General features: G+C 43.3%; 1 protein-coding gene and 1 long non-coding RNA gene across 2 annotated transcripts; one reads left to right on the plus strand and one right to left on the minus strand.

Moving 5' to 3' along the window:
• The first annotated feature begins 7,547 nt into the window (after positions 1 to 7,547).
• Positions 7,548 to 24,333, plus strand: PSAT1 (phosphoserine aminotransferase 1). Its single transcript, XM_083186146.1, has 9 exons — positions 7,548 to 7,921; positions 10,372 to 10,432; positions 10,525 to 10,594; positions 12,057 to 12,262; positions 15,086 to 15,258; positions 16,325 to 16,494; positions 19,158 to 19,286; positions 20,161 to 20,298; positions 23,766 to 24,333. The coding sequence occupies exons 1-9, from the start codon at positions 7,862 to 7,864 to the stop codon at positions 23,866 to 23,868; spliced, it is 1,110 nt and encodes a 369-aa protein (XP_083042272.1). The 5' UTR covers positions 7,548 to 7,861; the 3' UTR covers positions 23,869 to 24,333.
• Positions 24,334 to 27,325: 2,992 nt separating this feature from the next.
• On the minus strand, positions 27,326 to 60,123 carry LOC146029066 (uncharacterized). Its single transcript, XR_014455304.1, has 3 exons — positions 59,990 to 60,123; positions 55,867 to 56,030; positions 27,326 to 27,505 (listed from the first exon to the last, which is right to left on the minus strand). It is a non-coding gene; the product is annotated as an uncharacterized LOC146029066 (long non-coding RNA).
• Between the last annotated feature and the right edge of the window lie 84,056 nt (positions 60,124 to 144,179).

The raw sequence follows: 144,179 nt of genomic DNA on the forward strand, positions 1-144,179 counted from the left end.
CTTCTGGAGCTGAGTGCCGGTCTGGCACTCCCAATAATATATTTCAAATAGCCGGTGCTCTCAAAGAAGTGAATGGTATATAGAACAGAGGTGCGGCACTCATAGCAGAAATGAAGAGGCAATAAACGAGTTTCTTAGATCATCGATCTATCTAAGAAACTTGTTTATTGCCTCTTCATTTCTGCTATGAGTGCCGCACCTCTGTTCTATCTATATATATATATATATATATATGTATGTATGTGCGTGCGTGTGGACGGCGGCACTCGATTCAGTAATAAATAACAGCCAGGAGACCTTGTAGAGGAAAACCAACGTTTCAAAGCCCAGCGGTTTTTTTTATCAAGGTGCAAAAGACAAGTTAACAACTGTGCAAAACATACCTTTATGCTGACCACTGCCGTTCACCCGGCCCCAGGCGTCCCGCCTGGCGCTGTAACATGACGTCATCCTGGATGGAAGCCAATGAGCCCGTGAAGGGAATCCCGTGTCTGCATATACTAACAAGTGACAAAACATATTGAGTGCAAAATACATAAGAGCATGGTCCTGGCACCTGTGCAATAGATTTGGCATGCACTGGGACCTGTGAATATGCATTATCAGTAGTGTAGACATTGTCTGCTGCCTATATAAGCTAGCTAGGACTGATGATAAGACTGGGAGCAGCATTCCACAGAAGCCAGCTCTTCGCTTATCCCACCCTGGTCTGGCAGTTCCAGAGGCAGGAAACACAACCCAATGGGACTGCCTGTCCTGCAGATGGCTGACAAGTATGACTTCCAATAGGAAGTCACTGCCAGTCACAGGGATGTATTCAATGCTTTATGCGAGCCGTGACAGCTCGCAGGGTCAGTATTCAACTGGCCTCCTGCCACATGCAGGTTTTTGGAGGGAGGGGGAAAAAACGTATGCAGCCACTAAAACAGCAAGACACGTGGCTAAATGCAGCGGGCTCCCTGCATTAGCTGCAAGCCTTGCTGTTTGGGGGAATCCTCGCTGTCCTCTGACAGCGAGGATTCCCCTGATGCATTGAATAGAGTGAGCAGCTGGCGCGGGGGTTAAACAGTGAGGATCGCTTGTTTTCAATGATCTTTGCCATTTAACCCCCTCACCTGCCACATTGAATGCACCCCACAGTGTAGCCAGTGCAGTCATTAACTGGAACTGGCTCATTGAGATGGTGGATTTTAATGAAGGGGCTGCAGCTCTGCAATCCATAAATTTAAAATCTGCCATTGATTTTGGAGTCTGTTTACATAAAACAAAGCAAAATGACCTCTTTCTTACTGTATATATGTAGAGGATATTTGCTTTAGACTGGTTAATGTCCAGTTTTGCTGCAGAAGAAGCAGATTGCAGTGAATATGCAAGCTTTGCAGAATCATGTCTTGTAGTTACAGAGATTGAAAACTTATGCTCTGTGAATATTGCGGCTGGTGGAGGTAATGTTCAACCGATCGTCTATACAGTAGATACCGTAAAGTTAATGTTTAGAGAAAAGTCACACTGGGTCCATTTAGTTTGTGTCCGTTCAGATCTCCTGGTACATGTGCCTCCTTATTTCCGGAACATTAGATAATTGTGCTAATGCTGAGGGCAGGCTATGCTTTATCAGTTACTTTGAACAGCATGTCACTATTATTACCACCATTATATTATGAAACCTTATAATTATATATATATATATATATATATATATATATATATATATATAAAATGATGGCCGGCGTTATGTGACTATGGTACAACCCTAATTTTATAGTGAGCATGGAAGTAGGGACAATATTTAAAATTTTTACCTCTTTGGCATATAATAGCGCATTTTAGCTGATACAGTATAAATAGAGATGAGCTGATATCTTCCTCCCACCACAGGGAACAACCCTCAAGACAAGTTTATGTTCTGCATTGGCTACATAATGAATTGGGGCCCCAAACAAGTGTTCTCTTTAAATGCCTTTAGTTATACATCGCATCTGGCACTTATTCTTACAGGGTTATTATTGGTGATTTTCTTTTGAGAGCCTTCCTGAATAACCCCCTATATAAGGGACTGTTACTATTTACTATTAGTGGTTGTGAATAGAGTGGTGATATCAGTGACCTGGCCACCAGTTAGCTCTATGGTGACTTCATGTCCTCCTTTTTAATCTTATTAGGTACTATAATAAATCCAAAGCCCATGGTTCTATAGATAGAAGTTAAACATGTGAAAATATAAACTGGCTAGCCCATGTTAGCAGTTCAGAGGATGATACCCTTATCCCCTCTATCAAATCTGAGAAGAGTTTCCACATTCTGTGAAAGCCACTGATGCTATCAACAGACCGAAAACACGTTGAGAGTGATATTCTTTTGGGGCCTACACTTGAAGCGATTTTGCGTCATTTTGGAAGCAATCTGACTTAATTTGACTAGATTGCATAGAAAATGCCCCTACATCGCTCTCTGCCTACGGGCCATAGTGTTAGCAATGCGCAGCCGCGTGCGTCACTATCGCCGGGCGATGTATATCATGCATGCATGATAACTCGAGTCAGATTGGCAGTGTTCTCACCGAACCTCTAACATCACGCTGCGCAGCCGCACAGCATATCTTCTGGCTAACGCCTGAGCCGAGCGCTGCTCAAGCTCAGTGCAGCCTGACAGAAAGGTAATGAAATGCACATGCTCATTTCAATCCCAGGATTGGAGACTTAAATCCCGGCCAAAAAATGCAGAAAATCCCAGGATCCCACCAATCCCGATCCTGCGATTCGCATCCCTAATTGTGAGTACAATGAGCCAGCTTGGTAGGGGAGGCAATTCCTTTGATATCAGCGCAGAGACTGCACTCATAGGAGCTTACCAACAGCCTAAGCAATGTGACTGTTTTATAATAATTGTCTGATTAGGTGCTGTACATCCAGCCATTTTTATAAGTGCCCAATCTATACATATAATAACAACAACACCTAAGAGGGTTGTGTTTTTAAATAGACTGTTTATGAACTATGGGGGCATTTTCAGTATTGTATAGCTTAGTGACATAGTAAGAAACTGTGGTGTGTATTATCTCAATGTGACATCAGGGAGAGGAGCAATAAAGGAGAAACCTGGTTCTTGACACTTGGGGGGGGGGGGGTTTACTTAAATGGGACTTCTATTGAAGACGTAATTTTGCCCATAGCAACCACCCTGCAATTCTACTAATTTATCACATTCTAGAACAGTGGTTCTCAACCTCGGTCCTCAGGACCCCCCAACAGTGCACGTTTTCCAGGTCACCCGGCAGGTGCACTCATTATTCATTGACACATTTTAAAAGATCACAGGTGGAGCTGAGTATTTCACCTGTGATTCTGTGTGGAGACCTGGAAAATGTGCACTGTTGGGGGTCCTGAGGACCGAGGTTAAAAACCACTGTTCTAGATGATCATGGATAGAATTGAAATGGTTTCTATGGGCAACATCCCATCCTCAAAAGGATTCCCATTTAGTAAATGTAACCCTTATTGCGTGTAGTTCCGCTGAGCAATAGAGACATTCACACGAGCGAAACCACAGGCAAATGCTAGTAAGAAAGAAAGCTTTGGCTTTTGGCCAATTGACTTATGCATCATTGAAATCATTGTGTGAAACATTGTATCAGCACCTAGATGATCTGTTTCTGAAGACATCTGAGTATAAAGGATCCTGTCTCTTGTGAATGACAGACACATATGTTGCGGCATTATCGGTTACAAGTTCTGGTACTTATGTAGTATGTGGGCGCCCGATTTAGAAATCGGGTCGGATCGGGCACATCGCATCGCATGCGACCAAATCGTATGCGATGCGATGTCCCGATTTTTCCATAGGATTCAATGTTAAAATGTTCTGAGTCCATTTTAACATAGAATTCAATGGGAAAAAGGGGTCCTTTTCCTTTCCCCACTATCCAAGTGGGCATGGAGTAAGAAATAAACCTGTAGCGAGCCACCGAGCCCGAAGCGTAGCGAGCCCCGCGAGGGGACACAGAATACTTAAAAAAAAAATTGCGTCCCCTCGCGGGGCTCGCCACAGGTTTATATCTAACTCCATGCCCACTTGGATAGTGGGGAAATGAACAGGACCTTGTTAACATTGAACCCTATGCAAAATCGCATCGGATGCGATTCAATGCGATTTTGCCGAAAATCGCGTCGAATCGCATCTGATTGTATGCCTTAAGGTAAGGCATACAATCAGAAAATCGGGGCGCCCAGATACTACATAAGTACCCAAGTTCTATGAGACTACAACAATTGGTAAACTTTTACCTACTTATACACCTTTTACACCAAAAAACCCGGATCCGACCTGGCATTTGGAACAAGGATCCAAGCCGGTCGGATCCGGAAATTACCCCGTTTACACTGCGGTGCTTACCCGCAGTGTAGACGGAGGCGGCGCTTGGAGATGACATCATCTCCAAGCGCCAGGACCGCGGGGATCCCCGCCGAGACTGCTGATCGCCGTGCTGGGTGCAGCCCAGCACCAAGGTAACCTGCTGGGTTGCCCCCATCCCCCGTGCACCCAGCCATCGGACCTGGGTAGAAGTCTGTGTAAAGGCACACGGCATGACCCATTTACACCGCCTCTGACCCGCCGATGACCTGAGTTTGTTACTAAACAATCTATTCATCTACTAGTCACTATTTTTTTGTACAATTGGTTCTTTTCACTGGCTGTGTGTTTTTGATTTTTATTTGTAAGATTAAAAAAAGTATAAAAAGCTGATATTGTCTGTCTTCATCCACATTACAGAGAATTGTGCCCAGTTTCCTCTCACAACCGTGGTGAGAATCAAACCCTTGATTTCATTATTTGAGGCAGCAATGATAACACGGACACAGTCCATACTGCTCATTCTGGTATTGACATTCTAAAGGTTGAAATAACATACCTTGCACATGCTGACCTATCTTCACCCAACTTAGGGAACATTTACTAAAGCGTCTAAAAATAAAGAGGTGATGTTGCCCATAGCAACAGATCAGATTATATCATTTTCTAGGATGCAATGAACAGATAAACAGAATCTCATTGGTTGCTATGGGCAACATCAGCTCTTTTCATTTTTAGAAGCTTTAGTAAATTTACCCCTTACTAAGAATTGTAAAAATTGTATTGTGTATTCTAGTGACAGAAGCCGCATACACATTACCCAATCCCTGCCAACATTGGTGGTGGCGGGGACCCAGCAGCATTGGTGTACACACTTGCTGGGTGTGAGGGCTTGCGTTATTGAGGACTCCGTTGTTATGTTCAGAGGAGGGAAGGGGGTCGTTAACGACATGGAGCTGATCCTATTGGGTCCGAAGGGTGCGAGGTGCCACTTTCGTGTGTTTAAATGCAGGAAATGGCACCTGATTCAGCCCAATCTCGAACCCTTCGCTGGGTCAAATTTGCTTAAAATTGCTGGCACCCCTATGGAGGTGCAAGCGCTTTTAAGCTAATTCAGCCTGCTGTAAAGTGCACCCAGTGCCGTGATGATTCACTCATGAATCATCCACACCCAATAGGATCGACCCCCATGGAGTGTACACACTAGAAAGCCCTTACTGTGTATGTGGCTAGAGAACCAGACAATGAAATTAAAATAGTGCCATTATTGCTAAAAACTGCTTGTAGTAATGAAGAGGAACAGTCATGTCATCAGTCAAAATAGTCTAAGTTGGTGAAGTGAAATACCAAACATTCTGGTACAACCAATTTCCTTCAGAAGTCACATAATTACTGAAAAAAAGTCCACCTGTGTGCAATCTAAAGGCCCATACACACTGGGCTCAAAGCTGCCCAGTGTGTATGGTCCAGCGATGAGCGGTGCGTGCTCCCGCATCATTGCCGGGAAAGCCTCCCAACAGTCCCGAAAACCGCGGGAATGTCCCAGTTTTTTAAGGGATATTCCCGCGTCCCTCCCGCGGCCGGCAGTGTCCCGCGGCAACGGGGGGGCTGTTGGGAGTCCCCGCTGTCGGCTGCTGAGCAGCGGTGAATAAATGCTGTGCGCTCGCGCACAGCGTCTATTCCCGCAGTCAGGGGGCTGGGGGCATAACTAGAGGCTCACACCCCCATAGCGTGAAAATGGGCGTGGCCTCGCAGGAGAGTCACACGTATAGGCCACGCCCCTTTAATTAGGCCGCACCCCCAATTTTTCAACACGCCTGCGGCGCGCATCCCTCTGTCCCGCCTCCGTCTCCCTGAAAGTTGGAAGGTATGGGGGCGCAAAATTATTAGTTATGCCACTGTGTGTATGCTATATAAGAAACTATTAATAAATAAATATTATATATACAGGAGCGCCGGTGGTAGGACTCAGTGGTAACGGCCGGACGCAGGGGGTCACAGGGGACGGGTTTGTGTACAACATTTTCAGCGGGAGACGCATACCTCCCAACAGTCCCGAAAACCGCGGGAATGTCCCAGTTTTCAGGGACATTCCCGCGTCCCTCCCGCGGCCGGCAGTGTCCCGCGGCAAGGGGGGGGGGGGCTGTTGGGAGTCCCCGCTGTCGGCTGCTGAGCAGCTGTGAATAAATGCTGTGCGCTCGCGCACAGCGTCTATTCCCGCAGTCAGGGGGCTGGGGGCATAACTAGAGGCTCACAGAGCCTCTGGGTCATGCCCCCATAGCGTGAAAACGGGCGTGGCCTCGCAGGAGAGCCACACGTATAGGCCACACCCCTTTAATTAGGCCGCACCCCCGATTTTTCAACACGCCTGCGGCGCGCATCCCTCTGTCCCGCCTCCGTCTCCCTGAAAGTTGGAAGGTATGGGGGCGCAAAATTATTAGTTATGCCACTGTGTGTATGCTATATAAGAAACTATTAATAAATAAATATTATATATATATATATATATATATATATATATATATATATATTTGAAGAGATATACAGTATCTGTCATTTGTAACTTCTGAGTAGCAATATATGCTACCCAGTAGGACCTCCAGCATCTATCAATCTGTCCAGAAGGACGTCTATAGCATCTGTTTTCTCCAAGGTGGTGGACATTTTTGGAGGGACACTTTTTTTTTTTCAGATTATGGGCCAGATTCTCTAAACTTCAAAAGTGATAACATGGAGAGTGATAAAAAGCCAGCCAATCAGCTCCTGCCTGCCATGTCACAGACTGTGGTTTGTTATTGGTACTATCTCCAAATCTAAAAACCTGCACTTTAGCATATATACCCTAGTGGGCTTGGAGAACCGTGGTTCAAAAACATAAACTTCTACACAAAGTATTAAATGACAGCTGGCCCCAGCCATTGCAGCACCTGAGCGTGTGATCTAGCAGAAATCTTTGTACAAAACTCCTTCATCACCCAAATAACATAACAATGGAGCATAGCATTACTCTCCTCCCAGATGTGCCGCTGCTGCTGCTGAGGTCACGGTGTAAGTGATCATGATGATGATGAATGTATATGGGCGGGCGGCGGATGCGTACACACACAATCCCCCTGCGTCAGGTGAGGAGTGCCACTGCCTGGCCCCGCCCCCCGCACATGTAGCCGCTGCTGTGGATGGTGCAATCCGTTCTCTGCCTTGCTGCATCTGCACAGTGATCACGCGCCGAGCTCGTGGCCCGTCCGCCAATCCAAAGCCGTGCCTGCAGCGTGTGGCGAATCAAAGTACAACATCAGAAATCACCATGTGAAATCGACCAATTAGAGGAGGCTTCTTCTACTGGATAACTACTGAGTGCTGTTGCTGCAGGCTGGGATGCGAATGAAACTCAGCCTCAGACATCACTGTGCAGCATATCATACATACTGCGTCCAGCCATTGTAGCTGTCCTGTCACCCAGCATCCTCCTTATCATATTATCAGTGCACACTCACCCTCCTGAGCTGCAATCATGGACATCATAAGGCAAGTCCTCAATTTTGGTGCTGGACCTGCCAAACTCCCACCCTCTGTAAGTATTGCTAGTGGTACTGAGATATATATATATATATATATATATATATATATATATATATATTACACACTGCCAGACCTAATGTTCTCTTATGCACCACAGTATCAACAGTTGTAAAGTGAGCATAGGGCTTATTAGGGATTCCTATAGCAAGCCTCAAAGTGTTATATAATATCGCCAGTATTACATTTAGTCATTTAGAGAACATAAATATGCTCCTTTTCTATAGTGAGATAATGCCACGGATGTTGGTAACTAGTAAATTGCAGTGGGGAGTGGGAGCAGTGCAGATTCTGTGCCACCCTGGTTGTATGATATTGTGGGCTACATCTTCTGCTGCTCTAGACCATGGCTTACTTTCGCTTGGGGTCTCCTGTAACAAATACCAAATCAGTCCCACCAATACACACTGCATCCTCAGTCGCTGCAGCCTCAGTCACTGCAGCTTGTGTTCAATGTGTGCTTGCCAGGTGCTGGGCAGGTAATTGGGCATATGCATAGACCAGGCATTCCCAACCACGGTCCTCAAGGCACACCAACAGTGCAGGTTTTAGTGATATCCAGGCTTCAGCACAGATGGTTTAATCAGAATCCCTCAGAAACTAATGAAGTCACCTGTGCTCAAAACCTGCATTGTTGGTGTGCCTTGAGGACCGTGGTTGGGAATGATGCATGCTGTTCTAATATGTGATGTACTAACTAGATAATTGTCTTCTAAGTAACTCATCTTTATTGGATAGTCTGGAAAATAAATAAATATATTGCATATAATAATGATTTTTCTTTACCAGTATATTGAAAATTCCTCCATGGGGGAAAAAAATAAAATATATGTGCAGTAAAAAATTGTGGGTAGTGATCACATTCACTGTTGCAATAATTCCAAGAAAATTTAAATACATAATGGAATAGATAAAAATATTTCCAGAATCTCCTCTTCTGATGTACGGGATAACTGGAGCATACAATTATTGCATGTTGCTCTGCTGATGTGGATCTGTGCCAGAAGTCAGATATTGCATCAGCTGTCATTTCCTCACCAATCATAGGAGGAGCACAAATGGTGGGCGGGCTGCCATCTAATTCACAATGTCTTTGCACACCTGCCACTGCTAGCTGCATTTATTTTCAGCTGGATATATTTTACACATGTGTGTAATAACCCTTTGCATGATAAGGCTTTAATTTAAGCTTTTTGTTACACATTTTTGTGACTGATTTTTAATATTTTAACTTGTGGCAACCGAACTCTTTCTAATCCAATATGGCTGGATGTGATTGGCATGCACAGTGTACCATACTGTATGTGTTTTGCTAGACTTCTTTATTGTTTTTTAGAGAGCTTAATTTTTTTTTTTTACTACAGTGTATTTGAGGAACATTTAAGCTGGGTACACACTGCCAGATATAGCTGCAGATCAATTGATCTGCAGCTATATCTCTGAACAGAACGGGCAGCGGATCCTCCATATACACTACCTTTGTGACTTATGCTGTGTACACACGGTGAGATTTGACATTAGATTTTGACTATATAGTTAAAATCGCATGCAGATCCTACAGGGTTTTTGCCTTGCTATTCCGATGCGCACTCCCGGGACAGCACAAATCAGAAACCCAGATAGACAGGGCAGCAATGACTATATAGTGCAAATTGAATGTAGATAGCATGAATTGTATGTAAATAGTACAGAAATAGCAAAGATTGCATAGCAAGGGAATCTCACCGTGTGTACACACAATTACAGTAACAACTGTGCGAGTGCATTTACATGCACATTCCCAGTTGAGCTGTCAATTATTACCGGCTCCTGGTGTGGGTGTGCACGTGGTTGGTGTATATCGCCTGTACACACAGCGCAAACAATTCAATTCAATATATTTGCCAGTGTGTACCCAGCATTAGGGTTCAATCCAATTGGGAGCAACTTTGTTTCATGAACCTTGCATGCATTACAGGAAACTGTTCATCTGATAAATGCAAGATCCCTAAGGCATGTTTGCGGTACCTGCAGCAAGATTGCATGACTTTACGACACATATCTAAATGGGAGAATTGCATAAGGAAGTGAGAAAACCATCCTGGGGAAAAAAAAAAAAAAGTGACAACTGAGATGCTGAACTATATGCGAAACACTGGAGAGTATAAACAAAATGCATCTGTTACGTAGAGAATATCTTTTCTTGCCATTATTAAAAGGTGGACAATAGAACATTTGCCTGGAAATGAAAGAAAGTGGTCAAATTTGTTATAATTGTAGAATTTAGGAGACTGCAATTTAAAGGGGTATCATTTAAGAAACTAGAAAATGTCTCCATTCATAATGTAGACCAATACAAAAACAAGTGAGGGATCATATACTTAACAATGTTCTTAACATTGGTTCGACTTTTCTAGATGACTTTAGTTATATCATTTATTAAATTCTCTAATTTGTATTTTGCAGGTTTTGCTGGAAGCACAGAAGGAATTGGTTGACTACAAAGGGCTTGGCATTAGTGTTCTTGGTATGTATAGTGCGTATATATTAAATAGATTTTCTATAGCAGTCTAACACAAGTAACGCACCAATATACCACTTGTTTTACTCTTTTTCTAGAAATGAGCCACAGGTCGTCTGATTTTACCAAGATTTTGAACACTACAGAGATCTGCCTGCGAGAGCTGCTGTAAGTCCTTGGTTAAACAGCTTTCTATGGAAAATGGTGCAAGTTAATAAAACTTCAGCAAACAATGGGGGTGATTCAGGTTTGTTTGCTAATGGACAAAACCATGCTGCACTGTAAATGGGGCTGATGCAACATGTGCAGAGGGAGACAGTTAGATTTGAGTGGGGTTTGTACTTCTACCTGATATCTAAATTGCAGTGTAAAAATAAAGCAGCCAGTATTTATCCTGCACCCAGCAGTCAGGTAAACACCACCACCATGCCGCCCAGCACAGGTGAATTCTTACCCATGTAAATGGATGCCCTACACATGAGGGGAAATCCATTCTGAATCACTCACCATTGAATGGTTTTCCCCTCTGTTCGCAGAGGCGATGGCCGTGGGGAGAAGGATACCATTGCTCACGTCAGCAGCCCTCCTTCCCAGAGGCCGGGGGAACATCTGCATTTTCTGGGGCAATCACAGAAAACGCTGGGTTACTACCCTCATACGGTCACAGGGTGTCAATCACTCTTCGGACGGCATGCGCGGTTGCAAAGGCGGAACTACCATTGGTGCAGCAGGTGCATTGCACCAAGGCTCCTGAGGACCCACTGCTGCCCAGACCAGCAGCTTTTACCCCTGTCACCCACTGGTGAGGGGCCCAAATGATACTTTTGCACCTAAGCCCACCACTCACAAGTTCTGATGCTGCGCGGTTGTCCAATATTCGACATGGCTGTAAATTTGCTGGTCTGAATTGGGACCATTACCCGCTTTTCTGAGAACACTTGCCCATGTTGTCATGTGGAATAATATGTTAGCCCTTGCTAATGCAGTTAGGAAATATGACAACTGTACCAATGTCTCCCAAGATGTGAAATGTGTAACTAGTAACGTTAGCAGGCTGGCATAGTATAGTGTGCCGCAGTAGCTGTTTGGCCTTGCAGATCAGTTACTTTTTATAATTTTATTTATTTATAAAATATAGTGAAGTTAATTGTAAGAAGAAAAAAAAAACAAGTTTGTCCATTGGGAAATACCATGCAACAGCACGCCACCGAAGCTGCCCATGACAGTGGATAAAAAGACGTCAGTAATAAACCAACTGTGCCGTGTTTGTCTTTACTGAAAGGAACCATGGGGCAGATGTATGTATGAAGTGATAACGCAGCAGCCAGTCAGCCCACTGCCAGTCGGGCACCCCGGCCACCCCCCCGGAAAGCATTGTGGGCAATATCCCAATTGGTTAGAAGCCAGTCTTTGGAGCTGCTGGGAAGTGGGGTTCTTTCATGCTGAAGAATGTAGGGATAGGCATAGGGATTGTGTGTGTGTGTGTGTGTGTGTGTGTGTGTATATATGTGTCCGAACAGAGCTCCGTCTAGTACTGATGGCACACCATAAAGGTGAGGGGCGTTACTTTTTGTAATCCTATATAATAAAAGCCTATTATTTAAATAAATCTATTTCCCCCCCCCCCCAGGGACATTCCAGAAAACTACAAAGTGCTTTTTCTTCAAGGTGGTGGAAGTGGACAATTCAGCTCTGTCCCCCTTAATCTTATTGGTTTAAAGGAAGCAAAATGTGCAGACTACATAGTTACTGGTGCTTGGTCATCAAAAGCAGCTAAAGAGGCAGAGAAGTATGGAAAAGTAAATATTGTCCATCCAAAGCTTGGAAGTTATACAGGTAAACTTTCAATATCTATTTATTAGAGAATGTTTTTATCGTATTAATGGTCAATCCAATTAGCAGCGATGTTAGGTTCAACATCACCTTCACCTTGTGGTGGGCGAGATTTGTACCTATGGGGCAGTGAGCAGTTAAGTGTGAATGCAGGCTGAAATCAGCCCACAAGAGATGCAAGATTAGGTGCCAATGGCACATCACATGCTCTGCAGTTAATAGGATTGGTCCCTAAAGATTTCTGCACAATTTTTTTATATATATTTTTTTTTTTCCCTTCTGAATATTTCATTCTCTAAAATTACATTAATATGTGCACACATTACTATTTGCTTTTTGATCATTTTTAATTGGATTGGTCAAAATGTTCAATTGTTTTACACACATTACAATTTTGGTCTGAGAAAGACTGATTGTTCATGTGGAATAGAGAATTGTGCTTAGATGTCTACATGGATATTAATCATACAGTTGGCTTCATTTTAGGATTAAAATGTTCCACCAAAAGGGTTTTGCTTTATTAATCTTATTGACTATCGCATTGCTTACATAATGGTGTTTCATTTTTAGTAATAACTGTGTAATCTTATCCTAGTTTAGAAAGATTGTGGTCAGGAGAAGTCTGCATCAAGCAGTAATTCTAATAAAGTGTTTGAGTGACATTCAATTAGACTAGACCAAGATGACTTTTTTTTTGGGCTGAAACACATTCCTCTCTGTGCACAGTGGTTCAATATATATGTACAAGTGCAGCCTCTCTTGATTCACTGCCCTAAAAAGACAAGGATATGCCAAGTTATTCATTTTTAAATCGGACCCCTTGGAAATACACATGCTGCAGGACGTTATCATATCTGTATAAGATGGATGCAGTATACTGGCACTGTAGGCCTCCAATGGTATCATGCCTTCATTATACTGAATACTGAGCTTTGCAGGCAGACTTTTTGAAGCCTTTCATAGAGATTATGATGGTGTAGATCCTTTCCATGCACACAATACCATATTGAACCTAGATCACTGATATTCGTTCACCCCCATAGAGATGCATGTAAAAATCTGTAATTTTGTAGTCCTTACCATATATGACAAACGGGTATGCCCAAAATCATTGTTTGGGAAGTTAACCAGCCCTTTTTTTACTTACAAGTGGGCCTAGCTGGGTTTACATTTTCTCTGGGACCATATGCATGGTGCATAACAGACTTGGGTCTCTTTTACACATATTAATTAAAATAAACATGGATGAAAAGCAATATCCTAATGAGCTCTTCTCTTTTAAGTATCATGTATGCACATGTAAGTATGTTTTTACACTGGTAGCAATATATAAATATGGCATGGACCAGTTACCATTAAGGGGGATACTTAATCCCCGCCGCTATTTACGACAGGGGAAATAGTGGCGGGCGCCTATTCAATGCGTCTTTCCCGACAGCAATGAAGAGGTAGATCAACAGAAAGGGCCCGACTTTAACAGCAGCCATTGTGGATTGTCATGATGACGGCCATATCTCGACAGTCCACGTCAGTTTACGCGGATATGCCCCCTTTTTGCTGATTGGCAGGCAAGACATTGAATCCCACCTGCCGATATGCAGGCAGGCAAAACGAAAATGGGCCAGGGTCACTGCTGTCTGGATTGAATAACCCCCTAAATCTCCTTATTTAATTAGATTATTTTTAAATGTTTACTATATAAAACATTCAAATTTTACACTTATGCTGCTTTCAGACCGCATAACTGGCTTTGACACTGTATTTGAAAACGTTTCCAAAAACGGGTCTGCCCGCCCCTTCCTATAAGCCTGCTAGTATGGGCAATGATGGAAACTGGGCCCAGCTGATGACATGCAGACCCTTCCTAACCAGACAGTACCGTATGATGACGCCCAGGCTAGGTCTCACCATCCTCCTCGTAGAAGACATGAAGGTGAAGTCCCCGGGGTTGCTGCTATGCGGGTGTACAGTGGGGCCCGGCGGCTGCATCCTCCTGCTGCTGCCCGTGTTGACTATGTCGCTGTCGGCGATGATATCTCAGGCCAGCTCAAACAGAGCTACAGAGGATGAACCCGAGGACATGCTGCTCTCACAGCAGCGGCGGCCTCTTGTCACCATGGTAACACCAGGGATGCCCGTGACCCCTGACCCGCTGGACGCGACTGGTCCTCGGCGTGACGTTGCTTCCGTGTGCGGGAGTCACATGCGTAGCCTGCCTTATTGTGTGACGTCACCGCCTAGAGACAGGGGTATAGATTGGCATTGCCAATGGTAGTGTCTAGCAGCGGGGACTTGCCGGGGGGGGGGCCGGGGGTCGGGGGCGGCTTGAAAATGCTTCCTGGGTGGGGGACCCCCAACCTCTGTGCATATCCAATGACCGCACTGAATATTTAATTAGCTCATTAAATATTCACTGCACCGGTCATTAGATATGCATAGAGCAGACCACTATTGGCTGGGTCCTACATACCGTTTCAGACCCGATTTTGGTGCCAAAATACCGTGTCTGAAATGGGTAGGAACCTCCATTTTAACCGTTAAGCAAAAACGGCTTTTTAAAAACGGTAAATCTATTCTGCACCTTTCAGACCGCACATACTGTATAACCGTTTTGAAACGGTTAAAAAATGGCAAAATACTGGTTAAAAAGTGCGGTCTGAAAGGGGCATTAACTGCCAAGTGTAATTTTTTTTTCAGTTAAAAAAAGATATAAAAAGTTATGTGAATTGCTGGCATACATGCAAAAAATAATAATCCTATCCTTACATGTAAATGAGAAAAAAAGGAGATCTGGAAATAATAGAATATTTCTGCTTTTTTATTTAGAAATTCCTAACCCAAGCACCTGGAATCTTAACCCTGAAGCCTCCTATGTGTACTATTGTGCTAATGAAACGGTGCATGGCGTGGAGTTCCAGCATATTCCTGATGTCAAGGGAGCAGTGCTTGTTTGTGATATGTCTTCAAATTTCTTGTCTCGACCAATTAATATTTCGAAGGTATGTACAGGTTTTCTTCCAGTGCTGCACAGAATGTAAGACCTAAATGACTGTAAATACATACACAATCTAAAATGGTCCTAAATGCCCATGGGCTGTGGGCATTCTGTTCTTGCTGGTAATGGCTTCAAATGTTTTAATTTTAGGGACATTTATGGGTATATTCACTGTCAGGTGGAGGTAGTATATATTCCACATCAGCTCGTCTGGTGGAATATATTCCGCCAGTTTGATATTACACTTATTCAGAATGCTTTCCTGGCGGAAGATCAAACGGGCGTACATTCCACCTGACAGCACCCGCCAATATTAATGAGCGAGTCCCCACTCCAGCACTGCTCATGATAGTGGCGCTGACAGCCGCATAATAAATAAGCGGGGACCTAGCTTGCAGTGAATATTAATGAGCCGGTCCCTGCTCCAGCACTGCTCGGGATAGCGGCGCTGACAGCCACATAAGTAATTAGCGGGGACCCGCTTAATATTCAGTGCGAGCCGGGGCCCCATTAATTACCTATGCGGCTGTCAGCGCTGCTATCGCCAGCAGTGCTGTAGTGGGGACCCGCTCATTATTTTCACACCGAGCTGGGTCCCACTCTCACTACTGCTGCCAGAGTACCGGACGAGGTGCTGTCAGGCAGAATGACTGATATTCCGCCAGGATGCTCTCCACTAGGAAAGCACCATGATTTCCTACATATAGTGGAGACACCAATTAGGTATCAGTGATTTTGCTAGTACTTTTGTATTAATTAGATACATTTTCATGTTTATATAACAAGCAAAGAAAAATAATACATTTTAATCAGGAGCTGAACAGTATGACTCCTTGAGCTACACGTCCCATCAGCAGTTTGATCAGCGGTACATGATTAAACTGTCTCAGGCCATGTTAGGATATGTAGCTGCAAAGCTACTCCATTTTCCCTACCCCTAGTAAGTTCGGGGGTTTAAATCTTGTCCATTTTCTTTTGGGTCCATACTGTAATCTGAATTTTGCAAATGTGGGTAAATATTTGTGTTTACTTACATACTTGTAGTATTTAATTTATTTTCTGCTTTCCAGTTTGGGTTAATTTTTGCTGGTGCTCAAAAGAACATTGGCTGTGCTGGCGTCACAGTAGTAATAGTACGAGAAGATTTATTGGGCTTTGCGCTGAAAGAGTGCCCCACAGTCTTTGATTACAAAATCCAAGCAGGAAATGGCTCTCTGTATAATACTCCTCCATGTTTCAGGTAGGCACTGACCAACTATCATTTGTGTTATTGCACCTTCTCTGTCTTATAAAATGCTGATTTAACAGGTTGGTTACAATATACAGAAGTAGACAGGTCTACCGCTAATGGTTGACCGTGACTACATACATGCTACAGTGTTTATTTTATTTTTTTTTATCAACATTTTATTATGCAGATCAAATCTGTTACAACAATCACATCAAATTTCTAACTGACAAAGAAATTATGAATAATTAGTCAAGTGGAAAACGTTATGTTTGGAAATATAGTTATTGTGAAGTGATCCATTTTAATCAAGGAAAAAGGAGGAAGCTCTCCAATATGGTGGGGACCAGACCATGTCCAAATAAAGCGCCTTATTCAGATCTGAGCTCAGTACAAATTTGTTCAGAAAATGGGCAAAACACTGTGCACTGCAGGTGGAGCAGATGTAACATGTATAGAGAGAATTAGATTTCTGTGAGTTATTTTGTTTCTGTGCAGGGTAAATATTGGCTGCATTATTTTTACACGGCAATTTTATTTTTCAGTTTCAGCACACCCCACCCAAATGTAACTCTCTTTGCACATGTTATATCTGCGCCACCTGCACTGCACATGCTTTTGCCAATTTTCCAAACAAATTTGTACTGAGCTCAGATCTGAATAAGGCCCAAAGTGTTGAAGAGAAATGGAGAGCTAGTGAGCAGAGAAGGAGGACTCATGGGGCGGAACCTCGGAAAATATATCTATGTATTGAATAGTGTGACCTGGGAAATTAAATCAAAGGACCGGTGAAGGAACAGCTTGATGGACTAGCCAGGGTGTTCAATATCTTATTAAATGATTTGGCGGAGTGGTTAATTATACTTGTTAGGTATTCCATTTATGTACGGGCCATGATAACTGTCATGGAAGGGGAATTGGGTTTCTGCGATGCAATCTGACAGGTTGTGGCAGAAATAATATGACCATTTTATTATGAGTCCTAGTAAAATCTGGGAAGTTCAGTGGAAGTAGAATTTTTTTGGGGTAATAAGGTATTGGGGCCTCGAGGATCTGCGAAATGAGATGTATGACTTCATTCCATACTATTGATATTTTCGGACAAGACCACCAAATATGCAGGAATGTGCCTTTCTCCAAGCAATATCTCCAACATCTGTCCGAAGTGTCTGGATACATTGTAGACAATCTAGAGGGAACATAGTGGAATCTTAATAATTTTCACACAAATTGAACTTTAATTAGCATTCTCCCATATCTCCTCCCAATCGTCCGGATCCAAAGCGCTTCCCTGATCTTTTTCCCAGGCGGATTCATGTGAATCTTTAGTGTTGGAAACGTCCTCCGTTAAAGAGGAATATGAATCAGAAATGAACTCTTTAGTCGAATGTCTCAAACATAGATTTTCAAAAACAGTGGGAGGTCTGTTAGTCAGTTGTGTGCCTCTTTGAGTAAAAAAATTCGAATTTGAAGAAAACAAAAAAAATCTTTAGAAGGAATTTTAGATTTTTCTTGGATTTGGGAGAGTTGGGGAAGACCAAATCCCTGTTGATGTCATTGAGAATTAGAATTTTTTTTTTTTTATCCAATACATATTTTTCCAACCTTAATTACATGTATTTATTGTGTCTGCCATCACTACTTTCTCTGTAAGAAAGTTCCATACTTACTGCCCTGACCATAAAAAGCCATTCCTTTGGCGGGTACGAAATCTTCTCTGCTCCAGCCTGAGCATATGCCCATGTGTCCTAGTCTCCGACCACAAATTAAATAGGGTGTCTAACAGTTCGTGTTATTGTCTCCTGATATATTTGTACATGTTAAGCATGTCTTTCCGTAAAGGTCTCCCTTCCAATTTAAACATTTCTACTGCGGCCAATCTGTCCTCATAGCTTAATGAACGCAACCTTTTTATTAGCTTGTTTTTTTTTAATTTTACTTTTTCCAGTTCTATAGTGTCCTTTTTGTAGTGAGGAGTCCAGAATTGTACTCCAAATTCTAGATGAGGTCTAACCAGTGCCATGTACAGTTGCATCATTATTTTGGTGTCCCTAGCTTTTCCATGCCCATTTTAGAAACCGGCTACTACTGTATTTTGTTGGCCTTATTGGCTGCTACAAGACACTGAGCACTGCACCCCAGTTTGTTGTCATTTTGGACTCCTAGGTCTTTTTCAAATCTGATTTACTCAATTCTACCCGTTAGACCGTTTTACCACCACTCTTTGTTCTCTATACTGCAGTTCTTACCCAGCTTACCCCTAGACCCAATTCCTCCATTTTTTTTTGATCAACCTCTTGTGGCACAGTATCAAAGTCCAGGTAGATCACGCCTACAGCATACCCCATATCTAAGTTCTTGCTGACTTCCTCGTAAAAAGTTTTTTAAATAGGTTAGTTTGGCAAGAAGGTTTTTTTTTTTTTTTTTTACCAACCCATGCTAGTTTCTACTGATTATACTATGCCCCTCAAATTATGTCCCCACATGATGTTAAGCTCATGGGTCTAAAATTTGCAGGGTCATTTCCCTATTTATTCTCCTTATTTAAAAAAAAAAAAACTTGTGCAGTAATGTTACTAGAGGATCTAGTGTGAACATATTACCTTGGATTGTATTGAAGTATTTTGATTGAGTCGGAATATGCGGTTAACATAAGACCTCTCATTGTCTTTCAGCATCTACATAATGGGCCTGGTATTAGAATGGATCCGGAATAATGGAGGAGCATCATCTATGGAAAAGCTGAGCATCATCAAATCCGAAATGATTTATAATATTATAGACCAATCCAATGGATTATTTGTGTAAGTCTGTAATATTTTACTGTTGGTGATGTACATTAAATGGAGCACAACTTACTATCCACACCTTTACATGTTGGTGATTTGTCTACAGATGTAGCCAGCCTCCTCTTTGCTGCATTGTGACAATATAGTCGCCCAAAGTGTGCCCACGAATGGCCATATGCACCCGCACGGCCATAGAAGTGAATATTGTGATCATAACTGTACCTCTTATAGCTGCATGCCGCAATGCATATTCCCAGTCGCACGCATGGTGGAAAATCTGAAACTGGCTACATCTATCTGTATGTAAGATCTTTTATATGCATGACAGAAATATTCTGCCTTTAATAACCAGGCATGCTGTGGTTTTCAAACACCTATCTTCATGAGCTAGACATTATTACCTTAGACTAGAGCACAGAAATTATCTTCTCTAATGTACATGATCGGGTTCTGCTTTCTGCTTTAATTATTATCATATTTTTATTTATTTATAAGGTGCCACAAGTGTTATGCAGCACTGTACATATAGAACAATTAAAGCACAATTATTAGTACACAATACAGCTGAGATATAGGGAAGTGAGTGAGCGTAGATGCAGGTATAGATTGTCGGTAAGTAAGAGAGCTGTATTTGAAGTGCAAGAAGAGTGCTGTGATAACAGGAGGGAAGAGGGCCCTGCTCTAAGGAGCTTACAGTCTAGAGGGAGGGGAGACAGACAGGTGACATGAGGTGCAGGTAAGGAGACCTGAAGGCAAGAAGTGAGCATGGCAGGGATGGTCAGGACATGAGGCAGCAGGTAGAGAATGGCAAATATCCTTAATGTCCTGTATTACTGAAAGGAAGTCGTTGCTACTGAATAACTAAGTGAAGAGCCATATGTATTTGCAGATGTCCAGTAGAGAAGCAGAGCAGAAGCAGAATGAATATTCCTTTCCGTATTGGGGATATCAAAGGTGACAGCACCTTAGAAAAAGAGTTCCTGGAGAAAGCTTCAGCCCTTGGAATGATGTCTCTTAAAGGACACAGGTAAAAAAAACATATATTTTTTTTATTTTGTGTTACATATTGTGGTGTTTTTGTATCAGTGTGGTTTCATAAATTCAGATTTGAATTAAAAGATCGAAAACAATGACACTACATGGTGAAAACGCGGCTTATACCAACAGAACATCCATATCAAATAAAAGATGGGCAGAAGTGGAAGTGCAGGCAGAAGCAGCCAAACTTAAGGTGCCCATACACTAGTAAGATTTATCTTCAGATCTGGCTGGTTGGAACAAAAACATGGTTATGGATGAGTGACAGTTTTCCAGCATTTCGAAGCAAATTGTCAACTGTCATTTGCTCTCATCCATAACCATGTTTTTGTTCCAACCAACCAGATCTGAAGATAAATCTGCGTGTGTATGGCCACCTTTACTGCAAGGCCTCATTGGAAGTGGGATGGTTTCAAACATTAACATTTACATGTTAGGCCACATTGCAAGCATGCAGTCCCAAGGCTTTTTAATATGCTGAACCATGACTGTTGAGCAAAGTAAAAGCTGGATCCATAAGAAATTGTGAGTCATGTGATCAGCGTTCAACAATTCTAGATTGTAATCTGAATTGTAGGGCATGACCACGAGGTAGAAAGCGTCAACTTGCCTACACTGCAGCTAACATAAATTAGGAGTTTGAGGAAAATAGTATGTAGCTTTTCAGGAACCAAATACCACTGGGAGTAAACTTTTATAGGATGTCTCTTTAATGGCAATGCATATGTAATCTTTTTGCTGCCCAGTCCTTACTGTCCAGAGACCTCCCCAATCCCAGTGTATTTCTTTAGGATAATAGAGATGAAAGTCTGGGTTAGGGCAGGATTGTTACGTCATAACCTTTAACAGGGAAGTGGGGTATAAAGCTGGAATTGTGGTAAGAAGATTGCCATGGAAGCCAAATGCTGACTACACAAGCAAACATTAACCTCCACAAAATGTGTTTGATTGCCTTCTCAGCATCTTTTACAATAGAGATGTGCAAATTTGGATTTACCTGCATCTTAAAGGGGGATCTTATTGTTCACATGATTAGTCTTCAAAACATGTGACAGCCGGCTAGCCAATAAGATCTTGCTTTGAGATCTGGGTAAATCCGAACCTGGACATCTGTAGTTTAAACCAAGATGATGGAAGGGCAGCTAGTAATCTATTAATCTAATGAGTCAGATTATTGGCCCATCTCATGCTTTTATGAAGTCTTTCGTTGTTGAGAGGTAACCTACTTGGTCTGAGTCTATCGGAGAAGCCAGGACTTCATTCATATGTTAAATGTTTAACAGGAAAAATGGGACTAAGTAGGTTGCTAAATGTTGAACACCTCTCAAGAGGCCAGTGAATAATCATTGAGACCTGGGTCTTATAGTGTCTGCATTTTCAAGGCATTCATAAACTCTTCTCTGCAATCTATTTTTGCTGGATCTTGCTTTGCACATTGGACAATGGGCCTTATTTAGATCTGATCGCAGTACAAATTTGTTCTCAAAATGGGTAAAACCATGTGCACTGTAGGTGGGGCAGATCTAACATGTGCAGAGAGAGTTACATTTGGGTGTGGTGTGTTGAAACCGAAATCTAAATTGCAGTGTAAAAATAATGCCGCCAGTATTTACCCTGCACAGAAACAAAAGGTACTTGTTTCCTAGCACGGCCACAACTATCATAATCGCGGTCATCGGGGGTCAAATCGGGGCCATCGCGGCCGCTAAAAAAATCGGGTGCGATGGGCCAGACGCGATGCCCGCGATTTCCCCATAGAGAACAATGTTAAATGGCTCAATTTACCCGCGATGACCACGATTTCCCCATAGAGAACAATGTGAAATGGCTCAATTTACCCAAATTATCATAGGGAACAATGGTAAATGGGCCAAAAACACCCCTGAACATAAAAATGTCCCCCCAAAAGTACTAAACGCCACCCCGCCATCAACGTGAACCCGAAGCGTGGCGAGCGGCGGCGGTACGCGTCCTCCGACCTTTTCATGCCCTACTATACACGTCGGCGTGGAGTCGAGAATAAAATAGTGTGGCGAGCGCAGCGAGCCACCGAGCCCGAAGCGTGGCGAGCCCCGCGAGGGGACGCGTATACCTTCAGTTATACGCGTCCCCTCGCGGGCTTCCTAGGTGTCCATGGCGACGCGGACACCTGGGAAGCCCGCGAAGGGACGCGTTTTACCTGTGAAGGTATCCGCATCCGCTCGCCACGCTTCGGGCTCGCTGCGCTCGCCACACTATTCTATTCTCAACTCCACGCCGACGTGAATAGTAGGGCATGAAAAGGTCGGAGGACGCGTACCGCTGCGCTCCCCACGCTTCGGGTTCACGTTGATGGCGGGGTGGCGTCAACTACTTTTGGGGGGACATTCCACTGCTCTGTGGGTTTTTTTGGGGTTTCTGTCCCATTTACCATTCTTCCCTATGCTGATTTGGGTAAATTGATCCATTTAACATTGTTTCCTATGGGAAATCGTGGTCATCGCGGGTAAATTGAGGCATTTAACATTGTTCCCTATGGGGAAATCGCGGGCATCGCGTCTGGACCATTTAAGCATTTTTAGGTGCACACGACGCGACCGACCCGATTTTTCAATGCATTTCAATGGAAAAATCGGGGGCATCGCGTCGGTTGTGTCGCAGGCCACTAAAAATTACCCCCGATGGCTGCGATTGTGGCCGTGCTAGGAAACAAGTACCAAACAAAATAACTCACACAAATCTAACTCTCTCTCTATACATGTTACATCTGCCCCACCTGCAGTGCGCATAGTTTTGCCCATTTAAAGAACAAATTTGTTCTTCAATCAGATATGAATAATATCCCAAGTCCTGCTGAAACAGTAAAGGGTCTTCCCCAAACTGTTGTCACAAAGTTGATAACAGACATTTTTTCTTATGTCTTTGAGCAGAAGACCATTGTCTATACATTTTTTTTTTGGTCCCGAAACTGGCTGTTTTCATTATTAATTTTTTTTGCCCAATGGTGTTATCTGGTAATTCTGGTTAAATTAAAAGCTCCTATCATGCTGGACAATGAAATCACTCCCTCTTGTGGATGAATTTGTTCCCCCCCCCCCCGTATGCTGAAGCATTGATAGTTCCCGTCATTGAGTTTTTTTTTTTTTTTCATTCAATAGTCTTTGCATGTTTAGTAATCCTTAAAGATTTACTTTAATTTAGAGAACTGAATACAAACACCGCCCCCAGTGCCAATTGATTTGTTTTATATTATAGCCATATGAAAGAACAGATGTACAAGGCCTTTATAGAGACACCAATTACTGCCTGCTCTTTCATATATTGAGGCACAGTCCCCATGGGTAGGCACCACAGCAGATGACCCAGCAGGCAGTTCCAGTCTTCTGATATCTTTTATATATTTATTATAGTACTGTTGCATGTTTTACAGTGTAAGCTTATTGTAATGGTTTTTACATGCTGTATTTCTGGGTTTAGATCTGTGGGAGGAATACGAGCTTCTCTCTATAATGCTGTCACCGTGGATGAAGTTGAGAAACTTGCAGACTTCATGATACAATTCAAGGAGACGCACCAGTGAAGGACAGATGCGCAATGACTCATGCTGACTTTATATTTTTCTCGCTACTGTATAGAATCTGCCCCTACAGATGAGCTATTTTCATAGTGTAGAAATCATCACTTTTGTACTGAGAGAACACTACATATCTAGAATTCCTTTGAAGCTCTTCATGAGTGGTGTTTGCAATGATATCTTTTCGGTGAAATATTGTAGAATTGTGCAGAGCATGAGCGTCTCATGTTATGGCAGTGAACAGTGTGACCACAATGTGGACATATAAGAGCTGAGGTCAGTATACTTTTACTTAATGATGCCACTGATAGCAACGGCTCCTCTGATTCTTAGTATGGTAACTGACCACTCCTCTAATCCTTCTTTTTCCTTTTTCTGTAAATAGAGGTCAAAATATATTGTCCCAAGACAATTGTCGTACATGCATATTTTGTTTATGCAAAGAGAACAAATTAAATATATTCTAGTGTGTGTATACAGTTTGTGCGTTTTTGCTTATAATGGCATGGCCTGGAAGATGATAAAGTTTCTCATTGACCTCTGTGGTTTCCACCTAGTCCCATATGATGTATGGTAATACTACACCGCTGTGCTCTTACAGAGAGTAGGTATGCCCGGGTTTCTACAATAGTGGCAAGTACAAAGTGTCTGTCCCTGGCATTCATATTCCGTATTGGCCACACCTTTATGTGCTTTCCTGGTTACCGGCATAACCCCTCCTCTAGGAACGGCTTTCCTAACCCTTGCTACTAGGCTTATAAGAAGAGGATTGTCAATCGCTAACAGGACTGACAGGAGAGCCCTGGCTAAGGAGGTGAAGGGATTATGGGAGAACAATTGGCAATGGCAACCACTGCCTGATGAGCTCTGCATGTAGATGAGCAAATAGTCAATTTTCTAGAAGTTGCCTACTTTTGTCACATTTATTTGTTCTCATTCTTATTTTATATATTAAGCTAAAAACAATGTCCTGTAGGAATCGGGGACATTTTCTAATCTTTGGCACTGATCCAAGTGGCAAATGAGGGACAAAAGGTCAACGTACATAATATCGACATTGACTAAATGTCGATACTAACAAAAGGTCACCATTTTAAAGGTTGGGACATGAAAAGTTTGAAATTTTTTTGATGAAAAAGTGATATAGACACTTTAGCACTCTGGGCATACACCCACCACCATCACCCATGCAAATGTGGTATCTTAAAATCCTATGCACCTAATAAAGCTATAGAAGCAGAAAACTGCCTGCTACACGATGGGCCTTCGACAGCTGAGATGGGCCCCACTACTAACTGGTTGGCCAAATCCCTCCACCAAGACAAGGGGGCCTAATTCAGACCTGATCACTGGGATGCTAATTTTTGGAGCCCTCATTCTGGAATATGCCACCCCACCAAAGTGAAATTGTGCCCTGTGCAAGCCTGTGAATTGCGAAAATTAGCTGGATCTGCGATCAGCTGAAAATCCAATCGCAAGCTGCTCACCATCAAATGATTTTCCCACTGTGCGTAGCCCAGGACATACTCTGCAGCAGTGATAGAATCAGTGGAAGTGGGCCGGAAGCAGATGTCACACGCCTTCCCCTCATCCGTCTGGGCATGCCTGCGTTTTCCCTGACAATCTCAGAAAACAGGACTACGGGCCATACGCATGGGCAGTCTATGAATAATCGCCCGGCCTGCAAATTCGTAGCCATACAATCAGCATGTAGCATGAGGAAGTTGCCCAGCACAGGGCAAGGCAAAAGTTTGAGACTACATCTATATTGTGTGAGTATATCACTGGTAGCCACCTAGCTGAGAAGCCAGGCGTGCAGCTGCCATGATTTTATTGTGTCACACAGTCGTCGCACACCCCCATCTAATACAGCAGCAACAACTCTCTATCTTGCATACATCAAAAACATGAAACCGTTTGTTTAAGCACACTAAAAAGGAATCATCTTTGCCCAACCATTGAAGAAAGTATTAGTCCTTGTCAGAAGGGTGTTCACATACAGTGGTTTGCCTGTGCCCATGTCTAACATCAGTATCCTCATCCTGATCTGCCATTTACACCATCCTTGACACAGTTTTACTGGTCTTCATGTGTTTGTTATTGAGAGACCAGTTCTGTATTTAGTGCCTGATTCAGATCTGAACTGCGAGGAAAAAGCCGAGTATTGCAAATGGATCGCTATTCACGAACCATTAAATAATTCTGTGCAAATGTGAGTAACTCTGACCCTTCCACAACTCTGCAACAGATTGTGGGAATGGTCACAGACCCTCCTCTAAAATACTTGAGCATGCCTGTTGGTGACCTAGCATGTGTCAGTTGTTCCATAATTGGCTGAACTGCGAAGTCACAGATCTGCGATCACCTCTGAATCAGGACCTTGGTTGTCCATTCTGCCCTTTACTACCAAAACAGGTGCAGACAGGTGTGAGTGACAGAGGGGCAGATTTATTAAGCTCATAGAAACGATAAAGTGTCTGTTTTTTTTATCACCGGCCAATCCGCTCCTAACTGAAGTTACAGGCTTGGTTTGAAAAATGACAGGTAGGAGCTGATTGGCCGGTGATAAAAACCAGACACTTTATCACTTCACCGAGAATCCCATAAATCTATGTGAAACAATACACATACTTGCGCTATACTGGACATGTGCAGTAGAAAAAGGTCCACCCAGCACTGCCTGATAACTAATCAGTCAACAATGAGCTGCAATTTTTTTCTACAGGCCCAACTACCTTGTCCTGTCTCCTTTCCATTACTGGGGCATGTTATATAGTCTGTGAGTTGCAGGTGGCTTGTGGATTTTTACTAGTCTGCCCGTATTTTTAAAGCATCAATCATTTACAGTACAAGATGAAACCAGGTCAGTTTGGTCTTGTAAATGATTGCCACTTTAAAAATATAAATACACCTCGCAGGCTATACACAATGCCCCCTTGACTTCTACTTCTCCTACCCCTCTCACTGGCAGCAATATGTATTTGTTGAGCGCACCCATCAGTTGGGTTCAGAGTGAATAAGTCCTATATACTGTACACTGGTATCACCGATTTCTGAATCTACATTGTATTTGTCGAACTAACAGATCCATCCATCTGAATTCTTCAGAAAGTATTTGCCAATAATCTCAAATTCCAATATATTTATTAAGGTGTGGGTTAATTAATTTCACAAGTGTTCGACCCTGGGGGAAAGACTTTATCATTCACTACTGAGAGACAAATTTGGCCTACCTAGCAACGCACTGTTCCCCATAATTCAACTGCACTACTTTGTTCAGTCATCTTCTCCCAAGACGATTTATCAGCTCCACACTCCCTGCTGCACATTTGGGCTGACAGGATTTTGAATAATTCTTGAGTGATATATACTGAATTGCAGAAAAGTTCTTTATTGATATTACATGAACAGTCTAGACAAGCATGGTCGCGGGACTGGCCAATAATACAGGTGACATATTTTTGATTACTTTGAACCCTCTATGAGGATTCTTCAAGCCCCCGCTCTCCAAGAGGTCCACTTCAGACTGATTCACAGAGCTTATATGTCTCATAAAAAGAGGAGCTACTTTGTCCCCGAGGAAACGGGCAGGTGCCTGAAGGTGTGGCTCTCATTCAGCCACCTTTCTGCATAATTTCTGGACCTGCGGGCACATAAAAAAATTCTGGTTCAAAATTCTGTATTATATAGCGGAGTTCCATCTTACATGCAATAGCCCTACCCGGGAGCTCGCTGGCGGTTCCCAACGGACTGCTCCCTTACTAACAATTGCTTTGTTACCACTCCATCCTGGAATATGAGTGCTTGATGTCTTCACCCCAGTACTATTCCCCAAGAAGTAATAATAATTTATTTGCTACTACTGATTATTGTATATTCAAATGTCTTCACGTGCAACAGTTCTGGTATACTGTAGGAATCTAATCTCCAACACATTCATTGTCTGTGTATTCCCCCCCCCCCCCCCCCATCCTCAATTTCCACATTATGCAAATGTTATGTTATACATAAATATACATAAAATAAAATAAAAAAAAAGTGTGAGAATTGGAGATGTTGGCCATAGCAAGCAAGCAGATTCTAGCATATATCTTGTAGAATGTACAAGTTAAATAAGTACGTATAATCTCATTGGCTACTATGGACATCATCTCCATTTCTAATAATCTGCGCCTTAGTACGAATTGGCATTGTAAGTAGTGATAGGTTTTTTTTTTTTGTTGCTACTTCCCCGCAGGGATTAGGTGAGTATACTAAACCCTATCCCCCAGTACCCCACAACCTAAACCTAACAACCTCTTCTAATTGCCTAATGTAGCAGAGTGAGGCACCTGGCTTGAACTATGGTGAGTGACGCAAACCATGCGAGAGGAAGCGGTATAAGTGTTGACATTGACACCCAAAAATTTGATAAACTTATCTTGAGATGTATCAAACTTTTTCCATGTCGACTTCTTGCTTGTGTCACCCTAAACATTGTATGTGAGCTATACCACACCAGTGATAAATGGGTACAAGGGCCTCTATTACTTCATTCCTCGGCAGGAACTTTATGCCCCAGTTCGACATATTAGATAAACCACACTCACACAGTTTTTTTCGTGAAGGCCCGTGCTTTGGTTGCTGGCGCATTGGATGAAGAGCCTCCGCCTTTTTCTTGTGTAACAAAGTTTTACGCATTATGGAAATTGGCTATTCTCACATTACTTGGGAGTTCACTTCTCTTCAACAGATTCAATTAAAAAAAAAAGGTTTAAAAAGTGCTAATATTTAGGTTATCGTGTACATTACCACCAGTAGAATAATTCATTTAAATTGTATTATTTTTTTTATTAAAAAAACTATTTCACTTCTAGCTAACTTTGAAGTAAAATCAAAAGCTTTATTTTCTGAATAAGCCATAAAGGTTAAAAGACAGTCAAATGTCCTGATCTCTGGACTTCAAATTCGCAGCCCGAGTGATTATTGAACGACTGCGCATACTCACGGTACGCAGTGTTTATGTGCGGGGTCCCCCTGTGCAGTAAGCCACTACTGGCCTTCGCAAGGTGATTGACAGCCGGCGTTTTCTGGTAGTGCCCCGGAAAATGCAGACGGCGCCCGGCCTTTAGAAGGGAGGGCTGCTGACTTCGGCCTCCTTCTCACTGCAGCCAATACAGCACAGAGTAAGTCTAGACTTACTCATGGGGTAAAAACATTAGATGGTGATTTATTGGGAATAGTTTCCCCCTGTGTGCATGGCTGTGAACGCTTTTGCCATGCACAGGGGCGGGGGGAGACATTGGTGTGCTCCAAAGATTTGCAGCCTGGCGATCAGGTCCGAATCTGGCCCTAACTACATGCTGGTGACATAACATGGGTACCTCTAGATAGCCTTTTACATGTAATAAAGTACTATGTCACGTGCATTACACTGATTAAAAAATGAACAATAAGCTGCAAACCATTGATGATTAAAGTTCGTTTCTGCTGTGACATTTGCTTCTCATCTACAAGATGGATTTTATAGTATAAGATTAAATCAATGTAAATGAAAATACCCTGAATAATTTACAGTCAATTTACCGAGACAAGAGCATTTGTTAGCTAAATCATTTAAACAACAAAATGCTTGTTTGATCTTATTAAGGTCAGAAAAACACACTGAAAACGGAGCTTGGAGAAGCTTTTTGGAAATTCATTTAGCTCCCAGGCTGTAAAGTTTATTTATGAGTCATTAGCCAGAGCTGGCAAACCTACACTCCCTGGAAGCACGGTCTACTCTAAATAAAATAAATACCACTGGTTTCATTAGAATGATATTCATATTGGTATGGAAACCACAGTGACCTAGCATCATTATGAATGGCATATAGCGGATCATTTAATGACATTCTAATACTTGCAATCCCGCACAGTGTTTTTATGGCTAATGTTTTCATTGTTTTTCTACTTATTTAGGGATGACTGACAGATTGCTGCAGCAGTAACGATGCTGTAATGGTTAGCATTACTGCCTCACAGCGTTGAGGTCGTGGGTTCGATTCCCACCATGGCCCTAACTGTGCGGAGTTTCCATATTCTCCCCGTACTTGCGTGGGTTTCCTCTGGGTACTCCAGTTTCCTCCCACATTCCAAAAATATATACTGGTAGGCTAATTGGCTCCTAGCAATATTAACCCTAGAATGTCTGTGTGTGCATGTACATGTGGTAGGGAATATAGATTGTAAGCTCCACTGGGGCAGGGACAGATGTGAATGTTCAACTATTCTCTGTATAGCGCTGCGGAATATGTGTGCGCTATATAAGAAACTGTTAATAAATAAATTATCCATGAGAACTACAATGATTTATTACTATACTACATTAACAATAAGTTGCATTAACTATTTACTGTTATAATAATGGACATGGACATGAACTTATATAATGAATCATTAGCCTAATCATGGGGCTTATTATGTAGACATATGTAATCTTTTGCCACTTGCACGTTTAACTGTCTAATGACAGCTGGAGCCAAACAAAAATGGGTACTTGTGTAGTTTCATGGCGCCGTGCTACTTCCGGGTGTACGCTCGCCACGAAATATGTCAAAAAAAGTAACTTAACTCCATGCCAATATGGATAGTTCATACCCCCACTATCCATGTTGGCATGGAGTTGATTTTAAATAGCGTGGCAAGCGTAGCGAGCCACCGAGCCTGCAGCGTGGGCGAGCGAAGCGAGCCCCGCAAGAGGACTCAGACGCACGGCACCATACTGGCGCCGTGAAACTACACAAGTACCCAAAAATGCTACAAATAGATATGCCATGGGGTAAATTTACTAAGGTGTGAGTTTTTAGAAGTGTGAGATATTGCCCATAGCAACCAATATGATTTTACTTGTCACTTACAGTATCTAGCACATTCTATCAGACCACATCAACAGCACTTCCAGCTTTCGTTTTCTACTTATAAATATGGGCAATTGATATAGCTAAAAACAATAAGCTTGAAATTAGAGACAAGATATTGGATGCATTTGTAGCGCAGTAACAGAAAATAATAAGAATCAAATAGTTGTCAGTTTATGTAAAGAGGATGAAGGGCCTGACTAATAGACAAAAGCATGTGCACCGCAGGTGGGGCAGATGTAACATGTGCAGAGAGAGTTGCATTTGGGCGTTATATTGTTTCTGTGCATGTTAAACTGGTTGCTTAAAGCCCTGTACACACGGCAGCGATAGGGGCTGATATTGCTGCGAATATGGTCTCTGGCGACCATATTGCCAGTGATGGGAGTGTGCGGTAAATAAATAATAATAAATTGCCGGGTGCACGCTCCCGTTTTCAGCCCCGCTCTAATCGCTGGTCGCAGGAGCTTTTCTGGTCGCCGATGAAAAGGGGGCATTGAGGGATATATCGGCCGGCAATATATCGCCCCGTGTGTGCGCACCCTTATTCTTACACTGCAATTTAGATTTCAGTTTGAACACACCCCACCCAAATCTAACTCTCTCTGCACATGTTACATCTGCCCCACCTGCAGTGCAGCATAGTTTTGCCCATTTGAGAACAATTTAGCTGTTGCTATCTACTCTGAATCAGGTCCTAAATTCCTTAGTGACCAAGGTGCTCAGATTCTTAGTTATAGCACGTTTGGAGATAAAACAGCTGTTTTAATTCCACATTAGACACCGCTATATATATATATATATATATATATATATATATATATATATTCTAAATAAATTAAATATTCTAATTCTAAATAAAATAAATATCAAAAGCATAACCATTAAGAGCAGTAGAACATTTATATAATTATTGAGGGTAAGGGGGGCAGTTAGGGTCAAGCTATGCCAAGGGTGCTGAGAAACCTTGCACTATGTTTTTCCTTATCACATTGTATGTATTATTTTAATCACACCTTCACTCTCTTATATAGCACTTATGTGCTTCTTATTAACCCCTACTAACTTTCATTTGTGTGCTGCCCTGGAGTAGTCAGCCTGTGCCGGGCATGTTGAGGGCCCACACCCCAGACCCATACCCAATATTAGGGACCCCCAGTGACACAGAGACGCCTTGACGTACGGCCTGGGTGCTTAGCCCTATATCCGCAGATATATGCAACCAAGATCTCTGTATTATCTTATTATTATGTGTATATCTCTCACTCAGTGTGCAATTGGGATACAAAATGTTTTTTCCAAACCTTGCAGTGGCCCAGGAATAGAGGCCAGGGTGGCCAGGATTACATTTTGGGACCTTAATAAAAGCAAATAAACAAGACAAGTATGATGTCGCCCAAAGCAAACAAATTCTGCCTATCATTATTGTAGTACAGTTTAGAACATCTGATTCATTGTCATGGTTTTCCTTTGCACTACAGTAGCTTTGATGAATGTCTCCCTTTGCAATCTAGTTGGCTGTACCTGAACATCAGATCTGTGCAGCGTGAACTCAAAATATGTTGCCATATTTATAATGCCAGCTGACTCTGCCTTCTTTTTGTGCCCAGCATATGGATATCATTGGCATTCAGCTAGAAGAACTGCAGGAAAGGGAAGAGCTGGATAGAACAAATTAGAATGAAGTTAAACTTCAAATGTAGACTTGATTGGCCTATTGTATCAGTCCTTTTCCTTAAAGATTGACATTTAGAGAAATGGTCAAATTACTACTTACTTTAAATCCTGTCTGTATAATTGCATCTTCTATTCTAACTATGTGTTACATATTACTGAAATCGTTAAAGATATTATGAATAATTTACAAAATCGCGTTGCGTCGCGTGTTAACCAAATGGCATGCAATGCGATGCGACGAGAGAAGGAGCCGGTTTTAGCAGTGGACCCGATTTTAACATTGGAATCAATGTAAAATGGTCCCTGAGACCTGATTTTACATTTATTTCAATGTAAAAATGCCCAAAACCCCCCAAAAAGTGAAATACCACCCCCATTGTTAACGCCACCCCACTAATGATGCGAACCCGAAGTGTGGCGAGCGCAGCGAGCCCGCGAGGGGCGGCGGTACGCGTCCTCTGACCTTTTCATACCCCCACTATCCACGTCGGCGTGGAGTTGAGAATATAAAGTGTGGCGAGCGCAGCGAGCCCGAAGCGCGGCGAGCCCCGCGAGGGGACGCCGACACCTTCACAGCTATCCGCGTCCCCTCGCGGGCTTCACAGGTGTCCGCGTCCCCTCGCGGGCTTCACAGGTGTCCACTCGCGCCGCTTCAGGATCGGTGGCTCGCTGCGCTCGCCACACTTTATATTCTCAACTCCACGCCGACGTGGATAGTGGGGGTATGAAAAGGTCGGAGGACGCGTACTGCCGCCCCTCACGGGCTCGCTGCGCTCGCCACGCTTCGAGTTCGCGTTCATAGTGGCCTGGGCGGGATTACAATTGGGCAAAATGGGTTAAAATCGCGTCGCATTGCGTCGCGTCGCATTGTATACCATACAATGCGACGCGATTTTGTCTTCAAGGAAATTTCAAGGGAAATCGCGTCGCATCGTATTCATAATGTACTGTAATACACCGGGGCTATCCTATTAGCCCCGATGCTGGCCCAATATTCTCCTGATGCCGGCAATTATTAGGGATTATGCTTTCGGTGCCTGAGGCTTCACATCTGCTTTAACACATGGGTATGGGAACTTATTCCAGATCCCATCTGTTATCACCCACAAGCGGGAATTTTGTAGCTGAAAAAAACAGGCTTTGTTAGGATATCCCATGCTCACCACCAGACTAAAATTGTGAAAAACGCCTGACTCTCTTCATAACTTCTGTTCTTATTGTACGATTAACTTTATTCACATTTACATCAAGGTAGGGGTGCAAAATGATGTCCAGTTACAGTATATTACTGCACTATTTGATTGTTCCTATACTTTAAAAATCAAAGCTACATTACCCTGCCTTAACAACATTTAGTATGAGCAAGACATTTTTATTTTTCCTCAGAGAAACTTAATTACAAATTACCTGTCGGATGTTATAACATCCGCGGCCCCCCTTCGCCGGACATCGCATTTTTAATAACGGCATATGCTATAACATATGCCGTTATTCATGCAAGGGACAGCTCTTGCGGTAAGAGCTGTCCCTTGCGATGCGGTGCCGGCGCTGGACTTCCGGGTCTGTGACCCGGGAGTCCATCTGCGCATGCGCAGACCCCGGCGCCGGCCGCAGGGCACGCTGGGAGGGATCCGTGACGGATCCCTCAAACAGCGCTGCGGTAAGAAGCCCATAGGCTTCTGCAGGGATTCGCCAGCTTTAGCTGGCGATTCCCTCCGCAGCGCTGACACTGCGGAGGCGCCATATAGCATATAGAAATGCGGTAGAAACCCCGAAAACGGGGTTTTTACCGCATTTCTGCTATATAGCATCCCGCCCTAACTGTCATAAAAAATCTTTTAGCCAAAAGCAGGTGTAATGTATTCTAAATCTGGGATTTCATTAGTGACGGGAAGATTATGTTCCAAAACAGTATTGTCAAGGGTGAAAATAAACCACATGCATACATTAATGAATGACTTTGATGCAAACATCAATGTCAGAGAGTACGACAGATGTACAGTACAGAAAAAGTCTAAGTCAGTGATTCTAATCTCATCACATGACGTTATGTTTGTCACAAGAATTTAAATGTGATAAATAATAGATCTTGAAAGGGTTTAAGACACGTATAAGAGTGGGAGGGGGGAGCCAATATCATCCTTTTTTGTGACAAATGTTTTAGCTAGCTTACTAACCTGACACACATTAATGAAATAATACATAAATGCATAGTATAAAACATTTGCTCCCCCATTGTATGTACAGAATTAATTGTGCATATTCATATACAGTATTAGAAGCCATCGTCATTATTAGTGTACATTTGCGCAGCCGTATACTTGGCACAAAAGGTCAGTCTGGAAATAGTTGTAATTACACAAATATACTCCGCATAGCTTACAATTAAATCACCATACCGTCTTTTGAACACCCCACTGCATTCCAGTGGCAAGCGTAGAAGCATACCACTTTATCTCACCTGTAAAATAAATTGGTATACATTTTATAAGACAATTGGGGAGAAATATCAAAGCTTTTGGAGAGAGTACCAACCTAACACCTTCTACTTGTAATTTTTCAAGCACAACCTGTAAAATGGCAGTTAGAAGCTGATTGATTGGTACTTTATCTCTCTCTAAGGTTTGAAACTTGTACCCCAAAATTGGTATAGATGTAAAAACGTAATGTATTAATACATGATTTGTTGTGGTTAATTTACACTTTGTCCACAAGAGGGAATCAAAGACTAATGTAAGAAAGCACAGGACAAACCTGATTTTACAAGCATTAGTATACTGTATGCTGTGTATTACCTGAATTATATGAAATGGTTACACTGTATGCTAAACTGTTCATTTGCCAAGGGTCGCTTGCAGGTGCTTTCACTTGAATTAGTATGGTTGTTAATTAAAAGGACAAAGAGAATAACATGTAATTGGCTTACATGAACCACAAAGTAATGTACAATCTTCAGCACATTGTTCAGAGATATGCCCGGGTGCAGGATTTTGTCTGAGAATAGCCATATTTTTAAAGAGCCAAATATTTACAAACTCCCTATTACATTTACCTCCCTGACTTCCCAATTCAGAGTTGGCAATAAGTCGCTGCCCTCCATATATGTAGCTATGTTAAAAATAATCAGCATTACAATTGAGCAGATCTATGTAGTGTGCAGTCACACATCCAATCCCTTCCAGCCACACACTACATAGATCTGCTCAGCTTCAATGCTGATCATTTTTTATGAGGTGATGGTGAGCTTCAAATACTTAGAATTCTCTAACTCTGTATGCATGGTCAGATAGTTCATGAATAGAATGAATGCAGTGCCACAGATGATGGGTTTCAATCCCAGATATGTCAGCATCTTGAAATAAAGGACGGAATAACAAAGAGCCTTTTAAGTTAAGTTCATGTTGTTTAGTTATTAGCAATGGAATGGGTGGTAGAAGGAGACAGGGGCAGTCAGGAGATGCTAGACTTCAAAGACGGAGGCAATAAATGTAAGCAATTAAGAGAGATACAATATAAGGACAAAATATTTGGACACCTGACTATTACATTTAAACACATACACTTTAAAATGGAGTTGGTCGTCCTTTTTCAGCTATAACAGCTTCCAGAGTGTTCTGTGGGAATTTGTGCCCATTCATGTTGCATGGGAACCTGGCTCGCAAACTCTGTTCCAGTTCATCCCATAGGTGTTCAATGGGGTTGATGTCAGGACCCTGTGTGGGCCAGTCAAGTTCTTCTACACAAAACTCATTAAACCATATCTTTATAGTCCTTACTTTGTGCACTGGGGCATAGTCATGTTGTAATGGAAAAAGGTCTTCCCCAAATTGTTGCCACAAAGTTGGAAGCCTAGCTTTGCATAGGCTGTGTGCATGGTATTGCTGTGTGCACAATATTAGAAGGGCATAATTTTAAAGGGCAGCTTCATTTAAACACTGCAGCGTTATACCGGCATTCTAGACATATCTTCAGCTTATCCTGAATGAACTGACTTCTCATCTCTTCTAATCTCTTCTCATCCAGGTAACCAACAGTCTACATTCCGCCGACAGGGGGGTGCAGCTGTCCCGGGCAACGGCCACTCACCCGGAGGGCCCGGGCAGCTCATTACGCCCACCATCCGTCCCCACTCCCCAGTCTCTTCCAGCATGGACGCGCCCCCCCCCCCCCCCCCCCACCAGAAAACCATGCGGCTGCCAGGATCGGCGCAATGCAGCTGGCTAAGTAGTGTGTGACCGGGACTGATGAGGGGGCAGAAAAAACTATTGCAGATGAATGATCGAGTCACTCACTATACCAGCGGTGGTGCCCGCACACACTGCAGCTATGGGCGGCTCTCCCTCCTAGATTCTACGAGCGGGTCCTGCAGCAGGCAGGGGTGTTGTTTTGGAAACCCCGTAAATACAGCATCCTGCAGCTCCTCCCCTGACCTAGCCTCCCACATGGTGTCATGTCATTTCCTCTCCATGTGCCTTTACAAAGCAAGGAGTCATATAATGCTTACTAGGGATGAGCTCCGCAGAGGCAGCCCGCTGGGTGATATCGCAGAGAATAACCCCTCACAAACCTGTTCTGCTTCACTTAGTTCTTGGGTGAGTCGGAGAGTTGTTCCTGGCTGCTGTAGTGTATACACATGCACCCCTTATATGTTTAGTACTTAGGGTGTATATATGTTTATTGTGGGGAGGTGGTGTTGCATAAGGATATATATATATATATATATATATATATATATATATATATATATATATATACACACACACACACACACACACACACACACACATGGATCAGTGGGAGTTTTATGTAAAGGAGGTGTATATGTGTATGTTTTGTGCTACGTGCATATATAGGAGAGGTATATATTGTAAAGGAGGCTGTATATATTTATATTTGGTAGGGTATGTGTATATATGCATATGGTGTGTATAGTTATGATGTGGGTATATATATATATATATATATAATATGTGTGTGGTCACTATTGTACAGGAGGCTGTATATAGGGAGGGGTATGTGCATGTAGAGGAGGGTGTATATACATTATGTATATTAGGGTGTATGTGTATATATGCAAATAGGAGGTATATGCATGTACAGAAGTTGTGTATGAATGTATATTGGCAGCTATTTGTCTGTATAGGAGGCTTGTATATATGTATTTGGTCGGGAGGTATGTGTATCTACAGGGGGAGTGTATGGAATTGTCAAGTATGCCACCACGTCGAACGCACAAAGGGGGGTGAAATGAGGTTGTTCTTAGCACCATGGCTCCACATTACACCTCTGGGTGTCGGGTCGCATAGACTGCACCGCGAGCCAGGTTGAATCAGTGTTTAACCCCACTTGCTTCCCAGATTGAAAAACGGATTAAATCATCTGGACGCAGCATATTTCAACTGGGAGCGTTTCCACTGCCTGCAATCCTGGGTTTTTGTGCGCTCACATGCAAAAACCCAGGTTATTTCAGGTAGTTAAAAGTGGTATTAGTGTGCGTGTGTCCCTCTCGCTTTCCTGATACCCTCTTTGTTTCTCGCTCCCCTCGTTCTCCTGCCCCTCTAAGGGGCATTGTAGTGTCAATAATGGGGGGCCCTTCAAGATTTTGCTTTGGGGCCCAGAAAGTTCTAGTTACGTCCCTGTGTCAGAGTATTTGTCAATGAGTGTCAGTCTGTCAGACAAAGAATGAGAACTTCATCAGCCTTCTACCAGCTGCCACAATATGTACTCTGTGGAGAGTTATTTAAGAAAATACATTAACTCTTGCACTACCTTAACAGTTACACCCACCTACCATAATTTACACCCACCTTCTACCACTGTCTACTCCATGGTCATGCTTGGTGATGGGTGCTGTGCTGGGTCAGATGTAGCCACACTCAGCCATACACCATGGATGGGGCAACTAGTGTGCTGTGTCTGACGCACATTTGTATACACATCTGCATGCCATAGTCATCTATGGAGCGAAAGCTGCCTTTGAGCTGTCAAAATATGGTCAAAAGTTAAGCTGTCAAAATCGTCAATGTCAACGTGCGAATGTCAACAGGTGAAATGTCAAAATGCCAACATTATGATTAGGCTGCTGGTGGGAGTATTTAGGTTAGGCTGTGAGCAGAGGTCAGACTATGGGTTGGTGATAAGGGTAAGGCACTAGACGAAGAGTTAGGGATTATGGTTAAAGATGGGCAGAAATGCTCACTGGTAATGCTGGAGGATTGGAGGTCTGCCCTGGAAGGCATGATTGCATGACCATTGGGATTCCAGAAGACACCACTGCAGCCATCAGGAGCAGGTAAGCCAATGATGGTTCTTGTTCACTGGCAGTGTCTGCAGAGAGTCTCCATTATAATGCCTTAGTTTGGTTCGTAGGCAGAAAGCATTTCTTTAGCAATGTGGTTTACTGTAACTCTGCATACAAAGTCGCAGGTGCACAAATTAAACTCCCAATTTAAAAATTTTGCAATACAATTTTGCATTTTTGGCGAGGTTCTTCGCTTATTTATGGCCATAAGTAACGGCTTGCCCACCGCGTCCAGGTGACCTCATTAGTCGGGCAAGTCCCTAACATTTTGGGGGGTACAAATCTAGGGCACAGGGCACCCCAAAATGGTGCAGCTGAGTGACCTCAGGGCAACACAAGACTGAAAGAAATATATAGTGAAACAAAGTGAGGATAGGTTAGTGAGAGAGGCTGCTAAAGATGGCAGGGCTAAGTAAGTGAGAGGTAAAAAAAAAAGAGATAAAGTAGTGAGAGGTGAAGTAGTGAGAGGTAAAGGTGAGAAATGAATTACATTGAAATAAAACACACAATAGGGATGAAAGTGAAAATGAAAATAAGTGTTAATTTGTGTTGCTCCTGAGGCCAAACAGCCACACCAGTCCAGGGGGGCCCACAACCCAGAAATGCACCCCCCCATCTGATAATCCATTAAACATTTGTGCAGGTCTCACCTTGCTCTGCATGCAGTCTAAGAAATGTCAGGAACCTAATTAAAACCAATATATAGGACAGGTGGGTGTGGGTGCAAATTAAACTCCCAATTTAAAAATTTTGCAATACAATTTTGCAAAATTGTATTGCAAAATTTTTAAATTGGGAGTTTAATTTGTGCACCTGCACCTTCGACTTTGTATGCAGTTCTACTGAAAGGTCTCCGCAGGGTCGCACCTCTCAATTGGTGTGCACCCCAGGACCCCACCCCTGTATATCTAATGCCGTGTATTTCCATACACATTAGAAGGCCAGAGACCCCTTCTGCGCCTGGTGGTTGCACCCACACCCACCTGTCCTATATATTGGTTTTAATTAATTTCCTGACATTTCTTAGACTGCATGCAGAGTAAGGTGAGACCTGCACAAATGTTTAATGGATTATCAGATGGGGGGGGGGGTGCATTTCTGGGTTGTGGGCCCCCCTGGACTGGTGTGGCTGTTTGGCCTCAGGAGCAACACAAATTAACACTTATTTTCATTTTCACTTTCATCCCTATTGTGTGTTTTATTTCAATGTAATTCATTTCTCACCTTTACCTCTCACTACTTCACCTCTCACTACTTTATCTCTCGTTTTTTTTACCTCTCACTTACTTAGCCCTGCCATCTTTAGCAGCCTCTCTCACTAACCTATCCTCACTTTGTTTCACTATATATTTCTTTCAGTCTTGTGTTGCCCTGGGGTCACTCGGCTGCACCATTTTGGGGTGCCCTGTGCCCTAGATTTGTACCCCCCAAAATGTTAGGGACTTGCCCGACTAATGAGGTCACCTGGACGCGGTGGGCAAGCCGTTACTTATGGCCATAAATAAGCGAAGAACCTCGCTAAAAATGCAAAATTGTATTGCAAAATTTTTAAATTGGGAGTTTAATTTGTGCACCTTCGACTTTGTATGCAGTTCTACTGAAAGGTCTCCGCAGGGTCGCACCTCTCAATTGGTGTGCACCCCAGGACCCCACCCCTGTATATCTAATGCCGTGTATTTCCATACACATTAGAAGGCCAGAGACCCCTTCTGCGCCTGGTGGTTGCACCCACACCCACCTGTCCTATATATTGGTTTTAATTAGGTTCCTGACATTTCTTAGACTGCATGCAGAGCAAGGTGAGACCTGCACAAATGTTTAATGGATTATCAGATGGGGGGGTGCATTTCTGGGTTGTGGGCCCCCCTGGACTGGTGTGGCTGTTTGGCCTCAGGAGCAACACAAATTAACACTTATTTTCATTTTCACTTTCATCCCTATTGTGTGTTTTATTTCAATGTAATTCATTTCTCACCTTTACCTCTCACTACTTCACCTCTCACTACTTTATCTCTTTTTTTTTACCTCTCACTTACTTAGCCCTGCCATCTTTAGCAGCCTCTCTCACTAACCTATCCTCACTTTGTTTCACTATATATTTCTTTCAGTCTTGTGTTGCCCTGGGGTCACTCGGCTGCACCATTTTGGGGTGCCCTGTGCCCTAGATTTGTACCCCCCAAAATGTTAGGGACTTGCCCGACTAATGAGGTCACCTGGACGCGGTGGGCAAGCCGTTACTTATGGACATAAATAAGCGAAGAACCTCGCTAAAAATGCAAAATTGTATTGCAAAATTTTTAAATTGGGAGTTTAATTTGTGCACCTGCGACTTTGTATGCAGTTCTACTGAAAGGTCTCCGCAGGGTCGCACCTCTCAATTGGTGTGCACCCCAGGACCCCACCCCTGTTTACTGTAACTCACCTCACACTATTTCTGCCCCAGTTTTACGCTATGGTGGCAGCTGAAAACATTAGTGCTGGTTATACTTTTGTAGCAAGAGAGGAAATATGGTTTTTCTTTTTAAATAATAATGAATATTATTAGAACACACCACAAAACATGTTGTGATAGGCCAAACTGCAGAGGATGTGTGTGTGGTTTTAAAACCTGCCACTTATTGTCAACACTCTGGCTTCTCAGTCTTAAAATGTCATAGCATTTCTTGGGGACCTCAGCTACACGCTGAAAATGACCACACCACCCACTCAGTGAAAGTCTCTCACAACAGAATTACCTAAGATCGTTTGAGTAAGTGAGTTAGGTTTTCTGTCCTTTTAGTTCTTTTATATTGTTTGAGATTGTACTAGTCTGTGTGTATTCTTAAAATGTATTAACCATCTTTGTAACCATTTTTGTAAGTAAAGCTCTGAAGTATTCTTGGAAATAAATAATTTCCAGTTCTGAAATCTGTGTTACTTATGACCCAACGTCTATTGGCCGACATTATACTTTTTTATATATTGTATTGTGTGTTCAGGTGCAAGCACAAGTGTACCTTGCAAGCGGAAAGCTAAAACTGGTCTTTTGCTGATGGCAGTGACTGTACATGTATGACCCCGTGTGTCCATGTCACGGCCGATGCTACTCAGATTGACGTATCTGGAGAAGCGATTGGTAGGTCCATGACAGATAAACTCACTAGAAAAATGTAACCACTTTGATACTCTATGCAATATTTTGACTGGTGCCCTCAGCAGATAACAAAGGTCAACAAAAATATTTTTTTCCTGATTCTCTATATCGAAAAATAGTTGTTTGTTTAGCAAAAATTGTAAATACAAGTAATTCAAATTCATAACAAAAATTTGTTTTAGTTTTACATACAATAAAGGAATGCAAATAGGGAAATTTTCTTAAAATACATAATTTCATGAGAAAGCTTTTCAGGTAAAACTATTTTTTTTAAGTACGGTAGTTATGTGCAAGAAATAAAAATCAGAAATGTATAACCCAGACTAAAAATTTGTATTGACCAGTGTAACCAGAGACCCCCCAACCACATTGCATCTCTCTCCCCTCATAGTACACTGTTAACAGTGAAAAACCAGTGAAATACCCCATGTCAACCTTTTGACTGTCTACCTAGACCATGTCAACCTAATGCTTGTGTCGACCTAATGACCTGTCGACCTAAAGCCATGTTGACCTAGAACCATATCGACCTTGACCCATGTCGACCTATCCCCATGTCGACCCAATGGTGTTGACCTAATGATTGTCGACCAATTTGCTGTAGACCAAATTAGCCAATTCTTTTAAAACATAAACAGAGTTAAGGGCAAAGTCCCTTATACCCTACACCTCACTCACTGTACAGCACCCATCGTCCAGAATAGATCACACAAAAATCCCAACTGTCACGATCTTTGCACGACCATCCTGTTTTTTGGGTCAGGCCCATGTCCCACCCAGGACAGGCTGTGTACTGCTGGGGTTGGGGGGGGGGGGCAGTTAGAAGTCCCCCCTGGTACCCATTGCTCTGCTTAGCAGAACATCGAGGAATAGACCCTGTGCGCATGCGTACAGTGTCTAGTCACTGCAGAAAGGGTATGAGGGCATGGCCAGCAGCTCTAACAAAGCTGACCATGCCCCCAACAGCGGTGAAAACAGAGGGCGTGGCCTCATGGGAGCACCGCATGCATAGGCCCCTAATTTTGGGCTTCACTGCACGCCTCCTCTGCTGCAACCAATGTTGGGAGGTATGGATCACCAACCACTGAGTACCCCTCTCCTAGCAAACGCAACTCTCACCCAGCACAGCACTCTTCTCCCAGCAGTGCACCACTTTAAGCACAAGACCCCTTTCTGAGCACAGCACCATTACCCAGCACAGATCACAGCAGCAGCACCCAGTATGAGACGGATACACATAGGGGTGCAAGCAATTTTCAGCAAATTCGGCCCTGCGAAGGGTGTGGGATAGGCTTAATGTGGGTGCCGTTTTCAGCATGAAAATGGCACCAAAACAGCAACTCGCACCCTTCGGGGTTAATAGGATCGACCCCTTTAAATGTAAGCAAATTTGAAAACAATAAAAATATATTGTGAAAACAACAGGAAGTTCTATTTTGCAAACTTTGGATTATTATTATTTACAACTTTAAATTCACACTAGAGATAACCTGATTCCTGCCATTTCTGCCAAGTTTACGTAATCTAATCTGTAGCCTGTTTGTTTTGTTCATGAAGCCGAGCATCGGTTACAAAAACAAGCGCAGAAGCCCAGGCAGGCTCTAATGGGAGCAGAAGCACCACTGGCTTGTAAACAGCAAGTTGCTCATTTTGACAAGCCTGGCTTGCATCTTATAATTACAGGTAAACCCTCATTCTTCCTGAACTCGGTGTAATAAATGAGATCCGTGACATATAACGTATATGTTTGTGCGCACGTGTTGTTTGTGTAAGAGAAGTCTTCTCCCCAGTGCCTTATTTAATGCTGGGTCTACAAGGTAACAGAAGTATAGAGATCTAGGTAGTACGTTCTCATTCCTCTAAGTGAGATCTAATTGTGGCTGTTCTGTCTGTTGGCAGATGTGGTTTCTACATAACAACAGCCCAGAGACAGAGCTGCTTGATTAATGCCTCCAGCTGTCATATGCCCCATTATCTGTGCATTTGCATAACTTAATGGCTTAGGACAGAGGAGAGTGGATGCTTAATTTAATGTTTAGCAGGCCCTTGATAGCTGAATAATTTAAGAACTGTCAGGGGAGGTCAGTCCTGCAGCGAATCTGTAAGACAGCTATGATTTCTGCATATTGTTAAAGTTCTTAGGAGGATATGAAAAAACGATAAGAACAACACTGCCTGAAAGGAAATACATTATTGGTTTTCTGTTAACTATTGCTTCCAAGAGGATAAGCTGTGCTTGTGTCTTCTGCTGGGAATTGAAGAGCATGCATCACCCTACGAACAATAGGATTGTTCTGCTGATAGCAGGAGGGAGCTGGAGATGACAGATTTTTTATAATAACCATATAAAGTCTCACTTTCATTAGCCGCTAATGAACATTATTAGGCTAATTTAGTGCTTGCTTTCTAATTATTGATTACAACTTGCGGTGAAGACGCATAAAATAAATGCAGCTGCTGAATTTATTCGGTGTTCAATAAACCTGTGATTGTTTTTTTGGGTTACAGGAAATATTTATATAGGATCAGTATTACTGCATTCACCTTGGAGTTGTGTTTGTTAATTCAGAGCCGACTTCATCAAGTGCTGCTGCGATCTCGTCTGCAGAGAGGATTCATGGAGAAGTGATTGACAGGAAGTGACTGTTTGAGCATACCTCCCAACAGTCCCGTTTAAAGGGGGAACATCCCGGTTTTTGGAGGACGTTCCCGCATCCCACCCAAGGGATGGCTCTTGGGAGTCCCCCTTGTCAGCTGCTGAGCAGCGGTGAATAGATGCTGTGCACATTCCTGCATCCAGGGGGGCTGGGGGCATGGCTAGAGGTTCACAGAGCCTCTGGGCCATGCCCCCACAGTGGCAAAACGGGGGTGAAGACGTGAGACCAGGCCATGACCCCTATCTGGATAGCCACGCCCCCTAATTTGCACCTGTGTCCCTCTTCAGGGAACATCAAAGTTGGGAGGTAGGGTTTGAGGGTGGATATGGGGAGTGGTTTCCTGCAAGCTCATACATGCAAACACATGATGCTTGTGTTGTTACTGCTGTGTCCAGCCTGTGTCTCAGTAGGCTTCCCTTTAACTTTGATGTTCGTCATTTTATACAATTCCTCATATTACTTACAATCTGGGAACAAACACTGTGGGGGTAACACACACCTAGGGGTGGGACAGAAGCACAGAGTATTTCACCAGACATCATAACTCCAGAATGGCTGGAGCAATTGACACAAAATTTGGTACACATATGACTTTCTATCTGGGAACAAACACTGTCGGGGCAACACACCCCTAGCACAGAGTAGGGGTGAGACAATAGCACAGAGTATTTCACCAAACAGCATAATTCCAGAATGTCTGGAGCAATTTACACAAAACTTGGTACACATATGACTTTCTATCTGGGAACAAATACTGTGGGGGTAAGACACCCCTAGGGGTAGGACAGCAGCACAGAGTATTTCAGCAGACATCATAACTCTGGAATGACTAAAGCAACTTACACCAAACTTGGTACACATATCAATTAAATCTGTGAACAAATACTGTGGGGGTAACTCACTCCAAACATCCCTAGGTGTGGGGCAGCAGCACAGACTATATCAGAACATGCATGATATATTAGGGATGACAGGGCTTTATGTGACAGGGACAGTGACATGATGTGAGGAGTGGAATGGAGATAGCACTAACCCAGGTACTTGTGTAGTTTCACGGCGCCGCCGCGCGCACACTCTGTCTCTGAAACTTGGCAGCCTGCCAGAAGCTCTGTTTACCTGTGCGCGTGCCGCTCTAGCTCTGTCTGACTGTGCGTGTGCCGCTCTAGCTGTAAGCTATGCATTGTCAGCTACGTTGTCAGCGTAGTGCCGGGCAGCAGCAGCGCGCTGCCCAGGCGCTGACAGGTCACTGTGGTACTTGTAGTTCCACAGTGAAATAGGCGTCCCTGCACACCGCTGACAACGGGGGCATGTAAAAGTGGACACCCCGGGCACACCACTGACGTGCCGGGTCTTCTAAACTACACACCCCGGCACACCGCTATCAAAGGGGGTGTCCCCCATGTAGACGCTAAATTCAGATGCAAAACCATCTGAATACATACTGCCCGCAAGCCGCTTAGAAGGGGGAGTCTGGATTTAGACGCTTAAGCGTCTGAATCTAGGCTAAGCGTCTGCCGCTAAGAAGCCGGGGTTTCTGGATTTAGATGCTTAAGCGTCTGAATCTAGGCTCCCTGCAAGCCGCTAAGGTGGTGGGTCATCTAAACTTAGACGCTAAAGCGCCTGAATTTAGTTGGGTCTAGGGGTACTTCTAAATTTAGACGCTAAAGCATCTAAATTTAGTTGGATCTAGGGGTACACTATTGAAACCTGTCCACAATGCCACTAGTCGACGCAACAGCTGTCGACCTTGTAAATTCCACTATCCACGCCAACCCGAAGCGTGGCGAGTGCAGCGAGCCCCTCGAGGGGCGGCGGTACACGTCCTCCGACCTTTTCATACCCCCACTATCCACGTCGGTGAGCCACCGAGCCCGAAGCATGGCGAGGGGACGCGGACACCTGTGAAGCCCGCGAGGAGACGCGGATAGCTGTGAAGGTGTCCGCTCGCTATGCTTCGGGCTCAGTGGCTCGCTGCGCTCGCCACACTTTATAAAATCAACTACACGCCGACGTGGATAGTGGGGGTATGAAAAAAGGTCGGAGGACGCGTACCGCCGCCGCTCGCCACGCTTCGGGTTGGCGTGGATAGTGGAATTTACAAGGTCGACAGCTGTTGCGTCGACTAGTGGCATTGTGGACAGGTTTCAATAGTGTACCCCTAGACCCAACTAAATTTAGATGCTTTAGCGTCTAAATTTAGATGCCCCACCACCTTAGCGTGCAGGGAGCCTAAATTCAGATGCTTAAGCGTCTATATCCAGAAACCCCGGCTTCTTAGCGGCAGACGCTTAGCCTAGATTCAGACGCTTAAGCGCCTAAATCCAGACTCCCCCTTCTTAGCGGCTTTCGGGCAGTATGGATTCAGACGGTTTTGCGTCTGAATTTAGCGTCTACATGGGGGGACACCCCCTTTGATAGCGGTGTGCCAGGGTGTGTAGTTTAGAAGCCCCGGCACGACAGTGGTGTGCCGGGGGTGTCCACTTTTACATACCCCCGTTTTCAGCGGTGCGCAGGGACGCCTATTTCACTGTGGAACTACAAGTACCACAGTGACCTGTCAGCGCCTGGGCAGCGCGCTGCTGCTGCCCGGCGCTACGCTGACAATACGTAGCTTACAGCTAGAGCGGCACGCGCACAGTCAGACAGAGCTAGAGCGGCACGCGCACAGGTAAACAGAGCCTCTGGCAGGCTGCCAAGTTTCAGAGACAGAGTGTGCGCGCGGCGGCGTCGTGAAACTACACAAGTACCCTAACCCACATACTGAGAGTTATATAGTGGCAATAGCAAGGACAGCAGCACAGAGAATATCAGGTCATGCATAATGTGCTGTGCTCCAATATTAATTAACAAACTATAATTTTAATTTACCATCCTCATCCCGTGGCGAAGCATGGGATATATATACTATTTATATATATATGGAAGGATAAAGGAGAGAAAATAGGAGCCTAATAATGTATTATTAATAAACAAACACCTATAATAAATAATTTAAATAATTTTTGTGCATACCAAAGGTATTAGTTCCTCAACATGTGTATATAGATGGCTTCAGAGGTGTAACTACAATGACGCGGGCCCCATAGCAAAATCTTGGCAGAGAGAGAAAGGGCGAGGGGGCTTCATGGAAAAAGAGAGAGAGGGAGAGGGAAAGAGAGAGAGAATAGGGGGATCAAGAGAGAAAGGGAGGGGGGCGAGTAGGAGCGAGATTGAGAGAAAAAGGGGAGCAAGGGAGAGTGTCAGCAAGAGATGGGGAGAGAGTGTCACAGATGGCTGTGACTGTGTGACTCCCCCCTCCCAATACAGGTGCTGCAGTGTACTTTTTAATTATTCTCTCGCAGCCAATAAAGGTGCCACTATGTACCTCCTGCCCACCCTTATAGTTATATAGCTTAAAAAATAAATATGTAAAAGTAAAATTCTCGGTACCTGTTTCCTGGCAGGGCGCCCAGATTTCACTCCTCTGTGAGGTGGCAGCTGAAAATCTGGCTATTTTAAAGGCAATAGGTGAATTTTAATAGAGTTAAAACCTAGTGCCTTCTGTGTTATAATTTCTAAACTGTGATTTATATATTGTATTAAATGGTAATGGAATGCTCATATCAATTTCTCTGCATTATTTCCTCAGTCTCCAGTTTCTCTGGAAACTCCAATGTGGTATGGACCATTAGGGTATGGATCAAAGGATAAACAGTGTCTAAGTTGACAGTCAATAGGTCTACAGCTATTCGACCCTAAAGTCTTATATTAGAGACACTAAGGATCTCTTAACAAAAATTCAATCCATCCCATGGAGAGAAGGTTATGCCTTCCTAACACATGACATAAATGCACTCTATACTCACATCCCAAAAAAATTGGGGTGTGAGGTAATACAGAGAAGACTAATCAAGGACAATCAACTCAGGGTCGAACATAGGAATTTTTTACTGGAGAGCATAACCTATACACTAGCACATAATTATTTCACGGCAATTATTATTTACAGGTAATGGGGACAGCCATGGGGACCAGGATCGCACTCAGTTATGCCAACCTATATATGGGGAGGTGGAGGAGACCCATGTGTGTGTGTGTGTGTGTGTGTGTGTGTGTGTGTGTGTGTGTGTGTGTGGGGCGGGGGGGGGGTCAGCTAGGATGCGGCTGGGGGACGAACCTGGTCTTCTATGGCCATTAGACAGATGACCTTATTATAATTTGGGATGGGTATTTAACTTCTGTGACACAATTTGTTCACTCACTCAACTCCAACCAGTATAATTTATCCTTCACTTACACATTTGATTTAAAGTGTGTTAATTTTTTGGACGTGACCCTTGAGACCATGGGGAACCAAATCATCTCATCAAATTATGTTAAAACTGTAAATACTAATTCATATATTAATTTTTAAAGTTCACACTATGCACCTTGGAAACAGAATATCCCCAAGGGACAGCTTATGCACCTAAGATGCAATTATACTAATACTCAGACAGATGCAATTATACTAATACTCAGACTTTTAACAAACAAGCTCAGGAACTGTTGTAATCTTTTAGGGAGAAAGAATATCCAGAAGATCTAATAGAGGCTTATTGTGATGTGCTAAAAATGAATAGAGCTGATTTATTAAAATCTAAAAATACAGAAAAAGCCGGAATGGAAGATAGGGACATAGGGTTTATACCGGTAAGTAACTATCAGGTATCCGGTGAATTGATAGTTAACACAGGGGTCCCCCAGGGGTGTGTTTTAGAGCCCCCTGTTGTATTCATTATTTACTTACGATTGTTCTTCCAGCTCCGATTCTGTTCAACTTATTACATTTGCGGACGATATTGCTATACTGGGTCTCATCTCTGATGATGAGGAGTCAAAGTATAGGTTGGAAGTATCCATATTGGAGTCATGGAGCAGTGAAAATTGTTTGATCCTGAACGTGAGTAAGACAAAAGAAATGATTGTGGATTTCAGAAAATCTCACAAGACTACATATTGCCCACTGGTTTTAAATGGCCAGCAGGTGGAGACTGTTGATACTTTTACAATTTTGGGTGTTAATATATCTAAAGATCTTTCATGAAGCACTCATATTAATATTATCATCAAAAAGGCCCACCAGCGTATGTTTTTCTTAGGAAACTGCGCTTGGCTGGTATGAGTAAGAGAACTTTGGTGAACTTTTACTCATGTGTGATTGAGAGTGTTTTTACCTACGGTATTGTGGCATGGTTTGGTCCCTGTTCGGCAGCCGACCGTAAGTCTCTTCAGAGGGTAGTGTCAACTGCAGGTAAAACGATTGGAGTTGTCTTACCAAGTTTACAAGACATTTTTAAGAAGCGGCTTCTCTCAAAGACTAATAGTATCTTGAGGGATCCCACCCATCCGAATAGTGATTTATTTTCTTTACTTCCTTCAAATAGGCGATACCGTTCAGTTTTATGCAAAACTAAACTATATAGGGAGAGTTTCTTTCCAGAGGCAATTCACACTTTAAATATTTTAAATGCTTAGGGTTATTCGTGATCTATGCACAAATCCTGTAGTCAAGTGTTACCTTTTTTTTAATGTCTCTGTTTGTATATTTGTATTGTTTACAATTTATTTTCGTTTAATGTTCATTGTATGTGGACGTTTTATGATAAATAAAGATTCTATTCTATTCTGAATATAAGAGCTGTGCACACAATATTAAAACTAACATATTACGCAACTAAAGGATTCGGCAAAATACTATTGGATATCATTCCCCAAAAAACCCTCATTCTATATAAAAAGAATACATCTTTAAAAACACTTTTGGCTCCTAGTCACCTTAAAAAGAATAGATCAATCAAAATAATGAAACCAATGTACAAACATCGTGGCTCATTGAAAGACCTAATGTTTTTTTTCAAGTGTGGAAAGACAAAATGCACAATGTGCCAAGACGAAGCACATCAATTACCATCTCTTTATTAGAAAAAACATATATTTTGGTACTTGTGTATTATCACAGCGCCCAAGATTTCCATCGTGATCGCATGCGATGCGACCCGATTTTTAATTGTACAGGCACCCTGATGGGTGATTACTATGTTAAATGCACCCCCATTGTTAATGCCACCCCCACTATCCATGCCAACCCGAAGCGTGGCAAGCGGCGGCGGTATGCGTCCTCCGACCTTTTCATACCCCCACTATCCACGTCGGCGTGGAGTTGATTTGAGATAGTGTGCTCGCCACCAAGCCCGAAGAGCGGTGAGGGGCTGCGGATTACTTTACATGTATTCCATGTATTCCCTCGCCACGCTTCGGGCGTTAACAATGGGGGTGCATTTAACATAGTAATCACCCATCAGGGTGCTTGTACAATTAAAAATCGCATCGCATGCCATTTTAATGGCATGTGATGCAATGCAATATTTTATTGTAGAGTGCGGGTCTTTGGACCCGAAAATCGGGTCCCATCACATCCCATCGCATACCTTAATTAGTAGTATGCGATGCGATGCGATGGGCACAAGTACCTATATTTTTAAATCATTTATGAATTGTGACTCTGATCATATAATTTATATATTAAAGTGCGGGTGTAATTTACCATATATCGGACGGATAACAAGACTATTACACGTCCGTTTTATGAAACACCAATATTTTAAAAAGCTACATGAAGCATAGTGTATCTCGTCATTTCAAACCCCAACATCAGAGTGATCCAAAGAGTCTATCAATTGTACAGATGGAGCCCCTCTCTTCTTTGCTCTTGCCAGACCGTCCCCGTATGTAGTTCCAAACAGCTGGAGGGCCATGAGTTTGACACCACTGTTCTAGAAGGTTCTAAATAATGAAGAAATAGATTCTCATTGGTTGGCCATGGCAACATCCCATGTGAAATAGAACTCCCATCTTAGTAAATGTCCCCCTCTTTGCAGAACAAAAAATTTATTTTCTCAAACCAGAAACGTTCTATACTCTTAAAGTTGCTAGTTTAAAAAAAAAAAAAAAACCCTACCTGCTCACTATCGATTGCAGGAGGAGATTGATGTAATTCCAGATTATACATTAGACAGCAGTGATGCACAATATGGGACCATTATTTTGTGTATACACCATACACCACCAGGTTTGTCAAGACACCTAAACCTAAAGTTGAATAGCAATAGTTTTTTCAGGCATACAGATCTAATGCAGGTGTTTGCCTCATTATACTGATGCTCAGTAGGAGTCTTCAAAAGCAAAATGGAGTAATAGCCTCAACCAGAATCAATTGCAAATAAAAAGAGAATATGGTTAAAAAAAAATAAAAAATACAATTATGTGTGTAGGTTTATAATGAGCGTTTCACAAAACCAAGCAGCCATCCCTCTGGCATTTGTTTAACCTCAGTGATCATGAGGAATGACTGACTGTGGATTAAGGCATTGTGTCATAACTCAAAATAGCCAGCTACAAAACTCATAACTTTTTTTTTATTTTATATAAATATCTGCCATATTTCTAGTGGTCTCAGCCCAATGTGTGTGCAGTCAATAGCTCTTAGGACTTTAGGCTTGCCTGCAAGACTATAGAAAGCTCATGACTCTGGCTTGGGAAGCTGATACCAGTAGAGGAAAGGGTCTACAGATCTACTATGACCTGGGTAAGATGACATGACAATGCTACTTGCCATATGGCCATAATTCTAGAGGGTACTGACAGCTTGTGCAGGCCTGATAATGTCTTGTGACCTCAGCCTGTGATTCAGTAAGTTCATATATTGAAGGGTTCATTAAGTTGTTATGGTTGAGGTGGAAAACTGTATGATCTCTCCATGAGGCACTGCATTGAGATTTAACTGAAATAGCAGCAATCTCCCTCTCTCCCTCATTAGTCTAGCAATCTCCCTCTCTCCCTCATTAGTCTAGCAATCTCCCTCATTTCATCTAGCCCACATTACACTGTTACATTTTTGAGGAAAAATGGAATGAGATAGATACATTTACATTGAATCATCCAGCACTTTACCAAGTATAGTAGCTCTTACTAACTGCTTTGTGGCTCATCTACATTTGTATAGAAGTCATTTTAAAAGATTCCTCTCAGATGTAGCAGTACACACCCACGCTTCTAGGTACCACATTCACAATCTCTCCACATATTGAACTAGACACGCCCTACCAACTATAATCTCCCTGAAACTAGTTTTCAAAAGTAGGCAAGTATGCTACATTGCTGCGGGTGGTTCTGTTCCTTAGTAACTCTACCGCTTGATCATTGGCAGAATTTAAAAAAATCAAATATCGCAGAGAAGCAGTATACCACAGAGATATTCCAAGCATTACAGAGGATCAATGAGAGGTTTAAATAGTGCCTGAGATTACACATGAAGCCCAGATCAGGAGCAGTGAGCATGGAACAGACCAGTGAGTATGCAACAGCTGAGCATATCCAGAACAAAGCTTTCATGATTCTTATACTCCGTGATCCAGGCTGGATGCCAAACATACTGTACATGCCCACTAACAGGCGATAAATCTATTACAAGGATTGACGTTACAAATAGGCTAGGTTAATCTTTAACACTGCGTCTATTTTTTTTTATAGAAAATAATATGACAAGAATTTTCTTTGCAGATCAGCATTTTTTACACAAACATTTAGAAACATGAACATCCAGACTTCTACAGTAAGTCATGTTTCTGAAATCTCATTGCAAACTATTTTACATTTCTTATTACAATAAAAAATGAGAATGGTAATGTTAATGGTAACATGAGATAAATGTTCAGTATGTCGTGCAGGATGCAGCTCACAATAAGCACATTCTGCTTCTATACCTACAATTTAAATCAGTGCTAAATATAAGACTGGTCCCATCACACTGAAAGAAGTGATTATTTGCATATAAGGATGTGTTTCACAGTGATGACGAACAGGGGATTTTAACCCCTAAAGGTCATAGTTGCCTACCCTCCTGTCTCCCTGAAATAGCAGCAATCTCCTTCTCTCCGTCATTGGTCTAGCAATCTCCCTCATTTCACCTAGCCCACATTAAACTGTTACATTTTATGGGGAAAAAAGGAATGAGAGATAGATACATTTACATTGAATCATTAGCACCATTCCCCAGCACTTTACCAAGTATAGTAACTCTTACTAACTGCTTTGGGGCTCATCTACATTTGGATATAATGGCAATGACAACGATGGCCATCCCTACATCAGCAAGTGTGTATGCACTTGCTGATGCACCCCCCTCCCCAACCCCACCAGGTCCACCACCCCTGCCGCCGCTGTATAGGTGGGGATCGGGCAGTGTGTATGGGGCTTTAGGGAGGGTATATACTAGAATGATATCTGGATGATTTGCCACATTGGAATGACAAATAATTTTACACATAGTACCTACATTATACAGTTGCTTTTGATATGATCTAATTGGAAAGAGATCTCCAGGGATAGATCTAACATATATATTACAGACATGTTAACATGTATGTGTGTATATATGCCCAGAGACCCCCCCCCCCACTGCTTGGTAAGTGCTGTTGATCCATTGATCCATCTTTTATCACCGGGTATATGGTCATTAGGTCGACACTATTAAGATCGACATACACTGGGTCGACCACTGCAGGTCGTCAGAGTCAAAGGTACGACACAAGCATTAGGTCAACATTGGGAAGGTTGACAGTAAAAAGGTCGACATGAGTTTTTCAAATTTTTCTTGACATGTGCTGTCAGGTGGTATTTCATGCCCTGCCATCCACTAGGGAGCGGAGGGAGAATCCAATAGTGTGCCGAGTGCATCGAGCCATGGGAGCAGATGCTGTGCACGTTTTTGGTGTCCATGTCGACAGTGTTGACATTTGGGACAAAAAAACTTGAAAATCTCATGTCCACATTTTGACTGTTGACCTTCCCAATATCTAATGCTTGTGTCGACCTCTTGACCCTGTCTACCTTTTTCATGTGTCGACATAAGGCCTGTTGACATTCAGTGGTCGACCCAATGTATGTCAACCCAATGACCCATACCATGTCACAACTGGTTAAAACCCATTTCACTATCACTAACATTTTTATAGTTTTATTTACAAACTTCAGCAAACAGTAACAGAAGGGAATGAGAAATACCTGACATTACACATTTACCAGTACAAGATCTTTCTGTGGAAACTTAGTAACTTGTGTTCTTAGTAACCTCTTATACAACCCTTTGTATTTGAGGTGTTTTTTGACAACATGCTCACACAATAATACAATAGACATCTACTGGCAGATTTTCTTGATTATCACGGCGCCCACTTAGCAATTTGCTTAGTGGGCTATTCTGCGTAGGAAAATCGCATCGCATTGCATGGGCCATTTTAAGGGGCGTGCAATGCGACGCTCCTATGTAATTTATTCACTGCTCTCTTAGCCCCTGGGGATCGCATCGCACCTCCCGCAAAATCGTATGCGATTTTATAGGGTGTGCGATTCCATTACATTAGCTATACAAGAATATCATTGTATGACATACAATGAGGTTTTAGTCCCCGCCCACTACCCCACTATCCACGACACCCTGACGAATGTCGAGAGCAAGCCCCGCGAGGGTCAGCGGAATGCGTCCTCCGACGTTTTCATACCCCCACTTTCCACGTCGGCGTGGAGTTGAAGATATATAGCCTGAAGCGTGGCGAGCGCAGCGAGCCCCGCGAGGGTACGCGTATTACTTGACATATATTCTGCGTACGCTCGCCACGCTTCGGGCTTGGTGGCCCACCACACACTATATATATATATATATATATATATATATAGATATAGATATAGATATAGATATAGAGAGAGAGAGAGAGAGAGAGAGAGAGAGAGAGAGAGAGAGAGAGAGAGAGAGAGAGAGAGAGAGAGAGAGAGAGAGAGAGAGAGAGAGAGAGAGAGAGAGAGAGAGAGAGAGAGAGAGAAGGATAGTGGCCCCAATAATGCGCTTAGGAGAGCAGCACCTCTATAGTACCCTGCTGTCAGTAAAGGTACGGGGAGGAGAGAAATAGAAAAAAAGGAATAGGGGTGCGCTAGATATACCACTTAATTTTCATAAAAGCAGGTAAACATTTATTCAATAAATGTTTACCTGCTTTTATGAAAATTACTGTTTTATTCATTGTATGCAAAGCCATTAAGTGGTATATCTAGCGCACCCCTATTCCTTTTTATATATATATATATATATATATTACAGCAGGTCCGGCACTCACTCCTGGAATAATGCTGCGCCCGGTGCCCTCACTAGGAAGGGGGATGGGTAGTTTGCACAATGTGCGGCACTCATAGCGAAATTAGTCAGACAAAGTCAGGTATCGTAATAACGTTTCATTCCTATTGGAATTTCTTCAGATTACAAAGTACAAATGAAAAAAGGCTTACCTTATATCCCCACCCTGTGCACATTACGCCGCCTCGGCGTCCATCCACGCTGCACGGCATCCCGATGACGTCATCGTGTAAGCGCCTTGCAAACCCGCCGGCGCACATCGGTGACAGAGTCACGTCGGGACCCGTCCAGCGTCTGGTTGCCAAGGAGACAGTGTCTGTGAATTAAAAACAAAGCAAAAAGGACACTGAGAACGAGAACATACAGTGCTTAGTACATCTTAGTCAAAAATAGTTTGCGATTACTCGCACTTAATCAACTGCTAGTACCAGACTGGCTGGTCAATAAGTAGAGAAAATCTAAAGTGCAAATGGTCGACACGTAAGGTCGACATAAACATCATCGTACATAAATAGAAAAAATAACGTTAGTTTCAGCTGCACTGGAGTGGGGAAACAATATACTCAATATACACATCAAAATCACAATATGAAACCAATCCTGTCGAGCTATCTGGCCAGTAGACATGATAGCGGCATCATGTCATTCAGGCCACGAGGAGTGATGGTATCTAATTTATGGATCCAGAATGCTTCTCTGCGAAGCAGCAGGGCATTCCTATCTCCCCCTCTTTTAAGAGGGGGCACATGATCTATCATGCGATATTTTAAACAGGTCAGATTGTGGCCGGCCTGCAAGAAATGCCTTGCTACCGGCTGGTCACTGATTTTAGAGGCGAGGGCAAGTTTAATTGAGGAGCGGTGGACTCCCATACGCTCCTTAAATTTACGGCTGGTTTTGCCGACATACGCTAGCCCACACGGGCACCCAATAAGGTAGACCACGTGTGTGCTCTCGCATGTCAGATGGTGTCTAATATTAAATTTAGTTCCAAGGCGTGGATGAAAAAATATATCACCTGTCACTAAAAATTTACAGGTGGTACAAGGGCATTTGAAACAGCCGGGTTTTTTAAACTGCAAAAAATGTTTGGGGACCTCAAGACCTCTACCTGAAATATCGGTTTTGACAAGAATACTGCGTAAGTTCCTGGAGTTGGAGTAGCAGGGCATAAGCCTACTATTCCCCAGACCCAGGGCCTCATCGGTTTGTACTATGTTCCAATGTTTTTTGGAAATACCTGTAATCCCCCCCGAAGAAGAGTTGTATTGCATAACCCAAGGTATTATCTCTCCTGCGGTTTTTTTGGGTTTAGGCTCCAATAATTGGAGTCTATCCAACTGTAGTACACAGTTTTTGGTGGCCAGTAGGGAATCTAATTTGTACCCCCTACACACAAATTTTCGTATTAGCTCATCTATTTGCATGGCTGCAGTTTGGCTATTGCTGTTAATTCGATGTATTCTCAGCATCTGAGAATACGGTAAGCCTTGTTTAAGTTTTGTGGGGTGATAACTGCGCCAGTGCAAGAAGGTGTTGCGATCTGTATTCTTGAAAAATACAGAGGTAACCAATTTAGAATCAACAATTGAGATCGCAACATCAAGGAATTCGATGCATGTCTGGCTCATTTTGAAAGTAAATTTCACCGGACTATCAGACGCATTGTTCCTGTCAAAGAGTGCAATGAGGTCATCGGTGGCCCCTCTCCAAAAAAATAGGAGATCATCGATATAGCGTGTAAAAAATATTATCCTAGATGAAATATTAGGATCTGAAAAAAAAGAGATCGTCTTCAATATCAAACATATAGATGTTCGCATATGTAGGAGCCACCGAGGACCCCATTGCACACCCCTTAGACTGCAGGAAGTATTGACCATCGAATAAAAATAAATTTTTAGTTAAAATGACTTCCAGTAGTTCCATCCAGAAATCTACCATGGCCAAATCTCTATCTGGTTGTTTGAGCAGCAGGCGTTTAACTGCCTGCAAACCTGCTTCATGCGGTATTACGGTGTAAAGGCTTGTCACATCAGCTGTGACAAGCCATACATCAGATGAAATCATGCCCACCTTATTCAATTTCTTAAGTAAGGTTGATGTGTCAAGTAAAAAATGGTCATGGGCTTGGATAAGAGGCTGTAAAATAGAGTCTAAATACACTGCACTCGGTTGAAGGAGCGACCCCCGTGCCGATATGATCGGTCTACCGGGTGGGGGGTCTAATCCTTTGTGGATTTTGGGGAGGGTATACAACAAGGGAATTATGGGATGTTTAGGCAGTAATATATCAAGCAAATCCTGTTTAATAAGCTCTAGATCAAAAGCATTCTTCACAATACCCCTTAAAACGGCAGAAAAAGTATCAGTGGGGTCTCTAAGTAATTTGCAATACACCCCTGGATCGGCCAACTGCCGGTAGATTTCAGCACGATATTTATCTATGTCTTGAAGGACTATAGCGCCCCCTTTATCTGCCGGACGGATTATTATCCGTTCATTAGCGGCTAGATTTTTTAGAGCTTCATGCTCCTGAGGGGAAAGATTATTCATGGATCTGTCCGTATTTTTAATGACGGGTGTAGTGTCCCGATCCATAAGTCTCATGAAGGTCTTAATGCTCGGACAGTTCGACAAAGGATCAAAGGATGATTTTGATTTGAATTGTTGTAACTTCTTGGGAAGCTCATCGGTGGTAATTGACGTGGGAGGAGGTTGAGAGACAAAATATTCTTTTAATTTGAGCTTCCGGTGCAACTGATGTTTCTCTGCTAACCAATTCAGCTCATTTATGTGGTTAGTAGGGATGAACGATAAGCCCTTAGACAGAACTGATTTCTCAGATTCCGTCAAATCATGGGTAGAAAGATTAAAGATCAGTTCCCTTTCTTGGTGGTTTTCCTTCCTCCACGTCCCTTGGCGCTGGTTTTGCTTGCCCCTCCTGGTAAATCTTCGGCGGGGGCGTTTTGGCGGCGTGTAGTCACCCCTAAAGGGATCCCGCGTCCGCGTCCCCTCGATGTAGTTGGTTCTGTGTCACTAGCTGTGCTATTGGCTTCAGCTGATGTATCTGTATCCAGATTATTTCTGGAGTTCTTTGGTCGCCTGAAAAAAGGTTTTTTTCTTGGGTTTTGTTGTTGTGTGCCAAACAGCCATCCGTAGACTTGATGTGTCTCATAATCTCTTTCAACTTTAGCAAACTTTTCTTTTTTAAAGTTGATGAGCTCTCTTTTATAGATGGCCAACTGATTGTTCAGCTTCGCAAGCCAATCAATTTCCTCATCAGAGGATAAAGTCGGGAGGTTAATTTTTTCAAAGTCCTCAATCTTTTGCTTGTAAGCGGCCATTTCTTTATTGGACTGGTCTATGACTAATAATATATGGTCCATGGCACATTTATTGGATATGGATATCCACTTAGCACAGAACTCAGAGTCAAATCTGCCGATAGTGGGGCTATTTTTGACTCTAAAGCCCCTCGGAATTTTTTTCCGGCGGAAGTAATCGCTCAAAGACATAGCGTGGTATGTATAGTCTATTTCTTTCTGTTTAAGTCTGAGCAGATCCCTGTACACAATATCAGCAGATTGGATTTCAGGCAGATCAAAGATTGGTTGAGGATGCAGAATTGTATCTGCCTCAGATTCAGAGTAAGACAAGAAATTCTGTAAGGGTACATTCAACGGGTTAAATGAATCCTTATCTGGGACAGTTGCCATAATCACAGATAATTTTAGACCCGCTGTTGTCAATTAGCAACACACGTAAAGTACACAGAAACGTCCACAAAGTGGGCTCCCGACAGAATAAGCCACAGAAAATTTCCCAAAGTTATCTTAGTTGGTAAATCAAGTCAATATTGAGCACGTAGTCTCACTGCAGCAGTGCAGAATAGGGGAAGGTGTTATATGAACAACACTCTTAACCCCTTATAACCAGAGTGTCCTTTAAGGTAGCCGCAGTAATACTATACTCACGGCTCCACAACTGAATCTGACGATGTGTCCAGAGAAGGATAAATCTGTTGAATGAATGTTGCCTTGACCGTGGTTCAATCTCAGACGAGAGTGTTCCAAATTGTAGAGTACAGCAGGTCCGGCACTCACTCCTGGAATAATGCTGCGCCCGGTGCCCTCACTAGGAAGGGGGATGGGTAGTTTGCACAATGTGCGGCACTCGTAGCGAAATTAGTCAGACAAAGTCAGGTATCGTAATAACGTTTCATTCCTATTGGAATTTCTTCAGATTACAAAGTACAAATGAAAAAAGGCTTACCTTATTTCCCCACCCTGTGCACATTACGCCGCCTCGGCGTCCATCCACGCTGCACGGCATCCCGATGACGTCATCGTGTAAGCGCCTTGCAAACCCGCCGGCGCACATCGGTGACAGAGTCACGTCGGGACCCGTCCAGCGTCTGGTTGCCAAGGAGACAGTGTCTGTGAATTAAAAACAAAGCAAAAAGGACACTGAGAACGAGAACATACAGTGCTTAGTACATCTTAGTCAAAAATAGTTTGCGATTACTCGCACTTAATCAACTGCTAGTACCAGACTGGCTGGTCAATAAGTAAGTATATATAAGCTCCGATAATAAATGGCACTCCAGAGGCAACACTTCAGCAGAAAAAATTTGTGTATTAGAAGTTAAGCTTTCGGGGTTTGATCCCCTTCGTCAGAACACATACAACAAACAACATAAAACAGCACTTACATATATACGCTCATAGCACCAAGAAGTCACTCCTCTCCCCGGCGTCCATTGCAGGGGCGCACGCTGGTCTGGCCGGGAGTCCTAGTGATGACGTCACAGCACCAGGACCCGGAAGCGTCGCCATTGCCAAGCAACTCAACATGCTTGCGCTTCACCCTGGCTCTGTACAGAACCGCCGCAGCTCCGTGCCGACAGCTAACGTCCCTGAATGCGCTGATCTGAGGGGGGGGGAACACAAAGCGAGTACAATACATTGTAATCATACATGCTAATAAATGCATTCAAATAGTGACGACACATACAAAAATAAATGCTACATACCAAAGGCAAAACATAAAACAACACCAATTATGTGTAACATGAAAAACAGACATAGTCAGCTACAACGGAACAGCCTAAGTAATGGTATTCCAACTAATTTTATCATTCAGCCCATTAGGGGCAATAGTGTTGAGCCTGAATATCCAACGTGATTCAGTGATCAACAGGCGTTTAGCCCTATCACCACCACGAGGAGACTCTTTAAACTGATCTATTATAAAGTATTTTAAACTAGATAGAGGGTGTCCAGATTGTTTGAAATGGCGTGCAACAGGCTGATCCACAGTCCGGCCAGCTAGAGCCAGATCTATGGCAGACCTATGCAACGCCATTCTGGTACGAAAAGATTGGGTAGTCTGGCCCACATAATGGTAGCCACAAGGGCACACCAGAATGTATACCACATACTCCGATCTACAAGTGAGCACATGCCTGATGTCAAAATACTTGTCAGAGTGGGGGTGCTTAAACTTTTTGCAAGGCACTATATACCTACACGTGGTGCAATTATAGCAGCTATAGCATCCAGGAGGTTTGCTATAGACATTAGGGGCCCTGGGTATATTCATGCCCGTAATGTCAGTTTTAACTAACCGGTCACGTAAATTGCGACCTCTTTTAAACGCTGCTAAAGGACGTGTAAGTTTAAGGCCTGGCAAATCAGGGTCATTTTTGACTATCGGCCACAGGGCCTTGGATGCATAATGAAGAACCGGGCTGGCTACTGAATAGGTACTGGTCCAGGGCAACAAATTGCTGGATTCACGGTTCCTGGATCTCAGATCTCACCATCGACATCACCTGTACTTTCTGCTCATTCAGGAGTTTAGGATCATATCCTCTGGCTTGAAATTTATCAACCAGATGATCAAGTCTATCAGACAATGAAGCAGGATCACTGATTATCCGTGCCACTCTCATCATCTGAGATCGAGGCAAGCCTCTTTTGAGGGCAGGAGGATGATGACTGGACGATAGGAGGAAAGTATTCCTACCTACGTCTTTATAGTACACATCCGTGCACAACTTGTTATCAGTGATGGACACTGCTACATCCAAGAATTGAGCGGTAGTATAGCTACAGGAAAAGGTGAATTTAATGGTGGATGCAAGAGAATTCACCTCAGACATTAACAACTCGAACAGCTCCTGCCCACCCGTCCACAAGATGAAGATATCATCAATGTAGCGGGTGTACAGGAGCATGTATTTGCTGACTTCAGGGCGGTTCAAGAACATGCGATCTTCTTCGCCAAACATGTATATATTAGCATACGAGGGTGCTACCGCCGATCCCATGGCGCACCCCCGTAGCTGCAGGTAGAAACTACCATCGAATAAGAAGAAGTTCCGCTCTAGTGTCAGTCTGAGTAGATTGAGGAATAGTTGATGGTTAAAGGTTGAACTGTCCAGATGTTGATCCAGGAATAGCTTCATTGCAGATAAACCCCCTTCATGGGGTATAGAGGTATAAAGACTGGAAACGTCTAAACAGCACATCAGTGTGCCAGGTGGGACTTCAGGGATATCTAGAAGCAATTTAAAAAAACTGGTAGTGTCTTTGAGGAAAGACTGTTTGAAGCACAACAATGGTTGCAAGATGAAATCTAGGAGCTGTGACACAGGTTGATATAAGGAATTTCTGGCAGAGATGATGGGACGGCCCGGTGGCGTCCTGGCATTTTTATGTAATTTGGGGAGGGTATACAGCACAGGAACCACCGGAACCGCCATCAGTATACTGTCCGTCACTATTTTAATGCATTTATTAGCATGTATGATTACAATGTATTGTACTCGCTTTGTGTTCCCCCCCCCCTCAGATCAGCGCATTCAGGGACGTTAGCTGTCGGCACGGAGCTGCGGCGGTGATGTACAGAGCCAGGGTGAAGCGCAAGCATGTTGAGTTGCTTGGCAACGGCGACGCTTCCGGGTCCTGGTGCTGTGACGTCATCACTAGGACTCCCGGCCAGACCAGCGTGCGCCCCTGCAATGGACGCCGGGGAGAGGAGTGACTTCTTGGTGCTATGAGCGTATATATGTAAGTGCTGTTTTATGTTGTTTGTTGTATGTGTTCTGACGAAGGGGATCAAACCCCGAAAGCTTAACTTCTAATACACAATTTTTTTCTGCTGAAGTGTTGCCTCTGGAGTGCCATTTATTATTGGAGCTTATGTATTATCATCGTTTGGGCACCGGGGACAGTTGTTACTATTGAAGAGTGCCGGCAGGATTGGATCTCTGTATGGTTACTGTGGTACACTAGTGTGCCATTGTGATCTGTTGCAAGGCACCTGGACTTTTTTGATTATTTGTATTTACCTCAGTCAGTACTACTATACACTCTCTGCTCCTGACATTTGGATACTGCACGATGGAACCATCTGAGTTAGCGTCGACGCAGGACATGGCAGGATGTCGGAATGTGTCGATTCCAGCAGGAGTCACTTTCTCCTTTACTACAACGGAAATTGATAAGATTTTATTTGAAGAAGACCCTGCATTAGCTCAGGCTGATGAAAGCATTGAGGAATTGCAGCGGCATCTGTTCAAACTGAGAAGACGTGAGACGGATTTCCACTTGCATGGAGCCTCTTTGTCTGATTATTTCAGAGCACATAAAATTCCCCGCGGATTCCGTATTCGGAACATCCCTACTATCGGGCGTAATAACCCTGACTTTGTCCGCAAGTGGATTGGGATCTTAAACCATGCATCACTGGACCTAATGGTCCTAGTTATTGAAGAATCCGGCAGGGAGCTTCAGATCACTAAAAATAAAATTGCTGCATTTCAAATTGAGCATCAAGAAATTCTCAATAATTCTGCTAATGCAGCTAACCTGGTAAAGTTGGAGCAGCAATGTGAAACCTACAGGAAAGACTTGCTCAAATTCAAAAGAAATAAACGGCAGACTGTGGATACAGACTATGACGATAACAAGGTATATGGATGGCTCTCAGGAGAGCACCCCAATAAGCGCCAAGATGGTGGCTTCCGCCGACGAAAACCCTGGCAGCAGAAATCCCGGAATAGACAAGCAAATACTAATTTGACCAGTGACAGTGACTTCGCGGTCTCAGAATCCGATGACACTACTGACCAGCAAGGTGGCCCTTTAGGTCAAGGGGCATCTACTTCGAGAGCGCGCGGAAGCGGCCGGCCACCCGTAGGGGCGGGCAAAACAGGCGAAGTGAGAAGAAATCCCTCACGCAAAGTGACGAACAAGAAGCCCTGATTTTTAATTTGTCCAACCGTACCTTGTCCCCTATTGAAACACAAGTCATCTCTAAGGAACTTTCTTTTGTACCTACAAATTTTTTTGACCAATTTGATTGGCGCTGTGACCATCATAGGTTTATGAGGAAACTACGATTAAAGGAATTTTTTCAAGCGAAACCCCTTCAAGGTCCCCAAGGTATCTTTGATGAGTTCTTATCAAGTAACTCTAGCTCAAAATTCGATCCCATCTCACACAATCCGTCCATTAAGACATTTGGAAGATTGCTGGACGATTCAATGAGCAGATTCATGGCAGCCCCTGGTATAGTTTCAAAGAACTTGTCTACAGCTGAAGCGATGGCCCTCAAGCAGTTGTGTAGCTATGAGGATATCACAATTAGGCCTGCCGACAAAGGCGGAGCCATTGTGATCCAAAACATCGAAGACTACCGTCTGGAAATATATAATCAACTATCTGATCCAGCTGTATACCAGAAACTCCACATGAACCCTACCCAAAGATACCTCAAAGAATTAACTACCATTCTTTCTGCTGCAGTTGCTGATGGCTCATTGCCTACCAAAGTCCGTGACAGGATACTGATGGCGGTTCCGGTGGTTCCTGTGCTGTATACCCTCCCCAAATTACATAAAGATGCCAGGAAGATATCCCTGAAGTCCCACCTGGCACACTGATGTGCTGTTTAGACGTTTCCAGTCTTTATACCTCTATACCCCATGAAGGGGGTTTATCTGCAATGAAGCTATTCCTGGATCAACATCTGGACAGTTCAACCTTTAACCATCAACTATTCCTCAATCTACTCAGACTGACACTAGAGCGGAACTTCTTCTTATTCGATGGTAGTTTCTACCTGCAGCTACGGGGGTGCGCCATGGGATCGGCGGTAGCACCCTCGTATGCTAATATATACATGTTTGGCGAAGAAGATCGCATGTTCTTGAACCGCCCTGAAGTCAGCAAATACATGCTCCTGTACACCCGCTACATTGATGATATCTTCATCTTGTGGACGGGTGGGCAGGAGCTGTTCGAGTTGTTAATGTCTGAGGTGAATTCTCTTGCATCCACCATTAAATTCACCTTTTCCTGTAGCTATACTACCGCTCAATTCTTGGATGTAGCAGTGTCCATCACTGATAACAAGTTGTGCACGGATGTGTACTATAAAGACGTAGGTAGGAATACTTTCCTCCTATCGTCCAGTCATCATCCTCCTGCCCTCAAAAGAGGCTTGCCTCGATCTCAGATGATGAGAGTGGCACGGATAATCAGTGATCCTGCTTCATTGTCTGATAGACTTGATCATCTGGTTGATAAATTTCAAGCCAGAGGATATGATCCTAAACTCCTGAATGAGCAGAAAGTACAGGTGATGTCGATGGTGAGATCTGACCTCCTGAGATCCAGGAACCGTGAATCCAGCAATTTGTTGCCCTGGACCAGTACCTATTCAGTAGCCAGCCCGGTTCTTCATTATGCATCCAAGGCCCTGTGGCCGATAGTCAAAAATGACCCTGATTTGCCAGGCCTTAAACTTACACGTCCTTTAGCAGCGTTTAAAAGAGGTCGCAATTTACGTGACCGGTTAGTTAAAACTGACATTACGGGCATGAATATACCCAGGGCCCCTAATGTCTATAGCAAACCTCCTGGATGCTATAGCTGCTATAATTGCACCACGTGTAGGTATATAGTGCCTTGCAAAAAGTTTAAGCACCCCCACTCTGACAAGTATTTTGACATCAGGCATGTGCTCACTTGTAGATCGGAGTATGTGGTATACATTCTGGTGTGCCCTTGTGGCTACCATTATGTGGGCCAGACTACCCAATCTTTTCGTACCAGAATGGCGTTGCATAGGTCTGCCATAGATCTGGCTCTAGCTGGCCGGACTGTGGATCAGCCTGTTGCACGCCATTTCAAACAATCTGGACACCCTCTATCTAGTTTAAAATACTTTATAATAGATCAGATCAAAGAGTCTCCTCGTGGTGGTGATAGGGCTAAACGCCTGTTGATCAATGAATCACGTTGGATATTCAGGCTCAACACTATTGCCCCTAATGGGCTGAATTATAAAATTAGTTGGAATGCCATTACTTAGGCTGTTCCGTTGTAGCTGACTATGTCTGTTTTTCATGTTACACATAATTGGTGTTGTTTTATGTTTTGCCTTTGGTATGTAGCATTTATTTTTGTATGTGTCGTCACTATTTTAATGCATTTATTAGCATGTATGATTACAATGTATTGTACTCGCTTTGTGTTCCCCCCCCCTCAGATCAGCGCATTCAGGGACGTTAGCTGTCGGCACGGAGCTGCGACAGTGATGTACAGTGCTGTTTTATGTTGTTTGTTGTATGTGTTCTGACGAAGGGGATCAAACCCCGAAAGCTTAACTTCTAATACACAAATTTTTTCTGCTGAAGTGTTGCCTCTGGAGTGCCATTTATTATTGGAGCTTATGTATTATCATCGTTTGGGCACCGGGGCCAGTTGTTACTATTGAAGAGTGCCGGCAGGATTGGATCATATATATATATATATATATATATATATATATATATATATATATATATTCAACTCCCCGCCGAAGTGGATAGTGGGGGTATGAAAAGGTTGGAGGACGCGTTCCACCGCCGCTCGCCACGCTTCGGGGTGGCGTGGATAGTGGGGGGGGGGTGCCTAAAACCTCATTGTATGTCATACAATGATATTATTGTCTGTCATACAATGATATTATTGTATAGCTAATGTCATGGCATCGCACACCCTATACAATCGCATGCGATTTTGCGGGAGGTGCGATGCGATGGGATCCCCCGGGGCTAAGAGAGCAGTGAATAAAGTACATAGGAAAATCGCATCACATCGCACGCCCTTTCAAATGGCCCATGCGATGCAATTTGATTTTCCTACGGTGCCGTATGTAAGAAACTTGGGCGCCATGATAATACACAAGTACCGGTCCTGCTGTCTGGATGAAAGTGTCAAAACATTTGTCTTTATTTTAACTTATGGTTTATTGTTTTATTTTTTTCATTCACAATTTTAGGATAAAACTACCAATGCTAAATAGCAGAAACAGCAATGCTTGTATGTTTTGTTCCATGTTATTTGGTTAAAGTAATGGAAAGCCACAGTAACAATATATAACACAAACGGCCATGCATCTTGGTGTCAGCTAGGCTGCTAATAAGCCTTAAGCTTTCCCCTAGCATCAGCTGGTTGCCTTGGTAAACACTGTCCACATAATTTATAATAGGCTTACTGTGTCCCTGGTGTTATTAACCAGTTCAGAAAAAGTGTTAAATTCTATTATCCTTCAGTGATCACATTTTCTGTCTTGTTACTGAAACACATTAAAACAAATGTTCTGATACATATTAAGTTATTGTTTACGGCTATGCGTATGAAAAGTGACCAAACATATTGCAACAGTGTCATTGAGTTCATTGTAATTAGTGCTAGGGCTGCCACATTGTCCATTTAATATTGGGCTGATACATTCAGTATACATGAGTAGTGCATACATTTAGTCTGTGGCGTAACTACAAATATTGCTCCCCTCTGCAAAAAAAGTTTCTGGCTCCCCCCCCCCCCAATATTATATACATACATGCTGAAAGTGAGCTGGGAGCCAAGAAAGTCTGGGGTAGAACTGCATCTCCCTGCTTACGGCCTTTGCAAGGTAGCAGGTAGGTGGTCACCCTGGTTACAGTACATGAAGGGGGGAGAGAGTGCCGACGGCACTGATGTGCTGCTGCCCGCTGGCTAGTGGAGTATCGGGCGGGCAGCCCGCCACTTCGCGGAGGTGAGTGGGCCAGCAGGACATTCTCTTACCTCCGCAGCTTCTGGAGGGCAGGCATCCGCTCCACATTTGACACTCCCTACTGCTGCAGGCTTAGTTGTGGGGAGCTGCTCTGTCTGTGAGCAGACGGCAGCTCCCGGACCCCACCGTTGCTGTCTCCCCCAAACTGTCACGGGGTCTGCGGGCCCATTGGTATGCCACTGCATGCAGTGCATGTTTATCTACCACACCTGAGTGTCAGGGTTACCCTTCAGTTTGGGACAAATAGCATGTTGCATGCACACACTCCTTCAGTGATGTGCAAGGGCAAATGCAGGAAAATGGGGTTTCTGTATATCTCACACAACGCACACACTTACCTTTGCCACAATGTGTTTGTCTAAATAAAATAAGATATACTGTAGTATGACAATTGCAGCTATGTGCAGTGTCAGGCTGGAGCACAAAGGGTTCACCTGGAAATCCAGTGATAGTAGCCCAAGCTTAAAGTTGTAGTAGCCTCCACAGAGGGACTTCACCAACCATTGAAGAAGATGTACAAATAACAGGGCCCTTTTTATTAAGGAGGCAAAAGGCATATGTCAGGACCACCCAATTTTATGGTCAGGAAAACTAATCTTGGTGTAGTTTCCATAGAAACAAACCAAGCACCCAAGTTCATTGATGATCCTTCTTCACCAAGGGCCTTATTCTGATCGGTGCGGATATTCCCGCTTGCGTACGGCCCGCCGATGTTTATCGTCTGCGCATGTGTAGAGGTCACTCTGCGCATGTGCAGGCGATTTCGCCGCATGGATTCTTTATACGCCGCACAGGGGGCGTAGAGGGGCGTGAGGGGCTACTTCTCCTCATTACCCTATGCATACGCCCCACGTTTCATGGGCGTTCCCATGCAAACGCGGGGCGTATGCATGGTAATGAGGCCGTGACGCGTGGGTACGGGGCGGGCATCTGACATCGCCGGATGTCAGCTGCCCGCCCCCATACAAGATTTCACACGGACAAGTGTCCGTGTGGTCTTGTGTTGCGGGACCTGGTGAAGCGTGCGGCCCTGCATTCGATGTTCGGCGACCATCGAATGCAGGGGCTGCTCCCACCATGGAGGAGGCGTATCCCCGTCCACATTCATGCGGACCGCCACATATCCGCATACGGACGGAGGTGGCGATCCGTATGGAAGGCGGGGATTCGCCAAGACGGACATCACCGCATATTTCTGATCGGCCCGCACCGATCAGAATAAGGGCCCAAATGACTGAACCCTAGAGAAGGAGATAAGACACTCTCAAGCAGTGGGGCTCATCACAGATTTCCCCTGTGGGTCAGTCAAACTCTGGCTATTCAACATGTCATACAGTATCTGTGGCCATTATTAAATTACCTGGAAAACTTCTGAAGCAATCAACAACTTTGTTGAACAGTAGTGTCAATGCCTTCCCTGCAACTCAGTGAAAAGCTAATGTTTATGAGACCTTTCACACACACCAGCTTTTCACTGAGTTAGCAGCCCGCAACTCCATTTTCACTTTCATTTAGAAAGAAAGCACATGCTGAAAAATGGTTTGAAAGCCGAATGCACGTGAAAGGCACCGTCAGCAGGCATAGCGGCACTGGCACCCAAAAAGGGGGCATGGCCTATGCTAATTAGGGCGAGGCATATGCAAATTAACCATGACTAGGTCACGTCCCCGCCCCCCCCCATCTGCCACGCTGAATAGACGCTGTGCGCAGGCGCACAGCATCTATTCACTTCAGGCTGGGAGGACTCCCAACTCCCCCCCCCGCTGCGGTACACTGCCAGCCCCGGGTGGGACACGGGACGTCGCAAAAAAATGGGAAGGTCCCGCGAAAAACGGGACAGCTGGGAGGTATGCATTTGGTTGTTTCTCAGCCATTCCCAAGAGTAGGAAAGTGTAAGCATGATATATGTCGGAAGGGGTAGCCTTAATAGCCTACATGGGGCCAGATGCACTAAGCTTTAAAAGTGATAAAATGGAGAGTGATAAACAACCAACCAATCAGCTCCTGACAGACATTTTTCAAATACAGTCTCTGAAATGGCAGGTAGGAGCTGATTGGTTAGTTGTTTTTCACTCTCCATTTTATCACTTTTCAAGCTTAGTACATCTGGCCCATGGGACCAGATACACTAAGCTTCAGAAGTGGTAAAATGGAGACTGATAAACAGACAGCCAATCAGCTCCTACCTGACATGTTACAGACTGTGTTTGAAAAATGCCAGGTAGGAGCTGATTGGTTGGCTGTTTATCACTCTCCATTTTATCACTTTTGAAGCTTAGAGAATCTGGCCCTTTATCTGTTTCTTTGCAAATTGTGCTAGATAAATGGTAGAAGCTGATTGGCTACGATGGGCAACTTTGAGAGAGAGATTGATTTTCTAAATTGGGAGCTCTATTGAAGATGGAATATTGCCCATAGTAACCAATCAGATTATATCTATTATCTTCTAAAATGTGCTTAATAAATAAGAAGTACTGTAGAATTGGATTGGTTGCTATGGGCAACATCCTATCTTCAATAAAACTCCGATCTTAGTAAATTTACCCCATAGTTAGAGAGAATGCCAGAGGTAAGAAAATATAATTGAATACATTTTTTATAAAACCATAAGTGTATACGTATCTATCTATCTATCTATCTATCTATCATCTACGCATGCCATATGCATATTTGAGTACACTTCAAAATTATATTTCCTGTCTCCCCGGTATGCTGTGAGTTAATGCTATGTTTAAGCGCTGACTCTTTTTTTCCCCCTGAGCATACTTAGTATGTAAAACACATTTTTGTTAATGAGTATTGTACCTGTCATCTTTGCTCTCTTGAAGATCAGCAAGAATCTAAAATAACCTAGCCACCGGGTGCTCTCTTGCTCTGCTTGAGTTAAACTAACAGATGATATAGCTGGCAGGAAAACATACCCTCCGAGGGAAAACTGTCTGACCACACACATTGGGAGGCTAATTGACAACTCAGTTTTGAGTGTGCTGACAGCTTAGACTGTGGCTTTTCATTTGCTGTGACATGCATTCCAAAAGCCTGTCACAGCCGCAGACTGCTAGGAAAGTTGCTATTGCCTGATAAAGAAATGCATGCCTTACAATATAAGAATCATGAAATCCCAATCATCAAAGCCGGGAGTAATTCATAAATCCATACAGGCTAAGAAGGAGCCAGGAGCATTTTGGGTAATGTGTATTTGTGCATGTCTGTGTGTGGTAAGCTGGCTCAGTCTGGTTGTGGTCACCATGGATACAAATGATTTGTTCCGGTCTTTTCCTTAAAGCGCTTTAAAGTGTTGCTCTTGTAAGATTTTACTTTGAACAGCTTCACAACATTACTCTTCTTTTATAGCTGTAAGACCGAAATGCAGCAAATGCGACGTGCTGGTTATCACTGTTTATGTTGTGGAGAGAGATAACATTTCCAATAGCTAATTGTGATTCTGGCATGTGTTGTTCTTGGAGCTGGAAAAATGATCCTCTCTTTGTAATCAGAGGCAAAACATGATAGGAAACAGCTGTGCAAAGGCTCCATTAAATAAAAGTACATTTCTAGCAACCAACCTATTTGACTGGTGCCACTGCTGCAGGAGATTAACAAGCTACCAGATAAGAGGCTAATATGGGCAGACACATGGCATACCTTCCAACATGCCCCTCTCCAGGAGGGACACAATGCTCTGCTCCTGCACTTCCCTCCTAATGTATGATTGTCATCACCTGTGGTGAAACGGCTTTCTTTTCAATGTACCTGTTCAACACAGGTGATGGCTATCCTAAATTAAGCGGGAAGTACAGGAACAGAGCATTGTGTCCCTCCTGGAGAGGGCCATGTTGGGAGGTATGACATGGGGAGATGTACTAAGCCTCAGAGCAGTGGTTCCCAACCCTGGTCCTCAAGTACCCCCAACAGTGCACGTTTTCCAGGTCACCCGGCAGGTGCACTCATTACTCAGGCACATGTGAAAAGATCACAGGTGGAGCTAATTATTATATTATAACCCTTATCATACACACACACACACACACACACACACACACACACACACACACACACACACACACCCTGCAGCCGTCCTTTGGCGCACACTGTTCTCATTTTTAGAATGGGGAGGAAGCATATTTTTGTACCTGGGCCCACAACTCTCCAGTTCCACCTCTGTCTCTAGCTAGCTATCTAGGGTGAGGGGGGGGCACCAACTTTTTTCTTGCCTCCGGGCGACATGGATGAACTTACGCCACTGTGCACAACATTTAAGTGGTGAGCATGTGCACAATATGGAAGTGGTGAGCCTGTGCACAATATGGGAGTGGTGAGCCAGTGCACAATATGGGAGTGGAGAGCCTGTGCACAATATGGGAGTGGTGAGCCTGTGCACAATATGGAAATGGTGAGCCTGTGCACAATATGGAAGTCATGTGCACAATATGTAAATGGTGAACCTGTGTACAATATAGAAGTGCCAGTGATAATCACATAGCACACTGATGATAATTCCCCGGCTGCGGTGAAAGAAGCTATTACTCTTGTAGATCATGTCACGGAGCAGAATGTTCACAATGTGCTGCCATGTGCAGTAAACTGACTTACAGTAATTTGCAAAACAAAGAGTAACTTCTTATTTGACATCTGGAATGTGTGGCATGTTCTATACATACAGTATGAATATAGTCACATACCCTAGTAGTGATAATTATATTAACATAATTATTATATTCCTAGCTTTTATTATATGAGAATGCAATTCTTGTTATTGTTATCTGCATAACTTGCACATAAACACATCACCCTGAGCAACCTAGTAAACATGGCCTATTTGCTCTTAGGTACCTGAAATGTAAAAACTAAGTGCACAGAATATGAGCCAAAGTTCACAGTGGTTACATAGTTAATTGCCAATCCATTGACTGGAGTCTTGTAACATAGGGAGTTCTTTGTTTGCACTACACGGTGTCTATCATAGAGACTAATGATCTCTTGTACGCACTGTGCAAGCAAATTCCAGCTAATTATGTCAGGACTGGTGTCTGCAGGAGAAGCCCAGGAAGGAAAAATACATTAAAAATCGATCATCTGTTTATATACGTGAGCGTGTGTATGTATGTATATATAATATATTTATAAGACTTGAAAAAAGTTGTGGAATACAACTGAAACCTTGTCACACCTGCTGTACATGGCTGTTTGAGTATTTTTTTATAAGTGTGTCCAAGTGCCGCACCATCTCCGCCTGCCGTATGTATATATATTATATATATATATATCAAATACTTCCATACAAGGAAATGAACACTCTACAATCAAGTAAAGTCAATTGATGATAAATTCAGACATCAAGATATTTATTCCAACAGGTTATCTGTTCATCATTGCCCCGACGTTTCGGTCTAAACCAGACCTTTATCAAGGAGCTTTTAAGATCAATCCAATGTGCGCAACATAGCTTTCGAATTAGCCCTGGGAGTGGGGAACAGCTGGGAGTGGGGGTAGCTGTTCCCCACTCCCAGGGCTAATTTGAAAGCTATGTTGAGGCATATGGTTCACATATTTCACCTCTTTTGAACACCCCACATATTTCTTGGATATAGTGTGAGTGCGGTCTCAAAATGATGGAGTTGCTGGAACACAGGGCTCTGCCATGCCGAGGTGTGTAGGTGTAGGGTGTGTATTTAGGAGCTACTGTATGTCAGGCTCCATCTATTGGCCGGCTGGTAAGAGTAGCACACACATGTAAATGCATCCATCTTGTTGGGGTGCACAAATCTTACGCAATGCCATGTGTATCCAACACGGCTTGTCATAAATATAGGACCATCAACTCTAATATATGGAGGGTGAGCGGTGCATATACAGTAAACAAGTATTTTATATTTCTTTATATACTTGGTGCATACACTATGGCCCTTATTCTGGTTCTCTTGCAAAGGCAAATTCCTTCTCAAATGGACAAAACCATGTGCACTGCAGGGGGGGGGGGGGGCAGATGTAACATGAGGAGAGAGATTTAGATATGGGTGTTATTGTGTTTCTGTGCAGGGTAAATACTGGCTGCTTTATTTTTACACTGCAATATAGATCTCACTTTGAAGTAAAACCCCACCCAAATCTAACTCTCTCTGCACAAGTTACATCTGCCCCACCTGCAGTGCACATAGTTTTGTCCATTTGAGAAGGAATTTGCCTTTGCGATTGAACCAGCATAAGGGCCTATGTGTTTGTTAGTTTAACCCCTTCCCGACATTTGACGTACATTTACGTCATGGTCGGGATGTACTTCCTGACACATGGCATAAATGTACGTCATGACTTTAAACTGTCACTGCGTCTAGAGACGCAGTGACAGAGGGACGATGTCTGCTGTCCCTGACAGCAGACATGTCCCTGCATGCCCAGGGGGGGCTGCGATGCCGCCCCCCCGTCGGCGATCGCTGTGATTGGCTGTTCAGTGTGAACAGCCATTCACAGCGTTTTCCTGTGTTACCAGCGAATCAGACGCTCGGTAACACAGGTGTCAATCACCGCCGGGCGTCAGGGGACATGAGGGGGTCATCAGTGACGACGACACCTCACCCCACCTGCCCCCAAGGCTGTGATTGGTCCGTGGGACCCACGGACCAATCACAGCCAAGGCGCGACATTTAAACTAACGGTGACTGCGCTGCAGACGCCATTCCGGTCTGGAATTGCGTGCAGAGCGGTCACCGTGCCTATCTGCCGTGATACTGACCTGATCCTTGCAAATACTTACCTGATCCTTGCAAATACCTTACCTGATTACCTGATCACTGCTTGTAGCGTGCTGGATGCTTCCTGGATCTGACTTCTTGTGACTTCCTGCTGCTGCTGCAGTGTGATAGAGAGATAGAGAGAGATAGAGAGATAGAGAGAGATAGAGAGATAGTGACAGAGAGTGCTATATTTTGTGTCTGCTACCCCCCCTTTTTGGGGGTGCAGGTTTTTTTTTTTATATATATATAACTGTCAGTGCTGCTGCTGCAGTGTCATAGAGTGATAGATAGTGATAGATAGTGAGAGATAGAGAGATAGAGAGATAGTGATAGAGAGTGCTATATTTTGTGTCTGCTACCCCCCCTTTTTGGGGCTGCAGGTTTTTTTTTTATATATATAACTGTCAGTGCTGCTGCTGCAGTGTCATAGAGTGATAGATAGTGATAGATAGTGAGAGATAGAGAGATAGAGAGATAGTGATAGAGAGTGCTATATTTTGTGTCTGCTACCCCCCCTTTTTGGGGCTGCAGGGTTTTTTTTTATATATATAACTGTCAGTGCTGCTGCTGCAGTGTCATAGAGTGATAGATAGTGAGAGATAGAGAGATAGATAGAGAGAGATAGATAGAGAGAGATAGTGACAGAGAGTGATAGAGAGTGCTATATTTTGTGTCTGCTACCCCCCCCTTTTGTGCTGATCAGTATATCTGTGCTGATCAGCAACTTTTTGGGGGTGCAGGTTTTTTTTTTATATATACCTGCCAGTTGCACTGTCAGTTGCACCAAAGGTTGTGCACCTGCTGCCCCTCACTGGTAATCAGTGTCGCATCACTGATCACCTTTTTTTTTTTTTTTGAGGGTGCTGTGGGGTATTTTTTTAATTTTTTTTTATCAATTTTTTTTGATCAAATTCCTGTTGCCTTTGAGCGCTGTTCAGTGACGGACGTTACTGACCAACATCTGTGCTCAATTTTTGGCGCAGGACCTTTTTTTTTTTTTGCACTACATACACACTACACACTACATACTACATTGAAATAAAGTTTGTACCCCCCCTACACTATACACGTGTTGAAACATTTCACTACCAGAAACACAAAAATAAAAATGGCATCCCAAATGTCATCCCAAATGTCATCCCAAATGTCATCCCAGTCATCCAGAAGAATGTATTCAGCGGAGGAGGCATATGCCATGCTTGCCTCTGACTCTGACACAGCCAGTGAGGCAAGCGGGGAATTTGAAGGATTCATCTTAAGCTCCTCTTCCTCCTCTAGTGATGAGGGACCCCCTCAAAGACGCCCCCGTAGAGCAGCTGAGACCCCCCCCCCCAATAATTGATCTCGTATGGACCCCACCACCAGACAATTTTGAGCCCCAGGTTCCTGAGTTTTTGGCCATCCCAGGAATCCAATTTGATTCAACAGGTCTCAGAGAAATTGACTTTTTCAAATTATTTTTCTCTGATGATTTTATAAATTTAATGGTGGACCAAACTAATTTATATGCCCAGCAGTTTATTGCTCAAAACCCCACGTCATCATTTGCTAGGTGGACCCCTGTAGATGCAGTAGAGATGATGACGTTTTGGGGTCTGGTGTTTCATATGGGCATAGTAAAAAAGCCAGAAATTAGGCAATATTGGAGTACAGATGTTCTGTACAGCACCCCACTTTACCGTATGGCCATGACCCAGAATCGTTTTGAGTTAATCCTTAAATTTTTGCATTACAACGATAATGCACAGTGCCCACCCAGAGATGATCCCACCTTTGACCGGCTATTCAAAGTCAGGCCGGTCATTGATCACTTCAGTGCCAAATTTGAAGAGATGTACATCCCAGATAAATTCATTTGCATAGACGAGTCCCTTATACATTTTAAAGGAAGGGTTAAATTCCGCCAGTACCTTCCCAGTAAGAGGGCAAGGTATGGCATAAAAATGTATAAGCTGTGTGAAAGCACCTCAGGGTACACCCACAGGTTTAGGGTATATGAAGGGAAGGATTCAAGAATTGAACCGCCAGAATGCCCCCCCTCCCTCGTAGGTGTTAGTGAAAAAATTGTCTGGGATTTAGTGCACCCCTTCCTGGATAAAGGTTATCACCTCTATGTGGATAACTTTTACACCAGCATCCCCCTGTTTAAGGCCCTTGGTTCAAGAGGTACAGCAGCTTGCGGTACTGTGCGCAAGAACCAAAGAGGCCTCCCAAAAACGCACATTGCCCAAGTAATGAGAAGGGGTGAAAGCAGGGGAATATGCACCGAAAATATGTTGTTGGTCAAATATAAGGACAAGAGGGATGTCCTTATACTGACAACAATTCATGGAGACAGTACCACCTCCGTCCCTGTACGAGGTACCAGTACCCACACCTCAAAACCTAATTGTATCCTGGATTACAATAGGTACATGGGCGGAGTGGATCTTTCAGATCAGGTACTGAAGCCGTACAGTGCCCTGCGGAAAACAAAAATCTGGTACAAGAAGCTGGCCGTGTATATCATCCAGATGGCACTGTATAACGCTTACGTGCTATTCCGTTCTACCAGCCAGAGGGGGACATTTATGCACTTTCAAGAGGAAGTCATAAAGGGCCTAATATTTGGGAACCAGCAGGCAGAGGGCCCCAGTACTTCTAGTACTGGCCCCCGTATTGTACCAGGGCAGCATTTTCCTGATGAAATCCCCTCCACTGGAAAAAAGGGCAGGACACAAAAAAGGTGCAAAGTTTGCTATAAAAAGGGAATAAGAAAGCAAACTATTTTCCAGTGTGACACTTGCCCCGACAAACCCGGCCTATGTATAAAGGAGTGTTTTAAAATATACCACACATCTATGGATTATTAGGTTCATCATTTCACCGTGCTTCGGGGGTCTTGCTAATGCCACATAGCACCCACCATTCATTCCACCAGAATCTGAGCCGCAAAATCCAAAAATCACTCCTTCCCTTCTGAGTCCTGCCATGCACCCAACTGGTATTTTTTGGTCACATGTGAGGCATTGCCGTACTCGGGAGAAATTGGGGCACAGATTTTGGGGTGCTTTTTCTCCTTCATACCTTATGAAAATGAAAAATTTTGAGCCAGAACTGCATTTTTGTGTAAAAAAATGTAATTTTTCATTTTCACTGCCCAGTTGTATCAAAATTGGTGAAACCCCTGGGGGTTTGAAATGTACACTATACCCCTAGATGAATTCCCTGAGGGGTGTAGTTTGCAAAATGGGGTCACTTGTGGGGGGGTTCCACTGTATTGGTGCTTCGGGGGTCTTGCTAATGCGACATAGCACCCACCAAAATTCCACCAGAATCTGAGCTGCAAAATCCAAATATCACTCCTTCCCTTCTGAGTCCTGCCATTTTTTGGTCACACATGAAGCATTGCCGTACTCGGGAGAAATTGGGGCACAGATTTTGGGGTGCTTTTTCTCCTTCATTCCTTGTTAAAATGACAAATTTTGAGCCAGAACTGCATTTTTGTGTAAAAAAATGTAATTTTTCAGTTGCACTGCCCAGTTGTATCAAAATTGGTGAAACCCCTGGGGGTTTGAAATGTACACTATACCCCTAGATGAATTCCCTGAGGGGTGTAGTTTGCAAAATGGGGTCACTTGTGGGGGGGTTCCACTGTATTGGTGCTTGGGGGGTCTTGCTAATGCGACATAGCACCCACCAACATTCCACCAGAATCTGAGCTGCAAAATCCAAAAATCACTCCTTCCCTTCTGAGTCCTGTCATGCACCCATCTGGTATTTTTTGGTCACATGTGAGGCATTGCCGTACTCGGGAGAAATTGGGGCACAGATTTTGGGGTGCTTTTTCTCCTTCATTCCTTGTTAAAATGAAAAATTTTGAGCCAGAACTGCATTTTTGTGTAAAAAAATGTAATTTTTCATTTTCACTGCCCAGTTGTATCAAAATTGGTGAAACCCCTGGGGGTTTGAAATGTACACTATACCCCTAGATGAATTCCCTGAGGGGTGTAGTTTGCAAAATGGGGTCACTTGTGGGGGGGTTCCACTGTATTGGTGCTTTGGGGGTCTTGCTAATGCGACATAGCACCCACCAACATTCCACCACCAAAAATCACTCCTTCCCTTCTGAGTCCTGCCATGCACCCAACTGGTATTTTTTGGTCACACATGAGGCATTGCCATACTCGGGAGAAATTGGGGCACAGATTTTGGGGTGCTTTTTCTCCTTCATACCTTCTGAAAATGAAAAATTTTGAGCCAGAACTGCATTTTTGTGTAAAAAATGTAATTTTTCAGTTGCACAGCCCAGTTGTATCAAAATTGGTGAAACCCCTGGGGGTTTGAAATGTACACTATACCCCTAGATGAATTCCCTGAGGGGTGTAGTTTGCAAAATGGGGTCACTTGTGGGGGGGTTCCACTGTATTGGTGCTTCGGGGGTCTTGCTAATGCGACATAGCACCCACCAACATTCCACCAGAATCTGAGCTGCAAAATCCAAAAATCACTCCTTCCCTTCTGAGTCCTGCCATGCACCCAACTGGTATTTTTTGGTCACATGTGAGGCATTGCCATACTCGGGAGAAATTGGGGCACAGATTTTGGGGTGCTTTGTCTCCTTCATTCCTTGTGAAAATGAAAAATTTTGAGCCAGAACTGCATTTTTGTGTAAAAAATGTAATTTTTCAGTTGCACAGCCCAGTTGTATCAAAATTGGTGAAACCCCTGGGGGTTTGAAATGTACACTATACCCCTAGATGAATTCCCTGAGGGGTGTAGTTTGCAAAATGGGGTCACTTGTGGGGGGGTTCCACTGTATTGGTGCTTGGGGGGGTCTTGCTAATGCGACATAGCACCCACCAACATTCCACCAGAATCTGAGCTGCAAAATCCAAAAATCACTCCTTCCCTTCTGAGTCCTGCCATGCACCCAACTGGTATTTTTTGGTCACATGTGAGGCATTGCCGTACTCGGGAGAAATTGGGGCACAGATTTTGGGGTGCTTTTTCTCCTTCATTCCTTGTTAAAATGACAAATTTTGAGCCAGAACTGCATTTTTGTGTAAAAAAATGTAATTTTTCATTTTCACTGCCCAGTTGTATCAAAATTGGTGAAACCCCTGGGGGTTTGAAATGTACACTATACCCCTAGATGAATTCCCTGAGGGGTGTAGTTTGCAAAATGGGGTCACTTGTGGGGGGGTTCCACTGTATTGGTGCTTTGGGGGTCTTGCTAATGCGACATAGCACCCACCAACATTCCACCACCAAAAATCACTCCTTCCCTTCTGAGTCCTGCCATGCACCCAACTGGTATTTTTTGGTCACATATGAGGCATTGCCATACTCGGGAGAAATTGGGGCACAGATTTTGGGGTGCTTTTTCTCCTTCATACCTTATGAAAATGAAAAATTTGGAGCCAGAACTGCATTTTTGTGTAAAAAAATGTAATTTTTCATTTTCACTGCCCAGTTGTATCAAAATTGGTGAAACCCCTGGGGGTTTGAAATGTACACTATACCCCTAGATGAATTCCCTGAGGGGTGTAGTTTGCAAAATGGGGTCACTTGTGGGGGGGTTCCACTGTATTGGTGCTTTGGGGGTCTTGCTAATGCGACATAGCACCCACCAACATTCCACCAGAATCTGTGCTGCAAAATCCAAATATCACTCCTTCCCTTCTGAGTCCTGCCATGCACCCAACTGCTATTTTTTGGTCACATGTGAGGCATTGCCATACTCGGGAGAAATTGGGGCACAGATTTTGGGGTGCTTTGTCTCCTTTATTCCTTGTGAAAATGACAAATTTGGAGCCAGAACTGCATTTTTGTGTAAAAAAATTAATTTTTCATTTTCACTGCCCAGTTGTACCACAATTGGTGAAACCCCTGGGGGTTTGAAATGTACACTATACCCCTAGATGAATTCCCTGAGGGGTGTAGTTTGCAAAATGGGGTCACTTGTGGGGGGGTTCCTAACTTTTAGCATCTTATGGTGCCTAGAAACCTACATGGTGCCTAAAAAATAATCTCATAAAAAGGAGGCTCCAAAATCAAGTAGGTGCTCCTTCTATTATGAAGCCTGTGGTTTGGTCAACGTGCACACTAGGGCCACATATAGGATATTTATGAAAACAAAAGAATTGGGGGAATCAATTTTTAGTCACATTTCTCTAGTAAAATGTACTGTGTTTCTTAGAAAAATGTATTAAAATTGCAAATCTGCAAAAAAAATGAAATTTTGAAATTTCACCTACACTTTGTTTTAATTCCTGTGAAACACCTAAAGGGTTAACAAACTTCCAAAATGCTGTTTTGAATACTGTGAGGGGTGCAGTTTTTGAAATGGCATCATTTATGGGGGTGTCTCACATACAAGTCCCTCAAAGTCACATCAGAACTGAGCTGGTCCCTAAAAAAATCAGTGTTTGAAATTTTCTTGAAAATTTGCTATTCATATTGTAAGCCTCCTAGTGTCCAAAAAAATTAAAAGGAAGTTGAAGTAATGATGGAAACATAAAGTAGACATATGGTCTATGTTAGTTATTAACTATTTTGAGTGGTATGATTATTTGTCTCACAAGCAGAAAATTTAACATTTTGCAAATTGCTAAATTTTCCATTTTTTTCCGACATTTTGGTATTTTTCACAAAAAAACACAGACTGTATCGACGAAAATTTACCACTAACTTGAAGTACAATGTGTCACGAAAAAACAATCTCAAAATCACTGGGATAAGTAAAAGCAAAAAAAAGTTATCCCCAGTTAAGTGATACATGTCAGATTTGAAAAAAAGGGCTCTGTCAGGAAGGCAAAAACATGCTGTGTCAGGAAGGGGTTAAGAGTCAGTCAATTTGGAATTGGAAGGGGGACTTATTATAGATATGCAACTTTTCTTCTTTGACTTTATGGTCTTGACAAAGGGCTATGACATTGAAATACCTTCCACACCCTGCCATGATGCATCATCCATATATGTGTCTAGTGTCCGTGAGTCTCAGAAACACTGCCATCTGCTGGCAGAGAATGAAACTACATCTCTGTCTCACACATGCACAAACACAGAAGGCAGCAGACTAGCTTTCTAAGCTTTTGATTTGAGCGAGCTTACTAAAATATATATGTGTGTGTGTGTGTGTGTGTGTGTGTGTGTGCGAGTGTTATTAACAGTTTCATGTTTTCATTGTTATTACTATCAGAATGAAACCAGGTCAAACTTCTTTGTTTTGTGTTATTGCATAAGATATTTGTGTCTGTGTATATATATAAAAAAAAAATTTCTATGACTTTCTTTTCTCCCATAAGAATAGCTGAGGTCATTTTCTGGAGGTGATAGTCAATCCTTTTCTACCTGCCCTTTTCCATGTACAGGAAAGACAGAGAGAAATTGGCGGATGACACTGCCTTAAAAATGATGGATGGACAGAGAAAATAAAGGAAGTGAACAGGAAAGAGAGAGAATTAGAATGTGAGTGAAAAAAAAAATGATTGAAACCCCAGTGGAGAGAACAAGCCTTTTTTTTCTCAATTTCCCTTGAATCCTTGCAATAATTAGCTGCAGTAAAATGAATATTAGCCTATGCCTAAATGACTTTCCAGCATGTTACCTTGCGTTGACCCAGCAGAGCTAAACCAATTATTTTTTGAACTTCATGGCTTTAAATAATCCTCTGTTTTAAAACTCCCTTTACCCCTCAGCTACTTAACCGTAGGCCCGGCTGCCCTAAATCCCTTTCTTATACTTTGTAGCTTTTTAAGCAAGGCCTCTCTTTAAGCAGACATAATCCTTTCTCTGTAGAAAACATGAAAGACCTTGAACAAATCAAGATTTCTCCATGGAGAATTCAGCTAATCCTGTGCTTAGCTCCTAACAAGAAAATCCATCTTTCTACCAAGTACCCCATTACTAGGACTAATGCCTGACTAGAATAATAAGCAAATTATTGTGCTTTAATTGTAGCATTGCTCCGTCACATGGAAAATTCAGAGGAGAATGTTACCCTGACTTCCTCTGGAAAAGACAGGTCACGCCTTTTGTTTTTGCAAGAGATTATTATGATTTAAAATTAGACAAATTTGACTGACTTTAAAAACACACTGCATACGCTGTTGCTTGATTAGAACACAGCAGCTAGTTATTTCTGCCATATAAGATTGCGGTGGGATGATGATTATAATTCATTACATGTACCGTGGCGCATAGTTTATTCATGTCACCGTGGTTACATTCAAGTTCGAAGAGAGCACACAATACAGCCCTTAGATGTCTAAGGCTGCAAAGAATCAGCAAGCAAGTGAAAGATTGCAGTGCATTGTGGGAAGAAGTCCTGCTGAGTTCAGTTCACAATGTGAATGTGCTTTTCATATATAGGATCTAAACCGGTAATTGACTGTGATGTGATGATCAAAGAGCTCTTTATTGATTTGATTCCATTAAGTGTATTAAGCATCATTTGCTATTTCCTAATCATGTTCCAATATTTTTTGTATTTTTTTTTTTTGCATGTTTCTTTTTTTCAATTTCAGCTGAGAAGGGCAATCGGTATATATTTAGATGGCAGAATGTTCATAATTGGATGTAAATTAGCATAGCTGCTATAACTCCCACACCTCCAAGCTTTCCTGACAGACTTAGAAAATGGAGAATTTTTTTTGCGATTTGACAACAACTGCAAAATAATAACCAAACATCTAAAGCCTCATACACACTACACACCCGCGGCCGACATAGTTAACCATTATTAGGTATGTTGCCTGTACATACTGAACGGAATGCTGAACATGCAGGTCATCTGGCTATATTGACAAATTGACCTGCGTGTTCAGTAGATATCACTCATCATTAACGACATGCGGGAGCATGCATCATTAATGATATTGAGTGTACACACTAGACCAGTGGTTCCCAACCCTGGTCCTCAAGTACCCCCAACAGTGCACGTTTTGCAGGTCTCCACACAGAATCACAAGTGCTATAATTAGCTCCACCTGTGATCTTTTAAAATGTGTCTGAATAATGAGTGCACCTCCCAGGTGACCTGGAAAACATGAACTGTTGCGGTACTTGAGGACCAGGGTTGGGAACCACTGCACCAGATCCATGGTTCTCAACCTTGGTCCTCAGGACTCCCCAACAGTGCATGTTTTCCAGGTCACCTGGCAGGTGCACAGTTGCACTCTTTATTCACTGACACATTTTAAAAGATTGAAAAGTGATTCTGTGTGGAGACCTGGAAAACGTGCACTGTTCGGGGCTCCTGAGAACCGAGGTGGAGAACCAATGCACTAGATGATATTGTAAACAATATCGCTCAGAAGCCACTTTCTGAGCGATATTGTGTGTATGAGGCTTAAGTAATATGCAATCTATTGTGGTTTAATGGCAGAAGTGTCTTCTTTGTTGGAGATTAGCATTGAGTACAGTGAGTGTGTGTGTGTGTGTTATGGTAAAAGTTTATGGTTAAAAGTTATTTAATACACAGTTCAATGTGAGTATTGTATATGGTTAAATGTAGCTTTCCTAAACATTTGACTGCTAATTATTTACCATCCTGTACACTCACTCAAACATGCTGGGTTTGTGCTATGGGAAAAATTACTGTATCTACAGTACTGTAACTTATTCATTTGTGAAGCTCTGTATATTGCTTCTGGGCATACACTAAAGTCTCCACTAGATGGCGACCCATGACTTTGAAATGAAATACACTACTGATAGCTCGAGGACACTTCTGGAGACGCTGAGTGTGAGAACAAAGCATTAAAAGGGTAATATGCTACATAACCTTGAACACTCACTGAATCTATCCCCGAATGTGATGAGAGCTGATCAGACAATCCTTCAAAACCAGAATGTATGCAAACAACATTAAAGCTATAGTACATTATGCACCGGCCTCCAAATGCTCTTAAATTAACAGTGAGTGGTTCCGAAAGCATTAATTTTCCTAATTTGAATTCAAGTTGGTGCTTAATTTTATCTTCAGTGAATTGCAACCAGATAACATCTCTTTCAGTGTGTCTGCGAGTGCTATAAAGAGCAAGTATCCATGCAGTCTAGCAGTAAACCGCAGTGATGGTACAGGGGAAATGCAGCCTCTGATAATATTCAATTACCACCTAATTTGTGTATGCATTAGAAAGGTAAATACCATCATGAATGAGAGCAAACCTGTAGGGCCTGATTCAGATTAATTTACTAACAGTTTCTTGTATAGCGCATACATATTCCGCAGCGCTTTACAGAGAATAGTTGAACATTCACTTCAGTCCCTGCCCCAGTGGAGCTTACAATCTATATTCCCTACCACATGTACACGCACACACAGACATTATAGGGTAAATTTTTTGGAAGCCAGTTGACCTACCGGTATATTTTGGGATTGTGGGAGGGAAGCGGAGTACCCGGGGGAAACCCACGCACAGTTAGGGCCATGGTGGAAATCATAGCATTACCTCAATGCTATGAATCCATCCGTTTTTTGTAAGTAAAGCAAAAAAGCAGGTTACTGGTCAAAGCCATGCTGCACTGCAGGCGTGGCAGATGTAACACATGCAGAGATATAGACTAAATGGGAGTGCACATAAAGATTGAACTGGCATCGAATGCGGCTGAAAACCATTCGATTTCAATTAAAATTTGCCTATAAAAGCAAAATTGAATAGGAAAATAGATTAAATTGAACCTTGTGTACACTCTTTACATTTGTGGGTTAATGCACAGGCAACCAATATTTACCCAGCACAGAAATAATATACTCAACCAAATCTAAATAGCTGTGCACATATTACATCTGCCCCACCTGCAGTGCAGTGCAACAATATTTTGCCCAGTTGCTTGGTTTTTTGCTCTATTTTCAAACACGGACCAGGCCCCTGGATACATGGTACTTCCAAAAGCCAATATATTGAAATTTGTGTTATTGTGTAGCTGGGGTTTACTGTTACAGTTTACTCATTGGCTGTTTGCTTAATATGGGCTTAGATGACTAGTCCACGTCATTATGAAAGGAAATGGTAAATGTATGTGATATGTCTGGCAAAACCACGCATGGAAAGTCCTATGGCTTTGTTTGTACTCTCTTCAGGAAAGGTCAGCTGATGTCAGTAACAATGCTACAGTATAATAGTTGGAATATAATATATACAGTACTCCACTACTGTATGTGCGGTATTATGTCTGATACTGTGCATCTCCTTATGGGGCCCATATGTCATGTAATATTTGTGGCAATTCCCTGAAAACACCCAAGTTTTCCTGAATGTATCTAGCAGGGACCACAGCAGGAATCGGAGATCTCTCTTGCCCCACTCACGGCCGTATCCCCATAGGTCACTATGGGGGATGCAAAGCTGCCCGATGTATCAACATCAGGCAGCATCACAATGGGTCCTGGGGCTACTGCTATTCTGAAATGGCGGTAGCCTATTGTAGCCTATCGGCTACAGACAGCACTGGTGGCAGGGCAGTGCAATCAGCAGGTTCGGCGCAGAGTCAATGTTCCCTCTAATTTTACAGAAGGCTGTGTGCGGCAAAAGATTTTGGCTGTGCAACTTTGGAAGGAAATTAAAAATTTTGTGCGTCACTTATATATAACTGGAAAATGCCATTCAGCATTTGTGTTAACTTTACTTCAAAACTATATTAAACATTTAAACATTCAAAACACAGCAATGTAGTTAATGGGTGAAACACACATTAATTGAGTCCACAACTGCAAAAAGGGACCACTGCTGCTTTGTACGCTCTGTTGTAATGTCTGTGCGCACGCTCGTCGAGTTGTGTGCGCGCGCACGTGCGCACAGCTTAGAGGGAACACTGGCGCAGACCCCTGGCACAGGGACGGCACTGGGCTTTTGGACTCGTCCTGGTTCCAAAAATATGGGGAACAAAAGAAGGAGGGTTATGTACTTTTTAAACCAGCAACGGGCTCTACCAGTTATTAACATAATGCCACAGCTGGGGGTCACTTTTACTATAAGTGCCTGTGGCCATGGCATTACCCCCCAGCTAGTGAGCCCTGACCTTGTGTAAAAGCTAAAATTTATAATAGTTTTAGCTGTGGAACTAAAAGCCCTGGCAAGTACCAGCATTTGGGGCATTAAAGGTTAATAGGGGTAACTTTTGTGGTTTCCTTCAATTAACTTTGCAGTCAGACTGAAGTGCCGGTGCCCACCACAGGAGTCAATGTTATTTTTAAATATGGGACATGACCAGCCAATCTTTGGGCAAAGCTCCTCTAGAGCTCTTCTGTGACTGGCTAAGGAAAATTCCCGTTGACAGTAGTCCATGGCAATCCCTGTTATTTCTGCGGATGTTGTTTACATGTGATGTTGCTATGGGCAACCAATAAGAATCTGGAGGGCCACAGAAACTGTGGCCCTCCAGCTGTTGTGAAACTACAGATCCCAGCATGCCTTGCCATAGTTTTAGTATTCCTCAATAGCAAAACTGTGGCACAGCAAGATGAGACTTGTAGTTTCACAACAGCTGGAGGGCCATAGTTGGACATTGGACATGCCTACTCTAGAAGATAGTAGACAGGATCTGATTTGTTCCTATAGCAGCATCACATGTGAAGTGGAATACACATCTCAGTAAATTTCCCCCAAAATGTCTAAAACAAATTGTTAGCAACATTTTAATTTAAAATTAAATTTGGGTGGAAATTTTCTGGGTGTTTCTGTGCTATAGCCATTGCATACATGGTTGGAATGTATATATTAATTAGGTCGACCACTGAAGGTCAACCGGCCTTATGTCAACACCCTCAAAAGGTCAATTAGATCAACAGGGTCATTAGGTTGGCACAAGCATTAGGTGGATTTGGGGAAAGTTGACAGTCAAAAGGTCGACATGGGTGTTTCACTTCTTTTTGAGCCGACATGTGCCGACAGGCGCTATTTCATGTCCTACCAACCACTAGGGGACGTGGTGCACCGATATGGTGTCCATGTCTACTGTGTTGACATTCGGGACAAAATCCAGTAAAAAACCCATGTCAACATTTTGACTGTTGACCCTCTGCATGTCTACCTAATGCCTGTGTCGACCGAATGACCCTGTCAACTTAAACCCATGTTGAACTTTTGAGGGTGTCGACCTAAGGCCTCTCGACCTTCAGTGGTTGACTTAATGAATGTTCGACCTTCCTGTGGTCGACCCAATAAACCCAACCCGGTTGGAAAACACTTCACTTTTCTGTGTGTGTATTAAGCTGCAGTGTAGGATTCTGGAAGGGAAATCAGCTGATCAGCGCTTTTGCAGAGGCGATGCTTTTCATGTACCCTGAAGCACCATACAAAACTAATACATTTTATAGAAAGTGTTAATTAATGTGACAAAAATCTTTGTGTGAATTATTAATGTGCCTAGCAGCGAATCTGTTTACATATATATCATACTGTAAGTAAAAAAGTTGAATAGAAAAGGAACATAGTTGGACTGTAAGAATATTGAGGGGACTTTTGTTTTCTGTGGTAGCATAGTTATATACAGGGTATGGTCTATTAAATACAATATATACATAATCAATTAAATGAGATTTATTCACTGCATAATAAGCATATAAAACCTGATTTGTTCTTTGCAATGATGATGTTAGCAGCTGATGGTGGGAATGCCAGAATTGTTACATCATGGGTGGAATTAATTGAAGAGTAGTAAAGGTATATGTTTTAAAGGTTAGCCACATTTCATGGTAAAGAAATACTGTACCAGCTGTGCAACATGCCATGTCATTCTAGTAGTGGAGGATCAACGCTATAATATCTGTATCTTAAATCCACATAAAGTAGACAATAATCCAGTAACTTAGCCCCAGGAGCTAGATCTCTATTGCTTTTTTTCCATTTGTTTGTTAAATTGACACTGGGTAACATGCAGCTTTGCTATTCATTTCAGTGCTGAGGGCTTATGGGTCACGGGTTAATCCTACAGTAGAAGTATTGTATGGTTTTGCTAGTTATATAGCTAGTTCAAAATCCAGTAGAAGACTTGTGATATCATATATATGTATATATATATATATGTGCAAAAATAGGAAGACAGAAGGGGCGCCTCATCAGTGGCGTAGCCACCGTGAGGCAGCCCCCGCGGTGGCTTGGAGGAGCAGCGCTGTGGTGGGCGCCTGTCAGCTGGTGGGCTGCGGGCACCTGTCAGCTGCGGCGAACTGGCATTTTGCCAGACAACAAGATGGCCGCGGGTGGGCTGTCGCGCCGCGGGCAGCTCCTCCTATGGCTCAGGGCTCCGTCTGTCCTGGTCCCCGACTCCCTAGCAGGCAGCACCGCAGCTGTCCTGAGGGTTGGTTTGGGGCGTGCGGTAGAGCAGTGCACTGTGCAGTGCCGTGACTTGGACAATCAATGTACAGTAAGTTAAAAGTTTTACAGCCTGTCCCCCCGCCCTTCACTTGCTTTAATTATGGAGATGTTATATGTATATCTATAGTGTGTGGGTATCTATCTATATATATATATATATCCATATATCTATATATATATATATATATATAGATATATATCTATATATATATATATATAGATATATATAGATATAATCTATATATATAATATATATAGATCCCTCTCTCTCTCTATCTATATATAGATATATATATATATATATATATATATATGTGTGTGTGTGTGTGTATATGTATGTATGTATGTATATATATATATATATATATATATATATATACACACACACATACACACACACAATGGAAAAGATCCGGCACTCACTATCTCATATGATAAGCGCCCCGGGTGCCTTCAATGGTTATTAAATAGGCGTAATAAAGCAGCGTGGAGGGGGAGTAAGTGCGTGACAGGATGGCCCAGAAAGGTGGGAACACCCCGAGACACACTTCCTGGCGCTTAGCAGTGCTAGTAAAAAATATTTAGACAAATTCTAGTATATAATTTTTTTATAAAGTTTTATACAGCTGCAGCATGCACTTCAGTGAGTCTGCCTTGACTCACACAAAAAAGAAAGATAGGGGTGGGTTGAAGTGTATTGCGCTGCTGTCTTAGAATAATTTTTGTTTAAAACACACTGATTGGCTGGATAAAAATAAATGTTGGACACACTGTTGTATTTTTGATTTTTATATAGAAATATAGAAAATTAGCAATATACATACATACATTTATTGCCTAAAAAAAAAAAAAAATATGAAAATAAAAGCACAGATATATAAATACACAAAACAGCAATAGTAAAAAAATATATCATATGAATAGGGATCCCAAATGGTGGTAATATAATAACGTTATTGCAGACCTTATGTAGCAACTTGTTTTAACTGAAGCAGTCAATTTGCATTAGTAACAGGAGAAGGGTATAGCCAAATCTTATACTTGTTGTATAGACTGTATCAATTATAAGTCGTTGAGACGTAGACACCGCAATAGATGTTATGCTCACCGTTTTCTTGTAGCACCTGCTTCGTGCTGGTTTTGGTGCAAAACCTGAGAGAAGGGGGGGAAGATTTCTTCCTGCAATCGAGTCCAGGTGTTAAAAGATTTGTGGCCCCTTTGCTTGTATGTCGATCACTCCTCTCGGCACTTAGGCCGGTGTAGCCTGCATGCGGTATATGGATTCACCACATTGACCGCAGCAGTGAAGGAGTGAATGGGTTAATAGAAGTGCTGCTCCTCTATTGTAGCGTGGAGAGCGGCTGTTGGAGATAGCTGATGGCCGGCAGCGGGGGGATTTTGCTGCACTTCAGCTTTGATGGAAGTATAGAATCAGCGGTGAGCCGGCAAATAGAGCTGCGCTCGTTGTGGAAGCACAGTCGGCGTATTGCGGCTTAATTACCGGCAGCGTGGAGCGAGTGTCCTTCTCCTGGGAGATCAAGTTGAGGTCTGCTAGCGTGGATCACCGGTTCAGGTAAGTGATGACGTCAACGCGTTTCGTCCCCTATGTCTGGTGGGAACTTTTTCAAGACGGAAATAAAGCAGCGTAGTTCATGTTACCTGCTGTTCTGTTTTTGTATCACCACTAAAAACTATTACAAGTCCCCAGGAGTGACGCTGCTTTATTACCGCATATATATATATATTTGTGTGTGTGTGTTTGTGTGTGTGTGCGTGTGTATGTGCGTGTATGTGTGTGTATGTATGAATGTATGTGTGTGTATGTGTGTATATATATATATATATATATATATATATATACACACACACTATACACACACATATATATATATATATATATATATATATATATATATATATATAAAACTAGTGGCATTATGGTGTGTGGCACATAGAGTCAGGCGCATTACGGTGTCCGGCGTATAGTGTAAGGGACATTACAGTGTGTGGCGTAACGTTTAAGTGGCGTTACGGTTTGTGTCCCATGTGTAATGGGCATTACGGAGTGTCACATATTGTGTAATAGACATTGCGGTGGGTGGCATATGTAATGGTCATTGTGGTGTGTGGCATATTGTGTAATGGGCATTGCGGTGTGTCAAATATTATGTAATGGTCATTGTGATAAGTGGCATAATGTGTAATGGACATTACTGTGTGTTGCATAATGTTTAAGGGAAATTAAGATGGGTGATATATTGTCTAGAAACAGCCCTGTTTGTTTCACTAGAATGCTATTGGGGGGGGGGGGGGCGCAGGAAACTTTTTTGGCTTGGGGGAGCAGATTTTATAGTTACGCCACTGCGCCTCATAGTGCAATCAGCTTCTAATTTATTGAATAGTGCTCGTACCAAGGGGGTTATTGTAGTTCACTTGCAAATGCACAATCACTCTCTAATGGACAAAGCTGATGTAACATGTGCAGAGAGAGTTAGATTTGGGTGGGGTTTGTGCTTTAAACCGATTTCTAAGTTGCAGTGTAAAAATAAATCAGCCAGTAGTTACCCTGCACAGAAACAATAAATTGGGTGTGGTATAGGGGTCCGACAGTCGGGATCCCGACAGTCATTATCCCGACTGGCCGGACCCAACAGTATGGCGAGCGCAACAAAGCCCCTTGTGGGCTCACTGTGCTCGCCACGATGTGTCTATATGTATTTATTTTTGTGTTTATTTTCTATACTGTAGTTTGCCTTTCCTGGACACCTGCTGCATTTACAGAGCATGATGACAGGATGACAGAGCGTCCACTGTCCAGTGGAACGCAAATGGTGGTTGCCTAGCAACCTTTCTCTGCGCGAACCTGGAATTGAGTCATGCTGGTGCTTCCTGTCCTTGGCAGCATGGGCGTGCGGTGGCGCCGGCAGTTATATACATTAGGGTGTGTATATAGGGGGTTAAGTGTGCATGTTATTTTTGCTGTAGGTGTGTCTTGATAAAGGGGTTCAACTCCCAGAAATATTGACCAAATACACCTTTCTTACTTCGTGTGAATGTACCTCTGGAGTGCCGTTTGTTCCTTGGATCGCGTGTATATGTGTAAATATATTTATTTATTTAGATTGTGGTTTTGCTTAGGAACATGTGTGTTTTATTTAATGACCTATCCTATCTTATATTACATTAAAGGGAATGAACCAGTGTCATTTAAAACAAATATAGAGTTAGTATAAATTGTTTTATGGTGCAGACTGTACAAATTGTTATTTTAAAATATGTTATGCAGCGTACGACAGACTGAGAATTTATTCTGTGTTTTTTTGAATTAGTAACAGTAGTTTAGTATATTGTATGATGAAGCCGGACACACTGTATATTATAACAATTTTATAAAAAGTAGCAAAGATATAATGACATTTTACACCAAAAATACAAAATACATACAATAATATAAAATAAAATAAAATATAGAGCTCTTAATAGCGCTTTGATGTTGAGAATAGCACTTAAAGGTATGGAGTCTCCAGTAGCAGATGGATTTAAATGTACCAGTGTATGGTAAGTTTTCTTTATAATAGCAGTGGAGTAAGCGGTTGAAGTCTCTGTGTTTAGTGAGCCGGTATATATTTGTAGCCAGTTCTTTTAGCATGTATACTGACACGCAAAAAAACAGTTTTGGTGGCCAGGGAATCAATCACCGGGTGAAACAAGTAAGGTAAATGGATCCTTGTATTCTCACAGAGTGTGACCCGCCATATGGCAAATGGCTAGTGTGCTTTTTCGTGTGCTGTATCTCACCCACTTAGTTAGGAGCGGGGAGCCGGAAGATGGATGCTGGTCAGAGTGTAGTCACCGCAGATGAAGGGGAGCGTCCGTACTGCTAATCGGTAATTTGGCTGGTCTGGATCAGCGCAGCTTTCAGCGTGTTAGATGCACGCCGGCTGGGGAAAGACTGGAGACTCCACGGAAGAAATGAATGACGTCAACGCGTTTCGTAACCTCAATACACAGGAAACTTTTTCAAGACGGATCCGTCAACATCAAAGCGCTATTAAGAGTTCTATATTTTATTTTATTTTATATTATTGTATGTATTATGTATTTTTGGTGTAAAATGTCATTATATCTTTGCTACTTTTTATAAAATTGTTATAATATACAGTGTGTCCGGCTTCATCATTCTTAATTGGCAGACCCTAACCACATAACTATACATCTCCCCCGTAGTATATTGTATATCATGTTAATCAACTGTATCATACTTATCATATCAAAGTCAGCACGGTTTTCATGGCAGCACGCATACCCATCTTAGGAGAAAAACCTTCATGGCTTCTCCCCCGAACTGGTGCATTTACCCTCACCCTGCCAATCAGGAGTGGTATTTCCCCGTGCTGTGGTTGGTTTTTTGAACCCCACGGGATGCCTACTTCAAAATGCAGAGGATGCGATCTACCCTGGCGTCATTGGTAAGTATAATTTCCTTCCACAGGTACCGCAGGGATTCTATTGGAAAAAAGGACTGGCTGTCGATGGAATCCAGAGGTACATATTGTATGAATGATTGTAGAATGTATTAAAGTTGTATTACTCTTATGTGTCAGTGTTTTATTTCACTATTTGTTCTGTTGTAGAACTACAAGAATCAGCGCACCCTTTAATCCCCCACATGCTGGGACTTGTGGATATCCAAGTCCCTGCATTCGGAGCAGACTTTTTAATTTTAATTAAACATTTTTTACACAATATCATCAGCCCAGTGCCCAATGCTCAGGAGCACCGGGGACAGCCCCAGGTTTCAGCCCATGTAGTGGGTATCCTGGAGGGGGGGACCCCTTTATTGTAGGGTTCCCACTCCCCCAGGGTCCCTTGCCAGGCGCTCCAGTCAGGGGGATAATGCTTTGGCTGGGGGAACAAGAGCTTCCTCTGATGAATGGAATGCTCCAGTGCATATAAGAAAAAAAGGCTTATAATAGTAAAGCCAGCTTTAATATACACATACATAAAATGAACAATAAAAATTCTAAAAATACTCCAGACAGCAGGATGCAAAGGTACAATTACCGAAAAGGGTACCAGAACTGGTTGTTAATCAGTTCATGTGCATAATCTATAATCACCAGTCCGGTCCCGGGTAACAGGTCTGGGAACAGATAGCCGCTAGGTGTTGTCCCTTGTATCCTCCAAGTCTGGTCCAAACAGCTGCCACTGGACTCCGCCAACGCGTTTCAACCCTGTGCAAAGCGGGTCTTTTTCAAGGCTTGTGTCTGTGGCAAAGAATAGTTTCCTCTATTTGTAGTAAGTACATACCCCTTGTGATTAGTGGTAAACGAGCGTCCACCTCCTTCCCCGCTCGTACCGCTACTCACTTCCGGGTTAGTCCGTCCGTAATGTCATATCCGGCCGGTGGAACACAATATGTGCTTCACCTTGCCGAACATCCGGTTCCCTGACTCTCCGTAACCACGGAGACTTTGGGCTAATTATATAGCGTTCAGAATTTAAAACCATTCAGCAGATGTTGCCTGATCTAAGAAGGGGCAAAAAATTATTATATTTAAAATCCACATATTCATAAATAAAACGATATCCATCAAGGGCATAATAATAAATGTAGGTACCAGGAATGTGGGTTAAAAGACAGAATTGTGTGAAGGGATATAAAGTGCCAGGTATGGGATCTGATGAATTAAAGAAACCATTTGATTTCAAAGTCGGCATTTAAGCCTCCTGGTTTCTAAAGTCGGCATTTAAGCCACTTGGTTAATGCCACTAGTTGGGATGGTGGCCGTTGCTATTCTGACCGCCATGATGCTACCTTCCTCACACTATGTTTGAATGTGTTATCCTAATGGGCAAGGGAAGAGTCACAGGTTGAGCGCCTTACAAATGAGGTCGTTAACAGTGATCCTGTGCTGACCCTTTCTAAACCACCCTGGAAGTAACAAAGACAGTCTGGGTCGGGTCATCATCACTAGCAGTGGCAAATGCAGGATTTTTTCCAAATGTAATACAAAATCTCCCTCTCTGCAGTGCATTGGAGTAAGTATGGGAGTGTGGGGGAGCGGTAACAGCCTTCAAAATTGGTATTTTTATACACTGGATACTGTGTGGAATATAATATTAATATTTAACAGTACCGATGGTCTATAGTATAGGCTGTTTCAAACATTTAAATAAGATAAGTGGTCAGGAAAAGGTTAAACATCTCATAATAAATAAATACACAAACATAATAGAACCAATATTACACTTTCTAAGCTCACAATCTCCCACTTCATGATAAGGCTTCTGTCTCTTCCTCCTGGCAGCCACTGTCTGGTCCATTGCAATGTTTAAGAGCACTGATCCACACATTCCAACACAGGGAAAATGGCTCTGATTTGTAATTGGTCCACGCAGGGACCTTACAATTAGTATTTAAAGAAGACATGTTTCTTTCAATCAAATACCATGGCTCATAATATCAGCATAGTACAATGTGTAGTGTTGAGAAAATACTTTGTTCTCTTTCTAACCTCAGGCTAAAACTGTATTTTTTTTCATTGGCAGGCAGGTAGATAAAAAGAGTATATTAATCATTGATTGAAGTGCCATTTAGCAAGTTCTGATATCACAGAGGATTTAAGCAGGGCTTAACCCTGCTAAATCAAAAGACTTTTGATTGAATTGTAGAACTCTATACTAAACTGATGTTTGATAATGTTATTAGGAGCAATATACCATTTTAGGAAACCATATAAATGCAATTTGAAAAAATATAATGTATTAAGTAATATAAATGCAGCACGACAGGTATAATTAGCGTGGTTATAATAAAGCTCATGTATGCACTGCCCAGACAATGCTCTATAAGCTGTGCAGACCAAAAAGTGATGTATTCTGCTACATTGATCATATCATTCCTTTGTCTTTTTACTGGCACTATTTCTATACCTATCTTTGTACCTACAATTGTCTGTCATGTTCACTAATTATTTGGTTTATGATTCTCCTGTGCAATGTTTTCAAATGAGTAAACCGTTCTCCCGGCCATAAGTATTGGTGCTGGGTGGTTCTCTTACCCAGAATGGTATTTGGAGCCTGCTGGATTTTTAAATAGCAAGGTGTTGATCCAGAGTAAACACCTTGCCTGACTTCAAAATGTGGTCACTTGGGAAAGTGTCCCTTAAAGCCTTGTGGTGAGTCAATGTGGACTGACGCAATTTGATCCTATAGTGGCTCTTCTTTAAAGGCTGGTTGACTCTGATCTAGAGATGGGTCGTTCGCGAACGAACCGGACCTTTTGAACGGATCCCATTCAAGAACGAGTGAGCCGCCGATCCCAAAAAGGTGACCCGTTCCAGTTTAGTTTTCCATTACAATGCATTTTCCTGATCTCAGTGCTGCCACCTGTGGCAGCTGAGTTTACTACCTCTGGAGACTGAGTACAGTGCTGTAACTACAAGTGATAGAAAGATTAGCTGCTGCTGCCAGAGATGGCCATCGGTGCAGACGCCATCGATGGTTGCCATCGATGGCGATTCTGCACCCAGCCATCGATCAGTGTTTTTACTCAGTCATGTATATTCCCTGTTTTTTTTTAAAGTGAGTCGAGGAGCCGCCTAAAAGATCCCCCCCCCCCCCCCCCACCGAGAGATCCGTCAGATCCCGGCTCAGCTTAATGATCCGTTTTGCCCAGCTCTACTCTGATCCTCTGTGGGTGCTTTAAATAGGAAGAATGAGTGCCATAAACCTGGAACCGGAAGTATGGGTCCGCTACCGGAAGACATGCTGCTTGACATTTTATACTGTCTTCTGAATCTGCTTTATCCTGCATTTGTGGGTGATAAATGTACAAAATTTATTTAGTATTATGCGGAATGCTGTAATACTAACTGGGATGGGTGAGGACTCAGCTAAGCTATACACCCATTTAAATGGTATTTATATGTCAGTAATATTCCATTGTTGATTTTGCCTTATGTGATCTAGACTGTAAGCTCCATGGAGCATGACCCTGTTCTGACAGCCCTCTTCTCTCGCACATCAATTACAGCTTTCTTACCAACCTACCATGGATACCCGCATCGCTTCTCACTTGTTTTCCTTCATTTCTACCACTGACAACTTGCCCCCTGATAAGATGCAGACTGCTCCTCTGCTTCCCTACACCTCAGCTGTATTGTGTACTAAGAACTGTGCTGCTAATTGTTACCTGTGCTCTGCTCTTGTTCTTCAGTTATGTTTAGTCCTGTGCACTCTGTATTGTTCTAATATGTGCCCTATGTACCGTGCTGTGAACCACTTTTGGCGCTTATAAATAAATTGTAATAATAATAATAATAATAAATGAGCAGGAGAAACAAATATGGCAGCAGAGATGATGTCAGGCTTACGCCATGAGGGCTACATATGCTTCTTAACATGTCGATGGTAGTCAGTGATGGCTTCATCTCTGTGGGAAAGAGGGAAATTACATGGTTGTGTTGAGAAGAGCCATCACACCAAGGTCAAGGTTGTGGAGCCCAATTAACGTTGCAGTCAATTACTCAGGTGGGTTCCATTGATGCTCCTCCATGGTTGATTTTGGCTACCCTCTTGGTTGTAGTAACTGCTGATGAAGATGGAAATAAGGGGAAATGCTTCTTATAATGGCATCCTTGCCTCTTATAATGTAGCATTGTCGCTTATAATGGTAGCATTGGCACTTATAATGGTAGCATTGTCGTTTTATAATGGTAGAATTGTCCCTTATAATGGTAGCATTGTCACTTATAATGGAAACTGATGACTGGGATTGTTGCTAAAGAAAATTGTAACAGAAAAAAGGTATCTCCCTTTTATTGGTGATGACTATGGAAATTAGTTATGACACCCAAAGGGGCAGCATTCAACCCCTGCACCACCACTTGGGCCTTCTTCTTCATATTCTACACATACATTTGCAATGCTGGTTTCACTGGGCTGATACCTGTGCATGTCTTCTTTAAGTATAGATACATATAAGAACATCAAAGATCATATTACTGATTGCAATAGTTACTTCCACCTCCCTCACTTATCTTCACAGCATATCAAAAATAGCACCCTACATAAAAAGCTCATCATACCACAAAGTAGTCACAGAGAGCATTGGCTGTCTTTCCAGAACTACGATTCCAACACAGAACAATTTTAATCACATTAACAATATGTTTGCACTAAAATAAATTCGCGATGCGATTTAAAAAAAAACCAGCAGCATTCACAGTTCCGCCATTGGAACCTGGAACATCATTCTTCTGCCTTTTTTTTATTTTCCTTGTTTTGGGTCCCAGTATTTGTTTTTTCCCTCGCTACAGGTCATCACTCGACAGTATACGACTGTAATTCATCCGCGGATTACTGTCGCACCTGTAAGCGAGCATGCCAACCAAACTCTCTTTATCCTTCTTTTTATCTCACAGATTCATCTCAGGCTGTTTTCTCTTAATCATCCTTTGGATGTCATCCAAGTGCCTCCAGCAGGGCTCCTACATTCTGTTCTCTTTGACTTGTTTTATTTTCACTTCACTGGTTTTGTTAAAAAAAGGAAAAAAAAAACATATCCCACACAACAGCTGAAGAAGCCAAAAATGTTGGCCACTTTTATGGACCTGAAGTTACTTTTTACTTAACTTGCTTCATCTTAACTACAGAGTGCCTTTAGCACAAATGTAGGCAGTGGATATTACTGTATTGTTATCTGTACCTTTTTAACAGGGGCTACCTGCTTTTTTTTTCTTACATGATAAAGAAGTAGCATTTTCTCATTATTCCTCCCTTTTTGATAAAACGGTTGCCAGATATAGATTTATGCTTACTTACCACTCTCTCTGCAGTGCAGATGTATGGAGCATATTTAAAAACATCCCATTAAAATTCCATATACAGCGGCATAAGTAGATATTTGCAGGCCCAATACAAAGGTTTGTAAGTGCCCCTTTGCAAAACCCAATGGTGAAAAATGTATATAGCAAATGTTACGTTGACAGGAAATGTAGGCCTTGTTTCAGCTTTGGGCCCCATAGCAGCTGCACTCCCTGAACTAATAGTAGATACGTTCTTGACCATATACTCACCCCAACAGAACTCCTTTTTTCTACATGGGACTATGTTTATTTTCTAAGTAAATACATTTAACTGATCTGCACTGTTCAGTGGGAGAAGAGTGGATGTGTCTTTTAATAGGATTTTCACTTATTCTTTTGTGCTTAATTTTAGAACATTTTATTAAAAGAATTATGACAATACTTAAATAAAAACTGCAGTCCTGAACTGAATGCTACCTCTACAGCTTATTGTGTTATCAAAGCGTAAATTATAATTATTAATAAGTGAAAACTGCAAAACTGGAATCCCCTAAAGGTTGTAAGTTTAATAACCCAAAGGCGCACAGAGCACCAGCAGTAGCAGTCAGTGCTAAACTATAGTATTTTCTGTATATTGTACAGCAGGCCTGTCCAACCTACGTCCCTCCAGCTGTTGTGAAACTGCACATCCCAGCATGCCTTGCCACAGTTTTAGCATTCCCTACTAGCAAAACTGTGGCAAAGCACACTGGGACTTTTAGGTTCACAAAGGTGGAGGGCTGCAGGTTGAACAGGCCTGTTCTACAGTATAATGACTAAGCATTTTCCATTTTGTAAAAAAAGTTGAGAACCCTAATAAAGATTTCTCTATATCCAGATGAGTCTCAAGCAAATTTCTATAATATTTGACAGCAGTAACCAGGGGTGCAAGTATGACGGTACAGGGTGGTACGGCGTAGCGGTAAAACATATTGTGCCGGTACCCCATACCGCCATAACAAATACCCCCCGAATTGCTTACTGCGCATGCGCTCATATGTAAGTGGTGGGGGGCACGACCTCCGCTGCCCCGCCACAGCTGATTCCCTTTGGAAATCGCCTGTTTTTTCTAAATCGACAATTTAATAGGCATCGATTTACTGTTAAATTCGCATGTTTTGATGTCTAACTCGCACATGTCGGGGACATGATTTTATATCGCATTTTTTATCACTTCCAGATGTTTTTCCATTGAAAAGTATACAATTCGCAAATTTAATGGGTGGCGATTTTGGAATACGCCATCAAAATGCGAATTGTAATCGGGAAAAAAACAGACCAGGTAGAGGCTGGCGATTTATGTAAAAAAAAGTGGCGATAAACTCAGAAATGGTTAAATCCATCCCAGGTGCCTCACATTGCAATCATGAACTCCCCTACATATACCCCCCACAAGATTATGGACACCTGTGAGGGTGTTTGTGATGGAGTTTCTGCAGAGTGGAGTGGAGCTGCTAGTGTGTGAGCTGTGATGTTTGGAGGAGCTACGCAGGAGGAGGGATTATGCTGCCCACCAGATCCAGGTTCACCTGAATACTTCGTGCTTCTCGTAGGATACCGTGATGGGGTGTACCTGGACTCCCTCTCAGACCAACAGGTGGTGGAGATGTTTAGGCTGAACCACAATAACCTGTTGAACCTATATGAGCAGGTGAGAGATGATTTAGACCCTTTTGGGGGTGCCAACTACAGTATGCAGTGTCTGGGCTGCAGAAATTAATGTCTGCCCTATATTTCATGGCCACAGGCTCATCCCAGTCTGTGAGCTCAAACACTTTTTTATGCAAATGGAACAAAATAGTGCAATATGACAATCTCATCAGGACACCGGATGCATGTAAATTAACTGAACAATCCACAATTTCTACCCTTCTACAACATTTTTGCCCTGAGATCGGGAAATGCCACCCTTTCCAATAGACCCAGACCCACCCCTAGTACGTACACTACGACGGGGGTGGGGTGGGCGGGGGAGTAGTGGGTGACCCACTCATGGGTGTGGAGGACACGCTGCTGATTTGAGTAGATGTGGTTTGTTGTTGATCTAACAAATTGCTTTTGGATGCACCTCCTCATTCTCTGGGTCACCCTCCTCTTCCTCCTCCTCCTCCTCCTCCTGGCCTGCGTCTTCCTCTACCTCCTCCTCCTCGGCATCATCTTCCTCATGCTGAGCCAACTCGACCTCAGAATTAACTTCCTCCTGCAGCTCCTCATCTGTGTGCCTGCCTCCTGTGAGGACACATAACTCATTATATGCACCATCTCTTTTTATATTATTTGGGAGAAAAATACACAAGAAAAAGAAGAAACAAAGAAATTAAGAAGGACACGAATATCTTGGAGAAAAATATACTGTCTCGACGTTAAGGGAAGTACTCTCCGTTTTTTATGCTTGGCACCCTTACATTTGCACAGCAGATTTGATCTATGGGGCATCTAGGGTGAGACCCTAGGGGATTTAGAAGGGCGAACTTCCGATACATCGAGCGCCACGTTAACCTTCACTCCAGTTTTTTTTCCATACAGGACACATAACTTGTTTCTGCATCTTCCTCCTCCATGTCCACCTGCTGCGCTTCCACCATGTGGCCTCTCCCTGCCACAGCTCTTCCTGTCAGCATGCTGCCTCTCCCTGTCCTGGCTCTCACAGCGCTGCCTGTGTGATATACAGTGCTGCCTCTCACTCCTCTACCTCTCACAGTGGTTGGGGTAATTGCCCCTCTGCTGGCTGATCCTCTGCCTCCTGTGCTCTCTATCACCAATGCCTAACTCCCTTTCAAAGGGTAAAATGGCGCCTGTGCCCCGTTATATAGGGGGTGTGATGCGTATTATAAGGGACAAAGGTGGCCCAATAGGTTAGGAGGTTGTATGGCCAGGCGGATTTGTGTAATTTGCATTCCGGTTGGCCACAATATCGCACATGACCTAGCCCAGAAATCGCACTTTTATGGCGTTATAAATCGACTCCCTTCGCCCCATATCGCCCATTACCACACTTTTTCTGCGCTAAATCGCTACACATTAAATACGCGATTTTGGACTAAAAATGCAAATTAAAAAAAGTGCGATAGATGGCGATTTGCAAACAATTCACACTTGGGTAAAAAAATCGCCATTCACTAAATCTTGCCCTCTATTTCATCTAATTGGAGGAGAGAGTCGAGAAAATCTCTCACCTCAGTAGTTAGTGTAGGCATAGGTATACCCTATTTCACTGTCAGTATGTTTCAGTTTGGTATTGTATAACTGACTGTAGTATAGATAAAATTGCTGTACAACGTCAGGGGTATTGTCGTACTTGACTCCATCATTACCCACCAATTCTGGAATTACATTGCTGAGACTCTCTGCTTTAGCTAATCATGCCATATAGCTACCCGGCCTGTCACCCATTAAGTATTGAGAATGTTTATTAAACAACAGCTTAATTTGGGCTTTATCGTTCAGACAATCATTCCACTCCCTTTGAGCTTTTAGCCAGTTATCTCTAGAGTCCAGACCATCAGCCAGGTAAACAATCTCAAGAGATCGACAGGAGGCTTCTAAGGCTGTCTTGTTATGTTTGTATGATTTTTTTAAGGTTAGCAAAAGATTGGATCAGAGTACCTCTCAAGAATGATTTAAACGCGTCCCACAACACTGAGGGGGATGTGAGCCAGTGTTTATTTAAAAAAAATCCTGCAACATGGCCTCAGCAGTGCACATGGTTTTGTCCATCTAACAAGGATTTTGTCAGAAAGAGTGAACTAGAATAAGGCCCAAAGAGAGACAGGTGATAGCTTGGAATTGACCATTGCCCTGCCTAGGAGAGTCTCTAAAAACCGTATATCTATCCAAGGCAGAATTTAAAACATTATTAAAGTCTCCTAAAATAATTGTAGGGATGTTCGGATATGTGGCAATACATTTTTCAGCTTTTCTCAGCACATTGTGGGAATACGGAGGTGGAATGTAAACGGCTAGAAGTAAAATAAACATAGAATGTAATCTGCATTTTAAAAGACCGATCTTCCCCAAGGGTCAATTTGTAATTGCTCCACCATAAATGGGACAGTTTTACGGACTAAAATGGAGACTCCTCTTAAGGAGGACGTATGAGTGGAATGATAAGACCACCCCACCCACGGCTTCTTTAGGGCCAAAACCTTAGCTCCCAAGAGGTGGGTCTCCTGTAGGCAGATGACATCAGAGTTATATGTTTAAGTTGTCTAAGTAACAGTGACCATTTAATTTTATCATTTAGGCCTCTGACGTTCCAGTAGAGGAATCTAACTATCATTATCCAAAGTGTATGGTAGTATTAAGTATAGTATTATGTTTATATGATCAGTATTCTGTGATACTGCGTATAGGCCAGAAATAGTGTGTGTGTATGTGTATATATATATATATATATATATATATATATATATATATATATATATATATATATAGACAAAGGGGGGTACTGTATAGCGCGTCTACCCAAAATGTTCTGATTTGTAAAAGTCCAATAGGAATTTGTAACGAAGTGTCTTCTTCGAATACCACAGTCCTGTGTGCAGGTGGCTGCTAAGTTTCTCCGTAAAACGTTTGTTGTGACGTTTCAAATGTGAACTGGAAAAAAAGGGGGGCAAGAAACAGCGCTCTCTAGTGTGATATCAGGGTCACCAAGTTTTAGGTGAACAAATAATTAAGCGTACCGTGAGGATAATAATAAAGTGCTCATCAGATATGTGATGTTTAGGAACTCCTGTCCTTGGGATTACCAGGATGTTTGCCCGGAAAATAATTCAGCCTCTCAGCAATAGTGTCCCATGGGTTCATACAGGGTCCAAGTGCATCAGTGCCACGTGATGGGTATATATAAGGAAGAAACTCCAATTATAATTCAAAAGGAGTTTATTTTTTAAAAGTGAACAAGGTGAACATAAAACAAGAAAAATAGCTTACATGAAGGTGCTGTAGTAGAACACAGACCGCTCTCAACGCGTTTCGTCGCTTACTGCCTATAAAAACGGCTGGACTTCATCACATATACATATACATATACATATACACATATACACACACACACACACAGCAATCCAAATAGCAGCAAGATGATGAACTATAAGTAGTAATATACCTACTGACATACAAATAGAAAAACCCATTCACCCACCCTGTATACTTCTACAACTAAGTACACTTCTTCCCTAATAAATTGAAAAAGAACAAAACAAACAAGGAAAAATAAAACTAAAAGGAGACAAAAGATAGAATGGCACCTGAACATGGCGCCATGCCATCCATCCTTTTTATTTGCACTCAGTAGTACAGATTGAGTGACAATAATAGTACAGGCCCCAATAATATTCTGTGGACAAGTGGGATAGGAGTGCGGCACATAATGCGGTGGCTAAACATTAAAATATAAGCGGAGGTGCGGATGGGACTCGATGAGCTCTTTCCATGGTAAAGAAGGGTACCATAGGCGTCACCATAAGCGTCACATAGCAGTTTTTCAAGGAATTGCTCAGGGTTTTGACACTCCTCTTGCTCAGGTAGGCCCATGAGACGAATGTTGCTGCGTCGCAAACGGCCCTCCATGTCGAGCATTTTGTCTTGTATACTGTAGCAGTGAGCTGGGTAGCCATGGATTGCCCTTCGTTGCATAAAGGACTTAATTTATCCTCATGCATGGAGGTTCGTGTTTCCACCTCTCCAACCCTCTCCCTGACCTTTTGCAGGTCTTGATGCATGATAGACAGATCAGACTGTACGTGACCTATCTTTTCCGCCAGTCTAGTCTTGCATGCGGCAAATGCATCAAGTACCTTTTGGAGAGCATCCTCTGAAGGGGTATCCAAAGTAGAGGAGCTTTGGGGGGAGGGGGGAGTAGGACTCAACTCACGGACAGGGGATGTAGCATGCCTCTCCAGCCTGGAAGCAGCATTTGCATGATGTGATTTCCCCATGCTGCAGTATTGTAGCGTTAGAGTAGCAGAGAGCGTGAGTCCCAGATAAGGTGCAGCAGGGAAGGGGTTAACCAGCACTGAGATCACAGGTTCAGAGGATAGTACTTGAGTGCAGAGTTGTGAACAGTACCACAGTAGCCAGCCAGTGAAGTGTTAATAATATCAGAATCCCAGCTTCTCACTCTAGCATAACAGCTGCCCAGAGTTCACATGTTAAACAAAGGAGTAGTGCAGGGAAAGGTGTTAGGATGCCTGAGCAATTTCAATACTGGGTGAAGGGTGCACACAGCAGAGTATGGATCCCCAATTGTCAGTCCAGCAGCCAAAAGTATCAGTGGTCAGGGAGGCACACTTCCAGCCCCCTCTTCATCCCGGTGCAGGGCTGACCTGAGGACCTTAGTGTGGGCTGGAGAGAGTGTCCAGTAGAAAGCAACCCCACCAGCAGGCTAGGTAGGTCACAGTGCTGCACCTCAGTTCCCAGTGGCCTGGAGGTCAGGGCGGGGTGACCGTCGCCCCCCGTTGGGTGCACAGCAGTTGGGGCAAGGTGCGTGGCCCTCCCCACTTATAAATTGTATTTTTGAACTGTTGGCTGCTTTCGGGGTTACCGTTGGACACGGTCCCCTACCTTAGACACTGACACGGTATCTGGCGCCAGAACCGGTAGTGTTCCTGTTTGTTCCTAACCCACCTGAGCGAGGGAGTGCACGCAGGCACCCCTCAGACGCAGCTCTGTGGGAGAACACAGGACGTGGCACCACTGGCTCCAGCAAGCCAGCAGCAGCGCTGAGACGGAACTGTATCCGTGCTCAGGCGCTTGCCAGCGGCTGCTAGAGAGAGCCCAGGGTTAATTGAAACATTGTATCTAATAGTAAAACACCCTGATCCACGTTACAATTTAAATATTGATATTAACATAGCCAAACAGCAACATAATTTAAGTCAATTGGGAGAATAGGCAGTGGGGTTTCCACTAGGTGAAGGATTCTTATCCTTTTTTATACCACTATATGTTGTCTCATGTCTTTTCTTATTTTCTTTTATATTCGCAACTATTTTAAATGAATTAAATAAAAGTGACGTTTTATAAACATTTTTTTTCTCTAGGTGCACCATAAAAAGACACTCTTTTCTCTCCAAATAAACTTGCGTGGCCAATCAGACTCACCCGGTCAGGCGGCAATCGCCCAGCAGCCCGGCAGCGTCTTTCTCCAGCATCGTGCCTCCCGTCTGTGCAGGATAGATGCAGGATGCGCGTGTCAGCGGTGTCGGGCAGAGGAAAGAAGATGGCGCCGGTGGCTCCCAGCGCGACCTACCGCTGTCCCGTTCGGCAGTAGATCAGACTGCACACATGGTAGAGCTGGGAGATGGGGCTCAGACTGTTCAGGGGATATTCCCCCACCAGCAGTGGGGTCTGAAATATGTGTGAGTGCGGGCAGGATTTAAAATACAGGATGTCGGGGACGGAGAGCACAGGCTGGTAGCAGCTACTCCATGGCCGCCGAAGCCACGCCCCCTCCCCAGACACTGTACATTTAATATACCATAACAGAATAAAAAAAACCTCTGAAAACTAGCATGTAACCACTGGCAATGAACATAAACCATCTAGCAAAGAGCATGTAACCCCTGGCAAAGAACATGAAACCCCTGGCAACAAGCATTTAGTTAAAAATATATAATAAATGTATAAGGAGGGGTCACCAGAATGTTTTTTGGCAGGGGAGTGAAAAATTTCTAGCTACGCCACTGGATACAGAGGAAAAGGAAGGTAGGAGAGAAGCACAGCAGGGTGGGGGACAGATGATCCAAACTAAGGGAAGTCATGAGATCTAGGGGGTTTCAGGACGGAACTAGTTTACTCAAAATTCTAAGAGGGTCAATTTGGCTTGCTTATACCGTGAAGTACAGGGGATTATAATTCATAAAAGGAAGCAGAGGATTTCCTCACGATGCTTGTGATATAAATATTCCATGTAATATATGCAGCAAATGATCCAGATTATAGGTGAACAATGTATAGGTCAGCGGTCAATAAGCGGACACCACAAAGTCGCCATGCACATGGTTGACATTGACAAAAGTTTGACTAGGTCTACAGCGACAAAAATTCGACATGGCAATCATTGACATATGAAAAGGTTGACATACTGCCATACTGTCCACATGGCCAGGTGCCACGTGGACAGTATGGCACCTGGCCTGAAGAATAGCCAGCAAATCAAGCAAGCTAATGTATGCGCTAGAGTAATTGGGGGTCCACGTGCTCAGGTGTTTTATTAAAAACGAATGGTCGCCGTTTTACATCTTTTTTTTTGCAATCTTTTCCATTTCGACCTTTTGCTTGTGTTGACCTTTTATCATGGTTGACTTTGTGCATGTCAACATATTGACGGTCAACCAAGAAACTTTCTATCCTTTGTCCATACCCATGTACGGTGGAGGGCAGTAGACTCTTCCAGGTGGAGGTAATTTGCCATGTAGCAGAATTCATGAATTGGCAGATTCATTTGTTACTACAGTATGTTTAGGGCAGTCTGGGATAGGGTTCACCGCATGATCCAAATGTGACAGTTGCTCTTCCAATAGAGCTCTGTGGTGTGCCTGCTGCATATATAATTGTATATGTATCAGGAGCCCTGCTATCACCTGCAATAGGGGACAGCTCACCCCTGGCACTGCTCAGCCTGTACTGCAGCAAGCAATTGAGTTCCAGCTGCAGCTCCTGGACTTGTAGATGGGACAAACTGGTGAACACTGATTCTACATGTTGCAGATAAAACTCATGAGTCTGACCCAAGGCACACATCATAGCTTAAAGGTGGTCTAGTATCTGATAAAACACAATATTACAGGCTTAAAACATGGGTGTAGTCTGAAAGAGGTTAATGTGAGAACTCAATCCCGAAGTCCAGAATCCGGGTTTCTCTGTAAGCAGGGGTGAGTTTCACACTGCACACTGCAGAAAGACACTTCCATATTTAGCTGAGCTAGAGAGAGTGGTTAGGGCTCTTCATGCCAGAAAGTGGCCATGCGATAGGCCGTGGAAAGCTAGAATTATGAAGTCCAGGCCAAAGTAGGTGAACAACAGGAACCAGAGCAGCAGTAACTGAAATGATACCACCAGCTTGTCCACTATATTCAAATAGGGGAGCAACACCTACTGCCCTACTGCCACCCAAACACTGAACAAACCACAGTCTGGGACTCACTGTCAGTAGGTGAGGCTTTCCTATTTGAAATATGAAGAAAACACTAAATCAGGCGCACTATTAAGATCTAATATTAAATGATCAAAATAATTAACTGGACAACTGTAGTAGACCGATATTATAAGCAGCTCCCTGTAGCAAACTGGATTTTTGCTTAAACGACCAAGAATACAAAAGAATATAAAAGCTACATATATGTGTGAAATTAAAATCACACACAAATTCTCCTTTATGAGAGAGCGCCACACAGCTGAGTATAATTATTTAATTAATTTTGTTATTAGTATATTAATCAATTTATTCTTATATATAAAAACATACAACAATTATAAAAACATGATTAATAATTATTTGAAACAATATATTCGCTGGAAACCACACTCCAATGTTATTTACATTCCAATTATTCCAATTTTAGGAAAACAATGTCCCGTGCTGTGTTTAGTGAACAACAATACAGTATTTTGTAACACCTGTTTAATTGATTTGATAATGGTATCCACAAACAGGTTGCGATTCTTTATGTAGTTATGGCAAATATATATCCACTTTATTATTGGCTTGTGTAGTAATTGCTTTGGGCTAGAGAGGCGCCCTGTGTATAGAAGGTGTCTGGAGTAACCAAGGTTGGTTCTGTCGGACGGCTCAAGCTCACCTGTGCGGCTATCGTCGCTTCATGTTATACTGCTGGATGATGTTGCACACTGTCTGACAAACTTATATACGGTTTAGCGGTTTCATCAGAAGTAATAAGTGATGAAACCGCTATACCTAACCTACAGCGGAGAAATGCGTTAAGGGGTCTATATCTACACTCCCTGCCGACAAACATATCTCTGGCGTTACAATAGATCCCAGCTGGTCTTCATTACAAAAACACTTTGCGGCTCCAATCTACTACTTGATCCTCCCGGTGAGTCCACTTGTACAGCGGCTTTCTGAAGCGGAGACGGACGGCTCACTCCCTGCCTGCAAACGTCATCCAGCAGTATAACATCAAGCGGCGATACCACCTCCACCATCGAGATATACGTACAGTATATTGATTCATATGGGGTAAGAGCAATTAAAGGGATTACTTGAACATTTGTGCACCATCTTTGGTTCTTCACACAAGTGCTCCGAGGCACCCCAGGGAGCTTAGGCGCACAGTTTGGAAACCAATGGTCTAGTGTACTGAGGCACCTCCCACTCACCGGCATGTAATGGAGATGCACAAATATAGTTTCTTGTGGTATGCAGTGGCTGCACTCAGGGCTGGCAACAGAAATCTTGGGGCCTGGTACACTGATATATTTGAGAGGCCCAATACCCCGCCCCTTTTAGAAGACTGCATATTAAACGTGTTTTTTTGTTATTGTTAATAAAGAAACATAATTAATATTCACTAATACTGGAGGGGGTTCCAGGAAAGTACCCTTCCAGGAATCCAGGAGGGTGCCTTTATAAACCATTGCTAGGCACTGCACTGTGACAGCCATGCTTACAGCCCCTGAGCTCCTCAGAACCTTGGTGCCCCTCAAAAGCTTGGGGCCCAGTACAGGTGTACCCTTTGACCCCCCCCCCCTGTTGCCACTGTTTTCCTGTTCATGGTAACTGGTGGGACAATCAGATCATGTGTAGGTAGGGTGACCAACTCATCCCTTTAATCCAGGACACATATTAATTACACAGGTTCTGTGGCAGTTTAAAACCAGGTGAAATGGAGTCTTGAGGTGTGGCAGTTTAAAACCAGGTGAAAGCCAGCCACAGAACCTGTGTAATTAATATGTGTCCCGGATTAAAGGGATGAGTTGGTCACCCTATGTGTAGGGGCCCCTTATGTGTTAATCTATCCCTACTCCCCATGTTTCCTTTCTATCTGGAACTCACACCTATCAAAAAAGAGCAAGTAAAACCAAACACAAATGGCTGCTTGGAGGCCATTATGATCCCTAGTTCCTTGCCTGCTAATTTGTTTCAGAAAGAATTACAGACTTCCAAATCCATGGAAAATATGTCCACAAAATGACACAAATCAATCTTCTATATCCAGATAAAAATATCAACCAAAAAGACTGTAAACCGCTGACACAAAAATATTGTCAAAGGTTTTTAGAAAAGACTGAAACATTGGTTAGTTGAAAATAAAAAGGCATTTCCTTAGCAATTTTTTTTAGGTTTACTTTAATTGCCCACTTCAAATATTAATATGTATATACGGAAGATTGGAGGATTCGATTTTAAAGTGTAAAAAAAATTTAAAAATATTATGACTAATATGAGTACAACATCAATTTTTGACCATCTAGCTGTGATTTAAAGCATCACATATATTTTTATTGATAGTGGCATACATTATTATTTTCATTATTGACTCCCTTTATTTTGCATCAGGCGTAAATCTTGATAGTTATTATGTCAACAGTTATTTTATATGAATATAATTTAACTTTCTTACAGATTGCTATTTCCTCAGCACATTCGACTCCTGTTGTCCTGTATTTGCATATCTCTTACATGGTGTAAGCTCTTTATTAAATATAGAGCAATAAAACATGGATATAAAACTGTACACTAGCTACGCAGTTGCTTAGCAACCTGAGGACAAGTCTTCTACAAATTTAAGTACCAGGTGCACGTTAAGTATTTTGAAATGAACATTACGTACCTAGGAGCAAGAATTTGTTTTGGTGGGGAAAAAGGTTAAAAGGGTTTTTATGTGAAGATGACTCTTTGCAAACTTGATCATAAATTGACCAACTCATACTACAGTATCTGTTCCTAATTGTCCGCAATGTATTAGTCTAATGGGCTTGTGTCTAGATTACTTATACTAACACAAAGTTCAATAATGTGTTTTCAGAATCTGATTACATTTTCTGTTTTAAATATTGTATTTAATTTAGAAAGTAGAAATAATACAAGAACTAATATTTCTAATATTTATTGGCTTTCATGCTGGAACTTATCTTAAATTTATATGTGCATTAAATTACACTTTTTTGGTACTTAAAAAAAAGAGAACTGTGCCTTTGCTGTCATTTGTCAGCATTACTGCTGTGAGTAGGGATACACTTCTGCAGCTCTCCAGAATACTTTGGCGATTTGCACACAAACAACTTTACTAACTGCATTCTCCATTTGTATCCTTCTTCCTACACTAGTTGTAGCAGTAGAGTTCCATCACAACAGACTACAGTAAAGCATGGCTTCACTGACATTCTGCTTTTTTTTATTTTTTATTATCAGTTATTTCTATAGCTCACACTAAACATGCAGCGCTTTACTGAGAATATTTAAACATTCACATCAGTTACTACCCCAGTGGAGCTTACAATGTATATTGTGCTTTGTTTCATTTAACTGTATCTCTGCCCCAGTGGAATCAGCAAAGTCTGTGATGAATGAAACAAAGGGCCTAACTCAGACTGGATCACAAAGCAAAACTATACGGCACTGCATGTGGGGCAAATGTAATGGTGTCCACACACAATGACATGTGGGTACTTATGTAATATCTGGGCTCCCGTTTTTCTTATGAGACCGCGTCCCCTTGCGGGGCTCGCTGCGCTCGCCACGCTTCGGGCACGGTGGTGCATTTAACATGGGAGCCCAGATAATACATAAGTACCGACATGTGTGCTAGGCTTAACTTGAGCCATACAATTTGTGCTAGACAATTTGGACTGTACACTGGCTGCGATTTGCACTACACTACACTACAACAGTCAATTACAGATTAAATGCGATCTAGTTCAAAAATACCTGCCTGCACAACCTTTTTTGCCTTGCAATATGGACTATGTGGGACCGTGCATTGCATTGTATTGCAAGGCAAAATAAGCAGTGCGATTTGAACTAAAACGTTCAGGTACTTGTGGATTATCACGGCTCCCATCGCATGCCATATATAGTGGCATGCGATGGCATGCGATTGGATACGATTTTTGCATTTTTAGCGTTTTTTTTTACAAAATCGCATGCGATTTGATCGCATGCGATCGCATGCGTTTTTTAACAGAAAAGCATCCAAATGCATTGAAATTAGTATCAAACATGTTCAATGGCCCCAAATGTCATTTTTTAAGCTGTACCACCCCCACTAACAACGCGAACCCGAAGCGTGGCGAGCGCAGCGAGCCTGCGAGGGGCGGCGGTACGCGTCCTACGACCTTTTCATACCCCCACTATCCACGTCGGCGTGGAGTTGAGAATAGAAAGTGTGGCGAGCGCAGCAAGCCACCGAGCCCAAAGCGTGGCGAGGGGACGCGGACACCTGTGAAGCCCGTGAGGGGACGCGTATACCTGTGAAGTACTCCGTGTCCCCTCACGGGGCTCTCTGCGCTCGCCACGCTTCGGCTTGGTGGCTCGCTGCGCTCGCCACACTTTCTATTCTCAACTCCATGCCGACGTGGATAGTGGGGGTATGAAAAGGTCGTAGGACGCGTTCCGCTGCGCTCGCCACGCTTCGGGTTCGCGTTGATAGTAGGGGTGGTCCTCAAAAATTACATTTGGGGGCCATTGAACATGTTTGATACTAATTTCAATGCATTTGGATGCTTTTCTGTTAAAAAACGCATGCGATGCGATCGCATACGATGTGCTGTGATGCGATGCGCTGCGATGCGATTTTTTGCTATACGATGCACATCGTGGGAGCCGTGATTGTCCACAAGTACCAAAGTTCAAACCGCATGCGATAATTATATTGTGTGGGCACCTTAACATGTGCAGAGGGAATTGGATATGGGTGGGGTGGGTTCAAGCTGAAATTTAAATTGCCATGCAATAATACCCTGCACAGAAGCAAAATAACTCACCCAAATTGAACTATCTCTCTCTGCACATGTTACATCTGCCCCACCTGCAGTGCAGCATGGTTTTGCCCATTTTGAGAAAAAAAATTGTCCTGCGTTCAGGTCTGAATTAGGCCTAAAGCACACTGTTGGCTAACCATGCTAGCCACGGCACAATTCCTCTGTTTAACAGAGATTTCTGGCTCGGTCTTCCCTGTGCTTGTTTATAAGGCAGAATCCAATGGGTTGTACCAAATTTTCCCTGAAGAAACAAATAGCAACAAACAGATGTTTACTTTTACTGATAGCACAATAGGTGGCTTAAAGGGGCTAATTGGATAACCCCTAGTAATGCAATTACAGATCACAGATGATTGGATATCCTGATACAGGTTGCAGTAGCGCACACAGGGGGGGGGGGGGTTCTGAGTACCCAGAAACCCCCCAAGGAATCTAAGGGCCCTGAAAGTTGAGGGTCCCCTCTTTCCATGGGTACTAGAATTTTAAAAATCGGCCCTGGGGAACCGGAGATATCTGACTTCAAACCAGTGGTCCCCATCCAAGCCTGTTAATTGCTTTTCCAGTAAGATATTTCAGGTTCTGTCTAACTTAGAGTTTTTCTGAGGGTATATTCCAAAAGCTAGGACTAGTAGCTTGTCTCTACTGTACCCAGAACCAGAGATATCAGCCTTCCAGCAGCTGGTTACTGCTCCAGCTCCACACACCTGGCATGTAGTTTTATATTCTAGTTGGCGGATTGCTCTGCCTCCTGAACTCTGATCGCCTAGTCCCCACTACCATTTGGTAGTTGGGATTCTAGTTCCAGGAACTGGAGATATCTGCAGTCAAGCAAGCTGTCCTCCCACCAGAAAATTCTGAATAATAAGCTCACTCCACTATACACCCCTCCTTTGTGTATTAAACATCCTCTCCCACCCTGGTAGTTATGCATCAGGGGCCCTTCATTCAGCCCAATGCCCCCTTTTCCCACCCCATCTCCCACCATCTGTGCAATAAAGGGGTAATTAGTGGAAATTATTGATCCAGGCCCTACATGCTGAGCGGTTGATATAATACCCCCTACCACAGTGTTTTTCAACCACTGTGCCTTGTCACACTAGTGTGCCTTGAGCTCTTCTCAAGTGTGCCCCCAGATCTAGAGATGCCCAAACCAGTTTACAGCCACCACCAGTTCAACTGTTATTTACTGGTCTCTTCTTTTCATGTAAAGGGCCAATGTATTTTATTTTTGTTACCTGTGAGGACAAGTGTGACTGTTTTTTATATGGGAGCCAATAGGTTTGTTTTTTTCCTGTGGGGGCCAGTGTGTTTTGCCCTGTGGGAATCTCATGGTGTGCCTTGGCAATTTTAAAATCTTATTTAGTGTGCCGCAAGGTAATAAGTTTGAAAATCACTGCCCTACCACCTGTGGGACATCAAACCTTCCGCTCATAGCACCCCCTACCCCTACCGCTGGAGGATCGGTAGGGGCCCCAATACATTGCTATGTCCAGGGGTCTTCACTGCTGTTAAATATATATAAATATTATTATTATTATTTATATACATTTTGTCTATCTATAATACTTTAACTGACTCTGCATATACTGGGTTACCTAAGTGTCCATCTCCGTGCTTTGCTCCGCCCCTCTCTGGAAACCCCCTTCTGAAAATCCTGCGTTTGCCCCTGGGTTGAGTATCCCTTATCCAAAATGCTCTCGACTAGAAGAATTTTGGATAATGAATTATTCTGTATTTCAGAATATTGTTATATTTCAATGATGTATCTTGAGGTAGCTTACATTTATATTGTACAAACACATCAAACACATGAAATACGCACACATATATTTTATTTGTGCATAAAACAAGGTTTCAAAATATGGAACAATGTTTGTGTACAATCTCAGTCACTGAATGTGAATGCCAGGCAATAATTGTTTTGCACATATTTAGTGCCAGTTACACATCATGTCCTCAGTAGTGCCAGTTACACATCATGTCCTCAGTAGTGCTGTCACAGATGTCCACAGTAGTGGTTTTAACAGAAAAAAAATATTTTTCACTTTCTGGAATATATGGTTTTCGGAATCATGTGGATAACGGATACTTGGATAAGGGATACTCAACCTATATCACAGTAAATGTAGCAATTACATAACTTTTAGGGGCCATATGAGCAGGTAGCTAAATTTATAAAAGGTGTATTATATTATTCTGCAAGGCATGCGACCAGTGATATGGCTGTGTGGCTAGTGACACAGTGGTGTGTACTGTATGGGGGTGGGGCCTGTGCCATGAGGTGTGGGTAACTGAGAAAAATATTGAATAAACATTCTAGCAATCCTCCCATCATCCCACCTTTGAAAGTGAAAAATAAAACACAAGAACAAACATACAAAAACAAATAATACACACAGTAAACAAGGCCAAAGTATGTTTTGTCTTACCTGCACTTTTGATAACTTGCAGCTGCCAGCTGATGCTGAAAATTCTGTGTGTGTTTACATTTGTTAGAGATAGGTAATAACAACTGCAATTAAAAAGTGCCAAATAATGAGTTACGGTATAGCAGATCGACAATATCACTTTTGAAGCTTGATACATCTGGCCTCAGATCACTTACAAAATGCCCCTACAGTACATTGCACCGGGGCATAGCAATGCACAGCTAATAATAAAGAAGTGATCTTCCAGAACTTTCTGCACTGGCCAACAATTTTTACATTAATGAATATAAAATTTTGGATATTTTAACACACACACACACACACACACACACACACACACACACACACACACACACACACACACACACACACACGTACGTACATATATATATATATATATATATATATATATATATATATATATATAAAACCCAATTGTGGTGTAGCGCCTATAATTTACAGATAGTGTCCACAAATATGGTGATCTGTTGTTTAGTGAAGCAGACAGAAATAGTTTGTCCAGTATCTTGTTTATTTAGTTGATTTTGTTGTTATAGGCAAAACAATGTACAAACGTCCCAACATGTTTCGTCTATAATGACTTCATCAGGGGAACATAGTAATACATCTTCCAAAAGAGAATAAGATCTCCAAAAAATTCTTGAGGGATAGATGTCCCTTCTTTCTCAAGTGTTTCTTATGTTGCTTCTCCAATATGTTAGTTGACACTTGGTATTCTTTTCCTTTGTGGTGTGAGTAAGTACACCATTAGGTGAACACCCCTAGAAGGGTTAGATACTTGGATTCCTTCCCTGTATTTATCAATCTCCAATATGAGCCAGCACTGAAGGTAGGAAAGGATTTCTCCAGAAAATGGCAAAAGGTTTCTCTCTATGGGACCCCTTTCTCCAACAGGGAAGGGCTGCATACTCTACATCCCCCATAACCTTTTTCCTGATCAGTCATTTCCAACATTTATTCATGATCGTGAGGGCACCCATAGACAACAGAGGGGTATCCGGCACAGCTGCTTACACAGGGTTATAGTAACCACATGACGTAATAACGTGGCCGTGCCACTGAGCAGAAGAGCGGCCATCTTGAGGGGAGGGAGGGGGCCCTGCCTAATTTGTTAGTCCCGGGCCCCAAAATTTCTAATGGCAGCCCTGCGCAGATGGAGCACTTGCTGGGGTGCCCTGGGTTGGTGGTCAAGTACCATTTCAAATTATTTATGATCAATGTAATAGGCAAAACCAGGGCTTGTGGCTGCCAATTACAACATATGTGGACAATTAGAAGAAAATCCTGTCCCTCACCACATACTGGGCCAGATGTATTAAGCCTGGCAAAGAGATAAACTGGAGTTAATGTGGAAGGAGATAACGCATCAGCCAATCGGCTGTGTTTGAAATATGACTGTTGGGAGTTGATTGGCTGGTGCGTTATCTCCTTGCAATTTAACTCCAGTTTATCTCTTTGCCAGGCTTAATACATCTGCCCCACTGTAACTGAACCTATGGATGACATATTGGGGGAAATTTACTAATATGAATTCGTAAAAAATAGGTGTATTCGTAGGCAGAAATACACCTATTTTTTACACATTTGTATTTTCGGGATTTACTATCCCGAAAATATAGCAATTTGTATTCCTAAAGATGGCACATTCTTATTTGTATTTACAAATACGAATGTCTACACCATCGATAGGATACGACAGGAATCACCATTCAAAAGAATTATACGGCTGCTAATTGGTGTAAAACAGGCACGAAAATACAACAGGAAAATACACCTTGATTGTCCTGTCGTATTTGGCTTTAGCCTGCACGGATCAGTCGGTGGGCACCGAACCTAACTTATACAATAGTGAATTTGAGAGATGCTTTTTTTTTGTGTATTTTACAATTAGATTTTAAAAAAGGGACAAAGTAAACGTGACTTGTACCATTGTCAGTCTTACTGTAGCGTCTTCTCTTGGCTTAAATGTTATCAGTCTCCTCAGCTGTGATATAGGGTCATGCTTATCATCAATGTCATCCAGGCAGAACACAGACGCAGTACAGTACATGAATTCTGTCATTCTTACTAACACTCAGAGGACAACAGAAAAAGTACCATTACCCTGTTGACAAGATGATTATACACGACTGTTATAATAAAATTGTATACTATCACTTAAAGGCATTTTTTCCTTTAAAATCCCATTTACTGAGGCAATAACATAATTTAAAAGAAATTTTTAAATGTATTCTGTGTCCTGTCCCTGCAATTATCTGGCATCTTGGAACAACCTAGCTGTGGATATATTCCCGGGAGGCTAGTTCCGCCGTAATCCTGGAGTCAGATATTGCCTGACCAGTCTAGTGCATGGTATCATATTTAAAAGCAGTTATTGGGACATGTTTTACAGACAGTGGACTAAGACTATTCAGAAACAATTGCTTATGAGATAGTTTGAGGATTTGTCCCTGTCAAACAGTTAATATTACTTTAATACATGAAGTAGGCTGTATAAGACGGCAATAATGAAAAATGTCAGGGAAGACAATATCAATTGTTATTCAACATCCACATCAAAGATTACTTTTTCGTCAGTAGCTTTCAGAAAATGTATTTTCTATCAGATCTGATTGCGTTCTTCTTTGAAGTGCTCCATCCTCCCGGTAGATTTAATGTGACATCCAGGCACTTTTTAGTCCCTGGGCCTCAGAGGCGATTCGAAGTGGCACAACAAGCCATCACAGGTTTATCCTCAAAGGCCGACACTGTCTGTCTGATTTATTGTAACTTTAAGAATCATCTTCAGCAAAGCATGAGTCTTTCTGCCCATCCGTAGCTTCAGACTTTTATCAGTTCATTTGTATGCAGCCTGTACATCCTTGAACAGAGAGCCCTATAGCCACTCATGGAAAATGCATTACCTGCTACTAATCCTTTTTATCTTTAAAGTCTGTATTTTTTATGTACAAGTCATTTTGGGTTATCATAAAATATACATAATTCTCTTGGATAAGAAAAAGAAGAAAAAAATGAAAAGAGAATATATAATCAGTTGCAGGCTTATCAGCATGAAGTATAAACAAACAGTTCTCTTTATGTAAACACGGAGCAATACAAGATTTTGATTATATTTAATGGGGAACAAAATGCTCCCGTGTTTGCTTCTTGCTAGGAAGTGTAATAGTTTTGAAACAGCAATCTATTTAATTGTTGTATTCAATTATTTTTATATTATTTGATGCACAGCTACACCTGTTTGAACGTTTGATCATCCTACAGTACCTTATGAAAGACATCCAGTATATATAAATGTCCATTTTAAATAAACAGATATCACTGCTTAGGGGCTAAAGACAATATTAAACCAGAGTAATATAAGTCTGATCCATTATGATAAAGTACATAAGAATAACACTATAATAAGCTAAGCCCATGCTATATACCTAAATGTAAATACTGTTAGGGGGGTATTCGATCTCCCGACGCTATTCCTGACGGGGGAAATAGCTGTGGGGCCCTATTCAATGCTGTCTTCCCACCCAGCATTGAACAGAGATCTCGGCAGAACGTGCCCGTCTTTACAAGAAACCGTGCACGTTCTACCGAGAACAGCCGGGAATTGTCGAGCTCCCGGGTCGCTGCTCAACAATATCCAGGCGCATCTCGTGGCCATACCCCCTTTTCGGCGCTAGGCAGACGGGACATTGAATCCTGTCTGCCGACCTGATGTCGAGCCGGCCGAGAACTGGACAGGGTCACGGCTGACGGGCTAGTCCAAGAGTCGTGATTAGGGTTGCCACCTCATCCCTTTAAATCTGGAGACATATTAATTACACAGGTTTTGTGGCTGGCTCACTTCAAGACTCAATTTCAACTGTTTTTTTTTTTTTTAAACAGCCATCAGACTTCATTTCAACTGTATTTTTTTAATCAGCCACAGAACCTGTGTAATTAGTATGTCTCCAGTTTTAAAGGGATGAGGTGGCAACCCTAGTCGTGATGCCAGATTGAATACCCCCAAAGTATGAATTATTGGTATTTGTATGGAGAATGTAAAGACTATTATAATTCTTCATGATGGCAGAGAAATTGCGTATTTATTCATGAGTGACCGTCGTGGTCATCATCATAACCAGCTGTTCTACATTGTTGTATTTGAGGGAAAGGCTGGATTTGTGACAATGGGGCAGATGTATTAAGCCTTAACAAGAGTTAAATGCAAGGGTGATAAAGAGAGATAAACGTCCAGCCAATCACATCCTAACTGACTTTTTTCAAACTCATCCTGTAACATGGCAGTTGGGATGTGATTGGCTGGATGTTTATCTCTCCTTATCACCCTTGCATTTATCTCTTGTTAAGGCTTAATACATCTGCCCCAATGTACTTTAGCTATGCACAGTTTTTTTACTTGTATGCTTGTTACAGGCATTCATAGTGCACCAGATCTCAAACTGTAACCATCACAGTATGAGGTTTGCGACTCCATGTTCACACATCCCAAATATCCCAATTACAGCAGTGCAGTGCCACTAATTAGACACTGTCCTGCTCAGTGGCGTAACTATATATTTTGCGCCCCCCCGACAAATTTTTTCGGCACCCCCCCCCATACTCATACCTGACGGTCACTGTCCCGTCCAGTCTCCCTCAGTCACCGCTGCACTGCTGCCCGGCCGCATCTGCGTCACTGTCCCGTCACTCGCTCCCGGCGCCGGCTCCTGCTGATAATGAAAAGTGACTCTTAGAAAATGGCTGCCAAAACTGTCTGCAATACGGGGGCAGCCATTTTCTAAGTGTCACTTTTCATTATCAGCAGGAGCCGGCGCCGGGAGTGAGTGACAGGACAGTGACCGCAGATGCGGCCGGGCAGCAGCGCAGCGGGTAACTATAGCACCGCAGCTCCCCAGGCGCCCATAGTTACTCTGCGCCTCCCCGCCATGGCGGGGGCTGCGGAGGCTTAGTTACGCCACTGGTCCTGCTGTCTAACCTGTGGGTCGCAGTATCCTGCAGGTGGGGAGGACAGTTGGGGGTCCTGTGTTTACTGCAGTGGGCAGGGGAGCCAGGGGATGCCCAGCTGCTCTGGAGCACTGGGCCCGCTCCCAAAATGACAACAGCGGGGTCATTCCACACAACTTTGCCCTCTCTACCTGAGGCCCGCCCATATCGCAGCTGTGGGCATTCTGGAGGTCCTGAGCTGCAACCTGCAGTTGGGAGTTATGCAAGGCTAATGACTCCTCTAATCTCTAAGCCAGTGATACAAGGTGGTTTATTTACTAAGATGAGAGTTCTAATGAAGATGGGATGTTGCTATGGGCAACCAATCAGATTCTATCTATTATATTCTAGAAGGTGCTAAATACAGTAAATAAGAAGTAGATACTCATTGGTTGCCCATAGCAACATTCCATCTTCATTAGAATTCCAATTTTAGTAAATAAACCCCAAGGAGTCTGAAAAATCAGTTGACTTGTATTTTACTTCAGACTCCTTAGATCACTAGGTTAGAGATCCAAGGAGTCATCAGGATGCTTATCCCCCACTCCAGTCTCCCCTGTCCCATCCAGCATCCACTGCTGCCACTACTGCTATGCCTGGGGAAGGAACTCCACATGAGTTGTACAGCAATAGTTTGGAACTGTACTACATACTGGCCAACAGTTTAATGGTGTAGTGGTTAGCATTACTGCCTCACAGCACTGAGGTCAGGGGTTCAATTCCCACCATGTCTCTGACATTCTCCCCATACTTGCGTGGGTTTACTCCGGGTACTCTGGTTTCCTCCCACAATACAACAATATACTGGTAGGCTAATTGGCTCCAAACAAAATTAACCCTATAATGTCTAAGTGTGCGTGTATATGTGGTAGGGAATATAGATTGTAAGCTCCACTGGGGCAGGGACTGATGTGAATGTTCAAATAATCTCTGTAAAGCGCTGCGGAATATGTGTGCGCTATATAAGAAACTGTTAATAAATAATAAATAAATAACAGTTTGTGAGCCTTGACGAACACACAAATTATTCATTGAAGCAGATGTTGACCTGCTGGGTTCATCAAAAATCCTCTTGAATGTGGAAAAAAAATAATAAGATCTGCTCATTCACAAAAAGAGGACACCCACCCCAACACCGTCCCTTTATAGAAGCAAATTATATTATAAACTATATAGGCAATCCTGTGGCAGGAGCTAAAATACATTTTACATTGATTGGTGAAAATACAACAGAGCTTTTTGTGCTAGGTTTAAGAAGTGAGTGTACTGATCCTCAGTGCAGAAGGAGCCTGGAATTACAGGTTGTGTTAAAACATGAAGTACCATGACCAAGGTAGGCTGAATATTATCCACTGAAATGACCATTTCTGGAGGAACTGCATCACATGTTGAGCAAACTCCTGGCTTTCAAGTCTAGAGCCAAGGACATGAAATGCACTGTCACCTTAATTTTCCCCAGGATTCATTTGACCTGAGCTAACTGCCATGGTTTGAGGCATGGCATATTCTGATAGAGGTCTAGATGCCTACTCCTTCAAGACTGTGGTGGGGTACAATGAATAAATGGGGCTCATACTATTGTGAAGATGTACTAAATGGAATTGCACAGGTGGAATGACTGGAACCAAGGTAAATGGGAGGTTGAGCAGCTGACTATCCGATAGGATAATATTGCTCACATGTCAGGCTGGACCAGTTATTTAAACTGGTATTGCTCATGCGTTGGGCTGAACCAGCTATTTATAAAGAAACTAGGTTGGACTAGTAAAACTGATGTTCTGGTCTGGACTTGCTATTTAGACAGGAACTGGGCTGGAAACGGCAATATACATATGTCAGGCTGGACCATCTACTTGGCAGAAAACTGGCTGGATTTGCTATTGCTCTCGTGGCAGGCTATTGCTCAGAAACGGCTTTCTGAGAGATATTGTTCACAATCTCTCCTAGTGTGTACACTCAATATCATTAACTATGATATTAATGATGATTGATGTTTGCAGAACATGCAGGTCAATTTGGCTATATATGCAAATAACCAGCATGTTCCGTGGGTCCCGGCGATGTCACTGAAATATATTCTGATATTGTTCAGTGTGTATGCACAATATCGGCCGCCCGTGGCTGCAGCCAATATAGTTAGTTATATTGATATTGTTTATTGTGTATGGAGATAAAAGACCAGATAGATATTGTTGAGCACTTTATATCATTGAAAAAAAAACCCACTAATTATAAGACATATATAATGTTAAAAAACAAATAATAGCTATAGTATAAAAGTCACTAATTATCACAATCAATAAACAACAGCTGCTTACTTAGAGGTACAATATACATACACTCAACCAATTATCAGCATTAAGCTTTTGTCACTGATCATAGTTACACCATCCATTAATCACCTACAAAAAATATATCCCCTTAAAAGGGTTATCTGCAGCAAGTGGAATTGCTTTGCAATTCCAAAATCAAGCCTTAATTGTACCATGCCTACCAATGAAGTCAAAGATGCACAAAACTATATAAGAAATAGCATACATTGAAAGAACGCGGCATACGTCCAAATGCAACTGGACCTTTTTGTGTCATCTCTGTAAAACTATGTATCACACTCCTATTTCTTACAAGAGGTCAATGATGATAAAAAATAATATACAATTATCTCATATGAGTGTTCAGTAGAAGAAGCAATATTTCAGTTCTTGTATTATACAGTTATATAAGTGTTAACATTTTTATTGTGCTCCATAGAGTGTATGCCCATGTCTCCAATACTACTAATTGCTGTCCTTGGTGCTGATTGAAACTCTGGAGTGTTAGGGGATTGCTAACTTCATATTTACATTTTCATTGAATGTTCTTTAAAAAAAAATACTTTTTAGTAGTCTTTCTTAAACAAATAGGGGGTCCTTTTGGTTGAATCGCTCCCCGTGCGTTCGCACGTTGGAGCGTTGTTTTTATTCTGCACAAGCACATAATGAATTATGCGCCTGTGCAGGGTCCCTCAGCGACTTGCATTGTCAGACCGATGCAGGCAGTAGAATTCGGTGTCACCCATGGGAACGCCCATCATTGATGGTCGGTGACCATCGAATGATTTCTCAGCCAGTGGGACATGCAAGCGGATGTTTCTTTGTGACACATCGCCATGCATTGTTGCGAGGAGATACGGTGGCGGCCTGGGAGGAGTGATTTGGCGGGCGGTGAGGCGGGCACTCTGGGACTCAGTAAGCTGCGACCTTCGCAGCTCACCAAGTCAACAGAATCAGGGCCATAGTGTATTGTCAAATTGTTTAGGTGTGGGTTTTACAAAATCTATGTTCATATTTAAAATATGTTTATATTAAATTCATAATAATTTAGATCATAACCTGTTTTTAATCAACTAAATTATGATTGAAATAATGGAGATATTTATAAATATATAAATCTGTCCGGTATGCTGTCCACTTTGCAGAAAGTTCAGATTTATGTTTGTTTATAGGGTTTTAAGTGTGCTTATCTATAGTTCTTTATTATGGAACGGGAGTTTGTTATCCAAACAGAGCGAGACAACAATATATAATTGGCTAACAGTTTCTGGAGTAACAGATTTGCTGCTGAGTAGCACATAAACCCAACTAGTGAGGCATTGTAAGTCTATGTACTAAGCCTTGGGGAGAAATAAAGTGGATGGATGTAAAGTACCAGCCAATCAGCTTCTAATTGTCATATTACAGGCTGTGTTTGAACATTGACATGAGCTGGTTGGTTGGGACTTTATCTCTGTCCACTTTATCTCTTGTCAAAGCTTAGTATATAGGCCCAATTTACATTTGACTAGACAATTTACTGTACATAATAAAATGTTTGTATTGGAAGCCAGAGTAAAGCTTTGGGCCTTATTCGAGTTCAATCTTTCTGACAAAATCCTTCTTAGATGGACAAAACCATGTGCACTGCAGGGGGGGCAGATGTAACTTGTGCAGATTTAATTAGATTTGGGTGGGGTTTTACTTTAAAGTGAGATCTATATTGCAGTGTAAAAATAAAGCAGGCAGTATTTACCCTGCACTGAAACAAAATAACTCACCCAAATCTATTTCTATCTGCACATGTTACATCTGCCCCCCTGCAGTGCACATGGGCCCTTATTCTGATCGGTGCGGATATTCCCGCATTCTTACGGAGCGGTCCGCACGCCACGGTGTTTTGCCGCGTGCGGCCATCGTCCGTAGAAACGCCCACGTGTCCTCCGCATTCGGACGGACTCACTCTTTAAGAACAGGGCGTGTTTACGGACGACATACAAACCATGCGTGTGCGGGAGAAACACTCCGATTCTGCACGGTATTACAGAGTATTACAGAGTATGCTCGGGAATACCGCATCCGAACGGGAGCCAAGCGGTGCGACCGCCCGTAAGCGGAGTATTTACGCCAAACAACCCACTATGATGTATATTCTGCAATACATCACATGACCCACTTATTCAATTACCTATCCTCATAAAAAAATGCTTCTTTGGAATTGGAATCAATTAGATGCCAATATATCCTTACAAGCATGCCTAACACATGCATTGCACACATTAACCCTTACAGCAAATCAAGTGCAATGGTTTCAATTAAAGCACTGACAAGCGTCCTATTAGTGAGTAATGAGTAAAGGAGTAGATTCTATTGGGTTCAGGTGTTAATGCTTGTAGTCATTAGGCGGTCCGTTCGCCTACCGCATGAACGAGTGGTGTCCGCAAAGCAATAGTACACTTGTGGACACCGCACATTTCTGCCCTTTTTGATCGCGTGCATTCGGAGTGGTATCCGAATGTACGCCCCCCAACATAAGTGTACTCCCCCGTGTCCCCCATGTTACCGCCCCGTTTTGCCCACTTTGAAACTACGCCCATGTGTCATTCCGCATGACGCCCATAATACGCCCATATTTCCCGACTGATTGCGGGGAACAGTTTTGGACGGGATTTGGCCGAACAGGTACGGAGTCAAGGCGTGGCACATGCGCGTTGCGTTCTCCACGCATGCGCAGACGCCGTAAAGACGCGATCCGAAAGTATGCGGTAAAGTACGCGTCAATCAGAATAAGGGCCATGGTTTTGTCCATCTAAGAAGGATTTTGTCAGAAAGAGTGAACTCGAATAAGGCCCTTAATCTCCATTTTAGCCTCTGAAAGTAGCTTCATTGTATGAATATGATAAATTCCCTAGGTGAAAGCCCATGAAAATGACGGTTTAGTCCCCATCTGCTCCAACTTCCAATCTCTGTCCTCAAAGTTGAAATGTCACCAGCCTAATGCATTTCGGACACTCCTGTCCTTCATCAGAGGCAGAGCCTGTAACATTCTTTTTACAGGTGGACTACAAGTCCCAGCGGGCCCATTAATGCCCCGCATCCTGGGACTTTTGGTTCACCAAGTCCCAGCATGCGGGGGAGGCATGCTGGCACAATGTTATGAATTACTGTTTTAACCCTAGCAGGCCGGCGTCCAAAACCCTGGGATGCCGGTGACCGCCCTGGGCTTCAGCCCTGGATGGGTGAAGCCTGGGGGTGGACCCCTTTATTGGGGGGGTCCCCACTCCTCCAGGTACCCCATCCAAGGCTGACCAGCCACGGTGCTCATGGTACGGCCAGGGGACCTTATGTAAAAAGTGTCCCCTGGCTGTGGCATGACACCGCGGGTTGTTGGAGCCCGGTGCTGGTTTCAAAATGCGGGGGACTCCCAGATTTTTTGTCCCCCATAATTTTGGAACCAGGACTGGTCCAATAGTCCGGGGCTGGTTTCAGAAATACGGGGGACCCCTATGCTTTTTGTCCCCCATATTTTTGGAACCAGGTCCGGCTCAATGAGACCGGGGCTAGTCATACTCAGGAGGGGGGACGCCATTTAAAAAACAAACAAACAAACAAACAAACAAACAAACAAACAACTTTTACACATTTTTAAGACATGACCATGCACAGATCTCAATGATCTATGCAGGGTTCTGGCAAATTCACCTGTCAGAACCTGGTCTGCATGTGTGGCGATTTTTAGACACATTTTCCAGAATAAGCATCTCATTAAAAATGCGATTTGTATACTTTTCAATGAGAAAACATCTGGATGCGAGTTCCGTCATTACTAAAAATCGCACCTTCAGAAGGTGCCATTTCGCTGCAAAAAAACGAGTTTTTTGTCATTTTTCGCATCTTATTAACCCCTTCCCGACATTTGACGTATATATACGTCATGGCTGGGATGTACTTCCCGACACATGACGTATATATACGTCATGACTTCAAAGTGCCACTGCGTCTAGAGACGCAGTGACAGAGGGACGATGTCTGCTGTCCCTGACAGCAGACATGTCCCTGCATGCCCAGGGGGGGCGGCGATGTCGCCCCCCCGTCGGCGATCGCTGTGATTGGCTGTTCAATGTGAACAGCCAGTCGCAGCGTTTTCCTGTGTTACCGGCGAATCAGACGCTCGGTAACACAGGTGTCAATCACCGCCGGGTGTGAGGGGGCATGAGGGGGTCATCGGTGACGACGACACCTCACCCCACCTGCCCCCAAGGCTGTGATTGGTCCGTCGGACCGACGGACCAATCACAGCCAAGGCGCGCCATTTAAACTAACGGTGACTGCGCTGCAGACGCCATTCCGGTCTGGAATTGCGTGCAGAGCGGTCACCGGCCACTCTGTCCTGCTATACATACCTGAACCTTGCCTGATACTTACCTGATCACCGCTGATCACCGCTGGTAGCGTGCTGCCAGCAGCTGAATGCTTCCTGGATCTTGTGACTTCCTGTGTCCTGCTGCTGCAGTGTCATAGAGTCACAGATCGTGAGAGATAGTCAGAGATAGTCAGATATAGTGAGAGAGAGTGATAGAGAGTGATAGAGAGTGCTATATTTTGTGTCTGCTGCACCCCCTTTTGTGCTGATCACTATATCTGAGCTGATCAGCAACTTTTTGGGGGTGCAGAGGTTTTTTTTTATATATATACCTGTCAGTTGCACCAAAGGTTGTGCTGCCTGTGCAACTGACTGCTGCCCCCCCTGCTTCCCCCCCTTTTGTGCTGATCAGTTTAAATTAATTAAGATCAGCAACTTTTTGGGGGTCCAGGTTTTTTTTTAATATATATATATACCTGTCAGTTGCACCAAAGGTTGTGCTGCGTGTGCAACTGACTGCTGCCCCCCCTTTTGTGCTGATCAGTTTAAATTAATTAATCAGCAACTTTTTGGGGGTCCAGGGTTTTTTTTTTTTATATATACCCTGTCAGGTTGCACGCACAGTTGTGTGCCTGCTGCCCCTCACTGCATCACTGCATCACAGATCTGCAGTGTTGCATCACTGCATCACAGATCTGCAGTTTTTTTGTTTTTTGGAGAGTGTAGTGGGGTTTTGTTTTTACACCCACGTTGCTTTTGTGGGTGTCCTGTGGCCGCTGAGCGCTGATCAGTGACGTACAATCACTGAACAGCATTTTTGGCACAGGGTTGATATAATTTTTTTTCTGCAGTTTTTTTAAATTGTTTTTTTTTTTGGAGAGTGCTGTGGTATATTTTTTAAAATTGTTTTTACACCCATGTTGCTTTTGTGGGTGTCCTGTGGCCGCTGATCAGTGACGTACAATCACTGAACAGCATTTTTGGCACAGGGTTGATATAATTTTTTTTCTGCAGTTTTTTTAAATTGTTTTTTTTTGTTTTTACACCCACGTTGCTTTTGTGGGTGTCCTGTTGCCTTTGAGCGCTGTTCAGTGACGGACGTTACTGACCAACATCTGTGCTCAATTTTTGGCGCGGGACCTTTTTTTTTTTTTTTTTAACCCCTTCAATTTTTTTTTTTTTTATTGGGATCAAATTCCTGTATAAAGTATTTTTTTTTTGCACTACATACACACTACACACTACATACCCCCCGTGTTGAAATAAAGTTTGTACCCCCCCTACACTATACACGTGTTGAAACATTACACTTACAGAAACACAAAAATAAAAATGGCATCCCAAATGTCATCCCAAATGTCATCCCAAATGTCATCCCAGTCATCCAGAAGAATGTATTCAGCGGAGGAGGCATATGCCATGCTTGCCTCTGACTCTGACACAGCCAGTGATGCAAGCGGGGAATTTGAAGGATTCGTCTTAAGCTCCTCTTCCTCCTCTGGTGATGAGGGACCCCCTCAAAGACGCCCCCGTAGAGCAGCTGAGACCCCCCCCAAATGATTGATCCCGTATGGACCCCACCACCAGACAATTTTGAGCCCCAGGTTCCTGAGTTTTTGGCCATCCCAGGAATCCAATTTGATTCAACAGGTCTCAGAGAAATTGACTTTTTCAAATTATTTTTCTCTGATGATTTTATAAATTTAATGGTGGACCAAAGTAATTTATATGCCCAGCAGTTTATTGCTCAAAACCCCACGTCATCATTTGCTAGGTGGACCCCTGTAGATGCAGTAGAGATGATGACGTTTTGGGGTCTGGTGTTACATATGGGCATAGTAAAAAAGCCAGAAATTAGGCAATATTGGAGTACAGATGTTCTGTACAGCACCCCATTTTTCCGTATGGCCATGACTCGGACTCGTTTTGAGACAATCCTTAAATTTTTACATTACACCGATAATGCACAGTGCCCACCCAGAGATGATCCCACCTTTGACCGGCTATTCAAAGTCAGGCCGGTCATTGATCATTTCAGTGCCAAATTTGCAGAGATGTACATCCCTGAAAAATTTATTTGTATCGACGAGTCCCTTATACATTTTAAAGGAAGGGTTAAATTCCGCCAGTACCTTCCCAGTAAGAGGGCAAGGTATGGCATAAAAATGTATAAACTGTGTGAAAGCACCTCAGGGTACACCCACAGGTTTAGAGTATATGAAGGGAAGGATTCAAGAATTGAACCGCCAGAATGCCCCCCCTCCCTCGTAGGTGTTAGTGGAAAAATTGTCTGGGATTTAGTGCACCCCTTCCTGGATAAAGGTTATCACCTCTATGTGGATAACTTTTACACTAGCATCCCCCTGTTTAAGGCCCTTGGTTCAAGAGGTACAGCAGCTTGCGGTACTGTGCGCAAGAACCAAAGAGGCCTCCCAAAAACGCACATTGCCCAAGTACTGAGAAGGGGTGAAAGCAGGGCACAATCCACCGAAAAAATATGTTGTTGGTCAAATATAAGGACAAGAGGGATGTCCTTATACTGACAACAATTCATGGAGACAGTACCACCTCCATCCCTGTACGAGGTACCAGTACCCACACCTCAAAACCTAATTGTATCCTAGATTACAATAAGTACATGGGCGGAGTGGATCTTTCAGATCAGGTACTGAAGCCGTACAGTCCCCTGCGGAAAACAAAAATCTGGTACAAGAAGCTGGCCATGTATATCATCCAGATGGCACTGTATAACGCTTACGTGCTATTCCGTTCTACCAGCCAGAGGGAGACATTTATGCACTTTCAAGAGGAAGTCATAAAGGGCCTAATATTTGGGAACCAGCAGGCAGAGGGCCCCAGTACTTCTAGTACTGGCCCCCGTATTGTACCAGGGCAGCATTTTCCTAACGAAATCCCCTCCACTGCAAGAAAGGGCAGGACACAAAAAAGGTGCAAAGTTTGCTATAAAAAGGGAATAAGAAAGGATACTATTTTCCACTGTGAAACTTGCCCCGACAAACCCGGCCTATGTATAAAGGAGTGTTTTAAAATATACCACACATCTATGGATTATTAGGTTCATCATTTCACCGTGCTTCGGGGGTCTTGCTAATGCCACATAGCACCCACCATTCATTCCACCAGAATCTGAGCTGCAAAATCCAAAAATCACTCCTTCCCTTCTGAGTCCTGCCATGCACCCAACTGGTATTTTTTGGTCACATATGAGGCATTGCCATACTCGGGAGAAATTGGGGCACAGATTTTGGGGTGCTTTGTCTCCTTTATTCCTTGTGAAAATGAAAAATTTGGAGCCAGAACTGCATTTTTGTGTAAAAAATGTAATTTTTCATTTGCACAGCCCAGTTGTATCAAAATTGGTGAAACCCCTGGGGGTTTGAAATATACACTATACCCCTAGATGAATTCCCTGAGGGGTGTAGTTTGCAAAATGGGGTCACTTGTGGGGGGGTTCCACTGTATTGGTGCTTCGGGGGTCTTGCTAATGCGACATAGCACCCACCAACATTCCACCAGAATCTGTGCTGCAAAATCCAAATATCACTCCTTCCCTTCTGAGTCCTGCCATTTTTTGGTCACACATGAGGCATTGTCGTACTCGTGAGAAATTGGGGCACAGATTTTGGGGTGCTTTGTCTCCTTCATTCCTTGTGAAAATTAAAAATTTTGAGCCAGAACTGCATTTTTGTGTAAAAAATGTAATTTTTCATTTGCACAGCCCAGTTGTATCAAAATTGGTGAAACCCCTGGGGGTTTGAAATGTACACTATACCCCTAGATGAATTCCCTGAGGGGTGTAGTTTGCAAAATGGGTTCACTTGTGGGGGGGTTCCACTGTATTGGTGCTTCGGGGGTCTTGCTAATGCGACATAGCACCCACCAACATTCCACCAGAATCTGAGCTGCAAAATCCAAAAATCACTCCTTCCCTTCTGAGTCCTGCCATGCACCCAAATGGTATTTTTTGGTCACATGTGAGGCATTGCAGTACTCGGGAGAAATTGGGGCACAGATTTTGGGGTGCTTTGTCTCCTTCATTCCTTGTGAAAATGAAAAATTTTGAGCCAGAACTGCATTTTTGTGTAAAAAATGTAATTTTTCATTTGCACAGCCCAGTTGTATCAAAATTGGTGAAACCCCTGGGGGTTTGAAATGTACACTATACCCCTAGATGAATTCCCTGAGGGGTGTAGTTTGCAAAATGGGTTCACTTGTGGGGGGGTTCCACTGTATTGGTGCTTCGGGGGTCTTGCTAATGCGACATAGCACCCACCAACAATCCACCAGAATCTGAGCTGCAAAATCCAAAAATCACTCCTTCCCTTCTGAGTCCTGCCATGCACCCAAATGGTATTTTTTGGTCACATGTGAGGCATTGCAGTACTCGGGAGAAATTGGGGCACAGATTTTGGGGTGCTTTGTCTCCTTCATTCCTTGTGAAAATGAAAAATTTTGAGCCAGAACTGCATTTTTGTGTAAAAAATGTAATTTTTCATTTGCACAGCCCAGTTGTATCAAAATTGGTGAAACCCCTGGGGGTTTGAAATGTACACTATACCCCTAGATGAATTCCCTGAGGGGTGTAGTTTGCAAAATGGGTTCACTTGTGGGGGGGTTCCACTGTATTGGTGCTTCGGGGGTCTTGCTAATGCGACATAGCACCCACCAACAATCCACCAGAATCTGAGCTGCAAAATCCAAAAATCACTCCTTCCCTTCTGAGTCCTGCCATGCACCCAAATGGTATTTTTTGGTCACATGTGAGGCATTGCAGTACTCGGGAGAAATTGGGGCACAGATTTTGGGGTGCTTTGTCTCCTTCATTCCTTGTGAAAATGAAAAATTTTGAGCCAGAACTGCATTTTTGTGTAAAAAATGTAATTTTTCATTTGCACAGCCCAGTTGTATCAAAATTGGTGAAACCCCTGGGGGTTTGAAATGTACACTATACCCCTAGATGAATTCCCTGAGGGGTGTAGTTTGCAAAATGGGTTCACTTGTGGGGGGGTTCCACTGTATTGGTGCTTCGGGGGTCTTGCTAATGCGACATAGCACCCACCAACATTCCACCAGAATCTGAGCTGCAAAATCCAAAAATCACTCCTTCCCTTCTGAGTCCTGCCATGCACCCAAATGGTATTTTTTGGTCACATGTAAGGCATTGCCGTACTCGGGAGAAATTGGGGCACAGATTTTGGGGTGCTTTGTCTCCTTCATTCCTTGTGAAAATGAAAAATTTGGAGCCAGAACTGCATTTTTGTGTAAAAAATGTAATTTTTCATTTGCACAGCCCAGTTGTATCAAAATTGGTGAAACCCCTGGGGGTTTGAAATGTACACTATACCCCTAGATGAATTCCCTGAGGGGTGTAGTTTGCAAAATGGGGTCACTTGTGGGGGGGGGTTCCACTGTATTGGTGCTTCGGGGGTCTTGCTAATGCGACATAGCACCCACCAACATTCCACCAGAATCTGAGCTGCAAAATCCAAAAATCACTCCTTCCCTTCTGAGTCCTGCCATGCACCCAAATGGTATTTTTTGGTCACATGTGAGGCATTGCCGTACTCGGGAGAAATTGGGGCACAGATTTTGGGGTGCTTTGTCTCCTTCATTCCTTGTGAAAATGAAAAATTTTGAGCCAGAACTGCATTTTTGTGTAAAAAATTTAATTTTTCATTTTCACTGCCCAGTTGTACCACAATTGGTGAAACCCCTGGGGGTTTGAAATGTACACTATACCCCTAGATGAATTCCCTGAGGGGTGTAGTTTGCAAAATGGGGTCACTTGTGGGGGGGTTCCACTGTATTGGTGCTTCGGGGGTCTTGCTAATGCGACATAGCACCCACCAACATTCCACCAGAATCTGTGCTGCAAAATCCAAATATCACTCCTTCCCTTCTGAGTCCTGCCATGCACCCAAATGGTATTTTTTGGTCACATGTGAGGCATTGCCGTACTCGGGAGAAATTGAGGCACAGATTTTGGGGTGCTTTGTCTCCTTCATTCCTTGTGAAAATGAAAATTTTTGAGCCAGAACTGCATTTTTGTGTAAAAAATTAAATTTTTCATTTTCACTGCCCAGTTGTACCACAATTGGTGAAACCCCTGGGGGTTTGAAATGTACACTATACCCCTAGATGAATTCCCTGAGGGGTGTAGTTTGCAAAATGGGGTCACTTGTGGGGGGGTTCCTAACTTTTAGCATCTTATGGTGCCTAGAAACCTACATGGTGCCTAAAACATAATCTCATAAAAAGGAGGCTCCAAAATCAAGTAGATGCTCCTTCTATTATGAAGCCTGTGGTTTGGTCAACGTGCACACTAGGGCCACATATAGGATATTTATGAAAACTAAAGAATTGGGGGAATCAATTTTTAGTCACATTTCTCTAGTAAAATCTACTGTGTTCCTTAGAAAAATGTATTAAAATTGCAAATCTGCAAAAAAAATGAAATTTTGAAATTTCACCTACACTTTGTTTTAAATCCTGTGAAACACCTAAAGGGTTAACAAACTTCCAAAATGCTGTTTTGAATACTGTGAGGGGTGCAGTTTTTGAAATGGCATCATTTATGGGGGTGTCTCACATACAAGTCCCTCAAAGTCACATCAGAACTGAACTGGTCCCTAAAAAAATCAGTGTTTGAAATTTTCTTGAAAATTTGAGAATTTGCTATTCATATTTTAAGCCTCCTAGTGTCCAAAAAAATTAAAAGGATGTTGAAATAATGATGGAAACATAAAGTAGACATATGGTCTATGTTAGTTATTAACTATTTTGAGTGGTATGATTATTTGTCTCACAAGCAGAAAATTTAACATTTTGAAAATTGCTAAATTTTCCATTTTTTTTACGACATTTTGGTATTTTTCACAAAAAAACACAGACTGTATCGACCCAAATTTACCACTTTCTTGAAGTACAATGTGTCACGAGAAAACAATCTCAAAATCACTGGGATAAGTAAAAGCAAAAAAAAGTTATCCCCACTTAAGTGATACCTGTCAGATTTGAAAAAAAGGGCTCTGTCAGGAAGGCAAAAACAGGCTGCGGCGGGAAGGGGTTAAATATGCGAATTCGGGAAAAAATGCGATTTCGGACGTTTTTGCCTAAACATCGCACAAATCACATTTTCGCATCACATTAAATGTCACCCAATATATCTGAGGGGGCCAAACTAGAACTCGAGATCTACCAACAGTTCATGTACTCCAGACTACCTGTGGATCTGCAGCTTGTATCAGTTAGGAATGAAATGTGACAGTTCGGAATGGCTTACACCTGTGCATAAGCTAGGTTGTCTGGAAAACGTGCACTGTTGGTAGATCTTGAGGGCCGATTTGGCCACCCCTGCTGTAGATGCTCTTTTCCTGGACCACTTTCAACTCAGATTATTGTCAATTCTGGCAAGTCCCAGGCATATCTTTAATAGATGTCTTATTTCCATCAGAGTAATTAAATCTGCTCTGTAATGCAAGCTAGTTAAGCTCCTTTTTTTGTACACAGTTGCCCACCCTTGTTGTATATTGCTGCTAATCATCCCAATAACTCCTGCTTAGCAGTACATCATGACATGCTCTCTGCTTCACAAATTTTTGTTAGATGAAATTAGGTCACAGCTCTAAACCTCAATTTGTTTCATGCACAGAACCTCATGTATATTTCACTCATCTGTCGCACTATTTATGCCCTTCCTGTTCCCAGTTGTTCTTTGCTTTGTTGAATAATATGTGCGATGCCAACAAGACTATGTTTTCAAATTAAAAAGAAACTCAATTTAACACTCATTTCCTAGCATTGCACTGTAGGTTCCCCCCCCCCCCCCCCCCCCCCTCTGTCCTGGCTGGAATATGTGCATAACAGAGAAAATATTGAAGATGCTGCGAACCAATCTTGCTTTTATTAGAAGAGATTTTCTTTTTTTTTTATCTATGCAGTTTGCTGTTCCCCTCAGGTTTTCTTCTATAAACCAATTTTAATGGAGAAACATTGAGATTTTTCAGACATGTTTCAGCTAGTGTGATAATGACTCATTAAAGCAGAAAGAACCTCGAAGGGGAACAAAGTGCTGCATATGCAAAAGCGATAAAAATAAAAGAAATCAGTGAAATATAGATTGTTTGATTTCTGAAGGGAGATATATGGAGAAACAGTTTCTTATTATTTCCTGCAATGGAAACAGTGTAAATTGACAGTGATTCTCCCCTTGAATATGGAACAATGCTATACAGTATGAGTTTGAAAGAGAATGAATACTTACAGTACAACACAGATGTAGCGCTTCATTTACTTGGTTAACAAAGTAGACGCAAATTAATTTAGACCACAGTGATCAAAATGATGATAGACTAGTTCAGGGGTGGGGAACCTCAGGCCCAGGGGCCGTATGCGGCCCCCGTAGCCAGTCTGAGTGGCCCTCCCACCCGCCCGGCGGCTTTGCCGGGAGTAAAGTACAGGGGAATTCTTGCGAGAGGTCGGTAGTTCTCGTGAGATACCTCTTAATCAACAGCAGCCGTAGACTGTCAGTCCTATTCAGCGGCAGCCGCCGGAGCGTGGGACGGCTGCAGAAGGACAATTTCTAAGAATTTTTTTTACATATGGCCCCCCGAAGGATTTTTTCTTCATACAAACGGCCCATGGCACAAAAAAGGTTCCCCACCCCTGGACTAGTTTGATGGCTGTATACAAATTATAGAAAGTACAGCATTTCAGGAATGTCATTTACAGAATGCTACACAATTTGCTGGCATACTTTTATGGGGATGACCTTATTATTCAGAATGGCACAATACAATGGGTGGATCTCTCGCATCCTACCTACTTCTTGGTGAAGTACACAGGATAGGAAAGATAGTAGGTGGGAATATGCATCATTTTAGCCCACAACAGCCAAAGAGCCTGATTCAGCCCCCAAAATGGTCTACTGCATCTCCTCTACAGGCTTCTTATGGAAAAGAGGATTTTGGTACTCACCGATAAATCCATTTCTCTGAGATCAGCAGGGGCCACTGGGAATCACTTCGGGTTTTGGAGCTTGGTTAGCTGGGAGCTAGGCACTACTTAGTTTTAATACAGGGGAGACTAGCTCCTCCCCTCCAAGACCCATCATCCCCCAGGGAGAAAATTGGTAAACTAGAGGAGATAGGAACAAACAACGTTATAATAAACAAAAAACAACACCACAAACCAGGCAAGCGAGTAAACTGGACCCACGTACAGACACAACGATCAGAATCCGCAGGCTGGGTGGGCGCCCAGTGGCCCCTGCTGATCTCAGAGAAATGGATTTATCGGTGAGTACCAAAATCCTCTTTTCTCTGACATGCAGCAGGGGCCACTGGGAATCACTTCGGGGAGGTTCCAAAGACCAGGCCCCGGGTGGGAGAGCGCTGGGGATTCTGGAGGACCAAACGCCCGAACTCTGCTGCAGAGTCAGCGAAGGTGTCGAACTTGTAAAAGCGCACAAACGTATTTACGGACGACCAAGTGGCCGCCCTGCAAATCTGCGCAACTGAAGCGCCTCGTCTTGCGGCCCAAGATGTGCTTACAGCTCTAGTCGAATGTGCCGTCAAGGAGGAAGGTGGAACTCTTCCCGCCTTTAAGTAGGCACTCCTGATTGTGAATTTAATCCATCTCGCTAATGTCTGTTTTGAAGCCGGATGTCCCCGGCGAAAAGCGTCATACAGAACGAACAAGCTATCCGTCTTACGGATGCGTCGAGTTCTAGACACATAGATTTTTAAGGCGCGCACAACATCCAATGATTCTTGTTGAGAAGCGTCCCCTTGAAAAGCCGGTACCACTATAGGTTGATTTATATGATATGAAGAGACTACCTTTGGGAGGAATGCAGACGTCGTGTGTAACTCCGCCCTGTCCTCATGAAAAATGAGATATGGAGCTCTGCAGGACAGTGCACTAAGCTCTGATACTCTGCGCGCGGAGGCCAGAGCTAACAGAAGGACCGTTTTCCAACATAGGAACTTAAGTTCCACCCTTTCAAGCGGTTCAAAGGTTTCTGACTGGAGGAACGACAGGACCAAGTCTAAGTCCCATGGAGGAACAGGTGGAGCAAACGGTGGTTGCACTCTGAGGACCCCCTGCAAAAAGGTCTGGATCTCAGGCAAGAGTGCCAACCTCCTTTGAAAAAGGATGGATAACGCTGAGATCTGTACTTTCAGCGATCCTAGCTTAAGGCCTCCATCTAGACCTCGTTGCAGGAACAGCAACAGGCGTGAAAGTTTGAAACTCCGGTAAGGCCAACCCTTTTCCTCACACCACCGCGCATATGAGCGCCAAATCCGGTGGTAATGGGCCGCTGACGAAGCATGGTGGGAATTACCGAACGAGGTATGCCCCGCTCCCTCAATACTGCGGTCTCAACAGCCACGCCGTCAAATGGAGCTGCGTTAACTTTTGGTGGCAAAATGGGCCTTGCTGTAGAAGGTCCTGGCGTAGCGGCAACCGTACGGGGTCGTCCACTGCCATCCTCTGAATGTCTGAGAACCATGACCGTCGAGGCCAAAACTGCGCAATGAGAATCGCCTGGACTGACTCTCTCTTGAGCTTTTTCAAGACTGGCGCTAGAAGAGGAAGCGGAGGGAACAGGTAGACAAATCTGTAGTACCACGAAGTTGATAGAGCGTCGACTGCTATTGCTCCTGGGTCTCTTGTGCGAGCCACATATCTTGGTAGCTGATGATTTTCCCGCGAGGCCATCAGGTCCACCTCGGGAGTGCCCCACCTCCTGGTGAGCTCTTGAAACACCTCTGGGTGTAGGGACCATTCTACTGGATGCAGACTTTTGCGGCTGAGAAAATCTGCTTCTATGTTCTCCACTCCTGGTAGAAACACCGCCATCAGAACCACCTTCCAACGCTCTGCCCAAAGAAGGATTCTTCTGACCTCTGTCATGGCCATTCGGCTGCGCCTACCCCCTTGCCTGTTCACATAGGCCACTGCTGTCGCGTTGTCCGAGCGGACCTTCACCACGTGACCCTGAAGTAGATTCTCCGATCTGACCAGCGCATTGTAAATAGCCCTTAACTCCAATACATTGATCGGTAAGGTCTGTTCCTGGGTGGTCCATTTTCCTTGCAGTCTGAGGTCTAGGAGGACCGCTCCCCAACCGCTCAAACTGGCGTCCGTCGTCATTACCGTCCAATTGTGGATCGCGAACCGACGGCCCTCGCTCAAGTGATCTCGCTGGAGCCACCAAGCCAAGGATAGACGGGCATGGGGGGATAACCGGATCTGTCTGTGAAGCAATAGATGAGAACCTGCTCCCTTTCTGAGGAGGTCCATCTGAAAAGTCCTGGAGTGAAAGCGCCCCCAGCTCAGTGCTGGAAAGGCCGACACCATCTTCCCCAGTAATTGCACACAAAGGTGCAAACTGACCCTTTGAGGTAGCAACACTCTTCGTGCTAGCTCCTGAATGGCCAAAATCTTTTCGTCCGGTAGGAAGACTCTCTGAGCCTCTGTGTCCAACCAAAGGCCCAGGAACCGAATCCTCTGTGTAGGAGTCAGCGAGGACTTCTTGTAGTTCATGACCCAGCCTAAACTGGTCAGCATCATAATAGTCCTCCTGGTATGATCCTCGAGCATCTGGACTGAAGGGGCCTTGACGAGAAGGTCGTCCAGATAAGGGATTATCGTCACCCCCTGGCTCCGAAGAGCTGCGATCGCAACCGACAGAGTCTTGGTGAACACTCTGGGGCTGACGATAATCCGAAAGGCAGAGCCCTGAATTGAAAATGGTCTCTGCCCACTGCGAAGCGCAGAAAAACCTGGTGATGGCTGCAGATGGGGATATGCAGATAAGCATCCCTGATATCCAGGGAAATCATAAATTCCCCTGGCTCCAAGGAAGCTATTACGGAGTGGACTGACTCCATCTTGAATGGTTGGCGCGAGACCAGAAGGTTTAAAGCCTTGAGGTTTAGGATGGGTCGAACTGACCCATCCGGCTTCGGCACCACAAAGAGATTGGAATAATACCCCAACCTTCTCTGTGAGACCGGAACCGGACAGATGACCTGAGAGTCCAACAGTATCTGGATAGCCAGGAGAATCCCCTCTCTCTTGACCGAGGATTCTGGCAGCGCTGTGGTGAAGAACCTGTTGGGAGGAGGGGCGTCGAACTGTATACGATAGCCCTCTGAGATAATCCTGCGAACCCAAGGGTCCTCCGTTAGGGAGAACCATTGGGTTCTGAAGTAGGAGAGGCGTGCTCCTACTGACCAGTCTCCCACTGAAGCTGGCAAACCGTCATGCTGCCGGCTTTGGGGGCTGTTTTGGCTCCTGGACCCGGGGGGCGGCCTGTGGTCGTGATCTGGCTCTAGTACCTCTGGAGGATTGGAAACCTCTTCCTCTGCCTCGAAAGGAACGCTGCGGGCGAAAGGATTGAAAAGAGGGTCCCGCATACTGGCGTCTCTGAGGCGGCGCCGCTGTTGGCAAAAAGGCAGATTTTCCCCCCGTTGCCTGTGAAATCCATCTGTCCAGTTCTGGACCAAACAGAATATCACCTGCGAAGGGGAGGCCCTCGACCGCTCTCTTAGATTCAGCGTCAGCCTGCCAAGACCTCAGCCACAAGGCCCGTCTCGCTGCAATGGCGTTCGCAGAGATGCGTGATGAGATAAGGGAAATGTCCTTAGCCGCGTCTCCAAGGAATCCCGCCGACTCTTTTATATGTTCGGCCAGTTGTCGAATCTCTTCTGCTGGCATCCCTGAGTCGAGGCCCTCAGTGATCAGCTCCGCCCACCTGGCATTTGCCCTATTTACCCAGGCCGACACTATGGCCGGCCGAAGCTGGGCACCAGCAGCCGTATACATAGCCTTTAAGGTGGCCTCCAACTTCCGGTCTGATGGATCCTTAAGCGAACATGCCCCTGGGACTGGTAGGGTAGTTTTCTTAGATAACCTGGACACGGATGTGTCCACCGGTGGAGGAGTTTCCCATTTGTTCAAGGCTGCCGGTTCGAAGGGGTACATTGAAGGGAACCTCTTTGGTACCTGAAAACGCCTGTCCGGTCGCTTCCAGGCCTCAAGAAGCTGATCCTGGTTAGGGCATGGAAAAACCACAGAGGCTTTTTGTGTATTTCCAAATAAATCCAACTCCTGGGGAGCCGGAGGAGGATCCTCAGGCAAATGTAGCACCTCCTTAACTGCAAGAATAAGAGCTTCTATACCAACCGGAGTTGGCTCCGCCTCCTGAGGGGTATCCTGTACCTCCTCCCACTCGCCCTCTTCCATCTCTTCAAATGGCTCAGGCTCCTTGTCTGTGTCGTCTCCCTGAAGCATCATCTGAAAAGGGCGCTTCTGGGCTAAGGGACCCGGCCTCTGGGGCTTGGACAGGGCCCCCGCTAAGGAGTCCACAGACCTGGACAAGGCCGTAGCCCAAGCAGGCTCTGCCCTGCGGGATACTGCCAACTCCGCAGACAACTTAGTCATCGTGCCGACTAAGGCTGCAGCCCACTGGGGGGCTGGAGTGTCGGTACTCTGGGACCCTGACGGGGAGACCGCACAGGTCTGACAGACTGAAGTTCCCCCATCAGAGTATTGGGAGAACTTATTTGAACAAACGGTGCAGGTGAAAGATTTCTGAGCAGCTTTGGATCTGCTCGCCATGTCTGCACGTGGGCCAGTCAATGTAAGGCACACACAGACACACAGACACCTCACACACACACACACACCCCAACACAAGACAGAGATCACCCTAGGGCAGTAACCAAATTCCCCCTGGGGGAGCGGGTCCTGGAAGGGAGTAAGTCCCTATAACCAGTCAAATCTCTGACAGATAGCCCTGAAGGGGTTACAGTAGCTGCAGTCTCCTGCAAGACAAGAGGGAGAGAGCAGCATGTAGTGTGTGTGTTTTTAACGGGGCCGCGCCATGCCCCCCTCAGCGCGCACCTTCCCCCCCTCCTCTCCGCAGCACTTGCCTGTGCCCTGCTTCAGTAAGGGACTGAGGCTGCCGGCGCTTGGTGGGTTAACTGCGCCTGAGTATTCAGGCGCGCTAAAATCCTCCTCGCGGCCGCCATTAACCCCCGTCGCGCCAGTCAAAATGGCGGCGGCGCCTTGCAGGGACAGCGCTGCCCGCGTGTAGAGGGTAGGGACAGGTGGGGGATTGTACTTGCGCCCTACAAAGCGCGCTTCAGACCCCCGCCGCGGCCGCCATTAACCCCTTCCGCCCCGCCAATTACTTGCGGCGGCGTCTGCCGGGTAAGCGCTACGGCGTATGAACTGGGGGAGGCTTGTACTCACCCTGCTGAGGTCTAGTAGCAGCGCCTGGCAGTCCTCTTGATGGAGGTCAGCAGGAACGCTGAAGGTGTCACGGCAGGAGCCTTTGAAGAGGCTCTGACTGACAGCCTGGGTAACCCAGGGGCACAGGAAGCCCGGACCCTAGCTTTTTAAATAAGCAGGGAAGGGATCCTAAGTTCATGTAGAAAAAAAAATAGCTGATATTGAAAAAAAAAAAAAGGTTAGAGTAGTGCAGGAGCAGTGAGAGCTGTGACTAGCTCCCTCAGCACAATTTTCTCACTGGGGGATGATGGGTCTTGGAGGGGAGGAGCTAGTCTCCCCTGTATTAAAACTAAGTAGTGCCTAGCTCCCAGCTAACCAAGCTCCAAAACCCGAAGTGATTCCCAGTGGCCCCTGCTGCATGTCAGAGAAAGTAGAAATTAAGTGGTAAATTTACTAATATGTGAGTTCTATTGAAAGGGGATGTTGCTCATAGCAACCAATAAGATTCTATCTTTTATCCTCTAGAAGGTGCTGAATAAATAAGAAGTACAATCTAATTGGTTGCTATGGGCAACATCTCATCTTCAATAGAACTCCTATATTAGTATTATTATCTAATTACTGGATTCATGCCGGTTTGTTGCTGGTTCGACCCAGTAATAGGTGCAATCTGAAAGAGCTTACCGAGGCAGGCAAACTGGCAGTAACCCGGCATTACAGGTTCATAGGGTTCAGCGACTCGGTTCCCGTTCACACTGATGGAGGAGGCAGTACTTTGAGCAGTGTCAGCTCCAAGCGCTGTCTCCTCCCACGCCCCTGATTATGCTCCAACCACTCCGCCCCCGCATGATGTCAGCAAACCAGCAAACTCTCTCGCCCCTGCTGAAGGGGCCAGAAGGAGCAAAATGAAGGGTCACTTCGGAACTGAACCGTTTCAAAGTCCCAATGCATTTTGGGATGTGAAAGTGGTGTTAAAGAGTAATGTACAAATCAGTGTAAAAGTGCTACCAGAAAAAGTATACTATGGGGGAAATTTACTAAAATAAGTCTGGCTATGAATATGCCGAATTTGTAGCCATTCGTACCTGTATATGTCCGTAAATTCAGATTTTCGAATTGACAAAAGCCGGTATACGGGCATTGGTATTCATATTCCAAGAGTATTCATTTTCGTATTTCCAAATACGAATGCATACGCCATTGTATTCGAATGAATACGAATACAAATCACTGAATGGTGATTCCAAATGTACTAACCGGCCGTGGAGTATGTAAAATACATATTTGGCTGAAGCCTACAGGAATCAGTCAGATACAGAAAAAGGTATAGAACAACTAAGGTGCGTCACTTTGCTGTAGCTATCCAACTACAGAACCCATTTAATATTTAGATCCTCGGTGCAAAACGGCCAGTTTCTGGGCCTGCCAACTCCTCCGGTCTGCTGTGACCCTCCATGTACTTTTAACTAAGTTTTTATATTTTATTACTTCTGTATGTGTCCAACAAAACTCTTTTCTTTATAAGTACGGATTTAAAGATAACTTTATACCTTTATAGGATGATCAATACAATCGTCTAAAACATGAGAGCATAGTAAATTCCTATGTTTTAGTTTTCAAAAAGCACCTGTGTCTGATTGATATTACCCATATTTAATCTCGATCAAATACGGGTGAAAAATGATTCTTAGTAAATTTACCACTAAGACTAGTCATAATCCAATGGACAGACAGCTTTAGAAAGTCCTTCACTTACCAGAATATGCCTGGAATTATTATAAATACCTGCTTAACCTTTTGCAGTCCAATTTTTTTTGCAATTCAAACAGTCTGGTTCAAATGTTTAAATTAATGTAATAAAAAAATGGTCTACATTGAATGTTGTTGAACGATGTTAATGTTTTTATTTTAAAGTGGCTCACCAATGGATCTGCTACTAGCGCTAGGGCTGTTGAGCCTGACAAGACTTGAAAGGGTTAAAGTGTACATTTTATTGGGAACGCAGTTTCTCTTCTACTAGGGAATAGAGGTCACCAAACTACTGAAAAACAATGTTTACCAAGAGCACATCTAAAATGCTGTATCACTGCAGTAATATCTTCATGTAACACATGTGTGTTACAAATGATCAAGGTTTTAAAGGGACTTTTTCCAACTAGTAGTATTAATCAAGTGTGCAGAGATATGTCACTAAAATCTTTGAGGGTTGATTCCTTTGAAGTCTGAAGATTAATTTTCCCTTATTATCGGAAAGTGGACACACATGGAATATTAATTGGCTTAGCTGAGCGTGAAAGGTAAATTCCGTTTGAACTAAACTGTTTTTAAGTTTAGCAGTGAAATGCAAGCTATTAGTCAATTCAACCATATACCAATTGACTACCATGCTGTTTCACAAGAGCTTAATATTATTTTTTAGATTTTAATTGTACAAAAATAAATGAATCATACTCACAGATGCATGGAAATCCAATTACTGGCTGAAATGTAACACCACAAAAGCATTTCATTTCTAAATCAGAGCTAAGCCTATTTAACCCTATGAGTCATAGAGCAAGTTTAAGACAAACTGTGTATTTGCAGATACTGTAAATCTGTAAATACACCGCAATACACTAGAATGATTATTCATGCAATCAAGCATGTAAAAGGTAAATAGCAATATCGCCAATAACTATGTATCCATGTATCTGCTGTCTTCTAGTGAAGTATTTCTTTTATTACTAGCTTAGAATTTCTACTTATCGCCTTATGAATATTGCTGAACAGCATCAGGGGGGAGATTCTCTAAGCTAAAAATGCGGTAAAAACCTGTTATCGGGGTTTTTACCGCATTTTGTGATGGGGGGGGCCTATGGGCTTCTACCGCACCCTCTGCCGCCCCGCACCGACCCACCGCCGCCCCGCACGGACCAGGGCCATCTTAACAGCAGTGTGGGCCCCTGGGCAAAGCAATGCACTGGGGCCCTTACCCATTCTCCCCTCCTAGGGGTGGGGGGTGCTATCAGCAGCAGCTTTGATGTCCCACGGGTGGCAGGGGGTGCTCTATCTTCCACTCAACATGTAGGACCTGGAGCAGTAACTTCTGCTAATTACTCCTTTACTGCACAGGTGGTGGGAGGGTGAACACTAACGTGTGGAAGGGGGCACTGAGCTGAATGAAGGGTCCC

The sequence above is a fragment of the Crinia signifera genome, chromosome 1, assembly GCF_055691185.1.
Source record: "Crinia signifera chromosome 1, ASM5569118v1, whole genome shotgun sequence".
Taxonomy (NCBI): domain Eukaryota; kingdom Metazoa; phylum Chordata; class Amphibia; order Anura; family Myobatrachidae; genus Crinia; species Crinia signifera.

Bases quoted from the DNA above. Each gene is read 5' to 3' on its own strand.
- PSAT1 (XM_083186146.1), top strand. From the start codon at position 7,862: ATGGACATCATAAGGCAAGTCCTCAATTTTGGTGCTGGACCTGCCAAA. The intron at 10,595-12,056 runs GTAAGTCCTTGG...CCCCCCCCCCAG, and splicing joins ATCTGCCTGCGAGAGCTGCT to GGACATTCCAGAAAACTACA. The intron at 15,259-16,324 runs GTATGTACAGGT...TCTGCTTTCCAG, and splicing joins GACCAATTAATATTTCGAAG to TTTGGGTTAATTTTTGCTGG.